Below are 144,179 nucleotides of genomic sequence, written 5' to 3'. Positions count from 1 at the left end.
TACCACTTGGCATTTCTCTCACCTTCTGACTTATTTTCCTTAACATTATCCCCTCCAGTTCCATCCACGTTGTCATAAATAGCAAAAGTTTACCTTTTTTATAGCTGAGTAGTATTCCACTTTATGTGTGTATTGTGTGTATATATATATGTGTGATCCACTCATCTGTCCTTAGGCATTTAGGTTGTTTCCTTAACTTGTCTATTGCAAATTGAAGTACATATATTCATTTGAATTAGTGAATTGAATAATTACTCTTTGGGTAGATAGCTAGTAGAATTGGTATATCATACAGTAGATCTATTTTTGATAATTTAAGAAATCTCCACACTGTTTTCCATAAGGGCTGGACCAATCTATACACCCACCAACAACAGAGGGTTCCTTTTTCTCCACATTTCAGTGTTTCTGATCTTTTTACACGGGCTGTTCACATAGACGTGAGTTGGTATCCTCATTTTGCTTTTGATTTGCATTTCCCTGATGATGTGTGATGATGAGCAATTTTTCACTATCTGCTAGCCATCTTTATGTTTCCTTTGGATAACTGTCCATTTAGCTCTTCTGCCCATTTTTTAATTGGGCTATTATTTTCTCTTGGTTGAGTTGTATGAGCTCTTTGTAGATTGTGGATATCAGCATGTGGTCAATGTGTAGTATCCAAATATTTTCTCCCATTCAGTAAGGTTTGTTGTTGTTTAGTGACAGTTTCTTTTGCTGTGCAGAAACATTTTTTTAAGATTTATTTATTTATACAAGAACTGGGGTACAGTCAGAGGTGCAGGAGGGTGAGAGAATTCACCAGACACAGGGTGGGGGAGCAGAACAGGCAGACGGACCAAAGACACTGCTGAGGGAAGCAGTGGGCGAGGCAGGAGAGGTCTGCCCACAATGTGGGTTTCTCCCTGGCCGGCCAGGAATTGAACCCAAGCTGCAGAGGTTGCGGACAGCTTCACAGTGCTGCCCTCAGCCCTCTGCGCCACTGGAGAGGCCCTGGGCAGAAACTTTTTGAAAGCTCTATTCAAAAATCAACTAAACTGTACCCAGTCTCCCCAAGAGTTATCTTAACTCTTTTTTTTTTAAAGATTTATTCATCCATGCATACAAGAGCTGGGGCACAGGCCAGAGATGCGGGAGGGTGAGAGGATCCACCAGAGACAGAATGGGGAACAGAACAGGCAGATTGACTGAAACACACTGCTGAGGGGAGTGAGCAGCAGGCGAGACAGGAGAGGTTTGCTTCGCCATGTGGGTTTCTCTCTGGCCAGCCGGGGATTGAACTCCTGCTGCACAGGCTGGACTGCTTCACGGTGCAGTGCTTAACCCCTTTGCTCCACCAGGGGGGCCCAAGTTATCTTAACTCTTGAAACTAATTTTCCTATCTGGAATTTCCCTGTCAATAAATGGTATTGCTTGCCTATCGCATATTATTTCAAGGAATCAAAGAGATAATGAATATGAAAGCACTTTGTAAACTATTAATATAAAGTACTGAAAATGCAGGAAAAAAGTCAGCCATGAAATATACACATGATATACTAATACTTTTGTTGAAACTCAATGCTCGCTAAAGACTGAGAATTTAAGAATGTTGCACAAAGACCAACACATTTACTTCTTAGTTGTTCATTCTGTTTCCTAAGAATGATTTTTTAAACTTAACCACAAACAGTAACTCAGTTTATGTCACAATATATTGAAAAACAATTGTGTATGATTCAAACAATACACTTCATATCTAGAAAAGCATGTCACCTCAAAGAAGTCTACTGTGAGGATTTGCTTAAAAGAGAGTGAACTAGGCTAGGACCTTCCTGGTGGCACAGGGGTTAAAGTCTCAGAGCGCTATCAATTGCCAGCCACTGTTTTAATTGCTAACCACTGCTTTGATCCTGGTCCCAGACCCCAACCAGGCTAGGGAGCTAACCTACATGGCTCTGCAGACCTCTCCTGTCTCCCTGTCTGCTCCTCTCAGCAGTGTATTTCAGTCAATCTGCCTGTTCTGCTCTTCACTCTGGCTTTGGTGAATTCTCCCCCACCCCCAAAACCTCTGGTCCACACCCCTCTTCTTGTATGCATAAATAAATAAAAATAAATCTTTTTTAAAAGAGTGAAACTTTTATAGAATGAACAGCTATCCCAATCATGATAATATGTGTACAAATGCAAATTTCCACATATCTAATTTGCCAAAATAAAAAAGGATTAATGCTCCTATATATTCAAGAATGGGAATGCCAAGTAGGATTCAATTTTCTTGCCAACTCCTCTCAGTTGATGATGGCTTCCTGGATCATTCTTTCGAATAGGGTTCTAAGGCAAAGTCTAGATTTACTGGGAAAGAACTTGCAATAATTATGTCTGCCTCATATATGGAAGTGAGAACCATGGGATGTCCCCAAGGTTCCAAGCATAGACAGACCCACTATATATGTTCACATATGTGTTTCCTTCTTTCTTTCTTGCTGTGTTGTACTTTTATACAAAAAAAATTCTAAGAAAAAGTATTTCATGACAGAAGGATTTATGCAGCCTGGCACTGAGAAAGAGGTGTTCCTAAAACATCTTAGGAATAAAGAATGAAGAAATGAAACAAGAGCATTCAGCTCTGGTTATTAATTAAAATGTGGAAGAGTAACAGAGATACACATGACCCAGTTCATGTCAATATTACTAGATTATATTTACATATAATCTAATCAAAGAAGTTTGAGAATTGTCCAAACAGCAGCTCATTTAAATCAACATCAGCATCCACAGAAGTGGGGTGATCTCTTTGTAAGTATCTCTGCTAGGAGCAATGAGAGATGCCAACAGTATTTGTGACTCACAGCAGTTTTCAGTGCAGCAAGACATAGCATGAAAAATTCAGGGTAGCAATAAAAGTAGCACAAGATGAAACTGTTAAAATTACCTGCAATATTTCAGTCAGGGCGCTCAGGCCAAGCTCCATGGAGGGTGTCAATACCAGCAAGCTTTTGAGGATGGATGGGATTCGCTGAAGTAGGAGGGGGGCAGAGAGGTTATTAAAGATGAGCAGAAGAAATAAGATTGGAAAAATAGGTCACTATTTGATATTGAAGCAAAGGAGCTTGTGTTTTCTGCTTTGAGTAATAGAAATCATTTGAAGTTATTGTCCAGGATAATGAAATCTTCAAAGTAATGGTTTAGGAAGGTTATTCTGACAGCAATATCCAAGATCAAAGGCGGGTCAAGCAACTTGTTTTGGGGACATTAGTTAGCATGTTATTGGAACAGTCCTGGCCAAAGTGATAGAGGTCAGAGTGAGGTTGATAGCACTGGGAAAGGAAAAGTAACAACAGGTTATGAAAACATTTATAGCAATATTAAGAGTGTGAAATAGGCAGGGCACAACTACTGCTGAATCTAAGTGGTATTAGGATGTCAAACTTAGTATAGTGGGAAACCCTAAAACAGGAAGACCCTAAAAGACATAGTTTTTTCAGTTAGAGTCAGGTATCCCTCCTGTGTGCACAAATATACTCAATGCTTTTTTTCTGTCATAATATTTATTACTCAATCGTGTGGTCTCAATTTATCTATATCCCTCACCAGATAGGGAACTACTTTGGAGTAAAGAACATGCTTAGGTTGGGCCTATATATCTGGCACAAAATATTTGTATCAAGGAAGTTCAAGAATTGTCCAAACAGCAAAATGGAAGAAAAGAAAGGAAGGAAAGTCAGAGAGAGAGTAAAGGAGGGAGAGAGAGAGGGAAGGAAGAAGGCATCTGTTTTAGAGGGAGAGAAGAGCAATGAAATTTTAACCATGGAGAGAAAGATGGAACAGAACATCATTCAAAATAATACAACTACATTTTATTTAATCATATTAGATTTTTTCAGAGCTTACCTTTATTACTCTTTGCTTGGCACAACTCATGGCATGGCACACCCCAAACATTCTCAGAAGAAAGATCACTTTCCCACCAGCCCAGATCACCTAAATACCACCCTCAGTGGGCAGTATTTATTGCACAAAATATTCAAAGTTTCCAGCAAGTCTTCTGGAGGATTGTTTAGTGGCAATAACCAATGCCTTAAAATGACACAACTTTGAACCTCAATTGAAGGAATTTAAGGAACGTATTCTAGGTGAATACATTCACACACAGCTACATGAAAGATGATTAAGGGAATGCTTGTCACATACATGTTCATAACAGCAAAAGTTTCTGGAAGCAACCCAACCGGCCCAAAATTAGGGATGGACTCAACACATTACAGAATTTCTGTACAAGGAATCCTTTGTTATCGTTACCAATGATGCTGTAGCAGCCTATGAAATGGAGAATTGCTCCCCCACCCATCAGCAAGTGGCAAGAGTGAATTACAAATTACAAAAGGAATGCATGATATCCTCTTTCGCTTGTACTGTAACACTGTCTAAAGGCTACTTACCAAAATAGTAACAGTATATACTTGTGTCTATATCTTTCTCCCAACTTATTTATAGGCCACTATATCTATTTATAAAGAGCTCTACTTTAAAATTCAAAAGATGATAGACTTTGTATACTCATGTTTGTCCATCAAGTATACACAGCATAAAAAAAATGCACATCAATTTTCAATAATTGTTAAAGAAAGATATATTATATTTAAATATATGGACACATGACACTCTTCTAAGTTAAACAAAATGTGTAGGTGATATAAATATTAGAAATACAGATTATTTAAAGCAGCAGTTACACCAGTCATAACCTCAGAAGATAGAAACATGGCACCATGACATGATCTAGCACAGAAAAAAGCATGATCACACAGGTCAGGCTTAATAACTGCAGCTAATAGAAGAAAATTACCAGGTAGTCGCTGGGTGGCTGGGACAGCAACTTATTCAAGGGAGACATTAAGTACACTGCATCCTAGAAGCTGCGCCCTCACCCGAGGGTCCAAGGAATCCAGGCAATGGGCCAATGGAACTGACTCAGGCTTCCTACTCCTGTCCTCTGGGATTTTGAGAGAAAGGACTTCTCTGCTCTGCGGCCTCATCAAAAAACTTGTTTCACACAGCCAACATGGGCATCTCAACCCTCCAGAGGGCAGTGGGTATTTTGAAAAAGCCAGTGTGGTCTGGAAGAAGGACCTTTCGAATCCCAAATGAGATCAACTCTGCCACTAAGAGAGAGTATGAGTTTCGGCAAGCTGCATTTTCTGATTTTGCCTGAGCAGTATGAATGATAAAAATAGTCCTGCTGTCACAAGTTCGAGGAAGAAATTGGATAATAACTGGAAAAAATTAAGAGGTGCACTAACTAGGTGTACTTTAAATGTGCTACCTTTACTCCTGGTGATTGAGAGATTTATAATAAAGTCAGCCTTCAAAGCAGATTGAAATTAAGTGATTTCACAACACTTTGTGGTGCAAGATGAAAGGACATTTGTTATGGTGTTAATGTAGTTCCACCTGAAGCAGCCAACAAATCCTACTCAGCCCTAATTACCTCTAACCCACCTACCTACCCCCTACTTACCGACCTCTTGATTATGGAAACAAGAGGCCAGGATGAAGGTGAACAAACAACTTAAGTGCTCTGTCTTGCTCTGTGCATCAAGGAAGTAAGCAACTAGGTTCTTGTTTGTGAGGATAGGATCTGGCAGCCCTGGCTGGTAACAAATCAGATGCTTCAAGAGTTCCGTGCCTGCAGTGCTGTATACATTTCTTTCTGTGTAGAACTTTGCATCTTTCTCATAATGATAAAAAATTAATATTGCTGGGCCTCCCTGGTGGCTCAATGGGTTAAGATGCAACCTGTGAAGCTATCCGCAGCCTGTGCAGCATGAGTTCGATCCCTGGCTGGCCAGGGAGCAACGCACATGGCGCAGCAGACCTCTCCTGATTCTCCCACTGCTCCCCTCAGCAGTGTATTTCAGTCAATCTGCCTGTTCTGTTCCCTACTCTGTCTCTGGTGAATCCTCTCACCCCCCACGCCTCTGGCCTGTACCCCAGTTCTTGTATGCATAAATAAATAAATCTTTACAAAAAATTAATACTGCTACCTAAATTGGGACTTCAGTGAGAATAATCTCCATGAGGATCTCCATTTTGTGCAGCAGAACACCTAGAATGCAGTAAGTGCTCAATAAATGTAAGAAGCAGGACAGGATCCAAGCGCTTGAGAGAATGGATTTCCACTTCATAACTGGTGTTCTCTGACTGAGGTGTTTGTTTAGCAATATTCATCTGTCTCTATTTGCACTAAATGTCAAATGAGACTTTGAAAAATGGTACAGATTTTTGGCAAGGCCTCCAGAATAGAAAGCAATCGTGTTTGCTTATATTTATTTTTCTCTATTGAAAGTATCAAAATATGATATGCACCACATACAAATGAACTTTGTAAATTGGTGAACACACGCAAATGAATTTAAGTCACAACATTGAACCAGGCAGAGATCTTCAGATTATGGTAACCACAAAATGGGGTGTTAACAACTGGGGTAGAAGGATGTGGTTTTGTTTAATTACAATATCTAGAAACAAGTACTGGAATACATTTGTATTCCATACTGATTTTCCTCCTTTCTATTTTCCTCTTTTCTATTTTCATGTGGGTACCAGACAGCAAACCCTTCCACATCATCACATTGTATAAACAACTAGCTATTACTACTTTGCAAAGAAAACCAGAAAAAAAGATGGGATATATTATTCAAAATAAGTTACTTCTTTAAAACATAATGAAATTAACTGGGGAAGGGAAAAGTCTATGTAGGGTAAGGAAAAATGTCAGGCTTTTCTGCCCTCCCGCCATCAGGCATAGATGATGGATCCTTGCGGTCCTGAATGCATGCTTGATGGTGGGCATCTGGAACAGGGTGTGGGCATAGGTAGATGGGATTCACCTGGGCTGAGACAGGGCTTTTAAGGGCGGCATCACAGGGACGCCAGAAGAAGCCGAAAGAGAAACCGAGAGAGAAGCAAGAGCAGAGAAGCAGAGAGAAGGCCGGAGAGCCCAGAGTGAAGACCTGCTGGGGGCTGGGAGGCCTGCCAGCCTACCGGCCCCCCAGTGCCCCTGCCTGCCGTATACCTGGTAATCCCAATAAAAACTTACAAAACCACTGAGGACTCTGACTCTTCCTTTACCCCGTCTGCATGGGATCATAGAAAACCTACACCATGGCCATTCCTGCCCTTACAGTCTACAAGGCACTCAAAGAGAGGCACTGATAGGCAGCCCAAGTTACACAAAGGAAGTGTTTCTGATTTGAATATTGCTCAAGGAAAAATTTTATTTTTTTAAGCATGCTTTTCCAAAACAACTTTAACATTTTAAAGCTTTATGAATTAGAGCCTCCCTGGTGGTGTAAAGGGTTAAGTCACACCACTAACAAGCTATCGCTTAGCCACAGAAGCATGAGTTTGATCCCTGGCCAGGGAGCTAACCCACATGGTGCAGCAGACCTCTCCCGTCTTACCAGCTGCTGCCCTCAGCAGTGTATTTCAGTAGATCTGCCTGTTCTGCTCCCCACTCTGTCTCTGGTGAATCCTCAATATTTCAAACATTTTCATTGTTTTTATATGAGTGTTATGAAGATCTGTAATCATTGATCTTTGATGTTACTATTGCAATTGTTTGAGGGCACCAGGAACAATGCCCACAGAGATGGCAACTTAACCACTGTCTCTGTTCTGACTGCTCCATGGATCAGCCATTCTTCTTTCTCCCTCACCTAGGGCCTGCCTGTTGCCTGAGATAAAATATTGAAATTAGGCAAATTAATAACACTACAACGGCCTCCAAGTTTTCAAATGGAAGAAAGTGCCATGTGTCTTGCACTTTTGATCAAAAGCTAGTAGTGATTAAGCTCACTGAGGAAGGCATGTTAACAAACCCAGATAGATTGAAAACTAGGCCTCTTGCACCAAGCAGTTAGCCAAGCTGTGCACGCAAAGGAAATGTTCTAGAAAGAAATTAGAAGTGCTGCTCCAGTGAAAACATGGATAAGAAAGCAAAATAGTTTTACTGCCGGTATGGGGAAAGTTTTCATGGACTAGAAAGAAGATCAAATCAGCCACAACATTCCACTAAGTGAAAGCCTAATCCAGAAAGCAAGGTCCCAACTCTCTTCCATTCTATGAAGCCTGAGAGAGATGCTGTCCATTAACATTATTGAAACCACAATAAAGAATTTAGAATATTCCATTAACTTAGTTATGTCAACAGCAGCATCAAGGTTTGAGAGGGTTGACTCCAATTATGAAAGAAGTTCTACTGTGAGTAAGATGTTATCATACAATAAAGTTTGCCTTATCAATCGACTCTTCCTTTTGTGAAAGATTGCTCTGTGGCTTGCGATGCTGCTTGATAATATATACATATACATATACTCATATACATAGCTGCTGCACATGCGTTAGACTATGATATAGTGCAAGCATAATTTTTGCACACACTGAGAGGCCACAACATGTGTGTGACTTGTTTTTGTGGTGATAGTCACACAATTGTGGTGGTCTGGAACCACATGAACCATATTTTCCCAGGGTGTGAGTGTATCAGAAGTGCCCATGGATGTGTTGACAGTATTACTCTTTGTTGTGTTTGCTTGGGCTCTGGGACCACTAGCCCTGCTTCTCTTCTGCAGGAGGTTAAATGAGTCTACTACCTGATGCTTCTGGCATCACTGACTTTTGACAGCTGCCAAAAAAAGTCTGCAAAACAACCACATGCTAACAAGGCTAAAAATAAACGAATAAACTAACACCTTGACCTTACCCAAGCGTCACTATCACCTTTAACAATTTTTTTTTCTTACCATAGTCTTATTTCTCTCTTAAAAAGTTCAGACAACTGAGAAACCACAAATTGGAACATAAGGGGTTGAAATAAGTAAGGAGAGAGAGTGGGGTGGGGGTTGCTGTAAAAATGGAGGAACTGTCTCAGAATATTTCTTCTCCAGAAGATTAAAAAAAAAAATTCTCAGAAACCCTTCCAACCAGGGGAACATCTGATTTCCTTCCAGGCTAGAACTCTTATCTAGCTTCTGCCCAGACTTGATTTGGAGTTTGTATGAAGGGAGGGGGAGGGGTGGTAATCAGTATAATTTACCACGAATGTCCTTTTCCAGCCTCAGCCTGATTGGAAATTGGAGGAAAAAAATGGAGCCCAACGCATCAAAATCCTGGGCTCCCCCATTCTCAACAAAAACAAAAGCAAAAAACGAAAACAAAAACAAAAAACCTTACCCTCTATTTCACTCTGTTTCTGGGGTGACCTAGTTCTGCAGAAAGAAAAAGCAGCACTAGGGTGTGCCAGTGCAAAAAAGGTACTATTCCAGACAGAAGGCACAGGGCAGCCAGGGCTCTGCCCAGCCTAACTGACCTCAAACCATTTCATCATTCTTGGGGACTCTGAATCTCTGTCCTTGACCCTAGTAAGCTAAGCGGGGAAGCTGAGTGGCCAGGGAGCGAAGAACAAGTGGACCAGGCCCCGCGGCAACATTTCAGATACAGGAGACGCTGGGCGGGCAGGCGTGGAGCTGTGTATTCTCTGCGCCCGGGACACAGCTGGCTTTGACTACACGACATGAAATATACAGCAGCACCGGCTGGGCTGGAGCCGGGGCCGGGGCCGGGCGCCTCCTCCGCCAGCCAGGTGCTGGCGCCGGTGCCCGCGATGCAGGGAATGCCCATCCGCTGGCGGTCACACCTGTTAGGTGTCGCCGCGCTCCGAGCCTCCGCCCCACAAACGCCTCCCGCCCCGCGGGGCCAGGGGTGCGGAGCAGGGCCGGGCCTTCCCCAGCGAGCCCCCGCGGGCCTCAGCGCGAAGGGCCGAGCCGGCGCGGGGGGCTGGAAGGCGGGAGAGGTCGAGCCGGGCGCAGAGGGGCATGGGCAGGGCCGGGGGAAGGGGCGTCGCTGCCGGCGTTACGCTTCCAGCGCCCGCAGCAGAGGCGGCGGGGCCGAGCCGGGGCGGAGATGGGGTTGGCACCGGCCCCGGCCTTTCTCCTCCAGGCCCTGGCGCCGCTGCCCCTCGCCGGGCCGCGGCGCCACTTAGGCCGCGCAGGGTGAGCGGGGGCGCCGGCCCGCGGCACCTCGCCCCGGACCGGAGGGGGGCGCCCGGCGGGGCCGCGGCGAGGGGACTCCGCTCACTCGGCGGCCCGCCCGTCCCACGAGCGCACCAGCACCCGCGGCCGCCGGCCGGCGCCCGGGACGGAGCTCCCCGCGCGCCCCCCGGGGGCCGGCAGCGGCCGGGAGGCGGCGCGGGGCTCGGCCGGGAGGCGCAGCCGCTCCGCTCAACCGGCGGCGGCGGCGCGAGTTCGGGCGCCCGTGCCGCCTGGAAGCCCATGGCCAGCAGCGACGCGCACAGCGAGGGTCCAGCGCGGCGTCCCGGGGCCCTGGGCGGGCGGGCGGGCCAGCCGGCCTCCCGCCGCCCCGAGCCGCTGTCCACTGCTGAAGCGCCGGCCGCGGGCGCCGCGCTGCCGGCCTGGATGCGCCTCTACTTCTACGGGATGCACGGGATCACCCTGGACGTGCTCGTGTCCTCGGCGCGGCGCTTCGTTCGCAGCCCCGACCTCCGGATGCTGGGCTTCTCGTCGCCCTACCGCTGCCTCCTGCACGCGCTCACGCACTTCGCCCTGGAGAAGGTCTACCTGCAAAAGCGGCTCTGCCCCAGCGCCTTCCTCTTCAATTTCCTCCTGTACCCCTCGGCCCACGTGGGGTTGCAGACCCTGGCGAGCCGGGCGCTGCTGTTCAGCCTAGCCGGCCGGCCGGGGGACACGGCGGCGCCGGGGGCGCTGGACCTGGTGCTGCAGTACGTGCTGGCGCTCTACCACTGCCAGGTGTTCCTGAAGCGCTTCCTGTGCTTGCGGTACGGGCAGCAGCAGCAGCAGCAGCAGCAGCAGCAGCAGCAGCAGCAGCAGCAGCAGCAGCAGCAGCAGCAGCAGCAGCAGCAGCTGGACGTGCCTCCAGCACCCCTGGGCACCCGGCCCCCTGCGGCGGTCAGTGGCAGAGCCAGAAGACCCCCCGGCGCCGGGCGCGCCAGGGGAACCTCCAGCCGTGGGCTGCCTGACCTGCTCCGCTTTCTTTTCTTTGGCATGCACGGCTTTTTGGATGAGATCTTCTTCACCTTCTTCTTTAATGTGCTGGGGCAGGGAGACCAGGCGACCAGCGGTCACACATCGCTGTGGTCCTTCCTTATGTATGGCAGCTGCAGTTTCGTAGTAGAAAAGCTCTACTTCCACCTCCACTACCGTCGTGGCTGGGGCACCTGGAGGCGGGTGCCCATCTACCTAATCTTCATCTACACGTGGGAGTTTTCCTGGGGTCTCGGGCTCCGAACGTGCGGCGCTTGCTCCTGGGACTATTCCCACTACCCGCTCAATTTCATGGGCCTCATCACTTTGATGTATCTACCCGGCTGGATATTCCTGAGTGTGTACCAGGACCTACTTTCCAACGTGTTGTGGCGGGTGCAGTACGTACCAACTAACTAACCCCCTCCCCGGAAAAAGTCACTGGATTCCCATGAATGATTGCAATTTATTTTTACACGTTTTAAACGGAGTGGGTTTTTTTAGTCTTTTACTTTTTATACGTTTTACTAAACTCTTCCAACATGTTTTGTTCGACATTTAAGTTTCTCTGACTATTTGGAACCTATGCATAATACTTTGAAATGTAACTAGAAGCATAATTCAAAGTATTTAATTCATCTGTTTAAAAACCCATACAAGGCCAATCAGCAAAACCATTATACCTTAACATCTAACATCGGAAAACTGTAGTATTCACTTACTGTAGTATTCACTTACTTGGGCGTAGGTGTGTGATAACTACTAATCTTTCCTTTTTCTTTAATGAGGACGTTCTTAAATCAGACATCAGCGGTTTTTTGTTTGTTTTACAGAATTTGGCGAATTTTTCTGATTTGATGATTTGTTTACTTTCTCTTTAATTCAATTTCATTTAAATTTTTTGTCTTATTTATGAATGACTGCTAAAACTCAGTGTGTTGTGCTCCTGAAACTAGAGTTAATAGCTCTTAAAGTGCCTCCGTTTAGCACACAAGTGAAAAGAAACTGACAAATGTGAAAACACATCCTATGAATTGATTTTTAAATAAGAAATCTTTTCTAGTAACTCAGACAGGTGACACTGTGTTAAGATATTTGATCTCCATCCTGGAAATGGTTGCTTTCCAATATGGGTTAGCCTTAAACGCCAAATGTGTTAACATTGATCAGATCCTGTGATATATACGGCTGTAAATTATTGTTACTGTGCAATAATGTAAAATGTTTACCATATACGTCTGAGGGCCAAGCAAAAGTATACCCCCCTAATAGTGTCCTAACCCTCAGGACCCTGTGGACATGGAACTTCAAGATTAGAGACAGTTCCTTGGAATAAAATGAACCTGAATGTTCACCCTAATTGCATTAGGCCTAATCATTTTCTGTGAATCCAGATATGTGTTTTCATCGTATTTTTACTATGCCTCACTTGCAGACATTTTTCATTTTCTTTCAGGGCCCACACAGAGTTCTTGGGCCAAGCCTGTGAATTATAAAGCAATGATAACTTTTGGTGACTCATTATTAATATTTTGAAGCACCAAAGTTAAATCAGATGATGTAAATCATTTTAAAAAATCATGTCTATTCAATTCATAATGTACTTTAAGATTGTTAACTGTTTTTATTGTATTTGGAAAAGACAAGTATTATAGAGTGTGGCTCAGCCAAGGATGACTAAATACCTTCTCAGTTTTCATTACAAATATAATTAGGAAAATTTACAATGTGTACACAATTGAATAGCTTCCTATTCAAATTATTAGTGTGCCTATGCTGTGAAAAGGGACTTCTGTTTTCAAAAAGTGTTTGTTATGGCAGTAAAAACAAATATGTATTTAGATTTAAGTCAGGCATAGTTTGAAGAATAGTTTTACTTGAATCCACTATCTGATGTTATGAGCAAAATTATAACTAATATTATATAATCAATCTCAACTGTGACATAGGTCATGTCAAACTGATTATTTTAGTCAAAGCTGAGTAGACTTAAAAGTAAGCTAAATATTTAGTCTTACTTAGGAAAAGGGTCACTTTATATACTTGGTCATAGGTGACAGGTTTCCAAAAACCATGAAGTGAAAAAAATGTGAGAATGAACACTAAAGTCAAGCAGATGCTGAGCAAAATAGTTACAATTTAAATGTGACATATGTCTACTAATCTGAGTTAAGTGCAGCACCCCTCCGATTCACACATTCCCAGGAGCACTCAGTCCATTCACTCCAGGAGACCTCTGATAGGCTTCCTAAATGCACATACTTGCACTTTTGCCCTTCACAAGTTGTTCCTTCTTCCTGCTAACAAACTTAGCAGCATTCTCAGGGCCAGAAATCTGTCAGGAAATAGGAAAGCCTGCAATTATTTGTTTGTTTTGGTTTTACTGATAATCCTGTTTAAAGGAAAGGTCAAGGTTGCCTTTATTCAATTCAAGAAATAGTTTTTGAGCACCCACTATTTGCTAGGTATTTGCCCTGGACTCTGCAGAAAGGGTACTGACCCCACACAGATAAGATCTCAGTTCTTATACAGATCACCTTCTATTATTTTGATTTACATGAGGTTTTACTTATTTGCAAAGCTGAGCAGTTTGTTAGGAGGGCTCTCTTCAGGCCTGTCCCTGGAATGTTGATGCATTATCTCTAAAACAAAAAGCCCATTAGCAGTCCCTTGAAAAGGAACGAGAGCTCATTCACCTGTATTCAGGAAGAGCTTATTCTATTAACTCAGCACCTTGCTTGGGGGCTTCCTGTTATGTTTTTTTACTCAACTTTTTAAAAGTGACTTTTTGCTACAACTTTGAACCATTAAAGAAAAAGCAGACAAAGGCAAGAACCATCAGATCAATCACTTTTTTTTTTTTTTTAAAGATTTATTTATTTATTTATACAAGCACTGGGTACAGTCCGAGGAGCAGGAGGGTGAGAGAATTCACCAGAGCCAGAGTGGAGAGCAGAACTGGCAGAGTGATGAAGTACACTGCTTGGGGGAGCAGCGGGCGGCAGGAGAGGTCTGTGCACCATGTGGGACCCTCCTCCGGTGGCCGGGGAGCAGCCAGGGATCGAACCGTCGCTGCAGAGGCTGCTGTCAGCTTCTCAACCCAGCACTCAACCACTGAGGGGAGGCCCTCAATCACTTTTAATATTCTTCTAATAGTCTTTGGTAGTTTAGATATAGAAATGATAAGCAGTATAATACTAATTAAGATTTAAGTAGCACAATCTTCAAGAACTGCTATCTATAAAATCATTACTGTATGTGTATACTTCTATATCTTAAATGAACATCATAGAACCTTATATAGATACGTACATACAATTTTAAGTAAATACATACCTTAAGGTAATACACATCATATCATATATATAACGACATATATATGTGTATGCATACATACACACACACACATTCACTGAAACCTCTAACAACATTCATTTTACAGATGAGGACAGGGGAACAGAAGCCCAAAGTTTACTAATAGCCCAAGTTATAGAGCTATTAAACATTTAAACTCAAATCCAAGTACCCTGGATCACAGGGGCTGTTTTAACAGCACTTGTTCTCTATCTACTGACCACAAATATGTTGGGTCTTCTATGGACTTTGCCTTATACTCTGCATTGTTGTTTCCATCCACTATCACAGATGCAAGTGCAGCTGTATAAAAGCCAGATCCTAGTAGCAAGATCACTGTTTCGTGTTGCCTTTTTATTCCATGGATAATAACAAGGACGCCAATACCAGGATGCATAAATGACAATCAGCATAATTCCTATTCTCAGATCATAGTCTTTAGATTCTAGGGATGCTCTGGAAAAATGAAAAAAAAAAAAAAAAAAAGAGTTCCTTGTTTGAAGTCAAGTAATCTTGAGTATAAGAAAATACACCAAACTGTAAGATACCTCATATCACAAGCTAGAAAAAAATACATGTAATTACTGCTATACATTTACTATGCTGTACCATTCAGAGCTAAATAGCCAAAGAAATTAAAATAAAAGTTTTTGTAGAGACATTTATTCTGAGTTTGATTAAACACCTTGGAGTCAATCTAATAAAGTTCTTAAGAGAAAAACTTGAAAAAGTAACAGTACAATTTTCATTCATGTTTACTGGAGACGACCCTGGAATTTCTTACTAGAAGTGCTTTAAATTTTAAGTCATTTATATTTGGGTTCTGAATCTAAAGAAAAATATGATCTTTTAAGGATTTTTTTCGTCTGATTTTTGTCTGAACAAGAAATGAAGAATATCCTTTGTTACAGAGCATCTAATAAGGTTGAAAATCCATTTCAATATTTCAGACATTTCAATGACTTGGTATATTTGTAAAGATTTGACATTTCATGTTCCAAATCAGCAAAACACTGCTTAGAAAAAAAGGACTTGTCCTTTGTTGTTTAGAAAATCATTTCTAATTGCCTAATCTTACCCCTTTGGAAAAAAAAGAATTTCTGCTGTTTTAAAATAATCTCTGTTGGCATGTTGGACTTCATTCTATTTAAGGAGGATGGCAAAGACAAACTGCTCTGGTTCTTTTTCTATTTTCAAAAGACATAAAAAAAAATCAATATACTTGCAAAGGAAGTTATACCATGATACAGACTTAGAGTGATAAATAAGTCATTATATTGTGATAGTTGAAAGCATTTTAATAAAATCAATTTTTGCTCATATTAAAAGGCACTAAAAACACTTTACCTTTCAAATTAATTTTAAATATGCTATCTCCAATATATTTTCCAATGATGCTTAATAAAACTAAACTTCTTTATTGAGGGAAAGTAAGAAATACCCTTCATCTCCCTCCATCGAACACATGCCTGAATTATGCTGAAGGGAAAGAGGGCAATAAAAGATCGTTCTGTTGTGTTGCCAGGGTTTTTTTTTTTTTTTTCTATTCTTAGATTTGGTACCAGAGGAACCAACAAAAACAGCAATTGTTGGTGTGGACCTCTATTCACTAAAATTGGCCTCATTCTAATTTTCAACATTGAGGCACAAAGCCATCATACAGGCCTTGGCCTCCAGTCACTAGCAAAACAAATTGTAAATTATCCTGGCATGTGCACAGAGAAATTTCCCCTTACAGATATTTTCTCTTAATATAAAAAGAATGTAACTATAGAGACATCAAATTAAATTTTAAAATTAAAAAATTTTTTTTTGCAGAAATGATAAAACAAAATATTGGGCTCTGCCAAAGACTGGTCTTTGACAGACAGAAAGGTTTTGTCTTACCTCTTAGCAATTCAATTACAATACCAGTGTCATGTGGACCAACTTTGCCATTCACATATGCGTGTTTATCTGTATATAACAATCTCCCTTATGGAGAATTAAGGGTTGAAAGAAATTGATACCAAGCACCGGCCTCAGTTTCCCTCAGCCAATGAAAGGAAACAGAGTTTGGGGAAAAGGAAAGTGATTTAATTTGTTGACAAATGAGGAGGACAGGAGACTCATGTCTGAAAGACAACGGTCCTCCCACCCCTGGCAGAGTGCAGGGGTATTTATACAAAGGGAAAAAAAAGTGGAGATGGGCTAGGGTCTGCAAAGGGGTGGGGGAAGGGGTCGTTGGCACAGCGAAGGGTGGGCACCAGCTTGTTTTTCTTCAATAGCTGATATTTAACTGTCTCTTCCTTGAAATACAGGAATGCTCATCTGGGAGACTGGGTCATAAATATAAATCTATCAAAGGAGGGAAATTGCAACAAATGGGGGAAATACAAACTGTTAATCTTGTTAATGCCCATCAAAGACAAACCTGTCAAGAAATAGGGGAAAGACTAATTTGCTAATGCTTATCTAAGAGACTGGTCATTTGTCACTGTATCACAATCATGTAAGTTAATGACATCTAACATAGTCAAGGCAAGACTTTCTTAAAAAACTCTAATAGATGAATTCTCAGCTCAGCTTGGACTATTCAAAACATTATTATTTTCACTATTAATTGTATTCTTCATGCAAAAACAAAATAAATGGAAAGTTGTCATCAAGAGAAGTGCTGATAAGCCATATTGTCTCTTAGTGATAGATGGAGGCTCTTCAAATCTTTCAGGAACTAATATAGACCATTCATTCCTGCTTCTTGGTTGCAATGAAGCTTTTTTTAAAGAAATTCTTATCATTAAAAAAATAATGTTTTATTCTTTTGCCATGATATTGTGGTCTACTTATCACATCTTTTCAACTGATGTTTTATGCACTGAGCATAAGCAACAGAGCTGTAAGAGTAATTAAAATTACTTCGGGGGAGAAAAATTCCTGCAGGTATAGGTCTACAAGTTTAAATTGTAAGAACCCCGTTTAGGTGATTGGTGTATCAACCTGGCCCAACCCAGTAAAAGCCTTTGGGAAAACTCAAGTCTCCCTACAGAATAGCAACTGGTATAGTTTCCTGGTCATGTTCCCTGGGAGACCTGAACAGCTGTCAGAAAAGGAACTGAGAAGCCATGTTTCTCCAAAGAACAGAGGTAGCTAGGAAAGATGGAAGATATCATGGATCAACTCTTCATCAAATATTAAGAAGAGAATTAACACCGTTTTCAAGAGAGTCTAAAAGACTTTCATATGACATATAAGATATTTTATTATCCATGATGAAAATACAAGAAACCTCATAGATTACTTTTTCCTTATAATCAGAACTTTAAATATTTGAGTCACTGTTGGTGAAAAATAATATTGAGACAAACATGCAGAAAGTTTACATCAAAGTTATTTGGATGGCCTACTAACTAACTGTTGGGGAAAAAAACTAAATTAAATGTGCTCTTACACATTTCCAAAAGAAAGTCATTTTAGTCAGAATCTTTTATAGGAACAAGGAAAGGACCTGATGAAAAACAAATAAAAGAATTCCCTGAAGTACATCAGAACACACACCCAATTTCCAAGTACTTAAAAGCAAGACTTTAATAAGATTTACCACAGTACTTACTCATAATGGTATTTTCAGGAAATGAAACAAAATATACAAACAGAAACAAAAAATAATAATAAATAGAAGATATAGCGAAAAGGATTGTTTTCTCAACACTTAGTTAAGGAGGTAGCATGAGCAGGTGCTTAGAATTTTTTGTTGATAAACTTATCTGAATCTCCATGTCAGACACAATTAAAGAGTGGAAGCAGGAATAAGGAATTCTGTCAGGTGGTAGCACAGGATTGCAACAGACATTTATTTATGGAACATAAACGAGACTCGCCATGTGTCTAGAAAAAGGGCAGGAATATTTATTTTCCCGTATTCTTCTCTCCTTTGCTTAGTAGTTTCTGCAAAACTCAGTTCTCTAGGAGAATTTAGCTACACATGGTAGATTTTTTAATTTATAGGCTAGTCAAAGAACTTAACTACTCTTCGAAACATTGTTTCTGAAATATAATTAAAAAAAAAAACTAATCTGACAGGTGCATGAGCGAGCTGGAGTGTATATATTACTAATTACACTCCCCTAAAACTAATCTGCTAATTCACAATATGCTGTTGCCTCTTGATTTTCACCATTGTTTTTACTGATAACCTTCTCTCTCATGGCAACGTTCAAAGAGAGAGATAAAAATAAAATTCAAAATTAGTTAAATGTATAAAATTGCTCCAAATGGCAGGTGATAAATATTTGTTCTATTATCTATGAGTCTGATTCACTTCTTAGTGTATTTCCAACATCCCAGTTTGAAAGCAGTTAGGTAGCTGGAATTCCCTGTTATTAAGACAAAGTCTTGTTCTGTTCAGGTCATCAATTGATTGAATGAAGTCCATCCACTTTAGGAAAGAATAAATTGGTTTTCTCTGTCAATTGATTTAAAGGTTAAACTTATTTAAAATATCCTCACTGAAATATTCAGTAATGTTTGATCAAACATCTGGGCATCCCATAGTCCATTCAATTTGATACATATAATTAGCCATCATAAAGATAAGAACAGTTAAGCCAAAGGAATGAAAATGAGCATAAAGAAAATCAAGGAGAGTTTATTCCTTTATCTAGTCAACAAATATTGAAAGGTGTGGTGTATGTTAAAAGGTAGGTGTGGTGTATGTTAAAAGGTAAATAAGACAAAGAACACTTGTTTATTCATGGAACAAAGGATAAATATTTTAAAACAAAAGTGTGACTGTTTAAAGAGATGCTGTTGGAAGAAATAACAGATTGGAGAATCAGGTGGGGGTGGAGCAACCCAGCCTTCTCAAGGTCCTGGAAGAGTATCAGAGGACTAAGTAACTCCAAGCCCAGAGAGGCTGGTTGAGGACAGTAGAGGATATATGAGACTGAAATCCAAATGAGTCAACAAAGGCAGGTCTTGAAGTCTAATGGGAATGATAGGGTTAAGGTCCATTTCCTAAATATGTTGATAAGTTACTAGCAAGGCAGGGGTGGGGGTGGATTTAAGCATGCACAAAAGTCTGAATCAGGGGATTAAGTGCTCAGATTAAAGCATGAGTAGGAGTAATTGATAACCACTACTTTGATGAGAGTTCATGTTTGGTTTTCCAAGCATGACATGTATCAGTTTGTTTAATCCTCACACAACCTGATTATTATCTCTATTTTGGCATATGCTTTTACTGGCACACAGGAGTTAACCATCTAGCTCAAGGCCATGAGAGGTAGAACCAGAATTTGGATTCCGGCAATCTGGATTCCAGACTGTGTCCTCTAACCACCTACACAAACAAGTGGAAGAAAAAGGAAGTGGTAGAGAGGAGAAGAGAACCTGGGCTTGGCATTGCACTGAACTTTCATGCTGCCAAATGTATGCCATTCAGTAAGGAACCCAGAGAAAGATTCTGAAGTCAGCTTGACTCAAAGAGAATTTAAATCCATGTGTAATGATTAAATTGAGCAAGTCTGACATGGACCCTCCTCTTGGTATTCCACCTCATTGTATCAGTCAGCTAGGACTGCTGCAATTAAATACCATAGACTTCAGAAAGGAGGCTTCAGACATAAAAATCTTTTTTCTCAGTTCTGGAGTCTAGAAGTCTAAGACTGAGGTCCAGCAGCACAGTATCTAGTGAGAGCTCTTTTACTGGCTCACATAGCAGAGACAGAGCAAGTTCCCAGGTGCCTCAGCTTATAAGAACACTATTTCTATCAGACCAATACACTATCCTTATGTACACTATCATTATGTACCAACACCCTATGTACCAATACACTATCATTTTACATTAATTGCCTTCTTAAAGACCCTGTATCCAAATAAAATCACAGTGGGGTATGTTGCTTTAACATATGGCTTGGGGTGTGGAGAGACCATTTAGTCCTTCCTACTTATTTCTTTCAATTTCCACAATGAACCTGTGTGGTTATTATAGTTACTGTTGTTATTATTATCATTACTATTATTTTCTTATGCTCGACAACTCATAGACAAAGTCATTGAGGCTTCGTATGACACCGGGGGAAAGAATGAGACCTCGTTTCAGCATTATTTTTAGGCAACATTGTCTCAGAAAATTCAGAGCTCTAACATTAGAGGAAAATAACTGAAAAAATAAAGAAGCAGAATTTTAGTTTTATCCTTCTAATGTTACACGATCCCATCATCATTGGCTTTTTTTCTCTCTGTGCCTAATTTTAACCTTTCTTAGCGTTCTACACAGATTTCTAAGTGAAACCCTGACCTTTTTTTTTTTTTTTTTTTTTTTTCAGAGTCTATTTACTCAGAAAATTAGCTCTCTGGAAATACCTGATTGCAGACACCATGTCTCCAGGACTTTCTGAGAGATGAGGCAGAGACTTTAGAAGGCAACTATGTCCAGAGACAATTTGCATCATTTCATAGAACATATTTTGAGATTAGTTTAAAATATATGAAGAGTTTCCAGAGTACAGAATCAATTTTCAATTCAATATAAATATTATTGGGTAACCACATTCCCATTAAGTTTACAGAGTATTTATATCCATTTCAGAAACATGAATTCCTAATATTTTTAGATGATCTGTAAATAACCCCAAATAAGTTTCTCACTGTGATTTTTTTTGTTGTTGTTGTTGTTGTTGCTTTTAGGGGTATAAAAGAGAAAGCATAGATAATGAGGTATTTCATTCTCTTAACCAAGTGAAAGAAACTTTTCAGTCCAGAAAATTATATGTTAGCTTGGAAGCTGTTTCAAATCAGGTGATTTAGACACAGGATCAGAAGGAAATAGTGATCTCAGAAGAAACTGCAGTTTTTTAAATGTTCAGTTAGTTCCCTCTTCAATTAAATCACAGCAGAGTAAAGGAACATTTCCCTGTGTCACCCCTGATAACATTATCAGCCTTCCAAAAATACTGAAAATATGCTGAGTGAAATTTTCATTTTGAAGTAGTAGGTGAACAAAAAATATCCTTTTTGAAGATAAGTAGATTCTTGGTATTAAAGAATACCAAGTAGATTCTTGGTATTAAATTGTATCATTCAAATTAGATCTTTGGGTTTATCTGGTGACCTTAATGTTAGGAGTTTCTGTTAGAGGTCAATTTGCTGCCTACAAATAGTTTAAGCAAGTCAGTAAAAATGTCTCAACCTGGAAAAGCTTCCTAATGCCAAACTTTCTTGAATAAGTCCATTCACTAACCTGGTTAAATGTTAATGAATTGATCATCAACTTAATACCTGTGCTGTCAAATAAAACATTTTTGCAGTGAGAAATCCTCTATATCTGCACTTTCCAGTATAATAGTCATTAACTACGTGAGACTATTGAACAGCCTGAATGTAGTTAATGCACCTGAAGAACTTAATTTTAAATTGTATTTAATAAATGGCTATTTCTAAAGATTAAATAAATAAACTATATTTAATATAGTTAAATAACTAGTTTTTTAAAACTAGTTTAAAGTATTGAACCTTATGTGGCTCTAGTTACTATATTGTATAACAGCTCCATATCCTGTGTATTTGATTCTTTTTCTTTTTTAAGATTTATTTATTTATGCATACAAGAGCTGGGGTACAGGCCAGAGAGGTGTGGAGGGTGAGAGGATTCACCAGAGACAGAGTGGGGAACATAACAGGCAGACTGACTGAAATACACTGCTGAGGGGAGCAGCGGGCAAGACAGGAGAGGTCTGCTTTGCCATGTGAGTAACTCACTGGCCAGCCGGGGATTGAACTCATGCTGCAGAGGCTGCAGATTGCTTCATAGTGTGGTACTTGACCCCTTGCACCACCAGGGAGGCCCTGTATTTGATTCTTAATGCTGTCATTAAAAAGTACCACAAACAAAATGTTTGAAATAACAAGAATGCATCACTTCACAGTTCTAGAAGCTATAAGTCTGAATCAAAGTATCAGCAGCACCATGCCTGTTCTGAAATCTATAAAGGGGAATTACTTCTTGCCTCAATTGGCTTCTAGCATTTCTCAGCAATGTCTGGATTTCCTTGGTTTGTAGCTGTAATCGTGTCAATATCTACCTCCACAGCCATGTGGCCATCTTCTGTCTGTGTCCAAAATCCCTATTTCTTGAATCTACCATAGCAATTCCACCACTAGGTATCAACCCAAAGAACACAAATACACTAATTTGAAGGGAAATTTGCACTCCCAAATTCATTAGAGCACTATTTATAATAGCCAAACTGTGGAAACAACCTGCATGCCCCAAAACAGAGCAGTGGATCCAGAAAATGCAGCATATATACACAGTGGAATACTATTCAGCAATCAAAAAAGATAAACTCGTGTCATTTGCTGAAATGTGGATGGAGCTGGAAGGGATAATGCTAAGCAAAATGTCAGAAGGAAAAAGACAAATACTGGATGGTGTCACTTATATGAGGAATATAGAGAAACCAGACAAAGTGTTAGATAAAGCCAAACTCAAACACTAGTCCTTGAAAGCTGACTACAGAACTAAGAGGTTCAGGGGGAAAAGAGAAGAGAGAGAGGGAAGCTAAGGTGGGTAGGGAGCATAATAGACTATGGTGGCAGACTATGTGTGCTTTGGTGGTGGAAGTGAGTGTCACAGCACTGGAAGGAGGGAATACTATACTTTTAAAACGTAAATAATACAAACCAACATTAGCTCAATTGAAAAAAAAAAAAAAAAGGGCCTCCCCTGGTGGCGCAGCGGTTGAGCTCTGGGCTACGAAGCTGCCCACAGCCTCTGCAGCGCTGCTTCCATCCCCAGCCACTGGACGAGGGTCCCACATGGCGTGCAGACATCTCCTGCCACCCATTGCTCCCCTCAGCAGTGTATTTCATCGGTCTGCATGTTCTGTTCCCCACTCTGGCTCTGGTGAATCCTCTCAACCTCCCGCACTTCTGACTGTACCCAGTGCTTGTATAAATAAAAATAAATAAATAAATAAATAAATAAATAAATAAATCTTTAAAAAAAAAAAAAGATGACCTGAATGAGCCCTCCTGCAAAAAATCCCATTTCATATAAGCACACTAAGTATATCCAGGATAATTTTATGTTAATGATTAATGACCCTAATCCCAAATGAGGTCACACTCTGAAGTAACTGGCATTAGGATTTCAACATATTGAGGGGACAGGAGAGGGTGGAGAATAACATATAATACAACCCATAAACCCATTTTTAACTAAAAACTGAAGAAATAGTTTGTTATTTATTATAATAAAGGTTACTAGAGAATTTCCATCTTATTAGCTTTACTTTAATATACATTCAAAATATTTCAGTTGAGTTCAACTTGTTAGGGGGAAAAGGATGTCCCAAAGCAAATTCCATATAGGCTTTGTGGACTCCACCCCCACCCCAGGTCAAAGCCAAAGACACTGGGAACTCCAAATCCCATCACCACCAAAGGGAAGGTGGCTGGGACCTGAGGGTGGGGTTAAGCAGCCAGGTGGATATAAAAGGCAGACACGTGGGCTTTGGGGATCCCCCATTTTGGCTCTCCACCAGCTCGCAGTGTCCGGCCAGCTCTGAGAGTGACTTTGGGTTTCCAGGTCGTCGGATCGGGTAGGACGCATTAAAGACTTTATTTCCCTATTTTCTCCCTGAGTTGTACATTTTCCTTATTTCCTTTTCTCTTGTAAATAAACCTTTTATTAACCCTTTGGCGTGTGTCTGTAGTAGAGTATTCATAAGTCCCTTTAAAGCGCGCGGGTGAGGACCCACAGCCAGGAACCCGTTTAATATCGGGGTTGCTCTATAACAAACTGAATTCAGTTGAAACAAAATTAAAGTTTAATTCAGGGGGGAAATTCAGAACACAAGGTGTTTTAAATATCTGAACTCAAATTATTAACGAAAATATTTTGCTATCTAAGATCAAACAAACAGGCACATGAAATTGTTAACATTCAAAATTTTGAACAACTAATTTATTTGATTTGTCTTGTCTTAGTTTCCCTGGAACTTCCCAAACTTGCTTCTTATTCCCTAAATCAGTACTTAAGAATAAAAAAAGTATAATAAAATTGAAAATCACTCATTTAAATAATATTCATGAAGTTTCTTTACTATAGAATTTATCACAGATTTTATCAGTTAATACTAAATGTGTATTAAATGAGATCTAGGGGCCTCCCTGGTGGCACAGGGGTTAAAGACACAGCTCTATCAAGCTATCAGCAGCTACTGCAGGACAAGTTCAGTCCCCAGCAGGCCAGGGAGCTACCCACATGGCACAGCATGTCTCGCCCTCTGCTCCCCTTCACAGTGTATTTCAGTAAATCTGTCTGTTCTGCTCCCCACTCTCTGGTGAATCCTCTCACCACCCATCCCACACCTCTGGTCTACACCCCAGTTCCTATATGCATAAATAAATCTTTTTAAAAACATAAATTAAAAAAATGAGAACTAATTTATTAGTTTTAAGAGCTTGACATGGTATGTATATTTACCAAACATTTAAATACAGAACAAATTTCTCAACTTGTGTTGTTTTGCTTTGTGTACCGGCCTCTCACAAAATGTGTTGGGAAAATGTGGCCTTAATTGTATCAACAATATTCACCTTATATAGTGATTCATTCTAATCTTCTTACTGTTGGTAATTCAACCACAAAAGCATATCTTTTACCCCGGATTTATATTTATTTAAAAAAGTTTCAAAATTTAATAGCAATTTGGATTCTTCCTTCTTGTATACTTTATATGCAGTCCAATAATCAAGTCCTCTCACATTTTCTTTAAAATTATAGTTTATGGGGCCTCCCTGGTGGCCTAGGGGTTAAGTCTCATCACTATGATGCTATCACCTCTGTGGCATGAGTTTGATCCCTGGCTGGGGAGGTGACCCACATATGGTGCAACAGATCTCTCTTGTCTCTCCCATTACTCCCCTTAGCAGTGTATTTCAGTAGATCCACATGTTCTGCTCCCCACTCTGTCTCTGGTGAATCTTCTCACCCCCTGAAACTCTGGCCCTATATCCCAGTTCTTCTATAAATAAATAACTATGTAAATCTAAAAAAAAAAAATTATAGTGTATCTTTTTCCCTTCAGTCTTCAAAAAGAAATGTAATGCAACTATCTCATACTTATTTCCTTACCCCCAATTTCCATACAGTTCATTATGTCTAAACTAACCATCCTTGAATACAACTCTCATCACATTAAAGGAGAAATTAAAACAGCTCTTTACTAAACTTTATCTCATGGAAAAATAATTAGTTAACCATTAATAACTGGTAGTTCACTGAATGACTAAGATTAGCAATTATTGCCTCCTCGTCACCCTTTGATTTTATCCTGGAGCTAGAGTAGAACAAAGAATCAAACACGTCCCAGCAAATCCCTTAGAAGTCTAAGAAGTTTCCCTCTAACTTCTAACTTTTCATTCCCGGGACGTCAGTGGTCACTGCCTACAACGAGAGCCCTACCATTTCTTCTCATGTCTCTTTCCTCCTTTACACACTAGGACACCTCTGAAGTTGCCATTACATGACCGTCAACCGAAACTGGATTCATTTCTCTAAATGTCCTCCTTAAATAACCTACAAAGGATTTTAGCTGTTCTCTTAGCTGCCCTGGGCTGCTACTTCCCTGGGTGGCTTACCTCACAAATATTTATTTTTCACCATTCTGGGCCCTGGAAATTTGAGATCAAGGTCCAGGTTCTGAAAGAGCCTATTCCTTCTTTGCCTTTGTCCTGACTCCCATCCAGAGAGCTTCTGAATCATTTCCAATTTGTTATCTCCTGATGGGAATCACGTTTTGCTCAAATAAACTCAACATTGTTAACATGTCGTGGTTTGTCTTTTAACATATGGATATGGGGAGTGGTGGAGGGGGTGCAAAACATTCTGTCCATGCATTTGCCATGTCTTCAGAGTTCTTTTTGACTTCTTCACAAAAGGAAAGATCAATTTGCCACAGTGACATCATGTGATAGTTTTTCTATAACAAAGTTTTTTTTTTTTTTTTGACAAGGCGACAGCCAGCTTATCTCTCACCAGAAAAAATAATGAATTGTGTAAATTTAAATAATACCCGAGTGCTTATCAGAAGAAATTCCCACAGCAGCACTTCTGTTCCCTCCAACAGTTTTCTCATACCAACACATGGACATATTACTGGGGCTCTGCTGGTTTCTAAGTTTTTTTTTTTTAGTTGCCTTTAGATTTTAATGCTATAACTATAGTCATAGATCCTGTAGTCCTTACAATCCTGAATTGCTATATCCTTGCCCTTGTTGCAGTTCTCATTATTACTATGGTTTCTGTCGCAGCTATGCCAAGAGAAAGGCTAAGGACTTTAAAATACAATAATTCAATGAAAGTTTTACAGTAGTTTACATTACAAAAGATAACAGGAAAATGACTTTATCACGTGCATGTGGTAATACAGGGAAACTAAACACAGATGACCTAAAGTCATGCTCAAATTTTATTGCTAAATCACTTCACTTCATTAGCACCAGGAAATACTTTCCTGTTTCCCAAGCTCCGTAATAGAATTAGATGACCAACTAGAACAGACTTAATTAAGTGCTAAAGTTATCTTAGGGGCCTCCCTGGTGGCTCAAGAAGTTAAGATGCAGCATGATAAAGCTACCCGCAGTCACTGCAGCACTAGTTCAATCCCCAGCCAGGGAGGTGACCCGCATGGCGCAGCAGACCTCTCCTGACTCGCCTACTGCTCCCCTCAGCAGTGTACTTCAGTCAATCCACCTGTTCTATTCCCCACTCTGCCTCTGGTGAATCCTCTCACCCCTCACATCTCTGGCCTGTAACCCATTTCTTGTATGCATAAATAAATAAATCTTTAAAAAAATTTGCTTAACTAAGATTTATGACAGATGAAAAAATATTCCCTAAACCACACTATCAAATGGCATTAACCTTTGTTGTATATTTTCTCTATTGCGCATGAGCCTGCAATTTCCTCCTTCCTCCTTAATGCCCCTTTCCACCTTTGGGAAAATCAAATTTAATTTAAATACCAGGAGGCAGGGACTTAGGAAATCAAGGTAGGAGTGCACGCAAGGTGAGACTGGAATACATAAGGGTCACGCTATGGAGAATATACACATTATACCAGGATTAGAAAGCTCATGTGGTTATTGGATGCTAATTGAGACAGAAGAGTAAACTACCTGCAATCAGTATGGATTTTAGAATGATTACTCTGATTTTTAGAGGATGAGTAGTATATGACAGAGAAATACAGGAGGTCATGGTGAATATTCAAGTAAGAAATTCTCATTTCTTATAGAAAAACCATGTGATTTCACTTAGGTCGTAGACAAAGAAACAAAACAAATGAACTAACAAAACAAAACAAAGCTTTATACTATAAGAGCAAATTAGTGGTTATCAGAAAGGAAGGGGGTGGGTAAATTGGGTGAAAGGGGTCAATTTTATGGTGAAAGATAGAAACTAGACTGCTATGGTGAACATAAGGTAGTATATAGAGATGTTGCCATAGAAGGCGGTACACCCGAAATCTGTATGTTATGATCAAGCTTACTTCAATTAAAAAAGATAATAATGCTGCTATAAACATTTGCAAAAGGAAAATGTTGAGAGTCTGGTGTAAGTTTGCAGCTGAGTGGATAGGAGAAACTTATTTGGCAAGTTGGTTTTGGGTTCTTACCTGATAAGACAGAAGAGCACAGGAGAGGCTATTAGTCAATAAGTAGTAACAGATGAAACAAGCCATCCTCATCTTTTCCTCCCTCTCTTCCCTTCTATTTCTTTATATTTTTATATAACATTTTGTCGTAAAGCCTGGAAATGTCAAGATGACAGAATTGCCACATGTACAGACTTCCTATGGCTTTATTGTAGTCTTTATATATTAGATGCTCACATGACTTATTTATCCCAATTTTCATTTTAATAAACATTCATTTGGCAGATGTTGTTTTAAAGTGTTTTGTAGATATTGAGTGATATTTAAAGATCAAAGGTCTCAAACAACCTTGTAAAGTAGTGGCTTAAGGTGAAGAGGGGTTGAAGGAGCCCCTTCAAGTTGTCTGTAAAGGAATCTGACTAGCCCTGAGCCATCCAAGTGCACAGAGATTGGGGGGTGCATGGAGCGGAGGTAAAGTGCCCTGGGCCCTTTGTTTGGCTCAATCCATGAAAACTGCAGTTGTCCAAGGATATTCTAATTAGCACACCAATCCTAAGATTTTCACAATGGAAAGGCACAAAACAACTTCTATGCATTGGTAAATGCAAATTAAATGGCTTTAGGAGCCATCTGCACACAATACAATTCTCAACAATGTCAATCTGCTCCCAAGAGGAAATGACAGGATTTAAAGATTAGTACTTGGGCTTCCCTGGTGGCGCAAGGGGTTAAGCACAACATTATGAAACAATTGGCAGCCACTGCAGCCTAAGTTCCATCCCCAGCTGGCCAGGAAGGTGACCCACATGGCACAGCAGACCTCACCTGCTTCGCCCACTGCTCCCCTCAGCAGTGTATTTCAGTAGATCTGCCTGTTCTGCTCCCCACTCTGTCTCTGGTGAACCCTCTTACCCCCAGCATCTCTGGCCTGCACCCCAGTTCTTGTATGCATAAATAAAAAATATTAAAAAAAATAAAGATTGGTACTGGTACATTCCAGATCCTGGGGTCAGAAAATAAGAACAGGCGGTCTTTCTGAGCAAGACTCACAGTCTATATTTTCCCCAAGCTCTATTATCTTCCCTCAGACTAGGTTTAAGAGTGTGTATTTTTAGGAGGAGAGGTAAGACACCCCTCCTAATTGCACCTTGCAGGAAAGCACTAAGATCAGAACTATATTAAGGACACTTTTCCAGGAGGTTACAGACATGCTGGGTTTAGCCCCAAATTTAATGACAGTGAACACTTTCCTCGATCCCTAATGTTCTACCCCAGAAAATATGTACATGAACTGACACTGAACCTCTTACCAACCAACGTGGCACAATTTACCAACCTCCTGGGAGTTGTAACAAGGGACAGTCCTGATGCCTGACCTATTTCCACATAGCACAAACAAAAAGTGAAAAATCCATTTAGCCAACTGATTACAGAAGTGCTAATAAGAGGGAAGGATTTAGTAGTAGAATATCTCCTAGACTATTTTCTACATGCCCTTTTTAGCTGTTAAGAGATCCATATTAATCCAAAAGCACTGTCATAGATAAATAGCCTCATATTATTATATCATCTAATAAATGATAACTACAAACATAACACATAAATCTATATAAGTAAATTGCTTATATTAGTCTGGGGGTTCTTTCGACTACTTTGCATGGTATATTATTAACTGATTTATGCAGTTGAACTCACATTTTTTTAATAGACAAACATATCCTAATATGCTTAAAATTTTCAAAGAAAAATTTGTAAGCCTTTCAGATTTCAAATGTCCTTGGTATTGTAACAGGGTGGTCCCCAGGAAAGGGGGAGGTTTCCTGCCTCCTCTGGTGGCGCATTGGTTGAGCGCTGGGCTGTGGGGCTGAAGCCGGTCCGTTCCCCAGGTGTCAGCGGGAGAGGGTCCCACCAAAAAAAAAAAAAAAAAAAAAAACCAAAAAACCCACTAATAAGCAAGGAGCCAGATAAGGAAGATTTAAACGAGTACCTAGCCTCTCCATCTCCACAATGCTTTCTTCCCTGATCAGAAATCAGACTCCAGTAACTGCCCTCCTTTGCAAATAGATAACATTAACACTTCTTTAGGTCAAGATAACTTGGGAAATCAAAAGATCTAAGCCTATGGACAAAAAACAGAAGCCCCTCCTCTACCCTTGTCAAGAACACCTTTTTTTAAGTCAAACATTAACTTTTCCTTCTCTCTCTCTCTCTCTCTCTATATATATATATATATACACATATATATATATACACAAACATGGTTTATATGTGTGTTTATGTGTGTGTATATCTATATATATATATATATATATATATAAACCAAATTCAAACTTTTGATTGCTAGAACAGTTCTCACAAAGTAAAATCTGTCAGACAGTTTCCAGGTCAAATCTTCACTTTGTTTGTCTAGTAAACAGTATGGAGAGTCCTCAAAAAATCAAAAATAGGAATTCCATAGGATTCAGTTATTCTAAGTATTTACTCAAAGAATACAAGACTAGTTTGAAGAGATAAATGCACGCAGGATGCCATCATGTGAGCCTCAGGTGAAAGAAAATAATCCTCTTTGGTTAAATATGAACCATCGCTTCTTCCCTTTAATATTATCCTTCACACAAGTGAGATGAGGCAAGGCTATTTAAGCAAGACTTTGCAAGTGATTAATAAAAGGAACATAAATTCACAAAATAACTTGAAACTATATAATTTGGGGGTGCAGTTACCACCACTCCCTATGTTTAGGCCTTGTGTCCACGTGGAGGGGCTGACAACGGCAGTCTGCAGCTAAAGAGCTAATGTCTAATCCTCTGCCTCTTTAAAAGTGTAGTCTAAAGAGAGAAGGATTAAGTTTGGCAACAGGACTTTCTCCTGCAGCCCTTGCAAGGTCAACCTTCCTAGTCTGGGTGTCCAGCTTGTTAACTAAAAATAAAGTCTCAACAATAGTTAGGCAAAGAGTTGATTAGATAATCAAAGGGAGAACTCAAACCCCAGCAGAGGTCGAACAGATTTCACTTTATCAAATCTGTTTCAGTAAACACAATTTTTAACTTAGTTTATATGGATAAAACCTGTGAGTCATTGATAAAAATATAATTGTTCTTGATAGTTCATAATTGTTCTGATATATAGTTATCCTGATGCTAGTAGAAGGCAATGCATTCTAAAGGAAGCACTGCAGAGATGCAAAGGCTGGTGCCCACTGTTAAATCTTCTTTATCTGAAATGACTGACACCTTCAGGTGCTGTATTTCTGCATACAATGTGGAACCAATAAAGATGGCTTTGTTAATTTCCTTGCCAAACCAGGGGTGGGGCTCCAGAAAAGTTTGCATTAAACCTCTTCTTCAGGGACTTGACACACAGATTATTTATCCTCTTCAAGATACACAGAAAGCACAGGAAGGTGGCTTTGTACTCTCCCGTCAGCAGACCATCCCAACCAGAAAAGGGTCATTTTAGGGAAGTGATTAAAATATAGGCTTTGGGGTCAAGTCTTGTATTCAAATCTCCACTCTTCCAGGTACCAATTTTGTGGGTTTGGGACCTGTTATTAAATCTCTCTAGCCACTAAGCCCTCCTTTGTGAAATAGAGATAGTAATAGTAGTAGTTCCTTCAAGAGGTAAATGTAAGGATGAAATGGTTTACTAGCTATCATGCACTTGAAACCGTGCTTGGAACAAAGCAAGGTCTCCTTGTACTAACTGGATGTAACAGAGTTCTACCTATTACCCATTCAAAGAGTACAAGTAATCAGGATAATGTATTGCAAGAATACTGATTATGGAAGACCTAACCAGAATAAGTTTGTTGACCTCAAAATGGAAATCAAACCAGAGGGTGGCAGAACTTTGACCATGAGTTGAACAGTCTCCACCCTGCAATACTCATTTAGGAATAGCTGTTTCCACCTCCATTATCCAAAGTCTCTTTACCTCATCCCCACTTAGAATTCAAAGCTATTGACCTTCCTTCTATTACCAGGAATCCTTTGAAGTTCACATTTTTTTCCAATCTTTAATGGAGCCTCAGGTCCTCAATAATTCAACTGCTCCTTTTATTAAAACAGGGTGTTTCTGATCAAACAGAATTTGAGGAGAAGACAGAATCCCTCCTGTCAAACAGTAAACAAAGGAGTGCTCATAATAGCCCAGTGTTCTCACAAAGCCTCAGCCTTAGGTGTCCTGAAATGCTCCAGATCTGTCAAAAGACACTCAACTGTCTTGAAAATAGAAAAAGGACAAAAGTGAAAGGATAAGTTTGACTGTGATATGTATCAGTGCCTTAAAAAGTCACCATCCCGCTGATTAAGATGTTTTAATGCTTTCATTGTTTAGCTTGGTAGAGGAGTCAGTAAATTTTTTCTGTGAAAAGGTAGAGGTCAAATTGTTAGGGGGAAAGGATACAAAATCTTTTGAGTTTCAGGGCGCTTATAATCTTGATCTCAACAATTCAACCTGCTAGTGTAGTGGAAAGAAGTCACAGGCAATAACAAGTGAGTGGGAGTGCCTGTGTTCTATATAATTATACGTTATTTACAAAAGCAGGTGGGGAACAAGATTTGGTGCAAAGGCCAAAATTTGTCAAACACTTGTCTACTATAAAGGTTCACAAACTATAGTCATGTCTATCCCACCTTCATAATTTTTTCTATATCTATGCACATCTGTAGTTAGGTTGATTTATAAAATTAAATATTAAAGCTCACTCAGGTTTAAGCAAATTGATTGTAAAGTTAAAAATAGCATCACGACAGAAGGTTAGGCCTCTCCTAGGTGTTCAAAATTTGTGTTTCCAAGATTTGATACTTTGGCCAGTGGATGATTTCCAAGCTAATGTCAATTGCAGCCCTGCAGAATCAAAAAACACTTTGTACTGCTCCCTAGAAGAATGAAAATCAGAGCTGTTAGGGCCATCTCCAGAAATAAACTTTGTATTGGAGAAACCAATCTATGTGGCAAGATAAACACCTAGCTGCAGAGTATGTGATCCTGTGATCATCCAGTCCTCTTCCTCTCTCCTGGCAGCCCAGATCCCTCCTCCATTCCTTGGCTTAGGATAAAAATCCTTGTTTTTACTCCATTTACATTAGAATGTACATCCATGTAGAATGTCCATATATGAAACAAAACTTGTTCTTTTTTTCTACAGATCTGTCTGATGTTACTTTGATTGCCAAGAACCTAGAGGGGTGAAGAAATTTCCTCATTGCCCCTACATATTTTTTTAAAGATTTATTTATTTACGCACACAAGAACTGGTGTGTAAACCAGAGGTGTGTGGCAGAGAGAGTGGGGAGCAGAACAGGCAGATCTACTGAGCCACACTGCTGAGGGGAGCAGCAGGTGAGACAGGAGAGGTCTGCTCCACCACGTGGGTCAGCTTCCTGGCCCGCAGGGGATCGAACTCTTGCTGTGGTATCTGGGGGTATCTTGATAGTGCCGTCTTATAACCCCTGAGCCACCAGGGAGGTCCCACCCTACACTACTAGAAAGAGGAAAAGTAGTAGTCTTGTACTAAACAAATAACCTTTAAAAAGAAATACAATTAAAGCAAAATATTACAATCAAAATGCTAATTAAAATTTGAAGATGAGTCACTGCTAAAGGCCATGCCCCTTACCAAACTCAGTCTGTGTTATTCTTTCTTGCTCCCTCTGCTCTCCCCACATCAGCTAAGGTGTCTTCTGGTAATACCTCTCCACCGTGGTGCACATGTACCTCTATTTTGTGCACCTGGAATGCTTGTCCTTGCCCCTTTTACCTGGTTAACTTGGAAAGCCTCCCCACTGAATAGGTCAAATCTTCTAGATAGCTTTTCACAGACCTACAAGCCATTTTTTGGAAGTGCAAGTCACTGATATCATTTTATATTGAAGCTGGTGTGTGATGTTACCTGGTTATAGCTGCTGCTGCTTTTCACTCTCTAACAGGGTGGTCCCAGGAAAGGGGGAGGTTCCAGGTTTCCTGGCCCACCCAAGGGAGGGTGGAGCTGAGCAGGGAGAAGAGGCTGCAGAGTAGACTGAGGAAGGAAGGAAGCAGGATGGAGCCAGAAGGAGACCTGGAGGAGGCACATGGAGCCGAGAGACACGTGAAGAAACTGCGCTTGCCTTCTGGTCGTGGACTGGGTGAAACAGATGTGGGTGAGAGACCCGTGGGGAGGTGACAATGGTGGTTTTTGTCTTGATTTTGATTTTGCTCTTTTCCTCCCAGACTTGTCAGGTGGTTTCTGATCCTTTTCTGTGGGTCCCCACTGGAAGGTGCTTTGAACTTGTGGCAGGCTTTTGGGCCTTGCTCTGGGTCAATCCCATTTGGGTGGACTTTTACCTATGAGGGGACAAGTAACTTTGGGCACTTGATTTAGAAACTATATTCTTTGCCTTTCCTGTATTGTTTCCTAATTGTATGAAAGTTCCTTCCCATTAAAGTCTCATATGTTTTGTGTTGATGCGGCGGATGGCAGAACCCTGCCCTGTAATAGCTCTAGTAACCCTTGAACCATCATGGGTTCTTGACCCATGAAGCCACAACAGGGAGTTTCTAGATGAACCCCCACATAAATAAGCAGAGAGAAGCAAATCTTTATTTATAGAGTAAAGAAAAGTTTATTTAGAGGAGAAAGAACAAAAGTAAAGACTCCAAGGCAGTGATGCCGAGGTGGCAAAAGACACAATATGGGCCTGTGTCTCGGGGATACTTAAACCTTTTTTCTCTATTCTATTTTTTTTTCTGGAAAGATCATCTCTTTTTATTTTATTTTTTTTACATCATTGTTCATTTTTAAACAATATTTGTTTCCGCCCACCATATTTCTTTTTGACCTATTTTTAAATTTTTTTATTAATTTTTAAAATTTTTTACATCATTGTTCATTTTTAAGCAATATTTGCTTCCCCCCACCCCCTCAGGTGGAGTCGCCATAGAATTTCCTTCCCCAATGCACCCGTGCACCATCACCTCAGTCCCCTGTGCTCCTCCCTCCCTCCCTCAGATCCCTCTCCCGCCTCCTTCCCTGCAGGATGTCTCTGGTTTATATTTCTCTATTCTAAAATATCATCATCTTGGGCCTCCCCGGTGGTGCAGCGGTTGAGCGCTGGGTTGCGAAGCTGCCTGCGGCCACTGCGGCACGGTTCGATCCCTGGCTGCTCCCCGGCCACCAGAGGAGGGTCCCACATGGCGCACAGACCTCTCCTGCTGCCCGCTGCTCCCCTCAGCAAGTGTACTTTGGTCCTTCTGCCTGCTCTGCTCCCCGCTCTGGCTCTGGTGAATTCTCTCACCCTCCCGCGCTTCTGACTGTACCCAGGGCATGTATAAACAAAACAAACAAATAAATAAAAAACATGCCTCTATAAAAAAAAATAAATAAAAAAAAATCATCATCCTACTTTGTGACTGGCTCTTCATCCTAGTGGCCATACTCCTTCTAGCAGATGTGCCCATTTTCCCAGGTCTTATCTTAGAGTTTCTCTTTTTACCTCCCTTGTCCAAGATCTCTTAAAATTGTTTGGCCACATTAGCCTTAACGTTTAGTCTTAACATTTACTGACCCCATTATCCCTGCTGGATTTCTGACCTCAGCTCTGGAATATGTTTGGTTAGCAACTCTTAGAATTTACTGTCCTTCATCTCAGAAGCTTCTTTAACTCTCCCAAAGTCCCTGCCTATACTGGTCTGAAGCTGCCTAATTAACAGCTTAACCTTACGCTGCCCTAAGACTCAATATTATCTGGAAAACTATGTATTGTTTTCTGACTCTCTTGCTGTACCCTATTTTTCTTGAAGTCAAGGGATAGTCTATTTAATGTGGTACCTTACCACAGAAGCTTCTGACACAGAATTATTGCACTGAATGTATCCACTGAACAGCTAAGGCTTTTTAAAAATATAAATTAATGCTGAGTGAACTTTTCTGTTTTATGACACCCTTGAAAATCATCTCTGATCCCCAAATTCTTGTTTGTATACCACAGCATGCTGAGTTTCTATCATAACATTTACCATACACCGTTTTAATTTCCCAACTGCAATGTCTATCTTCTTCAAATATAAACAAAATTCACTGGTGGCAAGTAGCATGCTCCTTTCTCTTGAATCTGTGATGCTCCCTACTGAACCTAGTAAGAATGAACACTCAATAAAAGCTATCAGAGGATATGGATGATGCTTAGATAAATAAGGCATTTTAGGTCAAATTTGACAATCAAGAATGAAAAGAGAATTGGACTACTTTCTATATGAATTCTGAAGACATTAAATAAAAAAGTTATAGGATAAGGCCTCCCCTGGTGGCACAGGCGGTTGAGCACAGCACTGTGAAGGTGTCTGCAGCATCGGTTCAATCCTGGCTGGCCAGGGAAATACCCACATGGTGCGGCAGACCTCTCCTGTCACGCCTGCTGCTCCCCTCAGCAGTGTATTTCAGTCTGCCTATTCTGTTTCCCGCTTTGTCTCTAGTGAATCCTTTCACCCTCCCACACATCTGGCCTGGACTCCGGTTCTTGTATGCATGAATAAATAAATCTTTTAAAAAAAAGTTACAGGATAATAATTTTTTAAAAGGTTGCCATTTTATATAACACAACTGGAAGAAATGAGTAAGTTGAAGTAGCTAAAATCCATAGTTCTATGCTCAACACTGAATAGCATACTACAATATAAAAGATAATTACACTTCCACATGAATATTGTCTTAACATTTTTAGTACGAATTACAAAGTATTTACAAAGACATTCATTTGCAGTAAGTTGTTATTATATAAAACTCACTTTTCACAGGGAAAGCCTAGGTCTACAGGCCTTACAATCAGTTTTTCATAAGAACAACAGAACAATTACTTCTGCATTTTATATATACATCCACAGTATGCAAAATCTTTGCTACAGAGTCATGGCATTCAGAAAATATAAATAAAACATCATACAAAACAAATTATTTGCTCCATTGTTATTCAAGATTCAAATCAAATGTAGATTTAGTAATAATATTTTATTAATGGTTATAGTTGTGACAAAATTCTGTAATTTTCAAAATTAAAATGGTGGTCAACATCCTTTGTTTATCCATCAGTAATAGTTGCAAGTTTAATTTGATCATTTTGATCATTGGAAAATAATCTTTACTCAAAAAGTCAAGATATTTATTCCCTAACCACACGTTTTTATAAATACTTTACAAAACTATAGGTATTATCATGTGCATGAAAAAAACATCTCAACTAGTTAAATTACTAAATATAAAAATGTAAAATCTATCAAAACATGAAGTAAGTAGAAAGGAAATTTAATAAGCACTGAACATGTACTAGAAGAGGTTGTTGTATTTTTGTTATCTTGAATACATAAGTGACTGACTATCTTCTTGGAGGTAGTTGGAGACAGCCTCCACTAAACATTTGGTTTTGAGGTTCTCACTGAGGTCTTTTTCCAGGAGCATGTGCAGACATTATAACAGGTGGAGTAAAAAATGACACATTGCTGCAAGCAAGAAAGTCACTTATCCCACCTAAAAGGATCACTGAGTTTTGAGTTTACAAATGTATCTATGCAAATAACTCACTCAATACATGAATATAATTGATAGTTTTCACATCCACTGTCGTTGTACAATTGTCATTGGAAAAACAGCTGCAATGAAATTTTTGAGAAAATTGCTTCACGTCATTAACTGTGGGCTTTCCACGTATTGTATATTTTCCATATTTCGTGGTTCGAATATCAATACTTGTCGGGTTCAGGTGAAGATAATCATCCGAATAACCTTGTTTGCGTGTACACACTCCCTGATCTTGGCAGAGCACTGGCTGCTAGGGTGACATTGATTATGTAGGGTTCAGCGTATTTCTCATAAAATCTTTTATGTTTCTACAAGCTTCCTGTAAAATTATAAGAAAGTCAAAATAACAATGGGCAATTAGTTTCTATATGAATTAACTCCTAGCAATAAACAAGTTCTAAGGAAATGTGAAAAAATAGGTACAGGGAGAAATAGGAAAAAAGTTACTATTGTGTTTAGAACAAAATTCAACTTCTCTTTCTTGCAATACAGCCTAGAATGATTAATACTTCCTTCTTTTGGATAACCTTCCCTCACCCACTGCAGCAACCTTCACAAGCAAGAATTTAGCTATTTCAAATGTACCTAGTAACATAAGTTTCACATGTCATTTCATGCTGCTGAGTAACTGATTGAGACTTAACATACACTAGCCTTTTTCCTCCACAAAAAGTCAAACTAATGGGGGGTGTGGAAAGCACAGAAGAGCACAGCAGTTAGAGCATTAGCTCTGGAGCCCACTACTCTGATCAGAGACTCAGTTCCACTATGGCCAGCTGCATCAATTTAGGAAACATCCAAATTCTCTAAGTCTTACATTCCTATCCAAAGTGATCTTGGGCAGGTTAACCAGGCCATGCATTTGCTTCCTCGCCTTAGGATGATTATAGCCTGGACACCATAGGGTTATGATGAAAAGATACAAAGGTATATAAAAGTGGTTCGTATAGGACCAGGGTATTATTACCCCTCAAGAATTATAAATGTAAAATTCTCATATTTTCCTTGCATGTTTAAATAGCATTGGATTGAGTGGTTTCTAAATTGCTACCTCAAGACAACTGAAGTTCAATTTAATATAATTTATAGTAAATATTATGTGTAGTTCATGTTATAGGTGAATTAGCAGTTCTTTTAAATATGTATTTATTTACAGATATGAGTGATTCATCTTGAGACTAGTGTGTCCTAAAGGTGGGACACTGTCCTTTTAGAAACACAGAGGATAGTCACTTTCTTTCATGACAGTGCTGAGGTAGTAGTTCTAGTCTTCAGCAGAGCAAGGAGTGGTGGTAGGTCAATAAGAAAGTGGAAGAATCTTGGCAGCTTCCATTTGAATCTATTTCCTGCTACCTTCCTTTCCATGGAATAATGGCCTTTCAAGGCTGCCCAAACCCTATTCCCTGGAACCTGAAACTCTGTTATCTCACACAGCAAAAGGACTTTATAGATACGATAAAGGGTGTGAACACTGAGATGGGAAAATCAAGCTAAATTATCAGGATCCTCTCAGTCTAGTCCTCAAAAACACAGAACTTATTCCAGTTGGGTTTTAGAAAATGAGATACAGAGAGGAAGACAAAACTAAGCAAAAAAAAAAAAAAAAAAAATCAAGCCAGTATTGATGGTTTTTAAGATAGGGGAGCGGGTCATGAGCTAAAGAATGAGTGGCCTCTAGACCAACAGCCAACTAGAAAAGAGATCTCATAACTACTATTGTTAGGGGGAAAAGGATGTTTTATATTGGGGCTGCTCTGTAACACTATCAAGAAGAAATGAATTCTGCCAAACCCAGTGGTACAAATTAGGATCCTCCCTTAGAAAGTATTGTAAACCTGCTGATGTCTTGATTTGGTTTAGATCATTGAGACCCTTGTTGCACTTCTGACCTGGAAACATTCACATAATAAATTTCTGTTTAAATAAATAAATTTCTGTTTAAAACCACTGTTGTGGGACGCAGGGGTTAAAGATGCAACACTACACCAACCACTGCAGCCTGAGTTTGATCCCCAGCCAGAGAATTAAACCACATGGCAAAGAAGACCTCTCCTGTCTCGCCTGCTCCCCTCAGCAGTGTATTTTAGCCAGTCTGCCTGTTCTGTTCCCCACGCTGTCTCTGGCAAATACTCTCACCCTCCCACGCATCTGGCCTGTTCCCCATTCTTGTATAAATAAATAAATAAATCTTTAAAAAAAACCCTGACTTTCACAAGGATCATAAACTGGGAAAGGCAGCAGAAATATATAGAACAAAGCACATGGAACTATTCAGAGGCAGTGTCATGAAGTAGAAACTAGCTGCATTGAAGTTGAGAGACCCCTTCTGTATAAATAATGTTGAAGATGATCAAAGTGTAACAATTAAATAGTATGTCAATTCCTCTTACTAACTAGGGAATACCTGATTCACTCCTCATCTTAGTAAGAGTTGAGTCCTGAGATCCTTTTTATAAAAAAGGATGTAAGGGCCTCCCCAGTGGTGCAGCGGTTGAGCGCTGCGTTGCAAAGCTGCCCGCAGCCTCTGCAGCGCAGGTTCGATCGCCGGCTGCTCCCCGGCCACCAGAGGAGGGTCCCACATGACGAGCAGACCTCTCCTGCTGCCCGCTGCTCCCCTCAGCAGTGTACTTGGGTCCTTCTGCCTGCTCTGCTCCCCGCTCTGGCTCTGGTGAATTCTCTCACCCTCCCGCGCTTCTGACTGTACCCAGTGCTTGTATAAATAAATAAATAAATCTTTTTTTTTTTTTTTTTTTTAAAAAGGATGTAATAAGGAAAATCTTTAGTGGTTCTGTTAGGGGGAAAAAGGATGTCCCAAAGCAAATTCCATATAGGCTTTGTGGACTCCACCCCCACCCCAGGTCAAAGCCAAAGACACTGGGAACTCCAAATCCCATCACCACCAAAGGGAAGGTGGCTGGGACCTGAGGGTGGGGTTAAGCAGCCAGGTGGATACAAAAGGCAGACACGTGGGCTTTGGGGGGCTCTCCATTTTTGGGCTCTCGGCCAGCTCGGAGCGTCCGGCCAGCTCTGAGAGTGACTTTGGGTTTCCAGGTCGTCGGATCGGGTAGGACACATTAAAGACTTTATTTCCCTATTTTCTCCCTGAGTTGTACATTTTCCTTATTTCTTTTTCTCTTGTAAATAAACCTTTTATTAACCCTTTTGTGTGTGTCTGTAGTAGAGTATTCATAAGTCCCCTTAAAGCGCGCGGGTGAGGACCCACAGCCAGGAACCCGTTTAATATCGGGGTTGCTCTATAACAGCTTGGCGCCCAACGTGGGCTCGTGCATGGGGATTTACTGAGTTTGACCCCAGCTCTACTTGGAGAGTAAACTCCCATGGGATGATACTCCTCCCGGAGGCCCTGGTATATACGGTGCTAAAACATCTTCACGAAGGATCCCACTATGGGAGAGATGCCTTATTAGAAACTGTGCGCCCATATTTAAAGGGTCCATATTTGCATAGAATAGCACAACGGATCACCCGAGGTTGTCAACTATATGCCAGGAATAACCCCAAGACTGACTCCCACCCTAAAGCCATTGGGGTTCAATATCGAGGCAAGTGCCCTTTTGAGGACTGGCAGGTGGACTTTACACAAATGCCTAGAACAACAGGCAACTTCAAATACCTGTTGGTTTTTGTGGATATGTTCTCGGGATGGGTGGAAGCATTTCCCACAAAGACGGAAAAAGCTTCTGTGGTTGCAAAACAGCTGCTAAAGGAGATAATTCCTCGCTTTGGGTTGCCGGATTCTATCCAGAGTGATAATGGGCCAGCATTTGTCTCTGATGTTACTCATGCAGTAAGCAGTGCGTTACAGATCAACTGGAAATTGCATGCTGCATGGAGACCGCAGTCTTCTGGACAAACGGAGAAAATGAACCACACCTTAAAGAAAACCTTGGCGAAACTGTGCCAAGAAACACAGCTTCGTTGGGACCAGGTACTATCCCTTGCCCTCCTTCGCATAAGAGTGGCACCTAGAAGTGGGCTACAATTAAGCCCCTTTGAAATTGTGTTCGGAAGACCCTTCCAGGCCTCAGTTCTGAAAGCCAGTCCGGAAATAGCTCAAGATTGCCGGATCACACAATATGTGAAACACATCCAGGAGGTTCTGGCAGTAAGTCATAACTTTGCAAGCTCGAGAATCTCTATGCCTCCTGATCAACCATTGCATCCCTTCAAACCTGGAGATCAGGTCTTACTGAAGACCTGGCAGAGTGGGGATGCCCAAAACCAGTTGTCAGAAAAATGGACTGGTCCATATGACGTTTTGCTAAGCACACATACTTCTCTGAAACTTACAGGTATAAAACCCTGGGTACATCATTCCAGAGTTAAGAAAGCGCCAGAAGGAACTGACCCAGAGACAAAGTCCCTTTGGTCTTGTGAACCCATTAAAGACTTGAGATATTTATTTAAGAAACAGAAAGAAACTTGAATGTTACTGACTTCTTTTCCAGTTATTGTTGCAGGATACCCAAGAACTCATTTTTTTTTCTGAAGAAACCCTGAGAAAAAAACTAACATGCTCTAACCAGTCTCTTCCTTTCAAAGTTTAGGAGATGTGAAATAACATCTAGGATCATGCATATGCTGACAGTATTTTTTTACATAGAAAGGTTTTTAATCTTGATTTTGTTATTTCCTATCAACTTTTGTTTTTTTTTTACCTTGAAGTTTTTTTTCTGTTTTTTTTTTTTTTTTTATTGTTACTTTGGCCTATCAGACAAACTGCAGTTGTATGGGATATCCCACGCGTGATGAATGGTAACTAAAGAACTCTTTGTGTCTATATGTTGTCTGTCAGTATGTCCTTGTGTCTAACCGTCTTGACCTCCAGTGATTGACAAATTGGTATACATGGTGCCCACAAACGTTGAAAAAGAAAAAAAAAAAAAAAAGAGTCTCCAGTCATGAGAAAAACAAAAGTTATGGTTTGATTGTCAACATTGTGCTACTGAACTAAGCCGGTGCCTTCATAGAGATTGAATATTGTTGTTTCTGTTAATTTTCTGATATTTATGGCAAAGCTTCCCAGAAATCTAAATTCAAGTACAAATTTGGTAGCCTGTCATTTGACTGATGCAAGGAAATTTTGTGGAACCTCAGTAAAGCTCCTGAGACACTCCATGAAGTTTCTCCTTTTCCTCCTGGGAAGGCATTACATGAATTTGTTTTATTTGGCTTTTACCTAATGAAGTAAAACTGAAAGGGAAGCATTGTCACTTGGGAAAATGGTAAAACTTTGGTATGTACAAAATGTTAACAGTAGTATCTGGTATGTATGTAAATTGTCAATGGTGATTGTCACCTTGTAATATTGTATAATTCAATTGTTTCACACCTACAGAAATTGTTTCCGGAAATATAGGGAGAAAAGGTCTCAACAGATTCCTATTGATGGAACTGTTGAGAGTAAAAAACTTTCCTACAAAGGACTGAACAGACCTGGAAATGCACCTGACATTTACTAAGGTTTCTTTGACATAATACTGGAAATTTTTTTATGCATTCTGTCCTGAATCCACGAAGTTTTTGTTTTGTTTTGTTTTGTTTTGAGTAACCAGGATCTGCAGAAAGGTTGTAATTTTTTTTTCCAGCAAAGCTAACTTGTCACATTTTCTCTCCCCTTGATACCAACACAGCATACAAATAGTGGTAGTAATTTTGCTACTTATTTCAGAGTCTGTTTTTGCATAACTTCCATAGGGATTTTGTCTGTTTTAACAAAAAAATTGGACGTGAGTTTAATTGTGTGGCTTTGTGTGGAGTTCTTCCAGAAAGTTGAAAAAGAGCTGAACCAAGAAGAGGAGAACCTGTTTGCCTTGTTTGTAGGGTTCCAGAAACCTCCAAAGAAGGTGAGGAAGCTTGCCTCCATTGGCAGGACTGGACAACCCGGCCAACGAAAATGCCCTGGTACCCTCGAGAAGAGGAAAGCCCAGGTGGAGTCTGATGAGACCAACTTTATACCTAAAGCATACATTGACTGGATGCCACCGGTTCGCTCTGATCCTGTATGGAATATTTCAACAAAGCCAGCAAAAAAATTGCTGTTAGTTATTTCTACCCTGTGATTTTATGCAAAAATAGGAAAAATGGTTTAAAAGTAAATTTAGTTTGCAAACTTTTGCTTTGCTGTTAAAAGTTTGGGATTAAGGTTGAGAAAATTTGTGTTTTTACATCAGTTGAACCATTTTAAGATTTTTTTTTTCCTGAAATTTTTACATATCTGCTGTCTTGTTTTGGCTAATGCCTCCAGATTTTTTTTTGGCTTAAACTGATGAACTATTTTTCCTGGAGTGGAGGACTTTTGCTTTCCACAATGGACAAATACCTGGAGAGACTGGTTTTCTTTCACACTGGAACCTGACAAAATGTTCATCTGAGACTGCATCCCAACCTCCATATATTCGATCTTCATCACCATGGAAATGGTGGCAACAAGTAAAAGGGGGGAATTGTTAGGGGGAAAAGGATGTCCCAAAGCAAATTCCATATAGGCTTTGTGGACTCCACCCCCACCCCAGGTCAAAGCCAAAGACACTGGGAACTCCAAATCCCATCACCACCAAAGGGAAGGTGGCTGGGACCTGAGGGTGGGGTTAAGCAGCCAGGTGGATACAAAAGGCAGACACGTGGGCTTTGGGGGGCTCTCCATTTTTGGGCTCTCGGCCAGCTCGGAGCGTCCGGCCAGCTCTGAGAGTGACTTTGGGTTTCCAGGTCGTCGGATCGGGTAGGACGCATTAAAGACTTTATTTCCCTATTTTCTCCCTGAGTTGTACATTTTCCTTATTTCTTTTTCTCTTGTAAATAAACCTTTTATTAACCCTTTTTTGTGTGTCTGTCGTAGAGTATTCATAAGTCCCTTTAAAGCGCGCCGGTGAGGACCCACAGCCAGGAACCCGTTTAATATCGGGGTTGCTCTATAACAGTTCCATCATAAAATTGATAGGACAATCCAAACAGATTTTATAGATTTGGGGCAAAATCTAATGAAAGTGAGAAATATATGAAGGAGAATTACAATCTTTCAATAATTTTCTAAATATGAAAGATTATGCTATGGTATTAGCTTTGTTATAGTAGAGACTAATTAATTAAGTTTCTCAGAATGTTATTTTGTTTAATTTCGTTGATTGATAATCAAATTAGAGTCAATAGAATGAGACCAAATAAGTAGAAGAGTTGAGACTATTTTAAAATAATTTAACAGGGCCTCCCCTGGTGGTGCAGCAGTTGAGCGCTGGGCTGCGAAGCTGCCCACAGACTCTGCAGCACCAGTTCAATACCCAGCCACCAGTGAGGGTCCCACATGGTGCAACAGACCTCTCCTGCCGCGCCCGATACTCCCCTCAGCAGTGTATTTCAGTCAGTCTGCCTGTTCTACTCCCCGCTCTGGCTCTGGTGAATTCTCTCACCCTCCCACACTTCTGACTGTACCCAGTGCTTGTATAAATAAATAAATAAATCTTAAAATAAAATAAAATAATTTAACAAAGATGGCAGCTGTATTTTATACATGAAGTAAGATTATGGTTATTATGTCTTAAGGTCAATCGAACAAAAGACCTCTGCTCTTAGTAGTGAAAGGTTTTTTGAGCTCAAGAAAATGCATTTGGAGGAAATGAAAAAAAATTATACCAAACATAGGAAAAAAGACACAGGTATAATTTCGTAATGAACAGGTTTTCCTTAAAATAGACACTACTAAATACAGCCAGTGGAAAATAAGGAAGGGGTTCTTTCCACTCCATTAGGAAAGGTTTAAACAATTTAGCAATTCATTCAAGAACTAACCTGCTTATTTAAAATCCCTACTCCAGCACCAACCCCTACCCTAATCCCCACTCCTTTTCTTCCCTGTGCATCCCCTGCTGTGCTGCTCTTCCTCAATTTCATCCCATCTAGGAGGCTTCTCCTTCAAGTCTAAAGTCTTGGAGGCATCTACCTTACTACTTCTCTTATCCATTCTGCTCAGCTCCTCAATATCTCAGTCAATCCACTCTCAGTTCGAATGTTGGATTAAAGTCACTGCCAAACACTTGCTCACACCTATGGTCCAAGCCTGCATTAGCTTCCTCTCCCTGCTGCCACCTTACCCTTCTCCCCTTCTGCCTTCTATTCTCAAGTGAGCTAAGTATGTCTTCTGACTTGTTCACCAGAAATTGCCACTCTTCTGCTCAAACATTTTAATAGCTTCCCATCTCAGAGTAAAAGCCCACACATGACTGCCTGCTATCTCAGAACCACATCTGTTATCTTTCTCCTCCTTACTCATTGCATCCAGTCCCACGGGCCCTCTCATTCTTTCTTTAAAAGCACATTCCAGCCTGCAGGCCATTGCACTTACCTCCAGAAACTTGGTTCCTTAACTCAGCAGGTCTCTGCTGCACAACCTCACCAGAGCATCCTGTGACTGCCTCATCTAAAATATCACCATTCCATCACGTTCCATCCTGCCCACCCTGCTTCATGGCTCTTTGTTGCGTTTATCCTCCTGACCTGCTCTATCTGTACTTGCATTCCCAGCTCTGAGAATGTAGGGAGAGGACCTGTGATCTGTTCATTATTACATTTCCAGCTGCTAAAAATTACTTGACATTTAATCACAGCAGGCATTCAATACTCAAAGGTTGGCAAATGTTCCTTGGTATAAGCCAGATAGCAAATACTTTGAGGTTTCAGATCATACAATCTCTGTCTTAAGATACATCCATGCCTCAGAAGTGCAAAGCAGCCCTCGGTACCTCAACACATGAGCAGGCTTATAGGCCAATGCAGCCTTACTGACAACAAAGGGACATATTAGAGTCCAAAATATTTTAATTATTTTTTGAAATACTGTTCTTCTTTTCAAATTTTCCCCATTATTTAAAATTATTTACTGAGGAGCTGAACAAAGCAAGCAGCCAGCCAGACATGGTCCACAGTCATCAATTGCTTGCCCCTGCAACAGACTGTCATTCAATGAGTATTTGAATAAATAGTTGCTCATTAAACAGCAGTCAAATGAAGGTAAGAACAAAGAAATGCATGTTGACTAATTGCTACTCTTTTAAGAAGAGATACAGGTGTGATAGAAAAATCACCAAACACCATGTCATAAAACAGACATTCTACGGCCTCCCCAGTGGCGCAGCGGTTGAGCGCTGGGTTGCAAAGCTGCCCGCGGCCTCTGCGGCTCCGGTTCGATCCCCGGCTGCTCCCCAGCCACCGGAGGAGGGTCCCACATGGCGCGCAGACCTCTCCTGCCGCCCGCTGCTCCCCTCAGCAGTGTTCTTTGGTCCTTCTGCCTGTTCTTCCCCGCTCTGGCTCTGGTGAATTCTCTCACCCTCCCGCGCTTCTGACTGTACCCATTGCATGTGTAAACAAACAAACAAACAAATAAATAAATAAAACATGCCTCTATTAAAAAAAAAACTGACATTCTAGTCTTGGTTTGACTATTTACTAGCCATTACTCTAGAGCTTTTTAATTAACTTCATTGATTTGTTGCCTCACTGGGAATAGCTACAGTTTTCTGCCTCACAATAGAAACATAAATGAAAAGAAATTTGATTCAGTCAGTACTCATGTGCCAAGCATAGTATTTATTTTTAATTTAACATCACAACAGTCCCCCAAATCATTACAAATAGAAATATTTTGATCCATTGCCTACACAACTTACCAAACTTTGGGTTATATCATAGCCTCCCCACATTACTATTCCAGAGACACCTAGAGCAATGCTTTCCCCAATTGTATGCACAAGGTCATCCTGGTGGATGCAATAGAAAGAGTTAACAGATGGGAATAACTTAAAATTGCTATACATGGGAGAGTAACACCTCAGCTAAGCATGGAAAGCCTCCAATAATACTTTTAAATACTTCCCCAGTATTTATCGCTATCTCTTACACAACATTGCCTTACCATGCCAAACACACACAATTCCTATCATGATTTTAATTACTTCTGTTGACAAGAGAGCAAGCCCAGGAAAGAAGTAGGAAGGAACTGAGTTAAACGTTTCCTGTACTACCTTATTCCATGATTGCAAAGGCATTAGAGATGAAATGTTCTTACTCTGCATTTATGTAATGATGCATCCTACCTGTGTACGTAATCCTAGAAGCTATTAAAAGCTAATAATCCCTTCCTTCAAAAATGATGTTAAATTCCATTAAACACCATGGTGGACACTATTTCATAACCCTCACACCTTGGTTTACTTACCTTTGAAAGGAATATCTCAGGCAGATCAGTCAACACTGGACGGAGTTATGCAAACACTGGAAGTGGGTCCTTCTTGTTGCGCGCTTGAGAAACCCGAAGCGCTTCGAGCACACGACTCCGCACATAGATTGTGCTAGTTTGCGAATCCCTTATTAAGGTATCAAATAAATTGATGGGTAAAGGGCGGTGCTTTCTTCCCACAACCAGCGGATTTCGTTGTGGATTTCGTTATTTCTTTTCCTATCTGATTTACCGCAACTTCCAGTGTAACCAGGATTTCTATATTGTCTATTGTGACAATCAGGATATAAATAAAATCCCCATAAGTAATTCGGCCGTAGTGATTTCCCCAATCTTAAAGTCTCTAGCATGAAATTCTTTCCCGCCTCTTCAAACTCGACTTTGGCAACGTCCGTGGCATCATCATAAGTAAGTGTAAAATTTTGTTTGAGAACAAAATCAACAGACATATTCTTGTAAATGTCTCTCGGACTCCCATTTAGAGTCCAGAGAGGCTTCCATCCTGCCCAATTACTGCCAAGCCCATTTTGTTCGATACAATGTAATAGAGAACGTCAGTAGTAGCTTTATCCAAATGTTTTTTAGACATCCCAACTGGGGGATTCCTCCATTCACATTTTCACCTGTGTGTAACTCTACCAAAGGATAGTAGCCAAGTTTATCAATATAAAATATTGCAATGCCTTGCTCTGCGATCTGTTTCCGGGGACTTCCTGATAAGGAGAAGAGGCTCATATCTATCTGTATACCGTGCAGTTCATCACAAAGTTCAGTTGGGGCTTTGGAAATCCAGAGGTAAGGAATATTTGGAGAAAGAGGAGATGCTCTTTAATCCTGAGTCAAACAGACTGGACACAGAAGAAATATTCCATGGAATCCAACAAAGATTCTGAAGGAGATATTCTTGAATATTAGCACTTCCATGGCAAAGATTAATGATTTTGAATACCACTTTTCTTCCTAGACACTTTGGCGCATTCAGTATTTGATGTAAAATAGAGAGCACAGCAGAGAGCTAATGATCATGTAACATCTAAATATTATTCTTCCTTTTCAGGAATGTTTTGCAAGTTGCTTATCTGTAACTCGAGGAGAAAAGGAATATTCAGTTAACTGCATTTTTGTATCAGAGTTTGGAAACTTTACTAAGTTCTTTAAGTGCTAAGTCTCATTTTTGTGTGGAGGACCTCACCTGTGTTTGAAACAAATCAATTATTTCCTGTTATGTATGATACAAATTTTGTGATAATTAATGTTCATCTCATCTTCTGAAATCATTACTCAGCTTACAGTAGGATGAATGCAGCCATTTTTCTTTTTGCTTCCTAGTTTCTAAGTCTCAAGTAAGGAAATATATAAATGTTTAAACAATAAACATCTGCAAGTCATATGCATGTTATAAATATTAGGGTCAAAATCTGTTATTGTCAAATATGAGGTGATAATGATGTCAATGGCTTCATTTTGCTTTGTATATGGTGTGTTTTTTTTTTCTTTTTACTTTACTCCTCACTCTTCACTTTTCAAATTTAAGAAATTAGTTAATATTTGAGGTAGCATTGATTTACAACACTGTATGTGATTAAAAGACATAGGGTCACACCTCCTCAGATACATATCACCACATCAACCCACCACTGAGACAACCACAGTCTTCTGGGCTCCTTTAACACGCTGCTCTTCTTCAGGCCCCTGCCTCTCCACTGTCCTCAACTCTACAGTCAGACTTCTAGGGTTTATGATCCAGCAATTCTGCTCCTTCCAGAATAGAGAAAATGCATTTATTCATGGTGGCGACCCGCTGGGTTATAGACTTACCAAATTCACTTTCAAATGCACAAAATGAGGACTAGATATAAAGAGCACAATAATAACATTTTAGGATGCCTAAAGCACTGTGAGAGTCACATATCTAAGTTACCTAGATAAATGCCATGTGGTTCCAGATATAGAAGGATGTCAAAGTTGGGCAAACCCATGTGGGAGCTGGGCTGGGAATGGAGGCAGGAATTAGATAGATAGTGAAGAACAGTATTTACAAGATGTATTCAATAATCCAACATGGGAGTCTGTCAAAGGAAATGGAATGTTGGCAATGAGGAAACGGTTTCCATACCAAAGAATTTTACTATTTTTTTTTTTTACTATTTTTTTTTTAAGATTTATTTAATTTATTTATTTATACAAGCACTGGGTACAGTCAGAAGCGTGGGAAGGTGAGAGAATTCACCAGAGCCAGAGCGGGGAGAACAGGCAGAAGGACCGAAGGACACTGCTGAGGGGAGCAGCGGGCGGCAGGAGAGGTCTGCGCGCCATGTGGGACCCTCCTCCGGTGGCCGGGGAGCAGCCGGGGATTGAACTGGCGCTGCAGAGGCTGCGGGCAGCTTTGCAACCCAGCGCTCAACCGCTGCGCCCCTGGGGAGGCTCCCATACCAAAGAATTTTGATTGTAGTTCTTAGGCAGTAAGCAAAATGAATGAGAGACAAATTGTGTGATGACTTCGGCAAGGTCATAGATCATGTTCTATCCTCAAAGATCTGCTATTTTGGCTTGAGTTTTTTCGAATCATACTTAATCTAAATTTTACTGTACTGACTTTCAAAAGTAGAAGTATCAATTTTAAAATCTTATACATTTAATGTTGGCAGCATTCAAATATTGTGAGTTGGAAATAAGAAAATGTCAGTCAACAGAGGTTGTCTTTTGTTAGGGAGTCTTTTGTTAGGGTAGTAAGTCAATCATATTAATTTCAGAATTGTCATTATTGCTGCTGTATGCAAGACACAATTACAGAGGAAAAGATGCAAGAGTGTACATTAGTAGTGTTATAGGGCAGCCCCGATATTGAATGGGTTGCCTGGCTGTGGGTCTTCACCCGCGTGCTTAAAAGGGACTTATTAATACTCCACTACAGACACACACAAAAGGTTAATAAAAGGTTTATTTACAAGGGAAAAGGAAATAAGGAAAATGTACAACTCAGGGAGAAAATAGGGAAATAACCCGATCCAATCCGATCCAACGACTTGGAAACCCAAAAAGTACTCTCAGAGCTGGTGGAGAGCCAAAATAGGGGACCCCTCCAAAGCCCACGTGTCTGGCTTTATACCAACCTGGCTGCTTAACCCCACCCTCAGGTCCCAGCCACCTTCCCTTTGGTGGTGATGGGATTTGGAGTTCCCAGTGTCTTTGGCTTTGGCCTGGGGTGGGGGTGGAGTCCACAAAGCCTGTATGGAATTAGCTTTAGGACATCCTTTTCCCCCTAACAATAAGAGTGTGGGAAAGTAACTGAGTGGTGCCCAGGAAAAGGGGAAGTTCCAGGTTTCCTGCCCCACCCAAAGGAGGGTGGAGCTGAACAAGGAAGAGAAGAAGCTGCAGAAGGGACTGAGGAAGGAAGGAAGGAAGCAGGATGGAGAGCCAGAAGGAGACCTGGAGGAGGCACATGAAGCCGAGAGACGTGTGAAGAAACTGCGCTTGCCTTTTGGTCATGGACTGGGTAACACAGATGTGGGTGAGACCCGTGGGGAGGTGATAATGGCAGCTTTTATCTTGATTTTGATTTTTCTCTTTTCCTTCCAGACTTGTCTGATTGTTTCTGATCCATTCCAATGGGTCCCCACTGGAAGGTACTTTAGACTTGTGGCAGGCTTTTGGGCCTTGCTCTGGGCCACTCCCGTTTGGGTGGACTTTTACCCATGAGAGGATGGGTAACTGTGGGTACTGATTTAGAAACCATATTCTTTGTCTTTTCTGTATTGTTTACTAATTGTAGGAAAGTTCCTTTTCATTTAAGTCTTGTATGTTTTGTGTTGATGTGGCAGATGGCAGAACCTATTTAGAGCAGGCAGGTTTGGGGACTGTAAGATATCCCTCTCCCTGCCCTGTAACAGGAGGATCACATGTTTTGCCTGCCATCAATCATCAAATGTATTTGGGAGATTAAAAAAGGGAATCAGCAATTCCACTCCTAGGTATTTACCCAAAGGACACAGAAACATCAATTCCAAAGAGCACCTGCACCCCTATGTTTATAGCAGCACTCTTTACAATAGCTAAGCTTTGGAAACAACCCAAATGCCCAAAAATAGATGACTGGATCAAGAAGACGTGGTACATATACACCATGGAATATTACTCAGCATTCAAAAAGGATAAACACATGCAATTTGCAGCAACATGGATGGAGCTGGAAGGGATCATGCTCAGCGAAATAAGCCAGAAAGAAAAAGAAAAATACCGGATGGTCTCACTCATAGCAGGAATCTAGAAAACTTAAATAAGGGACCAGGAAAAAGAATAACTATAAGAAAGTAAAAATCAAAATCAACAAACAACTATGAACCAGAGACACTCTATGGGGGGTGAGGGGTGGGGAAGGGAGGGATTGGGGTCAAAATGGGGGGGTCACAATTGTATGGGGAATATAAAAATAAAATTTATAATAAAAAATAAATAAATAAAAATTAAAAAAGGGAATCATTTTTTATGACTTCTTAGTTTCAGATGAAACCAGACTGAATTAAGAAGACTATCACTCCACATCTATCTTTAATTCCAGAACCCCTCATTTATAAGAAAAACAGTTAAAATCATAATCCTAGCAACAGCATAGTTCAAGAAGATAATGGATAACATTTCTTAGAAAAGTGAAATAAGTAACTGAAATAATCCTTCTGAATCTATTTTTTATGCATCATTATATATTCTATTCAAAATGCTTCAAAATAATTCAGGAAGGGCCTACAAAGGAGATTTGAGGTTAGGTGAAAAAAGTTGACAATGAGTTCATAGTTGTAGAGACTGGGTGATGTCTACATGGAAGTTTGTATTTCGGCATATGTTAATGAAGGGGATCAGAATGGGCCACCCCCAAATAGGCCACTATGGCAGACTGATTATACTGAGCAGAAAGTGCACAGAAACAGCAGCTGCAAGAAGGGCTCTCGGACTTTCTCCTTTCCTGCCTGAAGTCAGGACATAAAATTTCCCATGGAAACATGCCCTTCATGAACCAGGAGCACAACATTCTTATCACTAGAAATGAGGAAATGATGACAAGATAAAATAGCCCCTATCTTCCAGTAGTTTCCTCCAAATATGTTCTGGTCACTTTCCCTCAATGTTCTGCCCCCGGCTCAAATCCTTTTTTCCTTTCTGTTGTCACACACTCCACAAAGTTTCATTCTTTGTTGAAATAGCTGATGAGCTCTCAGGTCTGTCCGTTTCTTAGGCTCATCACTTCTTTTCTATAAAAGCTGCTATGTGACATCAAAGTTCATGCTACTATCAAAACATTAACACCAGGTAAATTTGTTATGCTTTTCTCCTGATTATCTGTCTTTTGTCATTTGAATTCTCAACCCCAGTCACAGAACCAGTACAGGAGTTTTCTTCCTCTGCAAAATTTTACATGGTAAAGTTTATTTTTTGTCTCTACTCAATGTGAGAAATTTTCTTGTCTCATCAAGTACCATTTTGATCATCTGGCTTCAATAAAGTTCCACTGAACAAAAAATCCTTTCATAGCACATGTGCTCGCAAGTCCCCAACATTTAGCCATGTCAAACATTTGTCATTTTGTTATTTGAGCAATGTTCTCTAAACCTTTTGAACACATTCTCAAAGTATGTTGTCTGATAAATTTATTAATATATATATAAATGTATATATGTCAAATTGAATGTTAACAAACTGTTAAGATTTATCTTACTTTAATTTTTAAAGTAACAAATTTAAAAACAAATAAGAAAATAAAGCTATTTTAACATGTTGTCCCCTTTTTTTCTGCAGAAAAAGATGTATGCCCGCGTAAATCTTAAAGCCATTTATAAAAGTCAAAGAAGAATGTCTGATAAGTTTTCTAAATGTCCTAGGAATAATTCAATCTGTAAGTGAAAATGATAAACATATAGAAGAATTGAAGTGGTTAAAAGATATATTTCTTTTCAATAAGAAATAATACATCATGAAGAACAGCAAAAAGACCAAAGAACATCAGGGAGATAAACTAATCATTGAATAAATATATCATAGAATTCATGTTTTATTGAATTTGCCATGGAAAGCTGAATCCATTAAGTAAAAGAAACTATATGACATTGTAATCTAGTATATTTTCATAAGGTATACACATAAAAATATCATATATTTTTTATGAAACAAAGTTTCTTTTTCATGTATATTTTTGGGGACACAGTTGGGAATACACCTAGATGTGGACATCTAAAATTACATCTTCTGGGGGGCGGAGCAACATGGCGGCGAGGAGACGCTGCGAGTAAGATCTCCCATTAAAAAAAGTTAATAGGGAGGAAAAGTGGCAGGTCCCAGTGAGAACCTCAGAGGGACGAATAACAATGAAAGAAGGCCAAAAAAAAAAAAAGTTATTAAAAGAATAAATAAATAAAATCAAAGGAAAGACAAACACAATGGCAAATACAGATGTTAACATATCAATATTAACTCTAAATGTAAATGGACTAAACTCTTCAATAAAAAGACACAGAGTTGCAGCCTGGATTAAGAAACAAAACCCAACCTTTTGCTGTCTCCAGGAAACACATTTAGCTACAAAAGATAAAAATAGGCTCAAAGTTAAAGGATGGAAAACAATCCTACAAGCAAATGGACCAAAAAAGAAAGCAGGAACAGCTATACTTATATCAGATAAAACAGATTTCAAACTCAAAAAGATAAAAAGAGACCCCAATGGTCACTACATTATGATCAAGGGGACAATACTTCAAGAAGAAATAACACTCATTAACATATACTCACCAAACGAAGGAGCACCAAAATATATCAGACAACTGTTGTCCTCTCTGAAAACAGACATCAGAGAAAACACATACGTAGTGGGAGACTTCAACACACCACTATCAACAATGGATAGATCAACAAGACAAAAAATAAGTAAAGAAACCAAAGCTCTAAATAAGGACCTAGAGCAATTGGGCTTAACAGACATCTATAGAACACTAAACCCCAAAAAAACGGAGTACACATTTTTCTCAAGCGCACACGGATCATTCTCCAGGATCGATCACATACTGGGGCACAAGACAAACATCAACAGATACACCAAGATTGAAATCATATCAACCATCTTTTCTGACCATGAAGGCATCAAACTAGAAATAAACCATAAAAAGAAGGCAAGGAACTTTCCTAACTCATGGAGATTAAAAACCACACTACTGGAAGACCATTGGACTAATGAGGAGATCAAAGAAGAAATTAAAAAATTTTTTGAATTGAACGACAAGGAGGACACCAATATCCTAAATGTATGGGATGCAGCAAAAGCAGTAATAAGAGGAAAATATATAGCAATAGAAGCTCACATCAAGAAACAAGAAAGAACGCAAAGAAACAACCTAATCTCGAAGCTCAAAGATCTAGAAAAAGGACAACAAAAAAACCCCAAAACCAGTAGAAGAAAAGAAATAATAAAAACCAAAGCAGAAATAAATGAAATTGAAACTAAAAAAACAATCCAAAAGATCAATGAAACCAAGAGCTGGTTCTTTGAAAAAATCAATAAAATAGACAAACCCCTAGCCAGGCTCACAAAGGAAAAAAGGGAGAAAGCACAAATAAACAGGATCATCAATGAAAGAGGAGAAATCACAACGGACACAGCAGAAATCAAAAGAATAATCAGTAACTACTATGAACAGTTATATGGAAACAAGTTTAATAATCTAGAGGAGATGGACAAATTCCTACAACTCTACAATCACCCAAAGCTAGATAAAGAAGAAATAGAACACCTAAACAGACCAATTACAATTAGCGAAATTGAAATGGTAATCAAAAACCTCCCCAAAAACAAAAGCCCAGGACCTGATGGATTTACAAATGAATTCTACCAAACATTCAGAGACGAATTAGTGCCTATCCTTCACAAACTCTTCCAAACAATTGAGAAGGAAGGGACAATACCAAACACGTTCTATAAAGCCAGCATTACACTAATACCAAAACTGAACAAGGACAACACAAAAAAGGAAAACTACAGGCCAATCTCCCTAATGAACACTGATGCAAAAATCCTCAATAAAATTTTAGCCATCAGAATCCAACAATGTATCCATAAGATAATTCACCACAACCAAGTAGGATTCATTCCAGGGGCACAAGGATGGTTTAACATCCGAAAATCAATCAACGTTATCCAACACATCAACAAAAAGAAATATAAAAACCAGATGATAATATCAATAGATGCTGAGAAAGCTTTCCACAAAGTGCAACACCCATTCATGATAAAAGCCCTTGAAATTCTTGGGATACAAGGAACATACCTCAACATCATAAAGGCCATCTATGACAAGCCAACAGCCAGTATCATTCTCAATGGTGAAAAGCTGAAAGCAATTCCATTAAGATCTGGAACAAGACAAGGATAAACCACTCTCACCACTGCTTTTCAATATAATACTGGAAGTCCTAGCCAGGGCAATAAGACAAGAGAAAGACATCCAAGGAATCCAAATAGGAAAAGAAGAAGTCAAACTATCACTATTTGCGGACGATATGATATTATACATAGAGAACTCCAAAAACTCCACAGAAAAGCTAATTCAACTCATCAATCAGTTCAGTAAAGTGGCAGGATACAAAATCAACATATAAAAGTCAGTAGCCTTCCTATACACAAACAATAAATCTTAAGAAGAAGAAATCAAAAAAACCATCCCTTTTGTTATTGAAACAAAAAAAGTCAAATATTTGGGAATAAATCTAACAAAAGAGGTAAAGGACCTATACAAAGAAAACTACAAAACACTGTTAAAAGAAATAGAAGAAGACACAAAGAAATGGAGAGACATCCCCTGCTCGTGGATTGGAAGAATAAACATTAAAATGGCCATCCTTCCAAAAGCAATATACAGATTCAATGCTATTCCAATCAAAATTTCAATGTCATTCTTCAAAGAAATAGAACAATTATTGATGAAATTCATATGGAATCACAAAAAACCCCGAATAGCCAAAGCTCTCCTGAAAAAAAAAGAAGGGAATGGAGGCATCACACTCCCAGACTTCCAACTATACTACAAAGCCATAATCATCAAAACTGCATGGTATTGGAACAAGAACAGACATACAGACCAATGGAATCGAATAGAAAATCCAGAAATAAACCCACAGATTTATGGTCAACTAATCTTTGACAAAGGAGCAAAGACTATGCATTGGAGCAAAGAAAGTTTGTTCAATAAATGGTGCTGGGAAAACTGGGTCGCTACATGCAAAAGAATGAAGCTTGACCACTACCTCACACCATACACAAAAATCAACTCAAAATGGATTAAAGAACTAGACATAAGACCTGAAACCATAAAATATATAGAAGGAAATATAGGCGAAACACTACGTGATCTGCACATCAAAGACATCTTTACAGACACATCACCCAAAGCAGTGATAGTGAAGGCAAAGATAAACAGCTGGGACTACATCAAATTAAAGAGCTTCTGCACAGCGAAAGAGACAATAACAAAAACAAAGAGAAACCCCACCAACTGGGAGAACATTTTTGCACCCAACACTAATGATAAAGGACTGATCACAAAAATCTGCAAAGAGCTGATGAGACTCAACAACAACAAAGAAAATAATCCAGTCAAAAAATGGGCAGAAGAGCTAAAAAGAAACTTCTCTGAAGAGGAAATGCAAATGGCCAACAGGCATATGAAAAAATGTTCAACATCACTTGCCATCAGGGAAATGCAAATCAAAACTACCATGAGATACCATCTTACACCAGTGAGAATGGCACATATTAAAAAAACTAGCAACAACAAATGCTGGCGAGGGTGTGGAGAAAAAGGAACTCTTCTGCACTGTTGGTGGGAGTGCAAAGTGGTCCAACCACTGTGGAGAGCTGTGTGGAGATTTCTGGACCTACTAAACATAGAGCTTCCATATGATCCAGCAATTCCACTCCTAGGTATTTACCCAAAGGACACAGAAACATCAATTCCAAAGAACACCTGCACCCCTATGTTTATAGCAGCACTCTTTACAATAGCTAAGCTTTGGAAACAACCCAAATGCCCAAAAATAGATGACTGGATCAAGATGTGGTACATATATACCATGGAATATTACTCAGCATTCAAAAAAGATAAACACATGCAATTTGCAGCAACATGGATGGCGCTGGAAGGGATCATGCTCAGCGAAATAAGCCAAAAAGAAAAAGAAAAATGCCAGATGGTCTCACTCATAGCAGGAATCTAGAAAACTTAAATAAGGGACCAGGAAAATGAATAACTATAAGAAAGTGAAAATCAGAATCAACAAAAAACTATGAACCAGAGACACTTTTAGGGGGGCGGGGGCGGGAGGGGAGGGATTGGGGTCAGAATGGGGGGGCTGCAATTGTATGGGGAATATAACAATAAAATTTATAAAAAAAAAAAAAAGAAAGAATGGGAAAACAAGCATTATCCTTTCCAAATGGAAAAGATTTAGAACTTCAGCTTCCAGTGATAGTGCTACTGCCCCCATCCTTGGGCAGAATAAATTATTTTCCATTTCCTGTAAAAAAAAAAATAAATAAATAAAATTACATCTTCTTTGAAATACTAAAGGGTGGGGACCAATTGGCTCCTTGAATTGACACTACAAAAAGAGGGAGGGGCAGTTTTTGAAATATACATGCCTAAGGAATTGAAGAAAATCTGAAAATATGAATGAAATTTATAAATTTGAGGATGCATCAAATTTTCTTTCATTTAATGACCATAATGTCTCATATAAAAGGGGTTCAGGGCCTCCCCTGGTGGTGCAGGCGGTTGAGCGCCGCGCAGTGAAGCTGTCCTCAGCCTCTGCGGCACCGGTTCGATCTCGGCCTACAGGCGAGAATCCCACATGGTGCGGCAGACCTCTCCTGTTGCGCCTGCTGCTCCCCTCAGCGGTGTATTTTGTCGGCCTCCCTGTTCTGTTCCCGGGTCTGTCTCTGGTGAATCATCTCCCTCTCCTGCACATCTGGCCTTTACCCCGGTTCTTGTATAAATAAATAAATAAATCTTTTTAAAAATAAATAAATAAATAAAAGGGGTTCGAATTAATATTGAATGCTAGAATTTCACTTGCCAGAACAAATTTGAAGCGCAGCAATTCTTTAATCAGGGAAGGAAAATAACCATTACTCCATTACCTTTTATTCACTAGGATGATTTCCAAGGGATTCTTGTTTCAAGTTTTCAAAGAGGTGTTGGTGATTGCGATTTCTGAGGTAAAGAGAATAGACAACAGAACAAGTATAACAAAAGAATTACATTTCAAGGCTTAATCTTTGATACTTTCACTCAACAAATACCTTATTCCCAGAGCAAACACTTTCTTTTTAGGAAAACCATAATTAATAGATAACGAAGTCAGTCTTGGGGACGATGTCCAGAAATCCATTCTCTTGGCATTCTCATTGCCTATGATGGGATCTGCCCTTGTACCATCTCAGTGGAATTAATAACTTAATTTAGATGCAATCCTCTTACCTTTAAAATTGCTAGACATTTTGAAATATAACTTGTAATTCTAAGTTTAAGATGGAAATATGGACAGATAACAATAAAGCCAAAATTACATCGGTGAAAGCTGAATGAAGATATTTTGAATGTAACCAGAACTATATATTTTTAAAGATTTTATGTATTTATTTTTGCATAGAAGAAATGGGGTGCAGTCCACCGGTTGGGGGTGGTGAGAGGATTCACAATAAACAGAGGAGGGAGCACAACAGGCAGATCTACTGAAATAAACTGCTAAGGGGAGCAGTGGGTGAAAAGAGTGGTCTGCTGTGCCATATGTGTGTTAACTCCCTGGTGGGGGGTCTACTCAGGCCATGGAGGTGATAGCTCTGAGATTTAACCACCAGGGAGGCCCCAGGAAATAACTTTACTGAAGAGAAAAAGAAGGTGAAAGAGATGTGGAGGACGTGTCAAACGTTTCTGACTATCTTTAAGTATTTAGAATAAAATTTAAAAATTTTAGAACTCGGAAAGTGATAGCAGGAAGGATGGAAAAGAGGATGATAACCAGAATCAAGGTGAGTGGTGAACTCCTAGTAGGTCCACTAAAATTAAGCCAGGAACCCTCAAATCTCTTTTAGAGCTGGATGGAGTCGGTGGTCGGACTCGGGGAGCAACTGAGCCATGACTCGGGACACTACCAGAAGGGACCAAGACGGTTCCCCCCTCAAGCCTGCCCCTTCCATATCCTGCTAGTGACAAAATTGTGGAGTCTCCATTATGTTGGTCATACATATGCCCTGTTCCTTCAAGTAAGCCTTGCACCCCCAGATTTTCTCCAAGCCTCTGCTTGAGGGCGAGCCGGCCTCAGCACTGTAACCACCTTCACCTTAACCCACCTGCTGTAACCCTCTCCCGCTGAAAACCGCTCTTCACCGAATGCTGCCCGCCCCGCAGGTCCTGGCGCCTTCAGTTTCCTCTGTAGCCTGTTGTCTGCTTTTCTCCTTAAATTATTCAACGGCCCGTGCACTACTCCAGTTTTGACTGGGTTTCTTCTCAGCACGCTCTCTTAAGAATCACCTCTTGACAATGATCTCTACAAGCCAGGTTAGGGCTCCCCCCAGTACCCGCAGTTTGCATCGCTTTAGATGTTCATGACCTAGGCGATCAGTTGGCCCCCTCCGCGCCCGCCTGAGTGTGCTCAGACTTTGCAGGACACTGAGGAGATGTTTGAGAGTATTGCTTCCATGCAAGATCAAGCCCTGTATCTATGCTTGTTTGTACCTATTTGGAGGAATATAATGGGATTAGGCCAAGATCTTCAAATAGCATGTGTAGTGATTTATTAAGAAAGCTGTTACCAAAAAAAAAAAAAAAAAAATCTTTTAAGAGAACAGTAGAAGAAAGGGGACTAGCTAAGAAAGTGTATAATTCCACATCAACCCTGCAGAGGGCAGCATAAGCCTGACCACACAAGAGATCCAATCAAGGGCTGTTAATCAAAATCACAGTAACAGGAGAGGGAGGTGGAGGAATAGGGCCCAGGGGAAACCCACTGAATCTGGGGCAAGGGATCACAACAGGCAGGTCAAGAGACCTTGGAGGATCTTAGTGGCTCCGACAAGATGTGTTAATGTGTGGGTCAAGAGTTAATAATGAGAAGGATAGACAGACTCTCACCCCCAAGATTTGACTTCAAAATGGAAATCTCTTGTTGCTTACTTGTGATTCATTACCTACCAGACTAAGTAACAGAAGGAATCCGCTCTGCCAGAATGATTTAGACCTCACTAACCTATTCACTAATGATTACTCATGTCTAATTTGGTTTCTCATTTCCCTGCCCTTTCCCTGAAATTTTAGTCTAGCCTGATAGTGTCAGCGTTATTGAGAAAGTCAGATTTCGATAAGTTGAAAACCAAGTAATAATTGTAGGAGTATATCTTGGGAGTCTGTGAAAAGAGGTAATGAATTGAAAAGGGGACTTTGATTCATGGTTAAGGAAAAAGAATTTAGTCTTGGATCGTATGTATTTTCTTGGGGGATGCATAGGTTTTACAAGGTAATGCTTTTCACAGTCCTCTTGTGAAGTAAAATTTAATCTTGTAAGGTAAATATCAAACTAAAAGGATTTGAGGGAATTGTGAGGCTCTTAATGACAAGCACTTCTCTAACTCAGAGCACTAATCAGTTCAGGGCTGCCCTTGCCCGGCTGTCCCTACCAGAAATGTACGTTTGTGTGTGTGTGTGTGTGTGTGTGTGTGTGTGGTATAGTAGTTCTCTCAGATTGGGAGGACTGGGGAAAAGTGGATAGTGAATTCTAGTGGGTTTGTGTGTTTACGGGGTGATGAAAATATTCAAAAATTTAATGGGGTCCTGGAATAATAACTCTGTGAATGTAGTAAAGCCACTAATGTACAATTAATTTTTTTAGATTGTTTTTAATCTATTTGTACATACAAGAACTGGGGTGTAGGCCAGAGGTGTGGGGGTTGAGAGGATTCACCAGAGACAGAGAGGGGCACAGAACAAGTGGATCTACTGAAATACACTGCTGAGGGGAGCAGTGGGTGAGCCAGGCTCTGTCTGCTGCAAGGTCAAACTCAAGCACTCAGGCTGCAGTGACTGACAATAGCTTGATAGCACTGAAACTTTATCCACTACACCACCACGGAGGCCCCTGAAATGTACACTTTAAATTGATGAATGGTATATGTGAATTATCTCAGTTAAGCTAAGCTAATAAAAAAAAAAAATTCTTCTCTGGAGGAAAGCAACCCAAAGTTTGATACTTAGATTTCAGACAGACAAAGGTCAAAGTATTATGAACCCAATGAACGATTGCCAAAAACACAAGTTAGTAAACTGTCATGACTGAAGTCAGAGAGGATAAAAACAAGATATAGAATCCTCCAATATTTAAGGAATTTTATCTATCAAATACAAAATATTTAATATCCATGTTTAAAGGATGGAATCATAAATTTAATTAAATGGAAGAAATTGTCAATTACAAAGATGATAAGTAGAAAAATAGGCCAACTTAGACCTGGACCAAAACTATAGAATATCAAAACCAGACCTACCACCTTCAAGTCAACCAAAAAAACACCAATTACTTATAAAGGCAGGCAATCAGACACAAAGCAGCATTTTCAAGAACAGCAGTACAAAATGGATAAAAGATCTACAAAATGTGAAGAGAAATAATTATCACTCTGTACATTTTTTATGAACATCAAAACTATCTTTGTTTGTAAAGGATAAATTTAGAAATTATCAGATTAAAACCAAAGGTCTCCTCCAGCAGGCTTGAGTGTTTTCATGAGAAAGTTCAAGTGCCTTAGTATGATGTACAAAGGTTTTCATTATGTGGTTTTTAGCTACCATTCACCACACTAAACATCACACTTAATGTTCTCCCCTCTTCAAGTTCCTTTGTCTTGAGTTTTCACACTACCCAACTGCTAATCAACCTTGAAGTCAATGACCCACGTTAGTTTTATGACACCCTTGAAAATCTTCTCTGTTCCCCAAATTCTTGCTTGTATGCCAAAGCATGCTGAATTTCTATCATAACATTTACCATACACCATTGTAATTTTCCAATTGAAATGTCTGTCTTCTTCAAATATACAACAAACTATAAGTGCATGCTCCTTCCTCTTGAATCTGTGATGCTTCCTACTGAACCTGGCAGAAAATAAATACTTTACAAGCTATCTGACAACATAGATGGATACTTAGATATAAGGCATTTTAGGACAAAATTGACAATCAAAAATGAAACGAAACTTGGAATACTTTCTATATGAATTCTGAAGATATTTAATCAAAAGCAAAAGTTATAGAATAATCACTTTTTAAAGATTACCATTTTATACAACACACCTGGAAGAAATGATTAAGCTGACATAACTAAAATCCATGGTTCTATGCTCAGGACTGAATAGCATATACTACATTATAAAAGATAACTACATTTCCACATGAATATTTTCTTAACCTTTTTATTATGAATCACAAAATATTTAGAAAGACATTCATTTGCAATAAATTTGTATTATCCAAGCCTTCCTGTTTCACAGGGAAAACCTAGTCTAAAGGTGTTAGAGGCCTCACAATCAGTTTTTATAAGAATAAGAACAGAACAGTTACCTCTGCATTTTATATGTATGGTCACAGTATGCAAAATCTTTGCTACAGAGTCAAGGCATTCAGAAAATATAAATGAAACATCATACAAAAAAAAAATCTTTGCCCCATTACTATTCAAGATTCAAATCAAATGTAGATTTAGTCATAATGTTTTATCAATGGTTATAGTAGTGACACAATTCTGTGATTTTGAAAATTAAAGTGATGGCCAACATCCTTTGTTTATCCATCAATAATAATTTAAAGTTTAATGTGATCATTAGAAAATAATCTTTTCTCAACAAGTCAAACTATTATCTGAACTATGTATTTTTTATAAACACTTCAAATACAAAACTCTAAGTATTAGCATGTGCATAAAAAATCATCTAAACTAAATTACTAAATATATCAATGTAAAAGCTATCAAAACATGAAGTATGTAGAAAGGAAATTTAATAAGCACTGAACTTGTACTGGAAGAAATTATTTCATTTTTATTGTCTTGAATATATATATGACTCTGATTATCTTCTTGGAGGTTGTTGGAGAGAGCTTCCACTAAGCATTTGGTTTTGAGGTTCTCATTGAGGTCTTTTTCAGGAACACATGGGGCTACTCTAGCAAGTGGTGTAGAAAATGAGACATTACTATAAGCAATAGAAGCTCTCTTATTCCACCTAGATTTATCACTGAGTTTTGGGCTTACGAGGGTATTTATACAAATATCGTGACGAACACATACATAAATATTATCAGTAGTTTTCACATCCACTGTCGTTTTGCAATTGACACCGGCGTAACAGCTGCAATGAAAATTTTGAGTAAAATGCTGCAGGTCTTTAATTGTGGGGTTCCCATGCATTGCATAGTTTCCACCTTTCATAGTTTGAATAGAAAAAGTTTTTGAGTTCAGATGAAGATAGTCACTTGAATTCCAGTTTTTCCGTATACACACTCCCTTGTCTTGGCAAAGTACTTGGTTACACATTTTGGCTGCTAGGGTGACATTGATTATGTAAGGGTTCAGCGTCTCTGATACAAAACTGTCTATGCTTCTGCAATCTTCCTGTAAAATTATAAGGTCAAAATAACAAGGGGCAATTAGTTTCTATATAATTAACTGCTAGCAATAAACAATTTCTAAGGAAGTGTGGAAAAAATGGGCCCAGGGAGAGATAGGAATTAATTTATCATTTTTACCTTCACAAGCAAGAATTTTACTATTTCAAATGTAGTAGTAACATTTGTTAAGTTTCACATGTCATTTCATGTCACAGAATAACCAACTGAGACCTAACATACACTAGCCATTGTCTTTCTCAATAATTCACAAACTATGGGGGTGGGTAAGGCACAGAATGTACAGTAGTTAGAGCATTAATATAGAGCATTAGAGTAGTGGAGCCCACTACCCTGATCAGAGTCTCAGTTTCATGAATAATAGCTGTGTCAATTTAGGAAACTTCTAAACACTCTAAGTCTTACATTCCTATCCAATCACTGGGACAGGTTACTCAGCCTCTGCATTTGTTTCATCATCTGTGTGATGATTATAGCATGGACATCATAGGGCTGTGGTAAAAAGATAAATCGTTTATAAAAGTGCTTAAAATATGACCCATTGTTGTATCATTATTCCTCAAGAAGTTATAAATATAATAAGTATCAACTTTTTCACGCACATTTAAATAACATTGGAAAGACATGGTTTCTAAATTACTAGTTCAAAACAACTGAGGTTCATTTGAATACACTGTATAGTAATTGTGACCTTTAGTTCATGTTATGGGTGAATCAAGCAGTTCTTTTAAATATGTATTTATCTGAGAGTCTGAGGGATGAGTAACTAAAATGACTCATCTTGAGACTAGCGTGTCCTAAAACTGGGACACTGTCCTTTTAGAAACACAAAGGATAGTCTCTTTCTGATGACAGTGCTGAGGTAGTGGTTCTAGTCTTCAGCAGAGCAAGCAAGTGGTGGTAGGTCAACAGGGAAGTAGAGGAATCTTGGTAGCTTCCACTTGATTCTATTTCCTGTTACCTTCCTTTCCACAGAATAATGGCCTTCCAAGGCTGTCCACAATCTATTCCCTGGAACCTGAAACTCTGTTATCTTACATGGCAAAGGACTTTATAGATATGATGAAGGGTGTGAACACTGATTGGGACAGCAAGCTGAGTTACAAGGATCCTCTCCATCTAATTATGTGAATTCTTAGAAACACAGAACAGATTCTAGTGGGTATTATAAAATAAGATACAAAGAGTTGAACAAATCCAAGTAAGAAAAAATCAACCCCGTTGCTGGTTTTTAAGATAAAGGAGAATGTCATGAGCTAAAGGATGTAGTGGTCTCTAGACCAACAGTCAACCAGAAAATAGAGATCTCATACCTACTATCAAGAAGAAATTAATTCTGTCAAACCCAAAGGAACAAATCAGGTTCCTCGCCTAAGAGTACTGCAACCCTGCTGATGCCTTGATTTGGTTTATATCATTGAGACCCATCTTGGACTTCTGACCTGAAAATGTTCATATAATAAATTTCTACTGAATAAAACCACTGTTTTAATTTTTAAAACCACTGTTGTAATTTTTAGAGCACCAATAGAAAGCCTCTTCTTAACCCTCCAATAGCCTTTCATTGTGTTTGGAACAAAGCTCAACTTCTCTTTCCTGCATACAGACTAATATGCTTAATCCTTCCTTCCTTTTAGTTAACCCTCCTCACCCACTGGACATACCAGTTGTTTCACGAGCTGGCAGATTCATTTCAAACTTCACGTACTGCTCCCTTTGCTTGAAATGCCCTTTCCTCTAATTCTGAATATGGCTGACTCCAACTTGTCATTAAATCACAGCTTTCATTAGACAATGTCCAGCTCACAACACACCTTTCCTGTCTACTCTCTCTTCTCTCTCTCTCTTTTATTTCCTACAAGGCACTTTTAACATCAAATATTTCTCTTGCTTGTGAATTGTTTCTAATCCTCCAAAGCTCACACAAACTCCATGTGTGCAGGGACTCTGTCAATATCACACTTACCCCAGTGCAGAGTCCGTGTGAGAATTTATACCAAGCACAGATAACACTGTATTTGTCCACAGAGACAAAATTATGTGAAAACAGAAAGGTAAGATGGGAACAGTTTGATGAATCATTAGCCTATTCAAGATGTACTCTCTTGAGAGGCCTAAAACTGAATCTCTAAAAGATAAGGGCTGGCATTTGCAATATCCATGGTATAAAAGATCTGCCATGGTCAATTTCAGGCTGCCAACCAGACATCACTGGGACTACACTGGAAATCAAGTACCCCATTATTAAACAGTTTGATTGTGTCGGTTGGGGAGCACCTATAGTTTGGAACTAACACGGAAACAATCGACAGAATATGCATATAATGAAGTCATTTTCTGATACAGTTTGGGTACTTATTGTTTTTTCACATAACTTATTTTATTCTAAGATTTTTTTTAACTTACGTTTTAATAATGACTGTATGTTAAAAGAAGATCACAAAATTCCTGAATTTTTAGCAATCAGGTCTTATGAGCTGAGCCCATTAGAAGATGTTTCACTCACATCACTGAAAAGAATAAAACAGAATGGAAGGAAATGGTTTGCTTACACTTGAAAATAATTGTTTTAAGTCAGTTTCAGTCATTGCAAGTAAACTTGCAATTAAATGCTCTGAAGTTATCAATGAATCAGAAGAAACACAACAAGTGATCCATTGCTCTATTGATTACAAAGGCCATAGAAAGAAGCAGAAAATAATGATCATAACTGACTTTCAAAACGATCATAAATTGGAAAAGCAGCAGAAATATATATACACAGCACATGGCAACGATTCCAAGGCAGTGTCATGAAGTAGAAAACAGCCACATTGAAGATGAGAGAACCCTCTGTATGAATAATGCTGAAGAAGATCTGAGAGTCACAGGAGAAGAATGTACAGATTAAAATACAATAAAAAAGTGTGACAAATAATATGTCGATTCATCCTACTAATTAGGAAAAAACTGATTCACTCCTCATCTGAGTAAAAGCGGAGACCTGAGTTCCTTTTTCTAAAAAAAAGATGTAGTAAAGAAAAATCTTTAAGTGGTTCTGTCATAAAATTGATAAGTGCTCCAAATAGATTTTACAGATTTGGGAATCAAGTAATGAAAGTGAGAAATATATGAAGGAGAATCATAATCTTTCAATGATTTTCTAAATATGAAAGATTATGCTATGGTATTAGCTTTGTTATGTTGGAGACTAATTAATTCAGTTTCTCAGAATGTTATTTTGTGTTATTTCTTCAACTGGTGACCAAATAGAGTCTATAGAACTAGGCCAAATAGGTAGAAGAGTTGAGACTATTTTAAAATAACTTATCAAAGGTAACAGCTGTATTTTATACATGAGGTAAAATTATGGTTATTCTGGGCCATGAGTCCATCACACTTTCCATGGAACACACATCACTAGCATCTCTACATCCACCATGAAGGACAAAGTCAGCTCTGATTCCTCAGAGCTCATATGACAGCTTTACTCTTGCTTTGAGTCAAAAGGTTTGAAGAGGTGGGTGATAAAAACCTGATGCACAGAATTAAAAAACGGTCAGAGTAAAGGAAGAGAGACAAAGGTTAGATCATAATAGTGAAAGGTGTTTTAAGCACAAGAAAACGCACTTGGAGACAATGAAAAAAAAAATCTCACCAAACAGGAAAAAAAATAAACAAACCAGATACATTTCCCTAATGAACAGGTTTTCTTTAAAATAGACACTACTAAATATAAGCTGTGGAAAATAAGGGTTTCCTTCCTTCTCCATTAGGAAAGCTTTAAAAAATTCAGTAATACATTGAAAAACTAACCTGATTGTCCACAATCCCTGATTTCATCCCTAATCCCTGCCCTACTCCCCACTCCCTTTTCTACCCTGTGCATCCCCTGCTGCGCTGCTCCTCCTGATGCTCATCCCATCTCAGAGTCTTCTCCTTCAAGTCTGAAGTCTTGGAGGCATCTATCTTACTGCTTCTCTTAGACACTCTATTCATCATACTCTCAGTTCTAATATTGGATTAAAGTCACTGCCAAACACTTGCCCACACCTATGAACCAAGCCTGCATTAGTTTCCTCTCCCTGCTGCCACGTTACCCTTTGGCCCTTCTCCCTTCTATTCTCAATTGAGCTAAGTACGTCTTCTGACTTGTTCATCAGAGATTGCCACTCTTCTGCTCAAACATTTTAGTAGCTTCCCATCTCAGAGTAAAAGCCCACACATGACTGCCTGCTATCTCAGAACCACATCTGTTATCTTTCTCCTCCTTACTCATTGCATCCAGTCCCACTGGCCTTCTCATCCTTTCTTTAAAAGCACATTGCAGCCTGCAGGCCATTGCACTTACCTCCAGAAACTTGGTTCCTTAACTCAGCAGGTCTCTGCTGCACAACCTCACCAGAGCATCCTGTGACTGCCTCATCTAAAATATCACCATTCCGACTGTGAAAGAGGGGGCGGAGCAACATGGCGGCGAGGAGACGCTGCGAGTAAGATCTCCCATTAAAAAAAGTTAATAGGGAGGAAAAGCGGCAGGTCCCAGTGAGAACTGGGACATGGAAGATAAACGGACGACTCCAGCAAACTGCCCGAAGAAGAAAGTCGCCATAAAAGAGGACCAGAAGGGAGGGAAGCGCAGAACCCTGCTCCCCTCCCCCGCCCACAAAGTCGGCACTCTCCGACCGGCAGAGAGGAGGGAAACAACAAACCAAAACGGCCAACAAGAAAAACGGACGCAGCAAGTGGGACTGTGAGTGGAAAGGAACTATTTCAGCCAGCACACCCCGTGAACGGGAGCTGTGGAGAACCCTGCAGGATCCGCCGCGGAGGTGAGCTCCAGGCGCCATTAAAGAGAGCCCCGCCCCCCAGGAGGAGACCAGCACCAGCACACAGCCCCGGCCGCCCGGTAAGCTTGCACAGAAAGCGGCGCTCTGATCCAGATCAGATCGCAGCAGCCCAGGTCCCCGCGCCTGCCCTGCGACCTAGGCTTGCAGGGAGACCGCAGAGGCCCTCCCTGAGTGAGCAGGAACAAGGCGCCCAGGAAGGGAAGCGGGATTCAAAAGGCGCCATTCCCGCGCCACTGATCTGGGCTACAGCCCGCGTCCTGGAACTGAGGGCTTTGGAACTGAGACCCAGGGCATGAAATTAGGGGTGTGGGTTCCCCACGACGGTGGGGCACAAGGCAGACACAGCACCCCTAAGCCATTGAGGTGTACCCTACCATCCCCGCTATGCTCCCTGTCCCACGGGGTGGAAAATCAGTTCCCCAAGGGCTCTAGGAGAGATCTCTGGCGCCACCTAGCGACTTGAAGCCAGCAGAGGCTCCTGAAGGAGCTAGTGGCCAGCTGGGGAGTTAGCCCACACCGGGCCCCTTCCGAACAAGTAGTCTGAGCCCACAGGGAGAGCGAGCACCCACAGCCGGGGCAGACCAGGCGCGCAGAAGAGTGTGCCTGAGACCAGACGCGCAGGGAGTGTGTCCCACATCACCATTTTAGAACAGGGACATTTCTTCAGTAGACTACCTGCAGAAGGCTTCCTCAGGAGCCAGAGGTGAGCAGGGGAAGTTCGCCCACGCCAGACCCCCTCTGGCCTGCAGTCCAAGCCCAGAGGGGGAGCAGGAACCCACCGCCGGGGCAGACCAGGCGCACAGGGGAGTGTGTCCCCTCATCGGCATTTTAGAACAGGGACCTTTCTCCAGTAAAGACTGCTTGAAACTGACAGATGACTCCTGGAGGAACCAGAGGGGAGCAGAGAAGCCCACCCAAGATGCCAGCCAGTCCCAACAACACAGTGTCCCAACGCATACGGCAAATTAGAAAACAGACAGTAGGGAGGAGAAGAACCACACGCAACCTAGCAACTCTCCAGAGAAAAAGCACACCACAAAAAGAAAACCAGCACCCAGATTGCAACGACAATAACTTGGAAGAATTTCTGAGCCTTCCAGAAAGAGAATTTAAAATTGCCGTGATTAAAAAACTGACAGAAGTCATAAAGGAAAACAATGATAAGGGAAAAATAATCAACGATCAGAAGAGTGCAATTGAGTCCCTAGAGAGGGAAAACAATGCTCAGAAGAAAGAAATTGAGTCCCTAAAGAGGGAAGTAAAAGAAATGCAGGAGATCAAAGAATTAATGGAAGAACTAAAGAATTCTGGGAAAAGCAATGAAAGCAGAATAGATGAAATGGAAGAATGAATAAGTAATATTGAAGACACAGAAATAAAAAGAACCAAAACAGAAAAGGAAAGAGAAGTACGAAGGAAAAAGAACGAGGAAAGACTTCGGGAACTATCTGACACCATGAGGAAAGGAAATATAAGAGTTATAGGAATACCAGAAGGAGAGGAGAGAGATGTAGGAACAGAGAAAATATTCAAAGAGATAATTGAAGAGAACTTCCCAAACGTGAAGAAGGAGCTGAAAATTGATATACAAGAAGCAAGAAGAACACCAAACTTCCACGACGAAAGGAAAAATACAGCAAGACACATAATAGTAAAGCTCCCAAGAATCCAGGACAAGGAAAAAATAATGAAGCTGTCAAGAGGGAAGAAACAGATAACATTCAAAGGAAAACCAATCAGGCTGACATCAGACTTCTCCGAAGAAACACTACGGGCAAGGAGAGAGTGGAGGGACATAGTCAACAGACTCCAAGAAAACAGATGCCAACCAAGAATACTCTATCCCGCAAAGCTCTCTTTCCTCTTTGAAGAAAGAATATGGACCTTCCCAGACAAACAGAAACAACGGAATTTCATTGCAACTAAACCCACACTCCAAAAAATACTACAAGGAGTCCTAAAGCCAGAACCTCAGAGGGACGAATAACAATGAAAGAAGGCCAAAAAAAAAAAAAAGTTATTAAAAGAATAAATAAATAAAATCAAAGGAAAGACAAACACAATGGCAAACACAGATGTTAACATATCAATATTAACTCTAAATGTAAATGGACTAAACTCTTCACCACGACCAAGTAGGATTCATTCCAGGGTCACAAGGATGGTTTAACATCTGAAAATCAATCAACGTTATCCAACACATCAACAAAAAGAAATATAAAAACCAGATGATAATATCAATAGATGCTGAGAAAGCTTTCGACAAAGTGCAACACCCATTCATGATAAAAGCCCTTGAAATTCTTGGGATACAAGGAACATACCTCAACATCATAAAGGCCATCTATGACAAGCCAACAGCCAGTATCATTCTCAATGGTGAAAAGCTGAAAGCAATTCCATTAAGATCTGGAACAAGACAAGGATGTCCACTCTCACCACTGCTTTTCAATATAATACTGGAAGTCCTAGCCAGGGCAATAAGACAAGAGAAAGACATCCAAGGAATCCAAATAGGAAAAGAAGAAGTCAAACTATCACTATTTGCAGACGATATGATATTATACATAGAGAACCCCAAAAACTCCACAGAAAAGCTAATTCAACTCATCAATCAGTTCAGTAAAGTGGCAGGATACAAAATCAACACGCAAAAGTCAGTAGCCTTCCTATACACAAACAATAAATCTGAAGAAGAAGAAATCAAAAAAACCATCCCTTTTGTTATTGAAACAAAAAAAATCAAATATTTGGGAATAAATCTAACAAAAGAGGTAAAGGACCTATACAAAGAAAACTATAAAACACTGTTAAAAGAAATAGAAGAAGACACAAAGAAATGGAGAGACATCCCCTGCTCATGGATTGGAAGAATAAACATTATTAAAATGGCCATCCTTCCAAAAGCAATATACAGATTCAATGCTATTCCAATCAAAATTTCAATGTCATTCTTCAAAGAAATAGAACAATTATTGATGAAATTCATATGGAATCACAAAAAACCCCGAATAGCCAAAGCTCTCCTGAAAAAAAAAGAAGGGAATGGAGGCATCACACTCCCAGACTTCAAACTATACTACAAAGCCATAATCATCAAAACTGCATGGTATTGGAACAAGAACAGACATACAGACCAATGGAATCGAATAGAAAATCCAGAAATAAACCCACAGATTTATGGTCAACTAATCTTTGACAAAGGAGCAAAGACTATGCATTGGAGCAAAGAAAGTTTGTTCAATAAATGGTGCTGGGAAAACTGGGTCGCTACATGCAAAAGAATGAAGCTTGACCACTACCTCACACCATACACAAAAATCAACTCAAAATGGATTAAAGAACTAGACATAAGACCTGAAACCATAAAATATATAGAAGGAAATATAGGCAAAACACTACGTGATTTGCACATCAAAGACATCTTTACAGACACATCACCCAAAGCAGTGATAGTGAAGGCAAAGATAAACAGCTGGGACTACATCAAATTAAAGAGCTTTTGCACAGCAAAAGAGACAATAACAAAAACAAAGAGAAACCCCACCAACTGGGAGAACATTTTTGCACCCAACACTAATGATAAAGGACTGATCACAAACATCTGCAAAGAGCTGATGAGACTCAACAACAACAAAGAAAATAATCCAGTCAAAAAATGGGCAGAAGAGCTAAAAAGAAACTTCTCTGAAGAGGAAATGCAAATGGCCAACAGGCATATGAAAAAATGTTCAACATCACTTGTAATCAGGGAAATGCAAATCAAAACTACCATGAGATACCATCTTACACCAGTGAGAATGGCACATATTAAAAAAACTAGCAACAACAACTGTTGGCGAGGGTGTGGAGAAAAAGGAACTCTTCTGCACTGTTGGTGGGAGTGCAAACTGGTCCAACCACTGTGGAAAGCTGTGTGGAGATTTCTGGACCTACTAAACATAGAGCTTCCATATGATCCAGCAATTCCACTCCTAGGTATTTACCCAAAGGACACCTGCACCCCTATGTTTATAGCAGCACTATTTACAATAGCTAAGCTTTGGAAACAGCCCAAATGCCCAAAAATAGATGACTGGATCAAGAAGATGTGGTACATATATACCATGGAATATTACTCAGCATTCAAAAAAGATAAACACATGCAATTTGCAGCAACATGGATGGCGCTGGAAGGGATCATGCTCAGCGAAATAAGCCAAAAAGAAAAAGAAAAATACCGGATGGTTTCACTCATAGCAGGAATCTAGAAAACTTAAATAAGGGACCAGGAAAATGAATATAAGAAAGTGAAAATCAAAATCAACAAAAAACTATGAACCAGAGACACTTTTAGGGGGGCGGGGGCGGGAGGGGAGGGATTGGGGTCAGAATCGGGGGGCTGCAATTGTATGGGGAATATAACAATAAAATTTATTAAAAAAATAAATAAATAAATAAATAAAAAGAAAAAAAAATATCACCATTCCATCACGCTCCATCCTGCCCACCCTGCTTCATGGCTCTTTGTTGCGTTTATCCTCCTGACCTGCTCTATCTGTACTTGCATTCCCAGCTCTGAGAATGTAGGAAGAGGACCTGTGATTTGTTCATTATTACATTTCCAGCTGCTAAAAATTACTTGACATTTAATCACAGCAGGTATTCAATAACTCAAGGGTTGGCAAAGATTTGGGGTATAAGCCAGACAGCAAATACTTTAAGGTTTGAAATGATACAATCTCTCTCTTAATGATATATTCATGCCTTGAAAGTGCAAAGCAGCCCTGGGCATCTCAACACATGAGCAGGCACATTAGTTTCCATAATTTTTTACTTATTCTGAAATACTATTCTTCTTTTGATTATTTTCCCATTTAAAACTATATCAGTAAGTCTTTACTGAGGAGCTGGACAAAGCAAGCAACCGGCCAGACTTGGTCCACAGTCATTAATTGCTGACCCCTGCAACTGACTGTCATTCAATGAATAATCAAATAAATAATTGCTCAATAAATAGCAGTTAAATGAAGGAAAGAACAAAGGAATGCATGTTGACTTATTGCAGCTCTTTTAAGACACAGCCTCTTCTGAGACACGTAAGTGTGGTAGGAAAAAAAAGCCAAACACCACGTCATAAAATCACATTATAGTCCTCATTTGGCTACTTATTAACTGTCTAGTCTAGAGAATTTTAATTAATCTCATTGATTTATTTCCTCACAGAAACAGCTACAGAGATTCTGCCTCACAATAGAACCACAAATGAAAAGAAATTTGATTCAGTCAGTATTCATGTGCCAAGCATAGTATTTATTTTTTAATATCACAACAATCCCCCAAATCATTAAAAATAGAAATGTTTTGATCCATTGCCTACCAATACAACTTACCAAAGATCGGATTATTTCGTAGCCTCCCCACATTACCAGTCCAGAGACACCTAGAGCCATGCTTTCCCCAATTGTGTGCACAAGGTCATTCTGGTGGATGCAACAGAAAGAGTTAACATATTGGAATAACTTGAAAGAGTTATACATGGGACAGTGACACCTAAGCTAAGATGCAAAGTATTTTTTTAAAGATTTATTTCTTTATGCATACAATAACTGGGGTACAGGTCAGGAGTGTGGGGGGTGAGAGGATTCACCAGAGACAGAGTGGGGAGCAGAACAGGCAGACTGACTGAAATAAACTGCTGAGCAGCAGGCGAGACAAGAGAGGTCTGCTGCACCATTTGGGTCACCTCCCAGGCCAGGGATCGAATTTGTGCTGTGGTGGCTGCTAATAGCTTCATAGTGCTGCATCTTAACCTTTGAGCCACCAGGGAGGCCCGTCTGCAAAGTATTTTTAAATACTTCCCAGTATTTCCACTTTTACACAACCACTGCCCTAGATACCAAACATATGGAGTTCCTATTATGATTTTTTTAATTTTATTTTATATATTTTTTACATTATTTTTCATTTTTGCACAATGTATGCATTTTCATCTTGCAATCAAAAAAGATAAACTGGGCCTTCCCGGTGGCACAGCGGTTGAGCGCTGGGTTGCAAAGCTGCCCGCAGCCTCTGCAGCGCTGGTTCGATCCCCGGCTGCTCCCCGGCCACCAGAGGAGGGTCCCACATGGCGCGCAGACCTCTCCTGCCGCCCGCTGCTCCCCTCAGCAGTGTATTTCGTCAGTCTGCCTGTTCTGCTCCCCGCTCTGGCTCTGGTGAATTCTCTCACCCTCTCGCGCTTCTGACTGTACCCAGTGCTTGTGTAAATAAATAAATAAAAATAAATAAATAAATAAAGCAATACCAAGCTTAGTGTTTTATATATATATATATATATATATATATATATATATATAAACTCATGCGATTTGCAGCAACATGGATGGAGCTGGATGGGATCATGCTCAGCGAAATAAACTGGAAAGAAAAATAAAAATACCGGATGGTCTCACTCATAGCAGGAATTTAGAAAACCTAAATAAGGGACCAGGAAAAAGACTAATTATAATAAAGTAAAGTTCCTATTATGATTTTAATTGCTTCTGTTGACGAGAGAGTAGGCCCAGGAAAGAAATAGGAATAAATTTAGTTAAATGTTGTTTGTGCTACCTTATTCGCCATGATTGCAAACACATTAGCTATGAAAGCTTCCTATTTTGCACTTATGTAATGATGCGTGCTACCTGCGTGCATAATCCTAAAGGCTATTCAAAGCTAAATTTCCCATCTTTCAAAAATGATGTTAAATTCCATTAAACACCATGATGGACACTATTCCATAGCCTCCATACCTTGATTTACTTACCTTAGAAAGGAATATCTCAGGCTTATCGGTGAACACTGGACGGAAATATGCAATCACCGGAAGTGGGTTCTTAGGATCTTGTATTTGTGAAATCCGGAAGGCTTCCTGCACGCGATTCCGGACAAAGATTGCCTGATTTTGTGCTGTTATTCTGGTATTTAAATAAACGGATGGGTAAAGGGCTGTGCTTTCTTTCCACAACCAGAGGAGGTCATTATTTCTTTCCTTTTCTATATCAGCGCAAGTTCCAGTGAATTCGGGTTTCTGATAGTCTTTATTGTAACATTCAGGAAAGAAATAAAAACCCCATAAGGATTTCGGCCGTAGTGATCTTCCCAATTTTAAAGTCTCTGCCATGAAACCTCTTCCTGCTTCTTGAAACTCGTTTTCGGCAGCTCTTATGGCCTGCCAATAAGCAAATGATGGATTTTTTTTTAATTCCAATTCAATGGATCGTTCCATGTAAACCTCTTTAAGACCCGTGTTTCTTCCCCAGATAGGCCTCCACTCTGGCCAGTCAATTACAGCCAAGCCCGGGGTGTTCGATGCAATGTAATAGCGAATGTCATTATTAGCCTTATCCAAATGTTTTTTCAGACATCCCAACTGGGGGAGTCCTCCATTCACATTTTCACCTGTGTGTAACTCTACAAAAGGATAGTAGCCAAGTTTATGAATATAAAACAGGGCAATACCTTGCTCTGTGATCTGTTTCCGGGGGCTTCCTGATAAAGCAAAGAGGCTCATATCTATATGTATATCATGCAGTTCATCACAAAATTCAATTGGGGCGTTGGAACCCCAGAGGTAAGCAGTATTTGGAAGAAAAGGAGATGCTCTTAATTCCTGTGTCAAATTCAAATAGACTGGACGCAGAAGAAATGTTCCATGGAATCCAACAAAGATTCTGAAGAAGATATTCTTGAACATTACTGCTGCCATGACAAAGAATAATGACTTTGAATACCATGTATATCTTCCTAGACACTTTGGTTTATTCAGTATTGATGTAAAATAGAAGCACGGCAGAGAGATAATGATCGTGTAACATTTAAATATTCTTCCTTCCTTTTCAGGAATGTTTTTTTGCAAGTTGCTTATCTGTAACTGGGGGAAAAGGGAATATACAATTAACTGCATTTTTGTATCAGAGTTTGGAAACTTTACAGAGTTCTCAATTTTAAGTGGACAGCGTTTCATTCATTTGGATGATGGAGGACCTCTCCTGAGTTTGGAATCAATAAAATTATTTCCTCTTATGTATGATACCAATTCTGTGATAGCTAGCATTTGTTTCATCTTCTCAAATCATTATGAGCCTGCAGAGGGATGAATGCAACCATTTTCTCTTTTTAGAATCTAAGTTCTGAGTAAGGAAATACCTAAGAGCTTAAATGATAAAATTTTCTAAGTCCTTACATGCTATAAATATTAGGGTGAAAATATGTTATCATCAACCATGAGATAATAAGTGGAAGATTTCATTTTGTTTCATGGATGGTGTTTTTTTTTTAAAGATTTATTTATTTATTTATACAAGAACTGGGGTACAGGCTAGATGCGCGGGAGGGTGAGAGGATTCACCAGAGACAGAACAGGGAACAGAACAGGCAGACTGATGAAAAATACTACAGAGGGGAGCAGCGGGTGAGGCAGGAGAGGTCTGCCATGCCATGTGGGACCCTCTATGGCTGGCCGGGATGGAACCAGTGCTGCAGAGGCTGCAGACAGCTTCACAGTGCTGTGTTCAACCACCTGTGCCACCAAGGGAGGCCCATGGATGGTGTTCTTTTTTTTTCTTTTCCATTTTAGTTTCCATTTTAGTTTAGTCCCTATTTGTTTTTCAATTTTTTAAGTAATTAGTTAATTAGTTAAATAATTAGTTAATATTTGAGGTAACATTGGTTTACAATACTGTTTATGATTCAGTCATAGGGCCACCTCCTCACCACACCAATGCACCCACAGTCCTCCACCATAGTCCATTGGGCTCCTTTTGTACCTTGCTCTCCACTCTCTCCCTCTTTCTCCACTATCCTCAATTCTACAGTGAGACTTCTAGAGTTTATGATCCAACAAGTCCACTCCTCCCAGAGTACAGAAAATGCATTCACCCATGGTGGTGACCCAGGTGGATCACAGCCTTATCAAATTCACCTTCAAATGAGAATTGAGGGCCAGGTATAAAGAGCACAATAATATCATTTTAGGATGCCTAAAGCACCGTGAGAGCCAAAAATCTAAGTTACCTAGATAAATGCTGTGTGGTTCCAGTTAGAGAATGATATTGAAGTTGGATTAAACCCATGTAAGAGCTGGAGCTGGGAATGGACGCAGGAGTTAGATAGACATTGAAGAAAAGCATTTACAACATATATGCAATAATCCAGCATGGGAGACAGTGTTCTTTATATCTAGACAGTCAAAGTGAAAGGAATGTTGGCAGTGAGGAGACATTCCATACAAAAAATTTCTATGGTAGCCCTTATGCAGGCAGCAAAATGATTGAAAAATACAAGGTGTGTGGGAACCATGCAAGGTCAAAGTTCATGATCTATTCTCAAAGAAGATATAGTATTTTGGCTTAGCTTTTTGAAATGAAAACAAATTCAAATTTTAATATGTTGATTTTCAAAAGCAGAAATATCAATTTTAAAATCTCTGTACATTTAAATGTTGGGAGCATTTAAATATTGTGAAGAAGAACAATGAAAATGTCAGTCAACAGGGCTTGGGGAGGTCAAAAGGAGTCTTTGGTTTGGCTAGTAATCCAGTCATATTCAAGACACAATTTCAGAGAACAAGATAGAAGAGTGTAGTTAGTAGGAACATGGAAGACAGGCATGGGAAGAGCACAGGTTTTGCTGCCATTAATCATCAAATGTATTTGGAAGATTAAGGAAGGGAATCACTTATGGCTACTTTGTTTCTGATGGAACCAGACTGAATTAAGAAGACACTCACTCAACATCTGCCTTTAAATCCAGAAACCCCCATTCATAAGAAAAGTGGCTAAAATCATAATAGTGGCTATAACAAAGTTCAAGTAAATGATGAATGGATAAAATTTCTAAGAGAAAGTGAAATAACCTAGGTAACTGAAATAATCTTTCTGAATCTATGTTTTGAACTTCATTATATATTCTATTCAAATTGCTTCAAAATAATTCAGGAAGCGCCTACAAAGGAGATTTGAGGTTAGGTGAAAAAAGTTGACAATGAGTTCATAGTTGGGTGATGTCTACATGGAAGTTTGTATTTCTGCATATGTTAATGAAGGGGATCAGAATGGGCCACCCCCAAATAGGCCACTATGGCAGACTGATTATACTGAGCAGAAAGTGCACAGAAACAGCAGCTGCAAGAAGGGCTCTCGGACTTTCTCCTTTCCTGCCTGAAGTCAGGACATAAAATTTCCCATGGAAACATGCCCTTCATGAACCAGGAGCACAGCATTCTTATCACTAGAAATGAGGAAATGGTGACAAGGTAAAATAGCCCTTATCTTCCAGTAGTTTCCTCCATATATGCCCTGCTCATTTTCTCTCAATGTTCTGCCCCCAGCTCAAATCCCCCTTTCCATTCTGGTGTCACACTATAGGGTAAAAGGTTTTCAGGCTCTTCTGCCCTCCCACCATTAGGATTGCCCCTGCCTGATGGGGCAACTACAGTTGGTACATTGTTGCAAACTATATTGATTGCCTCTGTGGGCCATGAGAAGAGTATTGAGACAGTCACCAAGAGAGAAAAAGCAGCAGGAGAGAGAAGGGAGAGAAGCCCAGAGTGAAGACTTGCTGGAGGCCACCAGGCCTGAGGCCTCCAGGCCCCCAGGAACCCCTGCGTGGCATGTACCTGGTTGCTGCAGTGCATGTAAAAGCTCAATAAAAGCCTGAGAAAGCCTCCGAGGGCTCCAGGACTCCTCCTTTACCTATCTGCCAGATCATAGGAAACCTGCTCAGTGCCCATCCTGCCCCTACACGCCTACTTTATCCCTCTGGTCTGCAGGCACAGTGGCTCTTCCTGGCCCTCCACACACACTCCACAAAGTCTCATTCTTTGTTGAAATAGCTGATGAGCTCTCAGGTCTGTCAGTTTCTTAGGCTCATCATTTCTTTTCTATAAAAGCTGCTATGCTACTATCAAAGTTCATGCTACTATCAAAACATTAACACCAGGTAAATTTGTTATGCTTTTCTCCTGATTATCTGTCTTTTGTCATTTGAATTCTCAACCCCAGTCACAGAACCAGTACAGGAGTTTTCTTCCTCTGCAAAATTTTACATGGTAAAGTTTATTTTTTGTCTCTACTCAATGTGAGAAATTTTCTTGTCTCAACAAATACCATTTTGATCACCGGCTTCAATAAAAACCACTGAACAAAAAATCCTTTTATAGTACCTATGTTCACAAGTCCCCAACATTTAGATATCAGACACTTGTCACTTTATTAGATAAGCAATGATGTTCAAACCCTTTTGAACACACTCTAAAAAGTATATTGTCTGATATAAATCAATATATAAATGTATATATGTCAAAATGTAGGTTCACTATCTATAAAATTTATCTTTAATTTTTAAAGTAACAAAATTTAAAAACAAATATAGGAAATTGAAGCTAATGTATTGGCCCCACTTCTTTTTTTTCTGCAGACCTGGGTAAATGTTAAACACATTTCTGAAAGTAAGTTTATCTGATAGGCTGTGGTTTATAAGAGTGAAAATAATTTAAAATCAAAATGGTGGCAAAGTCGCTTTCCCAATCTTACTTCAATTACTATATCATTTAGCTTTTTTTGTCCCATTCCAAGCTTTGTCTTGGCTCAATTTATATCTCCTAACAGAACCCAGTAAATGAGCCAAATAATCACAAAGTTAACTTTTTTATAAAACCCTTATCTTTTTGAAAACACACTAACATGCAAACACACACACAAATCACTTTTCTAAAATCTTGTTTGAAGACAATTACTAGTGTCTTTTAAGACACATAACCTTTTTTTTTTAAAAAAAAGATTTATTTATTTATGCATACAACAGCTGGGGTACAGGCCAGAGATGTGGTGGGTGAGAGGATTCACCAGAGACAGAGTGGGGAACAGAACAGGCAGACTGACTGAAATATACTGCTGAGGGGAGCAGTAGGCAAGACAGGAGAGGTTTGCCTTACCATGTGGGTTGCTTCCTGGCTGGCAGGGGATTGAATTCATGCTGCAGAGGCTGCAGATTGCTTCATAGTGCAATAGTGCAGTGCTTAACCCCTTGCGCCACAGAGATGCCCAAGACACATAAACTTTGAAGATTTCCAAAGAGTGCTGAATTATGTGCACTCGTCAGAATCTTACAGATATAATCCTGTGTAAAATTTCTAGAATATGTAATTTAAGGTCTCTTACAGATCTAAAAATCTAAATTTTGGAGACTCACTTTCCCAATCTTATTTAATTACTATACCACTTAGCTTTTCTGTCCCATTCCAAGCTTTGTCTTGGCTCAATTTATATCTCCTAACAGAACCCAGTAAATGAGCCAAATAATCACAAAATTAACTTTTTTATAAAAAAAAATCTTTTTTAAAATCTTTTTGAAGACATATTCACACACACACACAAATCATTTTTCTAAATGTCCTAGGAATAATTCAATCTGTAAGTGAAAATGCAAAATATATAGAAGAATCTCAGTGGTTAAAATATATATTTCTTTTCAATAAGAAATAATTCATCATGAAGAACAGCATAAGTGTCAAAGTACATTAGAGAGATAAAAGAATCAATGAGGGCCTCCCTGTCATGCGGGCTGCTCCCCTCAGTAGCATATTTCTGTCATCTGCCTGTTCTGTTCCCTACTCTGTCTCTGGTGAATCCTCTCACCCTCCAGCACCTCTGGCCTGTATCCCAGCTCTTGTATAAAAATAAATAAATCTTTAAAAAAATTGAATAAATATATCGTAGAATTCCTGTTTTATTGAATTTGCTGTGGAAATATGAATCCATTAAGTAAATGATGGTATTATATATAGTAATATATGTGTATTTTATATATTATGTACATAAATCATATATGTATGTAATTTATGAAATAAAATAAAATACCTTGTTAGTGTACATTAAAAGTCTTAGGGACACAGTTGGGATTACACCTAAATATAAACATCTAAAATAATATCTTCTTTGTAAAGATATTTGCCTGCAATACTAAGGGGCAGGGACCAACTGAGACCCATATTGGACTTCTGATCTGGAAATGTTCAGCTAAAAAATTTCTGTTGAAAACCACTGCCCCTTCCTTATTCATGCTAGTGACAAAATTGTGGAGTCTCCATTATTTTAGTCATGCATATGCCTAAGAGGGCTGGCCCCTCAAGTGCCTTCCTGTCCTTCGGGAAGAAGCCTTGCACCCCAAGATTTGCTCCAAGCCTCTGCGGGAGCCAGCCAGCCTCGGGGCTCTGTGCTCGCGCTCTAACGGGCTCTGCCCACCAGGCTGCTCCATAACCGACCTCCCTGAAACCCGCTCTCCTGAAACCAGCTGTACCCAGTGCTGCCCGCTCCACAGGCTCTGGTGCCTCCAGGTTTCCTCTGTGGCTTGTTGTTCACGTCTCTCCTTAAATTATTCAAGGGCCCTGCACTGCTCGAGGTGTGAGTGGGTTTCTTCTCTGCACGCTCGCTTAAGAATCACCTCCTGACAATGATCTCTGCAAGCCAGGTTAGGGCTCCCCCGAGTAGCACCAAGCACTGCTCTCTACTTGCTTGCAAGTGATGAAAGTCGGGTTTATGATTCTGATCTTACCTGGCCCACGACCTCAGTTAAAATATCCTTCTCTCTGGCTTCAGCTGCCAAGCCGCAGTTTGCATCTATTTAGATTTTCATGACGTAGGCGATCAGTTGGCCCCCTCCGCGCCCGCCTGAGTGTGCTCAGACTTTGCAGGACACTGAGGAGATGTTTTAGAGTATTGCTTCCATGCAAGATCAAGCCCCTGTATCTATGCTTGTTTGTACCTATTTGGAGGAATATAATGGGATTAGGCCAAGATCTTCAAAAGCATTGCCCTGAGCATGTGTTGTCATTTATTAAGAAAGCTGTTACCAAAAAAAAAAAAAAAAAAAAAAATCTTTTAAGAGAACAGTAGAAGAAAGGGGACTAGCCAAGAAAGTGTATAATTCCACATCAACCCTGCAGAGGGCAGCATAAGCCTGACCACACAAGCGATCCAATCAAGGGCTGCTAATCAAAATCACACTAACAGGAGAGGTGGAGGAATAGGGCCCAGGGGAAACCCACTGAATCTGGGGCAAGGGATCACAACAAGCAGGTCAAGAAACCTTGGAGGATCTTAGTGGCTCCGACAAGATGTGTTAATGTGTGGGTCAAGAGTTAATAATGAGAAGGATAGACAGACTCTCACCCCCAAGATTTGACTTCAAAATGGAAATCTCTTGTTGCTTACTTGTGATTCATTACCTACCAGACTAGGTAACAGAAGGAATCTGCTCAGTCAGAATGATTTAGTCCTCACTAACCTATTCACTAATGATTACTCATGTCTAATTTGGTTTCTCATTTCCCTGCCCTTTCCCTGAAATTTTAGAGTCAGGCCTGATAGTGTCAGCGTTATTGAGAAAGTCAGATTTCGATAAGTTGAAAACCAAGTAATAATTATAGGAGTATATCTTGGGAGTCTGTGAAAAGAGGTAATGAATTGAAAAGGGGACTTTGATTCATGGTTAAGGAAAAAGTATTTAGTCTTGGATCGTTACTAATGAAGGATATCTTGCTTCCTTTCTGGATTAACGGGAAAGCCATCTGATAGCAATCTCATTAGTATGTATTTTCTTGGGGGATGCATAGGCTTTACAAGGTAATGCTTTTCATAGTTCTCTTGTGAAGTAAAATTTGATCTTGTAAGGTAAATATCAAACTAAAAGGATTTGAATGAATTGTGAGGCTCTTAATGACAAACACTTCTCTAACACAGAGCACTAATCAGTTCAGGGCTGCCCTCGTCTGGCTGTCCCTCCCAGAAATATGCGTGTGTGTGTGTGTGTGTGTTTGTGTGTGTGTGTGTTTGTGTGTGTGTGTGGTATAGTAGTTCTCTCAGTTTGGGAGGACTGGGGAAAAGTGGATAGTGACTTCTAGTGGGTTTGTGTGTTTATGGGGTGATGAAAATAGTCAAGAGTTTAAAAGGTTACTGCAGTAATAACTATGAATATTGTAAAGCCATTGAAGTGTACACTTTAAGTTGATGAATTATATATGTGAATTATCTCAGTTAGCTAAGTTAAAAAAAAAAAAGATTCTTCTCTGGAGGAAAGCAACCCAAATACCCAAATTTTGACACTTAGAATTCAGACAGACAAAAATCAAAATACTGTGAACCCAATAAATGATTGTCAAAACCACAAGTTAGTCAGCTGCCATGACTGAAGTCTGAAAGGATAAAAATGAGATGTCAGAATCTTCTAATGTTTAAGGAATTTTAACTATCAAAGGTAAAATATTAGCCATCTATTATTAAAAGTTTAAAAGGTGGAATCATATGTTGATTAAATGAAAGGAGCCTAAATGACAAGGAGGGTAAGCAGAAATATAGGCCAATTTAGACATGGACCGAAACCGTAGAATATCAAAACCAGACCTACCACCTTCAAATGAACCAGGAAAACACAGACTACTTGCAAAGGCAGGCAATCAGACACAAAGCAGCATTTTCAAGAAAAAACAATTGAAAATGGATAAAAGAGTTACAAAAGGGTAAGCATAATAACTATCACTCATTGCTTCTATAAGCATCAAAACTATCTTTCTTTGTAAAGGATAAAATTTAGAAATTATCAGATTAAAACCAGAGTTTTCCTCCAGCAGGCTTTCATTAATGGAACTTAAAAGATGACCCTCAGTCAGAAGGAATGTGAGCACAGACAGAAGTTTGATGCACAAAAAGGTAGCAGTTAAGTAGGTACATTTAAACAAGTTTTGTCTACCTATGGTACAAATAAAAATGTTTCATTTGGAAAATTTAAAAAAAATAACATACTGGATGAAATGCAAGTGAACTGGAATTAAGAAATAAGAGTGAAGATGGGAGATAGGAAGGAAGTAGAGACAAGCATACCTCCCTGTTATTATTTATCTGTTGTTGTTTTTTTTTTTTTTTTTTTTTTTTACAAGAAGCCAAATCCAATTTTATTTTTTGGCTTTTCAATATTTATAAATCATGTGGGGTATAGTTTCATGCAGATTCTGTGTTCTATGGCCTTACCAGGAAGGTTGATTGGGCACAACCGTAACTACTCTCTCTCCACAGGCCCTTGTTACCTTTCCCAAGATTACTCTAGTTTTATTCAGTTTGCCACCAGGAGTTACTGTGTTGTCCTTTGCTTTGTAGACATAAACACATCTGTTGTCTAGACAGAATTCAGTTTCATCTTGAGCACAAGAAACTTCAATTTAAAGAAGTGCTGTGTGCCCCCTCTAGTTCCAGGGATGCCACCTATAGCCAGTAAAAATGGCCTTGGACCAGTCTTCCACCATAAGTTAGAAGTCCCCTTCCCAGAAAGCCTTTATTATTTGCCCAAAAGCTCAGGAACAGGAATTTTGCATTATTGATACTGATCTTTACAAGGATAGTTGCATCCATGCTTTGTAGGGCATTCATGTATTTTTTGAAGCAAGGAAGGATTAAAGAAACCCTGCTTAACAAACACAAGATCCTGGTTGCCACCCCATTATTTCTTACATTTATTTATTCATGCTTACAAGAACCAGGGTACAGGTAAGATGTGCGGGAGGGTGAGAGGATTCACCAGAGACAGAATGGAGAACAGAACAGGCAGACTGACTGAAATACACTGCTGAGGGGAGCAGCAGTCGAGACAGGAGAGGTCTGCCCCGCCGTATGGGTATCTCTCTGGCCTGCCGGGATAGAACCGGCGCTGCCGAGGCTGCAGAGAGCTTCCTAGCTCTGCACTCAACTGCATGTACCACCAGGAAGGCCCGCCACCCCATTTTAAAGATGAGAAAACTGAAACAAAAAGACTTTTCAAGGCCACAAAGGTAAACATCGAAGTTAAAATTCAAGGGCACATGGTTTCCTCTTTCTTAAGCGCTGAATACTTCCATCCTAACTTTCATCTTCTTAGGACCATCCACACTATTATATTTCCCTGCTCATGCCATGTCCTTTCTAGTTTCTGCCTAGAATGTCTTTTCTCTGCTTCTCAACCTAGTGAACTTCTACTCAAGTCTTCAAGTTGCAGCTCCGACGTTACCTCATTTGGTCCTGGTGAGTCCTTTTCCTAAGGTCACAAATGGGTCTCTCCCACCACTGGGCTCACATCAATCTTTGTCTTCACACTGGACTTTGGGAATTTTTTAATTTCTCTGTTCCCTTAGTACTCTGTTAATTTATTTGATGAACCTATGTTACACATAGTTCTTAAATTGTTGTTCTTTATTCATGTGCCACAGTCTATGCACAACTTCTATTTACTTATCTATCATCGCCATCTGGACACAAGCTCCTTAAGAGTAAGGCTACTGCGGGTCTGCTAGACTTAAGCAGCCTGTTTGGCCACCATTTTTTTGTTACCTGCAGTTCTGCATTCCTACACAAGGTCAGAACTTCCCAGTCAATCAGTCACAGGGGCCAAACCTTTAAGGTGCCTTTCAAATCAACCAAGAGCAGAAAGCTTGATCACCCTGGGAAGGCTATGCATCATGAGGTATGACCAGGAATGTCCTGGGGGGGGGGAGGGGCTGATGACCGATGTATGACAAGGGACCCCAGAAGCTGATCAGTGGAATGCCTTGTTGATAAGATTGGAACCATGGCAGAGGGTCTGGCTATGGTTTCAATTACAACGCTTGGTCATCAAGCAGGTAAGAACTATCTGATCAGCAGACTCATGTCCCCCTAAAGCCCTAGAGGACAAAAGCATATTTTCAGTTTCACCCATCTTTTCCTCCTACCCCATGTAACTGATGCTGTATGTTCATTCTATCAATTAAAAGGGCAGGATCTTGCTCATTCAGCCGCATACTGCAAAGTGCAGCCAGCTCCATGACTCCTGTTTATCAGTGTGGTGTTGTCAAAGCAACAGGTTTCCCTGGCAAAAATACTTGATCTAAAAAAATTCAACTTGACTTCAGCAAACCTAATCATGTAGAAGTATATGCACATATTACATAAAAATTTTTTGTGCAATCTCTTTTCTGCTGTGGTTTCTTTTCTTACTGGGTTCATGACCAGTGTGGCATGGCTGAAAACTACTGCTCTGACAATCCATCCAGTCACCTTCCCGTACCCAATAAAAAAAGGATATTTTTCCTCTTTCTCCCAAAGATATTTATTGAGCTATTTTTAAGACCAAGAGCCTTTCATGTGTCATATTAATCCATTTTCTCAAGAACCTGCGTTGCTGCCATTTTATCAGAATGGAAGTTGATCCAGGTTAACTATCACACTCATAGTGCAAGTAAATGCTACAAACTGTGCTTTGCCCTTAAAAAATCCAACTCGAAACTCCATGCCCTTTTAAATTCACCTTACTGTCTCCATTCTCTCTAAGTCCTTAAACACCCGATGGTCATTAAGGTGTTCAAAGTAAACTACTCTCTGTACAGTGTCTTTTCCAGATTTTTATCCAATTATGTATTTTTTTTGTGGCTTACTTAAGAAAACACTTCTTTGGCAGTAGAATCTTAAGTAGAGTTGAGATGAAGGACAGATCTAAGGCAAAGGGTAGCATTGACCCAAGAGGACATGAATTGTGAAAAGTGGTCACCACAACTCCCATGCTTAAAATTCCTTCATGTCTTGTCCCCTTTGGTTCTCATTTGCCAAAAAGTATTTATTAGCTAACTTTTAACAGTACCAGATACTGTTCATCACACTGTGGTTATAGCATCAAGTTAAAAGACCAAATGTGTCTTCATGATACTTCCATTACAGGGAGGCAGAGGAGAGTAAAACTAGACAAAGGTAACATGCTGTGCTATGTATGCATGGACCAAAAATAGGGCAAACCAATGTTTTTGTGTCCTTAGGGTAGATCCCTAATTGTGGAATTGCTGGGTCATATGGTAGCTCCATATTTAGTAAACTGAGGAACCTCCAGACAGCTCTCCATAGTAGTTGGACCAGTTTGCACTCCCACCAGCAATGTAGGAGAGTTCCTTTTTCACCACATCCTCGTCAACATTTGTTGTTGCTTGTTTTTTTGATATGTGCCATTCTTACTGGTGTAAGGTGGTATCTCAGTGTGGTTTTGATTTGCATTTTCCTGATGATAAGGGATGTGGAAAATTTTTTCATATGCTTGTTAACCATTTGCATTTCCTGTTTGGAGAAATGTCTTTTAAGTTCTTCTGCCCATTTCTAACTGGATTGTTTATTTTGTTTTTGTTGAACCATGTGAATTCTTTGTATATCTTTGTGATCCCTTATCAGTTGAATGGAGCACAAAGATTTTTTCCCACAAAAACATAGGAGTCCCAGAAGGAGAGGAGAGAGATGTAGGAACAGAGAAAATATTCCAGGAGATAATTGAAGAGAACTTCCCAAATGCGAAGAAGGAGCTGAAAATTGATATACAAGAAGCAAGAAGAACACCAAACTTCCACGACGAAAGGAAAAACACAGCAAGACACATAATAGTAAAGCTCCCAAGAATCCAGGACAAGGAAAAAATAATGAAGCTGACAAGAGGGAAGAAACAGATAACATTCAAAGGAAAACCAATCAGGCTGACATCAGACTTCTCTGAAGAAACACTACGGGCAAGGAGAGAGTGGAGGGACATAGTCAACAGACTCCAAGAAAACAGATGCCAACCAAGAATACTCTATCCCGCAAAGCTCACTTTCCTCCATGAAGAAAGAATATGGACCTTCCCAGACAAAGAGAAACTCCGGAATTTCATTACGAATAAACCCCCACTCCAAAAAATACTACAAGGAATCCTAAAGCCAGAACCTCAGAGGGACGAATAACAAAGAAAGAAGACCAAAAAAAAAAAAAAAGTTATTAAAAGAATAAATAAAATCAAAGGAAAGACAAACATAATGGCAAATACAGATGCTAACATATCAATATTAACTCTAAATGTAAATGGATTAAACTCTTCAATAAAAAGACACAGAGTTGCAGCCTGGATTAAGAAACAAAACCCAACCTTTTGCTGTCTCCAGGAAACACATTTAGCTACAAAAGATAAAAATAGGCTCAAAGTCAAAGGATGGAAAACAATCCTACAAGCAAATGGGCCAAAAAAGAAAGCAGGAACAGCTATACTTATATCAGATAAAACAGACTTCAAACTCAAAAAAATAAAAAGAGACCCCAATGGTCACTACATTATGATTAAGGGGACAATACTTCAAGAAGAAATAACACTCATTAACATATACTCACCAAACGAAAGAGCACCAAAATATATCAGACAACTGTTGTCCTCTCTGAAAACAGACATCAGAGAAAACACATACGTAGTGGGAGACTTCAATACACCACTATCAACAATGGATAGATCAACAAGACAAAAAATAAATAAAGAAAGTAAAGCTCTAAATAAGGACCTAGAGCATTTGGGCTTAACAGACATCTATAGAACACTAAACCCAAAAAAAACGGAGTACACATTTTTCTCAAGTGCACACGGATCATTCTCCAGGATCGACCACATACTGGGGCACAAGACAAACATCAACAGATACACCAAGATTGAAATCATACCAACCATCTTTTCTGACCACGAAGGCATCAAACTAGAAATAAATCATAAAAAGAAGGCAAGGAACTATCCTACCTCATGGAGATTAAAAGCCACACTACTGGAAGAACACTGGACTAACGAGGAGATCAAAGAAGAAATTAAAAAATTCTTTGAATTGAATGACAAGGAGGACACCAATATCCTAAATGTATGGGATACAGCAAAAGCAGTAATAAGAGGAAAATATATAGCAATAGAAGCTCACATCAAAAAACAAGAAAGAACTCAAAGAAACAACCTAATCTCGAAGCTCAAAGATCTAGAAAAAGAACAACAAAAAAACCCAAAACCAGTAGAAGAAAAGAAATAGTAAAAACCAAAGCAGAAATAAATGAAATTGAAACTAAAAAAACAATCCAAAAGATCAATGAAACCAAGAGCTGGTTCTTTGAAAAAATAAATAAAATAGACAAACCCCTAGCCAGGCTCACAAAGGAAAAAAGGGAGAAAGCACAAATACACAGGATCATCAATGAAAGAGGAGAAATCACAACGGACACAGCAGAAATCAAAAGAATAATCAGTAACTACTATGAACAGTTATATGGAAACAAGTTCAACAATCTAGAGGAGATGGACAAATTCTTACAACTCTACAATCACCCAAAGCTAGATAAAGAAGAAATAGAACACCTAAGAAGACCAATTACAAGCAGCGAAATTGAAATGGTAATCAAAAACCTCCCCAAAAACAAAAGCCCAGGACCTGATGGATTTACAAATGAATTCTACCAAACATTCAGAGACAAATTAGTGCCTATCCTTCACAAACTCTTCCAAATAATTGAGAAGGAAGGGACAATACCAAACACGTTCTATGAAGCCAATATTAGACTAATACCAAAACCGAATAAGGACAACACAAAAAAGGAAAACTATAGGCCAATCTCCCTAATGAACACTGATGCAAAAATCCTCAATAAAATTTTAGCTATCAGAATCCAACAATGTATCCATAAGATAATTCACCACGACCAAGTAGGATTCATTCCAGGGGCACAAGGATGGTTTAACATCCGAAAATCAATCAATGTTATCCAACACATCAACAAAAAGAAATATAAAAACCATATGATAATATCAATAGATGCTGAGAAAGGTTTCGACAAAGTGCAACACCCATTCATGATAAAAGCCCTTGAAATTCTTGGGATACAAGTAACATACCTCAACATCATAAAGGCCATCTATGACAAGCCAACAGCCAGTATCATTCTCAATGGTGAAAAGCTGAAAGCAATTCCATTAAGATCTGGAACAAGACAAGGATGTCCACTCTCACCACTGCTTTTCAATATAATACTGGAAGTCCTAGCCAGAGCAATAAGACAAGAGAAAGACATCCAAGGAATCCAAATAGGAAAAGAAGAAGTCAAACTATCACTATTTGCAGATGATATGATAATATACATAGAGAACCCCAAAATCTCCACAGAAAAACTAATTCAACTCATCAATCAATTCAGTAAAGTGGCAGGATACAAAATCAACACGCAAAAGTCAGTAGCCTTCTTATACACAAACAATAAATCTGAAGAAGTAGAAATCAAAAAACCACCCCTTTTATTATCGAAACAAAAAAAATCAAATATTTGGGAATAAATCTAACAAAAGAGGTAAAGGACCTATACAAAGAAAACTATAAAACACTGTTAAAAGAAATAGAAGAAGACACAAAGAAATGGAAAGACATCCCCTGCTCATGGATTGGAAGAATGAACATTATTAAAATGGCCATCCTACCAAAAGCAATATACAGATTCAATGCTATTCCAATCAAAATCTCAATGGCATTCTTCAAAGAAATAGAACAATTATTGATGAAATTCATATGGAATCACCAAAAACCCTGAATAGCCAAAGCTCTACTGAAAAAAAAAGAAGGAAATGGAGGCATCACACTCCCAGACTTCAAACTATACTACAAAGCCATAATCATCAAAACTGCATGGTATTGGAACAAGAACAGACATACAGACCAATGGAATTGAATAGAAAATCCAGAAATAAACCCACAGATTTATGGTCAACTAATCTTTGACAAAGGAGCAAAGACTATGCATTGGAGCAAAGAAAGTTTATTCAATAAATGGTGCTGGGAAAACTGGGTCGCTACATGCAAAAGAATGAAGCTTGACCACTACCTCACACCATACACAAAAATCAACTCAAAATGGATTAAAGAACTAGACATAAGACCTGAAACCATAAAATACATAGAAGGAAATATAGGCGAAACACTACGGGATTTGCACATCAAAGACATCTTTACAGACACATCACCCAAAGCAGTGATAGTGAAGACAAAGATAAACAGCTGGGACTACATCAAATTAAAGAGCTTCTGCACAGCAAATTAGACAATAACAAAAACAAAGAGAAACCCCACCAACTGGGAGAACATTTTTGCACCCAACACTAATGATAAAGGACTGATCACGAAAATCTGCAAAGAGCTGATGAGACTCAACAACAACAAAGAAAATAATCCAGTCAAAAAATGGGCAGAAGAGCTAAAAAGAAACTTCTCTGAAGAGAAAATGCAAATGGCCAACAGGCATATGAAAAAATGTTCAACATCACTTGTAATCAGGGAAATGCAAATCAAAACTACCATGAGATACCATCTCACACCAGTGAGAATGGCACATATTAAAAAAACTAGCAACAACAAATGTTGGCGAGGGTGTGGAGAAAAAGGAACTCTTCAGCACTGTTGGTGGGAGTGCAAACTGGTCCAACCACTATGGAGAGCTGTGTGGAGATTTCTGGACCTACTAAACATAGAGCTTCCATATGATCCAGCAATTCCACTCCTAGGTATTTATCCAAAGGACACAGAAACATCAATTCCAAAGAGCACCTGCACCCCTATGTTTATAGCAGCACTGTTTATAATAGCTAAGCTTTGGAAACAACCCAAATGCCCAAAAATAGATGACTGGATCAAGAAGATGTGGTACATATATACCGTGGAATATTACTCAGCATTCAAAAAAGATAAACACATGCAATTTGCAGCAACATGGATGGCGCTGGAAGGGATCATGCTCAGCGAAATAAGCCAAAAAGAAAAAGAAATATACCGGATGGTCTCACTCATAGCAGGAATCTAGAAAACTTAAATAAGGGACCAGGAAAATGAATATAAGAAAGTGAAAATCAAAATCAACAAAAAACTATGAACCAGAGACACTTTTTGGGGGGTGGGGGGCGGGAGGGGAAGGATTGGGGTCAGAATGGGGCGTTTGCAATTGTATGGGGGGATATAAAAATAAAATTTAATATTAAAAAAAAAAACAAAAGAACACCTGTACTTTGTTTATTGCAGCACTATTTACAATAGGTAAAACCTGGAAACAACCCAAATGCCCAAAAACAGATGACTGGATCAAGAAGATGTGCTACATATATACACAATGGAATATTATTCAGCAATCAAAAAAAAGATAAACTCATGTCATTTGCAGCAATGTGGATGGAGCTCAAAGGAATTATACTCAGTGAAATAAGACAGAAGGAAAAAGAAAAATATTGGATAGTTTCACTCATAACAGGAATATAAGGGAACCAAGTAAGACATTAATGTAAAAAAATAATAACAGTACAAAACACACAAAGCAAAAACAGGTACAATTATAAATCAGAGGTATACTGCAGGGGACGAGGAGGGAGAGGGATCAGAGGGAGGGAGGGAGGAGAATAGGGGTTGTGGTGATGGTGCACGGGTGCATTGGGGAAGGAAATTCTATGGGGACTAAACCTAAGAGGGTGGGGAAAGAAAATATTGTTTAAAAATGATCAATGATGTAAAAAGAAAATAGCATTAAAAATAAAAAAAAAAATTGGGTAAACCAAGGGGTGTGGGAGTGTTGCATTAGAAAGTCCAAAGGTTATTATGTGGCCTGTATTTACTGTTCACTGCACTAAACACCACACTCAATGTTCCACCCTTCTCAAGTTCCTCTGTCTTGAGTTTCCACACTACCCAACTGCTATTCAACCTTCCAGCCAATGGGACCCATGGTAGTTTATGACATTCTTGGAATTCTTCTCTGACCCCCAAATTCTTGTGTTTCATAGCAAGCTGAGTTTCTATCATAACATTTATCACGCACCCTTGTAATTTTCCAATTTTAATGTCTGTCTTCTTCATACCTACACCAAACTCACTGACGACAAAAAGCATGCGCCCTCCTCTTGAAACTGTGACGCTTCCTACTGAAACTGGCAGAGAATAAACATTCAATAAATGCTCTCTGAAGGATGTGGATGTATATTTAGATGAAATAAGGTATTTTGGGTGCACAAGATTGTCACTTGAATCAAGAATGGAAAGAAAATTGGAATACTTTCTATATGAACTTTGAAGATATTAAATCAAAAGCAAAGTTGACAGGATAAACTTTTTTTAAAGGTTACAGTTTTAGATGATGCAGCGGGTTGAGTGCAGTGCTGTGAAGCTGTCCGCAGCCTCTACAGTGCGGGTTCGAGCCTGGCCAGGGAGAATCCCACATGGTGCAGCAGACCTCTCCTGTCTCACCCACTGCTACCCTCAGCAGTGTCTTCGGTCCGTCTGCCTGCTCTGTTCCCTGCTCTGTCTCTGGTGAATCCTCCATACTCCTGCACATCTGGCCTGTATCCCAGTTCTTGTATAAATAAATAAATAAATATTTAAAAAAAAAAGTTACAGTTTTATACAATACAATGGGGAGAAATGATTAAGTTGAAGTAGCTAAAACCCATAGTTCTTTGCTGAAAACTGAACTGCATACTGCATTATAAAAGATAGTTTTCACATTAATATTTTCTTAATATTTTTATATGAATTATGAAGTATTTACAAAGACATTCAAGTTCAGTAAATTGGTATTAACCAAACCTTCACTTTTCACAGGTAAAACCTAGGTCTTACAGGCCTTACAATCAGTTTTTCTTAAGATTGTTACCTCTGCATTTTATATATACATTCACAGTATTCAAAATCTTTGCTACAGATTCAAAGCATTCAGAAAATATAAATTAAACATCATACAAAACAAATTCTTTGCTCCATTAGTAATCAAGATTCAAATCAAATGCTGATTCAGTCATAATATTGTATTAATGGTTTTAGTAGCAAAAGAGTTCTGTGATTTTGAAAATTAAAGGTGGAGATCAGTCTCCTTTGTTTATCCATCAATAATAATCAATAATAATTTCAAGTTTAATTTGATATTAGAAAATAATCTTTGCTCAAATGTCAAATTATCTTAACCACGTATTTTTATAAACACTTCAAATACAAAACTCTAAGTATTATCTTGTGCATGAAAAGCAAATCATCTACTTAAATTGCTAAGTATAAAAATGTAAAAGCAAAAAAAACATGAAGTATATAGATAGGAAATTTAATAAGCACTGAACTTGTGCTGGAAGAAGTTATTTCATTTTTATTGTCTTGAATATATAAATGACTCTGACTATCTTCTTGAAGGTTGTTGGAGAGAGCTTCCACTAAGCATTTGGTTTTGGGGTTCTCATTGAGGTCTTTTCCAGAAACACAAGGGGATGCTCTGGCAAGTGGAGAAGAAAATGAGACATTACCATAAGCAATAGAACGTCTCTTATTCCAATCTGATGGACCACTGAGTTTTGGGTTTATCAAGGCATTTATACAAACATCATTACCAACACATACATAAGTATAATTTGTAGTATTCACATCCACTGTAGTCACACAATTGATATTGGAATAACAGCTGCAATGAAATTTTTTAGAAAATTGCTGCAGGTCTTCAAGTGTGGGCTTCCCATGTACAGTGTATTTTCCACCTTTCACAGGTTGAATAACAAAACTCTTTGGGTTCAGGTGAAGATAGTCACTGGAATTCCAGTCTCTCCGTACACACACTCCTTTCTCTTTGCATAGTACTTGGCTACACATTTTGGCAGCTAGGGTGACGTTGATTATGTAAGGATTCAGTAAATCTTGCATAAAAGTGTCAAAGCTTTGGCAAACTTCCTGTAATTATAAGATCAAAATAACAATGGATAAGTTAGTTTCTATATAAATTAAATCCTAGCAATAAAAAATTTCTAAGGAAATCGAAGAAATAAGCCCAGGGAAAGAGGAACTATTTTATCACTTTTACCTTCACAAGCAAGACTATTCCACATGTATGTATTAACATTTGAAAGTTTCATATGCTGTTTCATGCACTGATTAATTCACTGAGACTTATATAAACTAGCCTTTGTCTTCCTCAATAATTCACAAACAAACCAGGATGACGGTGGCACAGATGAGGATGAGGTACAGCAGTTAGAGCATTAGCTCTGGAGCCTGCTACTCTGGGAATCTCACTTCCACTAGACTAGCTGAGTCAATTTAGGAAACTTCCAAACTCACCAAGTTTTAGTTTCCTATCTAATGATCTTGGAGAGGCTAATGAGCCTATGTATTTGCTTCATCATCTGTAGGATGATTTCAGCATGGGCATCATAGGACTGTGGTAAGAGATTAATGGCACAAAAAAGTAGTAGCTTAGGGCCCAGTGTATTATTTCTCCTCAAGAAATTATAAATATAATAAATATCACATTTTCCATGCACATTTAAATAACATTGGAAAGATATGGCTTCTAAATTACTAGTTCATGGTTTTTTGTTGATTTTGATTTTCACTTTCTTATAGTTATTCATTTTCCTGGTCCCTTATTTAAGTTTTCTAGATTCCTGCTATGAGTGAGACCATCCGGTATTTTTCTTTTTCTTTCTGGCTTATTTCGCTGAGCATGATCCCTTCCAGCACCATCCATGTTGCTGCAAATTGCATGTGTTTATCTTTTTGAATGCTGAGTAATATTCCATGGTGTATATGTACCACATCTTCTTGATCCAGTCATCTATTTTTGGGCATTCGGGCTGTTTCCAAAGCTTAGCTATTGTAAATAGTGCTGCTATAAACATAGGGGTACAGGTGTTCTTTGGAATTGATGTTTCTGTGTCCAACAAAAAACCATGAACCAGAGACACTTTTGGGGGCGTGGGTGGTGGGAGGGGAGGGATTGGGGTCAGAATGAGGGGGTTGCAATTGTATGGGGAATATAAAAATAAAATTTATTATTTAAAAAAATTACTAGTTCAAAATAACAGAGGTTCAACTGAATACACTTTATAGTAAATGTGACCTATAGTTCATGTTATGGGTGAATTAAGCAGTTATTTTATAAATGCATTTATTTGTGGAATCTGAGTATTGAAAATGACCCCTCTTGATACTAGGGTGTCCTAAAACTGGGACACTATCCTTTTCTATACCCAGAAGATAGTCACTTTCTTTCATGATGACAATGCTGAGGAGGTGGTTCTAGTCTTCAGAAGAGCAAGCAGGTGGTGGTATGTCAATAGGCAAGTGGAGGAATCTTGGCAGCTTCCACTTGAATCTATTTCCTGCTACCTTCCCATCCATAGAATAATGGCCTTCCAAGGCTGCCCAAACCCTATTCCCTGGAACCTGAAACTCTGTTATCTTACATGGCAAAAGGACTTTACAGATATGATGAAGGGTGTGAACACTGAGATGGGGAGAGATGGAGCTGAATTAGCAGGATCCTTTCAGGCTAGTTCTCATAAACATAGAACTGATTCCAGTTGGGTTTGGTAAAATGAGATACAAGGTAGAGGATAAATCCAAGGTAAGAGAAAATCAACCCAGCATTGTTGCCTTTTAAAATAGAGGAGAAAGTCATGAGGCAAAGAATGTAGTGGCCCTTAGACCAAGAGCCAACCAGAAAATAGAGATCTCATAGCTACTATCAAAAGGAAATGAATTCTGCCAACAACCCAAAGAAACAAATCAGGATCCTCCCAAGAAAGTATTGCAATCCTGAAAATGCCTTGATTTGCTTTAGATTAGTGAGACCCATGTTAGACTTCTGACCTGGAAAAGTACATATAATAAATTTCTACTGTTTAAAACCAGTCTTGTAATTTTTATAGCACTGATAGAAAACCTCTTCTTTTTATTATTTTTGAGCATTTTTATCTTATATATTTTTACATCATTTTTCATTTTTGCACAATGTATGCATTTTCATCTTGGTTATAGTCCGCATACAATTCCCATCCCCCTTGTTTTGATCCTACTCACTCTTCTTCCTGACCCCTGTAGTGTGTCTCTAGTTTATAGTTGCTTATTGATTTTGAATTTTACTTTATTATAATTAGTCTTTTTCCTGGTCTCTTATTTGGGTTTTCTAAATTCCTGCTATGAGTGAGACCATCTGGTATTTTTCTTTTTCTTTCTGGCTTATTTCGCTGAGCATGATCCCTTCCAGCTCCATCCATGTTGTTGCCAATTGCATGAGTTTATCTTTTTTGATTGATGAGTAATATTCCATTGTGTATATGCACCACATCTTTTTGATCTAGTCATCTATTTTTGGGCATTTGGGTTGTTTCCATAGATTAGCTATTGTAAATAGTGCTGCTATAAACACAGGGGTGCAGGTGCTCTTTTGAATTAATGTTTTTGTGTCTTTTGGGTAAATACCTAAGAGTGGAATTAATTGCTGGATCATATGGAAGCTCCATCTTTAACAAGTTGAAGAATCTCCACACAGCTTTCCATAGTGGTTGGACCAGTTTGCACTCCCACCAGCAGTGCAGGAGAGTTCCTTTTTTCCCACATCCTCACCAACATCAAATTAAAGAGCTTTTGTACACTAAAAGAGACAGTAACCAAAGCAAAGAGACATCCCACTGACTGGGAGAAAATTTTTGCACACAACACTAATTATAAATGACTGATCACAAAAATCTACAAAGAGCTGAAGAGACTCAACAAAAACAAAGTAAATAATTCAGTCAAAAAATGGGCAGAAGAGCTGAAAAGAAACTTCTCCAAAGAGGAAATGCAAATGGCCAACAGGCATATGAAAAAACATTTGTCACTTGTAATCAGGGAAATGCAAAACTACCATGAGATACCATCATCAAAACTACCATGAGATACCATCTTACACCAGTGAGAATGGCACATATTAAAAAAAACTAGCAACAACAAATGATGGCAAGAAAACTTCTTCTTAACCTTGTAATAGCCTTTCATTGTGTTTAGAACAAAACTCAACTTCTCTTTTTTGCATACAGCCTAATCTGATTAATCCTTCCTTCCTTTTAGTTAATCCTCCTCAGCCACTGGACATACCAGTTGTTTCATGAGCTGGCAGCTTCATTTCAAACTGCTGCGCTTACTGCTCCCTTTGCTTGAAATGCCCTTTCCTCTAATTTCGAACATGGTTGACTCCACCTTGTCATTAGATCACAGCTTTCATTAGACAATGCCTGGCTCACAACACGCCTTTCCTGTCTACTCCCTCTCCTCTCTCTCTCTTTTATTTCCTGCAAGGCACTTTTAACATCAAATATTTCTCTTGCTTGTGTATTGTTTCTATACTGCCAAAACTCACATAAACTCCATGTGTGCAAGGACTCTGTCAATATTGCACTTACCCCCAGTGCAGAGTCTGTATGAGAATTTATACCAAGCACAGATGACCCTCCATTTGTCCACAGACAAAAGTTAGGCAAAAAGAGGAAGGCAGGATGGGAACAGTTTGGAGAGTCATTAGCCTATTCAAGACGTAGTCTCCTGAGAGACCTAAAACCGAATTTCTAAAAGATGAAGGCTGGAATTTGTCAATATCCAAGGTATATAGTATAACCATGGTCAATTTCAGGCTACCAGCCAGATATCATTAGATGAAGACTGGAGATCAAGTTCCCCATTATTACAGTTTGGCGTGTAGTGTGGAACAGCACATATAATCCACTAATAGAGGAAAAATGGATAGAGTATGGATAACAGCACAAGGAAGTAACTCACTTATATATTTTGAGTTATTTTTTTTTCACTTAACTTACTTTATTCTAAGTTTTTATAATTTAAGTTTTAATTATGACTGTAAGATCACAAAATCCCTAGATATTTAGCAATCAGGTTTCATGAGCTGGGACCAGTAGAAGCTGATTCCGTCACATCACTGGAACTGATAAAACAGAATGGAAGGAAATGGCTTGCTTACATTTGAAAATAATTGTTTTATGTCAGTTCAGTCATTGTAAGTAAATTTGCAATTAACAGCTCTCAAGTTGTCAATCAATTAGGGGCACTTGTTTGACAAGTGATCCATGCTCTATTGATTACGAATGCCATAGAAAGAAGGGGGAAGTGATGATAGAACTGACATTCAAAATGACCACAAATTGGGAGAGGCAGCAAAAATATACAGAACACAGCACACGGGGACTATTCCGAGGCAGCGTCATCAAGTGGAAAATAGCCACATTGAAGCTGAGGGAACCCTCCTATATGAATAATGCTGAAGATGATCTGAGAGTCACAGCAGAAGAATGTAAAGATTAAAGAACAATGAAAAAGTGTGACAAATAGTATGTCAATTCGTCCTACTCATTAGGGAATATCTGATTCACTCTTCATCTAAGTAAGAGCAGAGTTCCAAGTTCCTTTTTTTTAAAAAAAGGACTTAGTAAGAAAATTATTAAGTGGCTCCATCATAAAATGGATCAACCCTTCAAACAGGGTTCATAGATTTGGGGGAACAATTAGTGAAAATTAGAAATATATGTAGGAGAATAATTTTAAATGATTTTCTAACACACGAAAGGGACTAACTTTGTTCCATTAGACTAATCAGTTTCTTTGAATGTTATTTTGTGTTATTTCTTTTTTTTTCTGATGTCTTTTTTTTTTTAAGATTTATTTACTTATTTATACAGACCGTGGGTACAGTCAGAAGCGCGGGAGGGTGAGAGAATTCACCAGAGCCAGAGCGGGGAGCAGAGCAGGCAGACGGACCGAAGTACACCGCTGAGGGGAGCAGCGGGCGGCAGGAGAGGTCTGCGCGCCATGTGGGACCCTCCTCCGGTGGCCGGGGAGCAGCCGGGGATCGAACCGGCGCTGCAGAGGCTGCGGGCAGCTTCGCAACCCAGCGCTCAACTGCTGCGCCACCAGGGAGGCCCCTTGTGTTATTTCTTTATAGTCAAACCAGAACCAACAGAAGCATGCCAAATAGGAAGAAGAGTTCAGATTATTTTAAAATAATTTCAGAAAGGTGGCGGTTGCATTTTATACCAGAAATAAAATTATGGTTTTTCTGTCTTAAGCACAAAATGATCAAAAGATCTCCTCTGCTCTTTGAATACAAAGTCTCTCTTCTCTGTCCTAGGAGAATTCCCCGGGGCCATGAGTCCATCACACTTTTTGCAAGGCAGGCACATCACTAGCTTTTCCACATCCATCAAGAAGGACAAAGCAGTCCTGGAAACCTCAACAAATGATAGCACTATCATCCAACGACGCTTTACTGATACACAGGGATATATTAGTTTCTATAATTTTTTACTTATCCTGAAATGCTATTCTCTTTTTTATTATTTTCCCATTTAAAGCTGTATCATAAAGCTGTATCAATGATTCTTCACTGAGATGCCCGACAAAGTAAGCAGCTGGCCAGATTTGGTCCACAGTCATCAATTGCTGACACCTGCAACTGACTGTCATTCAATGATTGATTGAATAAATAATTGTTCAATGAAGAGCAGTTAAGAGAAGGAAAGAGCAAAGGAATGCATGCTGACTAATTGTAGTTCTTTTAAGAAGAAAACACAGGGCCTCCCCTGCTGGCGCAGCGGCTGAGCGCTGGGCTGCAAGGCTGCCCGTCAGCCTCTGCAACACCAGTTCCTTCCCCGGCCACCGGCGAGGGTCCCGCAAAAATAAAAGAAGAGAACACAGGTGTGGTAGAAAAATAACCAAAAATCAAGTCATAAAACCACATTCTATTCATCTTTTGGCTACTTATTGGCTGTCTAGTCTAGAGAATTTTAATTAACCTCACTGATTTGTGTCCTCACTGGGAACAATTACAGTTTTCTGCCTCACAATAGCACACAAACGAAATTTGATTCAGTCAGTATCCATGTGCCAAGCATAGCACTTATTTCGTTAATGACCATCACAACAATTTCCCAAATCATTAAAAAGAAATGTTTTGATTCAATGCCTACGGATACCACTTACCAGAGTTCGGCTTAAATTGTAGCCTCCCCATATTACCATTCCAGAGACACCTAGAGCCATGCTTTCCCCAATTGTGTCCACAAGGTCATCCTGGTGGATGCAATAGAAAGAATTAACAGGTGCAATAACTTGAAAGTGTGATACATGGGACAGTAACACCTAAGCTAAGCTGCAGAGCCCACAATAATATTTTTAAATACTTCTCCAGTATTAATATTCATGTTTTACATAACCACTGTCCTACTATAGCAAACACACTGAGTTCCTGTATGATTTTAAATACTTCTATTGACAAGTGAGCAGGCCCAGGAAAGAAAAAGAAGAAATTGAGTGAATCATTGCCTGTGCTATCTTATTCCATGATTGCAAAGGCATTAGAGATGAAACCTTCTTATTTTGTACTTATGTAATGATGCGCCCTACCCCTGTACATAATCCTAAAGGCTATTCAAAGCAAAATTTTCCATCTTCCAAAAATGATGTTAAACTTGATTAAACACCACGGTGGACACTATTTCATTGCCCTCATACCTTGATTTACTTACCTTAGACAGAAATCTATCAGACTTATCAGCAAACACTGGACGGAGGTATGCAAACACTGGAAGTGGGTCTGTATGGTTTCGCACTTTAGAAACCCGAAGGGCTTCCCGCACGCGATTCCGGACAAATAGCGCTGCATATCGTGAATTCTTTACATCAGTATTTAAATAAATGGATGGGTAAAGGGCGGTGCTTTCATTCCACAACCAACCGAGATGATCATTTCTTTTCATTTCTAAATAAACGCAACTTCCATTGTAACCAGCTCTTTTATAATGAGTATTGTAACATTCAGGGAATCGATAAAAACCCCATAAGTATTTCGGCCGTAGTGATTTCCCCAATTTTAAAGTCTCTAGCATGAAAGTCTTTCCTGCTGTTTCAAACTCACCCTTGGCAATGTTGGTGGCATTATTCAAAGGAAGTGTTACATTTTGTTGGCGAATCAAGCCAGTAGATATATCTCTGTAAATATGTTTAGGGCTCCAGTTTCTTTCCCAGATGGGCCTCCATTCTTGCCAGTCAATTACAGCCAAGCCCACATTGTTTGGTCCAATGTAGTAGGCAATGTCAAGGGCAGCTTTGTCCAAATGTTTTTGCAGACATCCCAACTGGGGGATTCCTCCATTCACACTGTCACCTGTACGTGAATCTATATAAGGATAGTAGCCAAGTTTATCGAAATAAAATATTAAAATACCTTGTTCTATGATGTTTTTCCGGGGACTACCTGTTAAGGGGAAGAGGCTCATATCTATCTTTATATTATGCCTTTCATCACACAGTTCAGTTGGGGCATTGGAAATCCAGAGGAAAGGATTTTGGGGGGAAAAAGGAGATGCTATGAAATCCTGCATCAAACAGTCTGGAAACAGAAGAAATATTCCGTGGAATCCAACAAAGCATCTGAAAAAGATGTGCTTGAACATTAGCACTCCCATGGCAAAGAAAATGACTGTAAATGCCATGTATTTCTTCCTAGACACTTTGGTTTATACAGTATTTGATGTAAAATAGATGCAGAGAGGAGAGATAATGATCATGTAATATTTAAATGTTATTCTTTCTTCAGGTTTTAGAAACTTTTTGTAAGTTGATTATCTGTAGCTGGGAAAAAAAGAATATACTGTTAACAACATTTTTGCATCAGAGTTTGGAAGCTTCACCAAGTTCTCAACTTTAAGGACAGAGAGTTTTATTCATTTTGGAAGATGGTGGACCTACTCCTGTGTTTGAAACAACAAAATTATTTTATCTTTTGTATGATACAAATTCTGTGATAGCTAACATTTGTCTCATCTTCTGAAATCAATACTGAGCCTGCAGTGGGGTGAATGCAGCCATTTTTTTCAATTTTCTTCCCTAGTTTCTAAGTCCCAAGTAAGGACATTTATAAGAGCATAAATTTATAAAAGCATAACTATAAAATCTATAAGTCTCTTCCATGTTATAAATATTATGTCAAGTCATGAGACTTTAGTGGTGTGAAAGATTTCACTTTATTTTGTATATGGTGTTCTTTTTTTACTTTTTCTTTTTGTTTACTTTAAACCTCACTTTTCATTTTTCAAATGTAAGTCATTAGTTAATGTTTGAGGTGGCACTGGTCTACACAGTGTATGTGATTCAAAGGCACAGATTCTCACCTCCTCAGATATACGTCACCACACCCACCACCAAGGTAACCACAGTCCTCTTCCACAGTCTACAGGGCTCCTTTCACACCCTGCTCTCTACTCTTCCCGTTCCTCTTCATTAGCCTCAATCTACAGTCAGACATTGAGGATTTATGCTCCAGCAAATTCCACTCCTTCCAGAATAGAGAACACACATTCATGCATTCACACATGGTGGCCACGCAACTGGTTACAAACTTACCAAATTCACTTTCAAATGCAGAAATTGATGACCAGATAAAGCACAAAGATAACATTCTAGGGTATATACCTAAAGCACCACAGGGACCAAATATCTAAGTGTCCAAGATAAATGCCATGTGGTTCCAGTCAGAGAATGATGTTGAAGTTGGGTTGGGAATGGAGGCAGGAATTAGACTTAAAAACAAAAAAGCATTTACAAGATGTATTCAATAATCTGAGAGACTCTGGCAGAGATGAAAAGCAGTAGAATTAATGACCTAATTTAGCTACAATCCTCTTAAAATTGTTACACACTTTGAAATATAACTTGTTATTCTAAGTTTAAGTTGGAAATATTTACAGATACTGACCAAAGGGTCAATTACAACTAGGGTGAAACTGACCGAAGTTGTTTTCAGTGTAACCAGAACATGACTTCACGGAAGGGAAAAAAAAAACGAAAGAGATGCAGGGGACACGTTAGATATTTCTGACTATCTTAAGGACTTATAACAAAATTGTAAAATTTTAGTGAGAATTCTGAAAAGTGGTGGGGGTGGGAGGCAAGAGAATAATCAGGATCAAGGTTAGAGGTCAGTTCCTAGTAGGTCCGCTAAAGTTAGGCCAGGAACCCTCAAGTCTCTTTAGAGTTGGTCTCAAGTCTCTTTAGAGTTGGTCGGTGACTCTGGGAGCAACTGAACCATGACTCGGGAAACAACCAGAAGGGACCAAGATGGTTCACCCCTTCCCTATTCTTGGCAAAACTGTAGAGTCTCCATTATTTTAGTCATGCCTATGCCTAAAAGGGCTGGCCCCTCAAGTGCCTTCCTGTCCTTTGGGAAGAAGCCTTGCACCCCCAGATTTGCTCCAAGCCTCTGTGGGAGCCAGCCAGCCTCGGGGCTCTGTGCTCGCGCTCTAACGGGCTCTGCCCACCAGGCTGCTCCATAACCGACCTCCCTGAAACCCGCTCTCCTGAAACCAGCTGTACCCAGTGCTGCCCGCTCCACAGGCTCTGGTGCCTCCAGGTTTCCTCTGTGGCTTGTTCTTCACGTCTCTCCTTAAATTATTCAAGGGCCCTGCACTGCTCGAGGTGTGAGTGGGTTTCTTCTTGGCACGCTCGCTTAAGAATCACCTCCTGACAATGATTATCTACAATCCAGGTTAGGGCTCCCCGAGTAGCACCAAGCACGGCTCTCTACTTGCTTGCAAGTGATGAAAGTCGGGTTTATGATTCTGATCTTACCTGGCCCACGGCCTCAGTTAAAATATCCTTCACTCTGGCTTCAGCTGCCAAGCCGCAGTTTGCATCTATTTAGATTTTCATGACGTAGGCGATCAGTTGGCCCCCTCCGCGCCCGCCTGAGTGTGCTCAGACTTTGCAGGACACTGAGGAGATGTTTTAGAGTATTGCTTCCATGCAAGATCAAGCCCCTGTATCTATGCTTGTTTGTACCTATTTGGAGGAATATAATGGGATTAGGCCAAGATCTTCAAAAGCATTGCCCTGAGCATGTGTTGTCATTTATTAAGAAAGCTGTTACAAAAAAAAAAAAAATCTTTTAAGAGAACAGTAGAAGAAAGGGGACTAGCCAAGAAAGTGTGACTTTTCACATCAATCCTGGAGAGGGCAGCATTAGCCTGACCACCCAAGTGATCCAATTAAGGGTGGCTAATCAAAATTACACTAACTGGGGAGGGGGGCATAGGATCCAGAGGAAACTCATTGAATCTGGGGTGAAGGGGTGGCAAGCCAAGAGACCTTGGAGGATCTTGGTGACTCTGTTTACAATGTGTGAGTCAACAATGTGTGGGGTACTGGAATAATAACTGTATACTGACTTTTAGTAATATACTAAAAGTATATTTAGTAAGTCATTGAAATTTATACATTAAATTGAAGAATTGTATGTGTGAATTATCTCAGTTAGGCTATGATAATAAAAAAAAAATTCTCTGGTGAAAGCAACCCAAATTTTACACTTAGACTTCATATAGACTAAGGTAAAAAAAAAGTGAACTCAATCAATAATTGTCAAAAACATAAATTTTTCTTTTTTTTAAATAATAAATTTTATTTTTATATTCCCCCATACGATTGCAAACCCCCCATTCTGACCCCAATACCTCCCCTCCCGCCCCCCACCCCGCAAAAAGTGTCTCTGGTTCATAGTTTTTTGTTGATTTTGATTTTCACTTTCTTATAGTTATTCATTTTCCTGGTCCCTTATTTAAGTTTTCTAGATTCCTGCTATGAGTGAGACCATCCGGTATTTTTCTTTTTCTTTCTGGCTTATTTTGCTGAGCATGATCCCTTCCAGCACCATCCATGTTGCTGCAAATTGCATGTGCTTATCTTTTTTGAATGCTGAGTAATATTCCATGGTATATATGTACCACATCTTCTTGATCCAGTCATCTATTTTTGGGCATTTGGGCTGTTTCCAAAGCTTAGCTATTGTAAATAGTGCTGCTACAAACATAGGGGTGCAGGTGCTCTTTGGAATTGATGTTTCTGTGTCCTTTGGGTAAATACCTAGGAGTGGAATTGCTGGATCATATGGAAGCTCTATGTTTAGTAGGTCCAGAAATCTCCACACAGCTCTCCATAGTGGTTGGACCAGTTTGCACTCCCATTTTTCAATGGCTATGACTGAGGTCAGAAAGAGTAAAAAGATACAGAATCTTCTCATGTTTATATAAAATATAAAATATCTATGATTAAAAGTTTAAAAGATGGATTCATAAAATGGTTAAATGTAAGAAACTGTCAAATAATATGTAAGCTAAGCGCAAAATATGCTAACTGAGACATAGACCAAAACTACAGAACTCCAATACCAGACTTACCATCTTAAATGAGCCAGAAAGGAAACACAGATTACCTAAAAGAGCAGGCAATCATACAGAAAGCAGCAGTTTCAAGAAAAACAATATAAAATGGACAAAAGAGCTACAAAAGGGTAAGGGAAATACCTACCACTCATTACTTTTATAAACATCAAAACTATCTTTCTCTATAAGGGATAAAATTTAGAAATTATCGGGCCTCCCCTGGTGGCGCAGCAGTTGAGCGCTGGGCTGTGAGGCTGCCGCAGCCTCTGCAGCACGGGTTCAATCCCAGGCCACTGGTGAGGGTCCCACAAAAAAAAAAAAAAAAAAAATTAGAAATTATCAGATTAAAACCAGAGTTCTCCTCCAGAAGGCTTTCATTCATGGAACCTATAAGTTGACCCTCAGTAAGGAGGAAAGTGAGCACAGGCAGAAGTTTGATTTATAAAAAGGTAGAATGAGGAAATACAGGTTAAATAGGTACATTTAAACAAACACTGTCTACATACAATGCAAATAATGTTTACTTTGGAAAAATTTACAAAACTAACATACTAGATGAAGTGCAATTTAACTGGAATTAATAAGAGTGAAGATGGGAGATGAGAAGGAAGGAAGGAAAGTCAAGCACCTCCCATGTTTTTAAAAATTTATTTATGCATAGAAGAATTGGGATACAGGCCAGAGATGGGGGTTAGGGGTGTGAGAGGAATCACCAGAGACAGAGTGGGGAGCAGAACACCTAGATTGACTGAAACACACTGCTGAGGGGAGCAGAGGGGGAGAGAGTAGAGGTCTGCTGTGCCATGTGGGTCAGCTCCCTGACTGGGGATTGAACTCATGCTGCAGCAGTGATAGTACGATAGTTCTGAGACTTAACCCCTGTGCCACCAAGGAGGCCCTGAAATTTATTTGTTTAACAAAATCAAAGTTTATTTCTAAACATTATTTTTACCTTTGGGCTTCTTTTCTTCTTCCTATTTTTTCCCCTTAGAATATTGCCTGAAATATTTTGCATGGAAAAAAGGATTAAAAAGTTGTAATTTTTTATAAAAATATTTTGACGCAAAGTAATAAAATAAATTGTGTGCATAATTTTTCTTATAATCTTTACATAAGTATCTCTGGGAATAGAAACTCCAACTTTCACCAGATTCCTAAAGCCCCTTTGATGCCATAAAGGTTAATAATCATAGAATAAGGGGCCTCCCTGGTGGTGCAGGGCTTAAGTATCAGTACTATCAAGCTATCACCAGCCACTGTGGCATGAATTTGATCCCTGGCCAGCGAGCTAACCCACATGGCACAGCAGACCTCTCCTGTCTTGCCCGCTGCTCCCGTCAGCAGTGTATTTCAGTAGATTTGCCTGTTCTGCTCCCCTCTGTCTCTGGTGAATCCTCTCACCCAACTACCCCCCACCTCACACCTCTGGCCTACACCCCAGCTGTTGTATGCATAAACAAATAAAATAAATCTTAAAAAAAATTAAAAATCATAGAAGGAAATTATGAATATTTTAAGGTCAGAGCCGTAATTGTACCCTGCTTCCTCCTCACTGCACATGGAGAGGTGGAGAGTGGCTGTACTTGATACCCTGGGCAGTTGGTCATGGTTGCCCCAGTCCCTAAAGGGTATTGACCACAAGAGACAGCGTTGACTCAATGAACAGGTACATATGGATTTTGACTTAAGAACTGAGTATGAATGTTAATGTCTTGTCAAGAGGAGGAAAGCTTATTTATTAAATATATTATGAATTGGAGAAAGAAGAATCAGACTGGAAGAATATAAAAAGAAAATGTATCTCTTTGGTTGATAACACAAAATGGAAGTAGAACATGTTTCTTTATTTGTACTGCTCTTCCACGCTGGATTTATCACAAAGTCTCTAAAAATGAAACATCATTAGGGTATTTATATTCTTATGAACTTAAGAATGTCCCCTCAAAATTCCTATATGGAAGTCCTGCCTCCCTCTACCTCAGAATGTGACCTCATTTGGAGACAGGATTTTCACAAAGGTAATAAAATTAAAATGACGCCATTAATGTGAACTTCAGTGCAACATGACTTGTGTCCCTCTAAGAAGTGGGAATCTGGAAACTGACGGGGACAGATGGAAGATACAAAAGATGGTTAAGAAGAAAGGCCTGGAACCGATCCTTCCCTTAGGCCCTTCGAAGGCACCCATCCTGCACACCTTTATCTCAGATTTCTAGACCCAAGAAGTAAGAAATTTCTATTGTTGAAGCCACCCAGTTGGTGACAATTTGTCAAGTCAGCCCTAGCAGACTTATAAAGACACAGAACAAATGCCAGGCAACACCAGGCAAAGACTATGAATCCAGGCGAGCAGACCCTGGGGGAAACTCCAAGTTGGGGCCCAGATGCAGATATGTTTTATTGAACCCCTGAGGCCACTGCCCAGGGAAGGAGAAAACTCTTAGTACCTAATATAGGCCAGCAGCAACAAGGTTCAAAGTTTAAGTAAGCTCACCATGTATTAAATCTCGTACATAATGTGATACCTCTAATGTAGGAGTCATGTGTTTCTTTTGATAGTTTTTCAGGCACAGAAGTGTAAACTATAGCATCTCAGTGGAAAAGCAAGGCTTTTAAGAGCAGACTGAAAGGAAAGCCTTACCATTCTGAACTACAGTTGCAAATAACTTGGCCATACTTTCTCTCTGACATTTCTTGCATCATGCTTTATCTTTACTCTTCTCCATCTTCATCCTCACCCATGGAGGAAAGTTCAGATTCCCTGGCTCAGCTGGCTTCATGCTGTCTCCCCATGCTCCTGGTTTCAAATATCATCTAAATGGCCTTGGACTCCTGGTATCTTTCAGACTCGATTTGCACTCCGGTTCTGCCCTCTACTTCCTGGCTTATATTTACATAATAAGTTATCTCCATCACAGGGTATTAGGGAGATTCAGTGTTAATTCTGCCTAGAGCCAGTATCCAATAAATAAGAGCTAAGTAAAAATAGCAATAGCACAACAGATAGCTTACTGTGCTTATTATGTGTCAAGTGCTGATCTAAAAGCATTTCCATTTCAACTCCTGTAATTCCTACATAGATGAGGAAATGAAGGAAGGCACAGAGGCCTTATGTAACTTGCCAGAGAACCCACAGTCCAGAAGTGATACACCTGGAAACTCAGGTAGTCTGGCTCCAGAGGCAATTTTCTCAAGCTCTCAGGCATTCTGTCTCTCTATCATTATTACTCATTAATAGTGACACAGCCCTAATCTCTCCCTTAAACCTCCAAATTATATCATTTTATAAACAAAACACCTTTCTGGACACCGTGTAGACCCCTCGGGTACAACATATTCACATGAGTACCCAAACTGGCTGCTTTTTCATGAGTGGACAGCGCCTTTGAAAGAAGCTAGTGTCACATTGGCTTCCGTGCCTTCGCTGGACCAGCAGCAATCCACTCCCATCCCAGCACGCAATGGATGATTGATTTCCAAGTCAAGCCTCTTCTCTCCATTCCTACTGGAGACTAGGCAACCCCTGGAGTTCAAGACTTTCTAATTTCTGCTCTAGATAATAACGACAAGCCTCTGACTGGTTTTCCTGCCTTCGGGCTGGATGACCCAATTTCCCTCAACTCATTCATCTCTACAGACTCTCACCATTCCAAACCTGCATAAAGGATCAATGACAGGTTTGTGAGCATTAGCCCAGAAGATGCTTCATATCTGACTTCTTTTTACCTTTCTAGCTCTGACTCCCATCTCCTACCAAATGCATTTTTGTGTTTCAGTAATGCCCAGATTTTCCCTCTCCCCCTTCTCTTCCCTGCTTCTCCTCTACTTCTTCTCCCTCTTCCCACTCTCTCTCTCTCTTTTCTCTCTCTTTCACACACAAAAACACACAACCATGCTGTCTCACAACTAGTATATATTAGAGTCCACAGTTTACAGTCTGCCCATTAAGAATACACAAAATAATCACAGGGAAGACATCATCGCTAACCTTCCCATTCACTAGTGTCCTCATTGCCAAAATAATGTTTGCTACTTGAAAAAAAGTCACTTTTAAATCAGTTTCACAAGCCAAACTTTAAAAGTCACCTTTAAAGACAGAGTACTACCAAAACAATTACAAACCAGCAACATTACTATGTATTCTGTTATTAACATCTTAACTCTTTTTATATGAAAGATAAGCTGACTTGCTGCTGTAACCTAATGAGCTAGCATGTGACTACTTATTTCTGCTTGCTGAAATCAAAAATCTTGATGACATGGAGACAGTGTGGTTGAAAAGCCCAGGGGATAGACGTTGGTGTCCTACTGCCCCCTGCTGTTGGAAATATAAAGTTTATGATAGTATCTGGAGTGAGGCTGAGGTTGATGCAAATTCCTAGTAGCCTATACACGTTTCCTCTTTCTTTGAATTCCAGTTTCTCCTTTTAACATAGAAGTTACATGTTGAAGGTATAAACGGAATTGTTTCTTGATACCCTATGGCCGAGGGACTAGCACTCAGAATAGCTCTCAGTCATTGTCAGACATCCATCCTCACAGGCTAGTTTAGAGCATGGAGTAAAACGAAGACATAAGAACTAGTTCTGAGTTGTAGGTGCCAGAATGTTTGCTCATCTAAGAGCCGTATGGGAAGGCAGCACAATGCAATGGTGTGGTACACAGACTCAGAGTCAAAGCCACCCAGGTTTTCTTTCCAGCTCTACCTATATAAGCCTAGGTGAGTCACTCAACTTCAGGCTCATTTCCTTAACTGGAAACTAGATGATTAAACGAGAAGTTGTATGTAAAACATATAATTGTTGACTAATAATGGAAGCTCTTTTTATCTGTGAGGAGCTCTAAAATAGTGATTGGCAATTTCAGTCAGGCTAGTTCCTAGCATCATATGGAAATATCATTCAAAGCATTTGCCAGGGGCTTCCCTGGTGGCACAAGTGGTTAAGACGCAGCCTACGAGGCTGTCCACAACCACTGAAGCATGAGTTTGATCCCTGGTCAGCCAGGGAGCTACCCACATGGCACAGTACACCTCTCTTGTCTCACCTGCCGCTCCCCTTTTGGTCACTCTGCCTGTTCTGTCCCCTACTCTGTCTATGGTCAATCCTCTCACCTCCCAAACACACCCCTCTGGCCTGTACCCCAGTTCTTGGATGCATAAATAAATAAATCTTTAAAAAACAACAACAACAAAAAAGTATTTGCCACCGAAGTCAGTGACTAATCAAGTTAGTGATTAATGTTTTCTAATGAATACAAAATACATGTGTATATTTTTGGTTGCTTAATTTTCCAAAACATTTGTATACTGCTTATTACAATCAAAGTGTTTTTCATACTTTTGCAAAATGATTAACGCTGAAATCTCTTTTATTTCTGGTCTGCAATTAAGAGACATTTTAGAGAAGGAAAATCATCCATAATGATTTCTTTCCTAGAAAGTACATAATCATATATTCACACAAGCCTTATCCCTTTATTTGTTATTTAGGATTAACAAGTTGGTGTGGGGAAAGTAATACATTTTTTTAAAAACTATGTGCCTATGCTGAAATATGTTATTAAATATGTGGAATGCTAAAGTGCTAGAAACCAAATAAGCAGTGTTATATCAGCACAACATATTAAAATTTTATTGGGTCACTTATAGATATAGCATAAAAGGCACTCTTGGAATCATGTTTTCATGCGACAGTATGCTGAGTTTCTATCATAACATTCACCACACACTGCTGTAATTTATCAATTTCAAGGTCAATCTTCTTCAAATATACACCAAACTCAGCATAGCAAGAAACATTCTCCCTCCTCTTGAATATGTGATCTTTCCCATTGAACCTGGCAGAGAAAAAAAAAAAAAAACACTCAATAAATGCTCTCTGAAGGATCGGGATGGATACTTAGATGAAATAAGGCATTTTGGGTGCACAAGATTGTCAAACTTGACAACCAAGGATGAAAAGACAATCGGAATACCGGCTATATGAATTCTGAAGACATTAACTCAAAAGCCAAGTTGACAGGATAATCACTTGTTAAAGCTACTGTTTATACAACACAACTGGAAGCAATGATTAAACTGAAGTAGCTGAAATCATATTTCTATGCTAAGGACCAACTAGCAATAGACATTAAAAAAGAAAAAGAGTTATCCTCATTATTACTTTCTTAACATATTTTTATGAACTATAGTGCATTAACAATGATACTCATTTGTAGTAAAATGGTATTATCCAAACCTTCACTTTTCTCAGGCAAAACCTAGGTAGACAGTTGTTTTAGGAATTACAATCAGTATATATACATTCATGTGTGCAAAATATTTGCTACAGAATCACGGCAACCAGAATATATAACTTGGACATCATCTTAAAGAAATTGTATGCTCTGTTAAAAACCCGGATTCAAGTCAAATGGAGTTTCAATCATGTTGTAGTATCAATGGTTTTAGTAATAAAACTGTTCTATGATTTTGAAAATCAAAGGTGGTAGTCAACATTCCTTGTTTATCATTAATAATAATTTAAAGTTTCATTTGATCATAAGAAAATAATTTTTGCTCAAAATGTCAAGCTATTCATTATCATAGCCAAGTGTTTTTATCATCACTCCAAATACAAACTAAGGATTATCACGTGCATGAAAAAAATCATTTTTTAAGTTACTAAGTATAAAAATGTAAAAGCTATAAAAACATAAAGTATGTAGATAGGAAATTTAATAAGCACTGAACTTGTACTGGTAAAGGTTGTTTCATTAGGAGTGGTTAGATTACATAAGGTACGCTCATGTTCTTCTTGGAGGATGTTGGAGATAGCTTCCACTAAGCATTTTGTTTGGAGGCTCTCATTGAGGTCTTTTCCAGAAGCACATGGGGACATTGTAGTATATGGTATAGTAGACGCAGCACTGCTATAAGCACCTGAAGAGATGCCACTCAATTTAGAAGGACCACTGAGAGCTGAGTTTACAAAGGCATCTATACAAATATTATTACCAACACATAGAGGGGTAAGATTTGTAGTAGTCACATTCACTGTAGTCATACAACGGATATTGGCATAACAGCTGCAATGAAATTTTTGATAAAATTGCTGTAGGTCGTCCTGAGTGGGCTTCCCTTTTACCACATATTTTCCGTCGTTCAACGTTTCAATAGTAAATATCTTTGGGTTCAGGTGAAGATAGTCGCTTGAATTCCAGTTTCTCCTTATACACACTCCCTGATCTTGGCAAAGCACTTGGCTACACATTTTGGCTGCTAAGGTGACATTGATTATGTAAGGATTCAGGGTATTCTTCATATATTTGGCTAGGTTCGTGCAATCTGTCTGTAAAATTATAAGAAGGTCAGAATAAGAAGGGGCAAGTTAATTTGTTTGTGATTTAATTCCCAGCAATAAGCATTTTCTAAGGAAGCATGAAAAAATAAATCCAGGGAGACATAGGACACATTTTATATTTTTCTGCACAAACAAGACTATTCCAAATATATGTAATAACATTTGCAAGTTTCACATGCCATTTCATGCCACAGATTAATTAATTGAGAATAAACTAGCCTTTGTCTTCCTCAATAATTCACAAACTAATGGGGGTGAATGAGGCACAGAACATACAGCAGTTAGAGCATTATATCTGGAGTCCACTACTCTGTTGGGAGTCTCAGTTACACTAATATTAGCTGCATCAATTGAGGAAACTTCCAAACTTTCTTAGTCTTAGTTTCCTATCCAAGTAATCATGGAGACATGAATTAATCAGGCTATCCATTTGCTTCCTCATTTGTCGGATGATTACAGCATGGACTACATAGGGTTGTGGTATAAAGATACATGGTATTTAAAAGTGCTTAGCATAGCACCAGTGTATCATTACTCCTCAAGAAATTATAAACATAAGTATCTCATTTTCCACGCACATTTAAATAACATTGGAAAGATATGGCTTCTGTATTACTAGTTCAAAATAAGGGACATACAACTGAATAAACTTTATAGTAAATGTGACCTATCGTTCATGTTATGGGTGAATTAAGCAGTTCCTTTACAAATGCATTTATTTGTGGAATCTGAGTATTGAAAATGACCCATCTTGAAACTACGGTGTCCTAAAACTGGGGCATTGTCCTTTTCTATACCCAGAAGATAGTCACTTTCTTTCATGATGACAGTGCTGAGGAGGTGGTTCTAGTCTTCAGCAGATAAAGCAGGTGATGGTAGATCAATAGGCAAGTAGAGGAATCTTGGCAGCTTCCACTTGAATCTATTTCCTGCTACCTTCCCTTCCATAGAATAATGGCCTTCCAAGGCTGCCCAAACCCTATTCCCTGGAACCTGTGACACTGCTATCTTACATGGCAAAAGGACTTTACAGATATGATGAAGGGTGTGAACACTGAGATAGGGAGAGATGGAGCTGAATTTTCAGAATTCTCTCAGTCTAGTTCTCATAAACACAGAACTGATTCCAGTTGGGTTTGGTAAAATAAGATACAAAGAGGAGGACAAATCCAAGGTAAGAGAAAATCAAACCAGTGTTGCTGCTTTTTAAGATAGAGAAGCTCATGAGTTGGGACCAGTAGAAACTGGTTCCGCCTTGTCACTGGAACTAATAAAGCAGAATGGAAAGAAATGGTTTGCTTTCATTTGAAAATAATTTTTTAAGTCAGTTCAGTCATTGCAAGTAAACCTGCAATTAAAGGCTCTCAGGTTGCCATTGAATCAGAGGAATCATGACAAATAATCCATTGCTCTACTGTACATGGGGGCTATTCCAAGGCAGTGTCATGACGTAGAAAATAGCCACATTGAAGTTAAAGGACCCTTCTGTGTGAATAATGGCGAAGATGATCTGAGAGTCAGAGCAGAAGATGTGAAGATTAAAGAACAATAAAAATATGACAATTAAATAGTACATCAATTCATCTTTCTAATTAGTGAATACCTGAGTCATTCCTCACCTGAGTAAGAGGAGACTCCAGATTTCCTTTTACTGAAAAAGGATGCAGTAAGGAAAATATTTAAGTGGTTCCATCCTAACATTGATCAGTTCCTCCAAATAGAGTTTACAGATTTTGGAAACAAATAATGAAAATAAGGACTATAAGTAGGAGAATTATAATTGTTAAATAGCTTTTTAAATCTGAAAGCTTATGCTAAATTATTAGGTTCTTATATTAGAGACTGATTGATTCAGCTTCTCTGAAAGTTATTTTCTGTTTTTTTTTTAATTTGGTGATCAAATCAGAGTGGATAGAAGTAGACCTAATAGGCAGAAGACTTGAGACTATTTTAAAAATTTATCAAAGGTGACAACTGTATTTTATTCATGAAGTAAAATGATGTTTTTTTTTCTGTCTTAAGTACAAATGATCAAAAGATCTCCTCTGCTCCTAGAATACAAAGTCTCTGTTCCCTGTTCCTAGGAGAAGCCCCTAAGAGTCCATCACAATTTTTCCAAAGCACGGGCATCACTAGCATCTCCACATTCACCACAAAGGACAAAGTCAGCTCCGATTCATCAGTGTTCGTGTGACAGCTTTACTCTTGCATTGAGTCAAAGTTTTGAAGAGGTAGAGGTTAAAGACCTGATACACAGAACTAAAATAGGATAAAAATAAAGGAAGAGAGACAAAGGTTAGATCATAACAGTGAAAGCTTTTTTGAGCTCAAGAAAATGCATTTGGAGAAAATGCAAAAAAATGATACCAAACAGAGAAAAAACAGGTTTATATTCCTAATGAATAGGTTTTCTAAAAATACACACACACTACTAAATATAATCTGTGGAAAATAAGGAAGGGTTTCCTTCCTCTCCATTAGGAAACCTTTGAACGATTTATTCATTCAAAAATTAACCTGACTGTTTCTAAGCCCACCCCAGCCCCAATCCCTGCCCTACTCCCCACTCCTTTTCTCCGCTGTGCATCCCCCTGCTGTGCTGCTGCTCCTGAAGCTCATACCATCTCAGAAGCTTCTCCTTCAAGTCTGAAGTCTTGGAGGCATCTACCTTACTGCTTCTCTTATCCACTCTGCCCATCAATATCTGGTCAATCCACTCTCAGTTCTAATGTTTGATTAAAGTCACTGCCAAACACTTGCTCACACCTATGGTCCAAGCCTGCATTAGCTTCCTCTCTCTGCTGCACCTTACCCTTCTCCCCTTCTGCCTTCTATTCTCAAGTGAGCTAAGTACGTCTTCTGACTTGTTCATCGGAGATTGCCACTCTTCTGCTCAAACATGTTATTAGCTTCCCATCTCAGAGCAAAAGCCCACACATGACTGCCTGCTATCTCAGAACCAAATCTGTTATCTTTCTCCTCCTTACTCATTGCATCCAGTCCCACTGGCCCACTCATTCTTTCTTTAAAAGCACATTGCAGCCTGCAGGCCATTGCACTTACCTCCAGAAACTTGGTTCCTTAACTCAGCAGGTCTCTGCTGCACAACCTCACCAGAGCATCCTGTGACTGCCTCATCTAAAATATCACTATTCCATCACGCTCCATCCTGCCCACCCTGCTTCCTGGCTCTTTGTTGTGTTTATCCTGCTGACCTGCTCTATCTGTACTTGCATTCCCAGCTCTGAGAATGCAGGGAGAGGACCTGTGATCTGTTCATTATTACATTTCCAGCCCCTAAAAATTACTTGACATTTAGCCACAGCAGGCATTCAATAAATCAAGGGTTGGCAAACATTTTGGGTATAAGCCAGACAGCAAATACTTTAAGATTTTAATGATACCCTCTCTGCCTTTATGATACATTGGTGCCTCAGAAGTGCACAGCAGCCCTGGGCACCTCAACACATGAGCAGGACTATGAGCCAGTGAAGTTTTACTGATGCCCAGGAACATATTAGTTTCCATATTTTTTTTACTTATTCTGAAATACCATTCTCCTTTTTATTATTTTCCCATTTAAAACTCTATCAATGAGTCTTGACCAAGTTGCTGGACAGAGGAAGCAACTGGTCAGACTTGGCCCATAGTCATCAGTGCTGACCCCTGCAACGGAGTGTCATTCAACAAATAATCAAATAAATAATTACTCAATAAACAGCAGTTAAATGAAAGAAAAAACAAAGGAATGCATGGTGAATAACTGCAACTCTTTTAAGAGAAGACAAAGCCTCTTTTAAGAAGAGACACACAGGTGTGGTAGAAAAAAAAACAAAACAAACAAACACCATGTCATAAAACCACATTCTAGTCCTCTATTGGATACTTACTGACTGTCTAGTCTAGGGAATTTTTTTTAAAGATTTTATTTTATTTATACAAGAACTGGGGTAAAGGCTAGAGGAGTGGAGGGTGAGAGGATTCAACAGAGACAGAGTGGGGAGCAGAACAGGCAGATCTTTTGAAACACACTGCTGAGGGGAGCTGCAGGTGATCCAGGAGAGGTCTGTCCTGCCCTGTGGTTTGCTCCACCACGGGTGGGAATCAAACCTGTGCTGCAGAGGCTGTGGACAGCTTCACAGTGCGGCGCTCAACCTCCTGAGCCACCAGGGATGCCCATAAAACCACATTCTAGTCCTTGTTAGCCATCTAGTCTAGAGAATCTTAATTAACCTCACTGATTTGTTTCCTCATGGAAACAGCTATAGAGATTCTGCATCACAATAGAACCACAAATGAAGAGAAATTTGAATCAGTCATTATGTATGTGCCACTATAGTATTCTTTTATTTTTTATTATCACAACATCCCCCAGATCATTAAACATAGAAATGTTTTGATCCCTTGCCTACCAATACAACTTACCTCATTTCGGGTTAAATTGGAGCTGCCCCATATTACCATTCCAGAGGCGCCTAGAGCAACGCTTTCCCCAATTGTATGCACAAGGTCATCCTGGTGGGTGCAATAGAGAGAGTTAACAGATGGGAATAACTTGAAAGTGCTATACATATCAGACACTAACACCAGAGCTAAGCTACACGGTCCACAATAATATTTTTAAATACTTCCCCAGGTTAATTTTCATGTTTTACATAACCACTGCCCTCCTATAGCAAACATACAGAGTTCCTGTTATGATTTGAATTACTTCTATTGACAAGAGAGCAGGCCCAGGAAAATAAAAAGGAAGGGACTGAGTTGAAACGTCGCCTGTACTAACTTATTCTCCATGATTGCAATGATGTTAGAGATGAAACGTTCTTATTCTGCATTTGTGCCATGATGCATCCTACCTGTGTGCATGATCCTAAAGGCTATGAAAAGCTAAATTTCCCTTCCTTCAAAATTGACATTAAATTGATTGAACACTACTGAGGACACTAATTCATAATCCTCGTACTTTGATTTTCTTACCTCACTAAGGAAAGTCTTAATTTTATCAGTAAAAACTAGACGGAAATATACAAAAACTGGAAGCGGGTCCATATTGTTTCGCACTTTAGAAACTCGAAGGGCTTCCAGCACACGATTCCGGGCAAAGAGCGCAGTATTGGAACCATTTATTTTGGTATTCAAATAAATGGATGGGTAAAGGGCAGTGCTTCCTTTCCATAACCAGTCGAGCAAATTATTATTTTCTTTTTCTTTATCAAGGCAACTTCCATTGTAAGCTCGATCTTTCTCATAACGATGATTGTAACAATCAGGAAAAAGATAATAACCCCATAAGTATTTTGGCCGTAGTAATAGTCCCAATTCTAAAGTCTCTAGCATGAAATCCCTTCCAGCTTTTTCAAACTCCGCTTTGGCAACTAGTTCTGCATATGTAGAATTGAGTGTCTTATTCTTTTGTAGAACTAAATCAATAGATTGATTTTTGTAAACAGCTTTTGCAACCCAATTTCTGTCCCAAAGGGGCCTCCATTCTTCCCAGTCAATTACAGCCAAGCCCACGTCGTTTGGTCTAAAGGAACCGCAAATGTCTTTCCTAGCTTGGTCCAAATGACTTTGCAGATTTGCCAACTGAGGGATTCCTCCACTCACATTTCCACTTTTATGTACATAAGGATAGTGGCCCAGTTTGTCCTTATAAAATATTACAACACCTTGTCCTGGGCGGTGTAGCCCGGGGCTTCCTGACAAGGAGAAGAGGCTCAAATCTATCTTTATACTGAAATTAACACAATTGTGAATTGCGACATTCCAAGCCCAGAGGAAAGATGCATTTGGAAAAATAGGAAAGGCTGTATAATTTTGCGTCAAACAGACTGGAAACAGAAGGAGTGTTGCATGGAATCCAAGAAAGCTTCTGAAGAAGATATGCTTGAACATTAGCACTCCCATGGCAAAGAAAATAACTGTGAAAAATCACTTCTTTCTTCCTGGACACTTTGGTTTATTTAGTATTTGCTGTAAAATAGAAGCACAGAGGAGGGATATTATAATGGTATATTTAAGTGTTATTCTTCATATATGTTTCTGGGATGTGTTGTAAGTTCCTTATCGGTGATTGGGAAATAAAGGAATATATTGTTAATTACATTTTTGTCTCAGAGTTTGGAAGCTTATCAATTACTCAAATTTAACCTCAGAGAGCTTCATTCATTTTAGAAAATGGAGGACTTCTCCTGCATTTGAAATCAACAAAATTTTTTTCTCTTATGTAAGATACAGATTCTGTGATAGCAAAAGTTTGCCTCAACGTCTCAAAACATTCCTGAGCCTGCAGAGGAGGGATGAAGCCAATTATCCTTTCTTCCCTTCCCATTTTCTATGTCCTAAAGAAGTAAAATTTTAGAACTTAAGTCACAAAAATCTTTAGCTCCTTTATATGTTATAATTATTACAGGGGAAATCTGTTATTGTCAAGCCATGAGATTGTAATGGCACTGAAGATTTCATTTTGTTTTGAGTCTGGTGTTCTTTTGTTCCTTTTGTTTTTTACATTTACTCCTCACTGTTTGTTTGTTTGTTTTTAATTTAAGTAATTAGTTGTGTTTGAGGTAGCATTGGTTTTTTTTACTCCCCATGTGTGATTTACTCCCCATGTGTGATTCAGAGACATAGATCACACCTCCTCAAATACATGCTCCACACCACACCTACCACCATGGCACCCACAGTTCTCCACCATAGCCTACGGGTCCCCTTTCACACCCTGCTCTCTGCCCTCCCCCGATCTCTCCAATAGCCTTAGTTCTACCTGTTAGACTTATAGGGTTTATGACCCAGCAATTCCACTCTGTCCAGGATAGAGAAAAATACATCTTCCATGATGGTGATTCACGTGGACTACAGATTACCAAATGCAATTTCAAATACAGAAAATGAGGACTAGATAGAAAGAGTGCAATGACATTGTAGGGTTTGCCTAAGGCACCTGGAGAGCCAAATAAAGAAGTGACCTACATAAATGCCATGTGGTTCCAGATAGAGAAGGGTGTTGAAGTTGGACAAACCCTTGCACGACTTGGGCTGGGAATGAAGGCAGGAATTAGATAGATACAGGACAATAATCCAACATGGATTATTCAATAACCCTCAATGGGAGACTGGCTGAGGTGTAAAGCAAATGGAATGTTGGCATGAAAATACAGATTCCACAACAATGAATTTTGATTGTAACTCTTAGGCAGGTAACAAAATGAAGGAAAGAGACAAAAAATTATTTTACCACTTGACTTTTCTTCCCCACATGAAATTTTGTCTTTGTAAAATTTATATCCCCTAACTAGAACCCAGTAAATCAGTCAAGAAATTAAAGAATTAGGAGGGGCGGATCAACATGGCGGCGAGGAGACGCTGCGAGTAAGATCTCCCATTAAAAAAAGTTAATAGGGAGGAAAAGTGGCAGGTCCCAGTGAGAACTGGGACACGGAAGATAAACAGACGACTCCAGCAAACTACCCGAAGAAGAAAGTTGCCATAAAAAGAGGACTAGAAGGGAGGAAAGTGCAGAACCTGCTCCCCTCCCCCACCCACAAAGTCGGCACTATCTGACCAACAGAGAGGAGGAAAAAAAAAAAACTAAAATGCCCAACAAGAACAAACTACACATCAAGCGGTAGTGTGAGTGGAAAGGAACTATTGCAGCCACCGCACCCCGTGAACGGGAGCTGTGGATAACCCTGAAGGATTCGCCGCGGCGGTGAGTGAACGGCTCCAGGAGCCATTAGAGAACAACAAAGACTCTGGAGACCTGCACACAGCCCCGGGCCGGACGGGAAATTTCTTAAGAAAAGACTGCTTGAAAAGGGCAGAAGGCTCCCGGAGGAGACAGTGGCCAGCTGGGAAGTTAGCCCACGCCAAGCCCCTTCCGACCAGCAGTCTGAGCAGGCACCCACGGCCGGGGCAGACAGGGCGCACAGAAGAGTGTGCCTGGGACCAGATGCACAGGGACTGCGTCCCGCATCGCCATTTTAGAACAGGGACATTTCTTCAGTAAAGACTGCCTGAAACCAGCAGAAAGCGCCCTCAGAAGCCAGATATGGCTCCTAGAGGAGCCAGAGGGGAGCAGAGAAGTGCACCCAAGAGGCCAGCCAGTCTGGGCAACACAGTGTCCCAATGCATACAACAAATTAGAAAACAGACAGTAGTGAGTAGAAGAACCACACACAACCTAACAACTCCTCAGGAAAAAAGCACACCACAAAAAGAAAACCACCTCCCAGATTACAACGACAGTAACTTGGAAGAACTTCTGAGCCTTCCAGAAAGAGAATTTAAAATTGCCATGATTAAAAAAGTGACAGAAGTCATAAAGGAAAACAATGATATGAGAAAAATAATCAACGATCAAAAGAATGAAATTGAGTCCCTAAAGAGGGAAGCAAAAGAAACGCAGGAGATCAAAGAATTAATGGAGGAACTAAAGAACTCTGGGAAAAGCAATGAAAGCAGAATAGATGAAATGGAAGAACGAATAAGTACTCTTGAAGACACAGAAATAAAAAGAACCAAAACAGAAAAGGGAAGAGAAGTACAAAGGAAAAAGAACGAAGAAAGACTTCGGGAAATATCTGACTCCATGAGGAAATGAAATATAAGAGATAATTGAAGAGAACTTCCCAAATGTGAAGAAGGAGCTGAAAATTGATATACAAGAAGCAAGAAGAACACCAACTTCCACGATGAAAGGAAAAATACAGCAAGACACATAATAGTAAAGCTCCCAAGAATCCAGGACAAGGAAAAAATAATGAAGCTGACAAGAGGGAAGAAACAGATAACATTCAAAGGACATCAACTTCTCTGAAGAAAAACTATGGGTAAGGAGAGAGTGGAGGGACATAGTCAACAGACTACAAGAAAACAGATTCCAACCAAGAATACTCTATGCCGCAAAGCTCTCCTTCCTCTATGAAGAAAGAATAAGGACCTTCCCAGACAAACAGAAACTCTGGAATTTCATTACAACTAAACCCCCACTCCAAAAAATACTACAAGGAATCCTAAAGCCAGAACCCCAGAAGGACGAATAACAATGAAAGAAGGCCGAAAAAATAAGTTATTAAAAGAATAAATAAATAAAATCAAAGGAAAGACAAACACAATGGCAAATACAGATGCTAACATATCAATATTAACTCTAAATGTAAATGGACTAAACTCTTCAATAAAAAGACACAGAGTTGCAGCCTGGATTAAGAAACAAAACCCAACCTTTTGCAGTCTCCAGGAAACACATTAATCTACAAAATATAAAAATAGGCTCAAAGTTAGGGGTGGAAAACAATCCTACAAGCAAATGGACCAAAAAAGAAAGCAGGAACAGCTATACTTATATCAGAAAAAACAGATTTCAAACTCAAAAAAATAAAAAGAGACCCCAACGGTCACTACATTATGATCAAGGGGACAATACTTCAAGAAGAAATAACACTCATTTACATATACTCACCAAACGAAGGAGCACCAAAATATATCAGACAACTGTTGTCCTCTCTGAAAACAGACATCAGAGAAAACACATACGTAGTGGGAGACTTCAACACACCACTATCAACAATGGATATATCAACAAGACAAGAAATAAGTAAAGAAACTAAAGCTCTAAATAAGGACCTAGAGCATATGGGCACATCTATAGAACACTAAACCCCCCAAAAACGGAGTACACATTTTTCTCAAGCGCACACGGATCATTCTCCAGGATCGATCACATACTGGGGCACAAGACAAACATCAACAGATACACCAAGATTGAAATCATACCAACCATCTTTTCTGACCATGAAGGCATCAAACTAGAAATAAACCATAAAAAGAAGGCAAGGAACTTTCCTACCTCATGGAGATTAAAAACCACACTACTGAAAGACCACTGGACTAATGAGGAGATCAAAGAAGAAATTAAAAAATTCTTTGAATTGAATGACAAGGAGGACACCAATATCCTAAATGTATGGGATTCAGCAAAAGCAGTAATAAGAGAAAAATATATAGCAATAGAAGCTCACATCAAGAAACAAGAAAGAAAGAAACTACCTAATCTCGAAGCTCAAAGAACTAGAAAAAGAACAACAAAAAAACCCCAAAACCAGTAGAAGAAAAGAAATAATAAAAACCAAAGCAGAAACAAATGAAACTGAAACTAAAAAAACAATCCAAAAGATCAATGAAACCAAGAGCTGGTTCTTTGAAAAAATCAATAAAATAGACAAACCCCTAGCCAGGCTCACAAAGGAAAAAAGGGAGAAAGCACAAATAAACAGGATCATAAATGAAAGAGGAGAAATCACAACGTACCCAGCAGAAATCAAAAGAATAATCAGTAACTCCTATGAACAGTTGTATGGAAACAAGTTCAACAATCTAGAGGAGATGGACAAATTCCTACAACTCTACAATCACCCAAAGCTAGATAAAGAAGAGATAGAACAGCTAAACAGACCAATTACAAGCAGTGAAATTGAAATGGTAATCAAAAACCTCCCCAAAAACAAAAGCCCAGGACCTGATGGATTTACAAATGAATTCTACCAAACATTCAGAGATGAATTAGTGCCTATCCTTCACAAACTCTTCCAAACAATTGAGAAGGAAGGGACAATACCAAACACGTTCTATGAGGCCAGCATTACACTAATACCAAAACCGAACAAGGACAACACAAAAAAGGAAAACTACAGGCCAATCTCCCTAATGAACACTGATGCAAAAATCCTCAACAAAATTTTAGCTATCAGAATCCAACAATTTATCCATAAGATAATTCACCACGACCAAGTAGGATTCATTCCAGGGACACAAGGATGGTTTAACATCCGAAAATCAATCAACGTTATCCAACACATCAACAAAAAGAAATATAAAAACCAGATGATAATATCAATAGATGCTGAGAAAGCTTTCGACAAAGTACAACACCCATTCATGATAAAAGCCCTTGAAATTCTTGGGATACAAGGAACGTACCTCAACATCATAAAGGCCATCTATGACAAGCCAACAGCCAGTATCATTCTCAATGGCGAAAAGCTGAAAGCATTTCCATTAAGATCTCGAACAAGACAAGGATGACCACTTTCACCACTGCTTTTCAATATAATACTGGAAGTCCTAGCCAGAGCAATAAGACAAGAGAAAGACATACAAGGAATCCAAATAGGAAAAGAAGAAGTCAAACTATCACTATTTGCAGATGATATGAGAACCCCAAAAACGCCACAGAAAAACTAATTCAACTCATAAATCAGTTCAGTAAAGTGGCAGGATACAAAATCAACACGCAAAAGTCAGTAGCCTTCCTATACACAAACAATAAATCTGAAGAAGAAGAAATAAATAAAAACCATCCCTTTTATTATCGAAACAAAAAAAATCAAATATTTGGGAATAAATTTAACAAAAGAGGTAAAGGCCCTATACAAAGAAAACTATAAAACACTGTTAAAAGAAATAGAAGAAGACACAAAGAAATGGAAAGACATCCCGTGCTCATGGATTGGAAGAATAAACATTATTAAAATGGCCATCCTACCAAAAGCAATATACAGATTCAGTGCTATTCCAATCAAAATTTCAATGTCATTCTTCAAAGAAATAGAACAATTATTGATGAAATTCATATGGAATCACAAAAAAACACGAATAGTCAAAGCTCTCCTGAAAAAAAAAGAAGGGAATGGAGGCATCACACTCCCAGACTTCAAACTCTATTACAAAGCCATAATCATCAAAACTGCATGGTATTGGAACAAGAACAAACACACAGACCAATGGAATCGAATAGAAAATCCAGAAATAAACCCACAGATTTATGGTCAACTAATCTTTGACAAAGGAGCAAAGACTATGCATTGGAGCAAAGAAAGTCTGTTCAATAAATGGTGCTGGTAAAACTGGGTCACTACATGAAAAGAATGAAGCTTTACCACTACCTCACACCATACACAAAAATCAACTCAAAATGGATTAAAGAACTAGAAATAAGACCTGAAACCATAAAATACATAGAAAGAAATATAGGCAAAACACTACGTGATTTGCACATCAAAGACACCTTCACAGACACATCACCCAAAGCAGTGATAGTGAAGGCAAAGATAAACAGCTGGGACTACATCAAATTAAAGAGCTTCTGCACAGCAAAAGAGACAATAACAAAAGCAAAGAGAAACCCCACCAACTGGGAGAACATTTTTGCACACAACACTAATGATAAAGGACTGATCACGAAAATCTGCAAAGAGCTGATGAGACTCAACAACAACAAAGAAAATAATCCAGTCAAAAAATGGTCAGAAGAGCTAAAAAGAAACTTCTCTGAAGAGGAAATGCAAATTCCAACAGGCATATGAAAAAATGTTCCACATCACTTGTAATCAGGGAAATGCAAATCAAAACTACCATGAGATACCATCTTACACCAGTGAGAATGGCACATATTAAAAAAACTAGCAACAACAAATGTTGGCGAGGGTGTGGAGAAACAGGAACTCTTCTGCACTGTTGGTGGGAGTGCAAACTGGTCCAACCACTATGGAGAGCTGTGTGGAGATTTCTGGACCTACTAAACATAGAGCTTCCATATGATCCAGCCATTCCACTCCTAGGTATTTACCCAAAGGACACAGAAACATCAATTCCAAAGAACACCTGAACCCCTATGTTTATAGCAGCACTGTTTACAATAGATAAGCTTTGGAAACCGCCCAAATGCCCAAAAATAGATGATTGGATCAAGAAGATGTGGTACATATATACCATGGAATATTACTCAGCATTCAAAAAAGATAAACACATGCAATTTGCAGCAACATGGATGGAGCTGGAAGGGATCATGCTCAGGCAAATAAGCCAAAAAGAAAAAGAAAAATACCGGATGGTCTCACTCATAGCCGGAATCTAGAAAACTTAAATAAGGGACCGGGAAAATGAATAACTATAAGAAAGTGAAAATCAAAATCAACAAAAAACTATGAACCAGAGACACTTTATGGGGGGTGGGGTGTGGGGGGTGGGAGGGAAGGGATTGGGGTCAGAATGGGGGGGTTGCAATTGTATGGGGAATATAAAAATAAAATTTATTTAAAAAAAATAAAAAATAAAAATGTAATAAAAAAAGAAATTAAAGAATTAACTTTTTTATAAAACTATTCTTTTACAAAGCATATTAACAACACACAAACACACATGAGGAAAGAGTATTTTTTTAGTGTACATCTAAAACCTTGGGGACACAATTGGCAACAGACTTGGAGATTAGCATCTAAAATAACATCTTCCTTGTAAAGATGTTTGGCTAAAAGATAAGGAGCAGGGACCAATTGGCCCCTCTACTACTGTAGAGTTGCAGTTTTTGAAATACACTTTACGAATGGAAAAGGAATGATGAAAGATTGAACCCCCAGAGGGAAGTCATTCCAATAGCCCTTCCTCATTCTCCACTACTCTAAACTACTCACAACAACTAAGGAAGGTAATGGCATTGTTCAAATACTCAGCAACTAGTCACTACCATCGGGAAACCTCAGGAAAAAAAAAAGACAGCAATTTAATGTATTCAAATTATATCCATGAATACTTTGGGAATCATTCTTTAATGTGGAAGGGGAAAAGAAGCAAAGTTCCAGGAGAGCTGGGGACCCCAAATTCATTGTCCTTGCGATGGAGGATGCTTCCTTTTGGTTTTCTATTCTTCCCTCCATCACTTGTCACCCTCATCTAGTAATCAAATTTGTAGGATGTGTATCACTTCCTTAGTATTTTGTTTATAATTCCAACCCCAAAGCTACTTCTACCTCCAGTACAAGAGAATCCCCAAGCTGTGTTCTCCCAGACTTCTAAAATAAGCAACCTGCAAAATATTCCCATAGCAGAAATATGTGGGTGTATGTTTCTTCCCTTAAAACTAATTAAATATATGTTCAGGAAGGAAAGGAGCCTTCAAGCAAGCTATCATTCCCTAGGAAATTTTTTGTTAAACTATGATGTTTTATAAGTAACTTGGCCAGATATCATTAAGTAAGATGGTGAACTTAATTCAGCAAGAGAAGATGTACAATTTTGGTGGCATTTCATCAACTTCTTTTCTTTTTCTCTTTCCCTTTATCATTATCATTATTTCTCTCTCCCTTGATACCTTCTCTTACCGTCATCTCAACTTCATCAGTGTTTCCCACAGCTAAGATTTACATGGACTTAAAATCCTCAGGGCTAAAGAAATTGTTAATCTTTAATCTGTGTATCCAAGGCAAGCACAATTATATACCAAACTACTCCCCAAACTAAACAGGTAGCCTTAAAAACAAGGCATATTACAGAACTTCCAATCCTTTTTCACAGAAAGTTGTATCCAATTTTCCCTAGCAGGCTATGCAGTAAAAAGGGGGAAAAAACAGGGCAACTTACTTCTGAAGTAAAAATTTTACAGTTTTCCTCTTAAGATGTCAGTCGGTTAGAAAGCGTTCCAGGCAATCTAATTGCTCTGCAGCATTTAACCTGTTGGGTAAGAGAAGACAGCTCTGCCAGTCAATTATCGAAAGACTTAATCTTTTGATATTTTATTGTCTGATGGAGCAAGGGAGATGTGTGTGTGTGTGTGTGTCTTCTCTGTGTGTGTTTGAATCCCAACAAATTCAAGTGTCTTGTATCAGAGATTAGCAAGGATGGTAAATAAACATAAGAATGCTATAAATTTTTTACTAGCTTTTGAAATGTGTTTAAGAAACAACAAGGCCTCACCGCAGTTGACGACAGATTAAGGCAATGTATTATAGATAAAGAACAAACTTTAACACTGCCATCAATGAAACCAACATTCATTGTAAAAGTAGAAAGAAATTCTCCTTATAAAATTTACAAAATATGGGCCTCCCTGGTGGCGCAAATGGTTAAGATGCAACCTATGAAGCTGTCCACAGCCACTGCAGCACTAGTTGAATCCCCAGACAGGGAAGAACCCACATGGTGCAGCAGACATCTTCTGGCTTGCCTGCTAGTCCCCACAGCAGTGTCCTTCAGTCTATCTGCCCGTTCTGTTCCCCACTCTCTCTCTGGTGAATCCACTCACCCCCACACCTCTAGTCTGTACCCCAGTTCTTGTATGCATAAATAATTAAATCTTTAAAAAAATTTACAAAATATACTAGAATTAATATTTTCAAAATGGTAGCAATAGTCATGTTTGATGTTTATTGTTCATTGGAAAGAAAATACTAGTTTTAAGTCCTGCTTCTTTTCTTAAGGGGAAGGGAGAGAGAAGAAAAAGAATCATATAAGTAGCAAAATTTTTCAGGAACATTTCCCCAAATCAAATTATATTTAATTGCCCTAGTCAAACACAGTGATATATTATATATGTGTTTATTTTATGCAAGGGAAGTTTGCCCTGTTGTGCCATGGCATAATTAGAACATAACTTATCTAAGATGCTAACAGACCATAGTCTGATTAAACACGAATCCTAAGTATTATGTCCTTAAAGTTGCATGTGTAGGTTGTAAAGGATATTAATATTTCATCCTTTGAAAATGCATGTAGATCAATTCCAAAAGGATTTTATTGAGAATAAGAATTTTTTTCAGATGGGAAGATTGTGAATGCGTTTATAATGGTATCTGTACACAAAACACCCTTGCAGACCTTCAGATACCTCCTTAAAGAATGTACATAATAGACATATATAATAGACATTTAATTGTAGGATTAGTTAATGGGGAACATTCAGAGTCAATTCATACTCAATTGATACATGCTAAAAGATTTAATGAATTCACTATATGAATGAACTTGATAGACTTTGAATTTCAATAAACTCAAAATTATGGCCCATGGTAACACTTGAAAATGAGATGTTCAAACAAAATCTGAAAGCATATCCTCCAGAAACCTCAGAACTGTCCAAGCAAAACCAGAGCTAGACTCTAGTTAAAGCAATAAAAACAACTCTGATGAAGAAAAACTGTTACTATAGGAGGAAAGAGACCTTAGGATAGAAAAGAACTCCATTCAGAATACAACTACGAAAAGTGGGAATTTTTACCAAGAATCAGAATCAGGAGATAGGAGGCAGTGGATGGAAATTTACTTTGAGAGCACATCAAGGGTAAGGGGAAATTTTGCTTAAACTGATAAAGACTGTTCTTGAAGAAGGTAGGCCAGGGTGATCAGATATCACCTGAGAGATGGTGGGAGATGAGCAACCTTTGCTCTCTATGGTGATTAGACACTGAGGACTAGGGGTCCTTGTTCAGCTAACTTTGCAGCATTCTTCGTAGAAGTCATGTCCACAATAAAGGACTCAGGAACCAGGATTTGGCTCTCATCCAAAAGAGAGCTCAGTCAGATAAATGTGATGGGGAAAAAAAGGCCAGTTCCCCTTCTCATGCATACCAAATCAGATAATTAAATAAATGAATTTGTTGTACTTTGAACTTCTGTAATTCCAAATCATGGCCCATGATTCTTTAAATAAAGATGTTCAAAATCAAAATGAAACAACCTGCCATCCAAAAGGCACAGAGTTCAAACATTACTCAGAAGATAAGTCTGTCCAAGCATGAAGTATTGACACACAGATATGACTGAAATGGAGCAACTGAATGATTGAATAGTGTCGAAAAGTCTCTACATTCTAGAGGCCTATTAAACACACAATAGCATTGTGAGGGATTGTCTCTGCAATGCTACTTTTCAAACCCCAGACTGAGCTCAGTGAAGTCTAATTTGCAATCAACCCAGCATCCCACCATAATATACCTGGAACGTACACTGTGTCTTCTGTCATTAGAGTGGCTTATTTGCCTTCCATATATAAGCAGTAAGGGCTTAGAACTTGTCATGTCAAAGTTTAAGAATAACACTTCCTTTATTACCAGTGCCTTGCATAATGAAGTTGACAAACAAAATGTTATTTAAATGAGGTCAGGAGGCTAGAAGAAAATTAAGCACACAAAATCAGAGCCAACAAGCTTTGCATCTCCAACAGGAAGTGATGCTGCTTCCTAACCCCTTGGAAAAAAGAAGGTTCTTTTTTATGTGGCTACCTCAATCTATAGCATATGGGAAGAACACACATGTCCCTCTTGAAACTATACTTTCTGAATTGCATGTTTCTCAATACCTGGTTGCTTTGAGCTCAACAATATAGAACTGGTCTTATGATCTAGAACAAGTGTTTCTCTTCCCTTGACTGGTCAGATGACTTTTGCTTTTTAATTCTTGAGTTCTCAAAGTCATAGTTACTAAAACTTTTACCTGTGGGATCATATCAAATATTCAAATACCCACCATTATCTAAGACAAATAGAAAACACCAATCTGCTGATAAATTTTCTTTGTCCAAAAGCAGTAAGGACCTAATTGCATCAAATGTAACCAAGCACATTTGTCAATGCTGAAGATAAATGCCGTTAAAGAAAAAGCTATGAGGTCAGCCTCAAAAGATACTACAAAAGGTGTTATTCCCCTTATCTGCTTCAAATATTTGCAGCCTATGCTGATACCTGGTCTCCAAATCTAGCACTTAACATGCAGACTAAATTTTCTCAGTATGGAGGACTGGTTCAAATGTATTCAACATTTGAAGGTTTTACATTGATCTTCCTAAAAAGGCATGCTTTGCAAGCTAACTACAAAGAATGTGAATTTTGTGAGAGCAAAACAACTGCTGAACATCCAAGAAATAAAATATCTTCAGAACATGTTCATCTCTTTCTCCACTTCGAAGAAAAGTGTGGCGATACAGTGTATGACAAATTTTCAGTCAGTATTGAAAGAAAAATATAACCCAAACATTTCATTGTCCACATGAACATCGCAGCTTCTTGGAGGAAGAAAGGTTTTGCCATAATAGATTCTTATGGCACTAATGAATAAATACCTCATTCCCCTGGGATCCCACCTCACACCTCTTATTCCTTTAGGTTCATCCTGTGTTTGTTGAGCAAACAAATGAACATCAGACAGATTAGTAGGAGAAAAAGGACAAATTTAATTACATGCATATGGAGAATTTACCAGGCTGTATATTCTAAATAGAATAGACTGAAGGTATTTATTCTTGAGTTAATGATGGGGATAGGGGCCTAGACTTCAAGGATAGAGGAGGGGAACTTATATGAGGAAGGGAGTGTGGCTCATAAAAACCAGATATTCTGTAACTACAGATGGGTTTCTCTGACAGCAAGTTCATTTCCAGAGATAAACTTAAATCTGATTTATACTCCCAATCTTCATTCCTCTAAGAAATCAAGAGACTAACAGTTTTTCTTAAAGCCTGCAGGAGCTTGATTGACCTTAAGCTCCACATGCCAAGGTGATACATATTGGGAAGATTGTTCTAGACAACTTAGGGAAGAGGAGGCTTATTTTACTCCTTCACAAAAAAGCAATGTCAACCAAATATCTAAAAATCAATCAAGAACTGATTATAAAGTCATCTAAGGGCTTTCAGTAGATAATTACAGTATGTAAAGGCCATAGTAACAGCAGGGTTAAGAGTCATCCTCATTTCCCAAATGAGGAAATAATCATAAGAATTTTTAAATAATTTGCCTGCCATCAAAAATAGAAAACCCAACTAATTCTGAGGTTCTTGCTCTTTACAATGACATCTGTTGGATGAGTTACTATCATGGAGATGAACACATGAAACAAACATCACATTTTCTGAAAAGGGAGAGTGGGTTTTAATCATCTAATATGGTACATATTTGACAAACAACTTTCTGCTTTTACGATTACTGTTGTACTCTGCTGTTGGAATCAACTTCATTGGGAAAAAATGGAATTAAATCTCAGTCTAAATATATTCAAAGGTATGCATTTAATCAGACTCAAGGGCAGTTCTCTCTCTCTACCACCAATTGCCTCTTCGGTGTTTAGATAACTTTGATGGAATGATGACCTCGTTGTTTAGTTTTTTTTTTTTTTTACTGGGCTATTGTTTCTTTTTGCATTTACTCCAAATGAGTAAAGGTTACAGCATTGACAAGTTACGTATCCTGTTTTAACTTAGGTCTCCCCATTGTGATCAAGAGAATGTAAATAATATATTTTAAATTAACTAGCTTTCCACATCATGTAGACTAAGCACTAAAAATAAGAAATTGGGGCCTCCCTGAAGGCACAAGGGGTTAATTCTCAGCACTATCAAGCTATTGGCAGCTATTGGCAGCCACTGCAGCATGAGTTCAATCCCTGTCCTAGGAGCTGACACACATGGTGCCGCAGACCTCTCCTGCTCCCCCTGCTGCTTGTCTCAGCACTGTATTTCAAGTCAATCTGCCTATTCTGCTCCCCACTTTGTCTTTGGTGAATCCTCTCACCCCCTGCACCTCTGACCTACACCCCAGCTTGTATGCAAAATTAAATGAAATTGATCTTTAAAAAATAAATAAGAAATTATGTGAACTAAAAGTCTAACAGTCCTGAAATGAAAGGTAAATTTGATTTATGGGAATATTTTACCTTCTGGTGAATACATATTACCTTCTAACTTTGCCAACAGTAATTAGTTAAGTGCAACTTTGCTACACATAACTTCCTCAGGAAAATAAACGAAGACTGGGTGAAGTGTAGAACTGTGAGCACTGCGCCTACCCACTTGGTGATATTAAGGCAAAGCAGGAAAAGGAGGACAAGGGCATTGGCCTGAATCTACAGTAGCTTGAGTCCCAAGTCTGAGAAAGAGTAGAGTAGTCACTAATATTTTAACTTTTCTCTCTCCTTCTCTTTCCTCTCCCTTCCTCTCCTCTATCTCAGCCTCTGCACATTAATCCCAGTGACCCCATGAAGTAAGTATAAGTGTTGGCTCCATTTGATAGACACTACTCAAGTTCTCTTTACCTAAGGTCAAGGAATTTAGCCTAGTCTCTTGGATTCAGACTTCAGCCATATCTACTCCACTGGGAAATGCCTGAAGGCGCTTAGTTCTGCAATTTAAATGAGGAATCTACACCAATTGCAGTAAGGTTAGGTAGGTTCTCTGGCTCTAGGGATCTGTGGGTGACTGTTCAGATGTTTCTGACTATCTTTAGGGATTTAGAATAAAATTTTAGAATTCTAGAAAGTGTTTGGGGGAGGGAGAGAGAGAGAGGTTGAGAGAGAGAGAGAGAGAATATGAGAGACACTAGAATCAATGTCCCAAACTAACAGGCGGCTAAAATTAGGCCAGGAACCCTCAAGTCTCTGTTAGAGTTGGATGGAGTTGGTGGTCGGTGACTCTGGAAGCAACTGAACCATGACTCCGGAAACAACCAGAAGGGACCAAGACGGTTCCACCCTCCAGCCTGCCCCTTCCATATCCTGCTAGTGACAAAATTGTGGAGTTTCCATTATTTTTGGTCATACATGTGCCTAAATTGGTTGGCCCCTCAAGTGCCTCCCTGTACTTCAGGAATAAGCCTTGCACCCCCAAACTTGCTCCAAGCCTATGCTTGAGGGCAAGCCGGCCTCAGTGCTCTCAAGGTACCCGCCCGCACCTGCTGTAAGCAACCCTCTCGCGCTGAAAGCAGCCTTTTACCAAATGCTGCCCGCTCCGCAGGTGCTGGTGCCTTCAGTTTCCTCTGTAGCCTGTTGTTCGCTTTTCTCCTTAAATTATTCAATGGCCCGTGCACTACTCCAGTTTTGACTGGGCTGCTTCTCGGCACGCTCTCTTAAGAATCACCTCGTGATAAGGATCTCTACAAGCCAGGTTAGGGCACCCCGAGGCACCAAGCACCGATCTCCTTCGATCTAGTTGCTTGCAAGTGATGAAAGTCGGTTTTATGATACTGACTGATCTGGTCCAGAACCTAAGTAAAAATGTCTTTCTCTCCCTTGCTTGAATTCTAAGCCGTGTTTGCTTCTATTTAGATTTTTGTGACGTAATAGTCCAGTAGGTTCCCACGGAGTCCCCCTAGAGATGCCTCAGACATCACAGAAGGACATTGAGGAGATGTTTTAGAGTCACCTACCACATGGTAGGTGCCATTTGCTTCATTTATTGATTCAACCATTTAAAAAAAAATTTTTTTTGAAGATTTTATTTTATTTATACAAGAACCAGGGTACAGGCCAGATTCGCGGGAGGGTGAGAGGATTCCCCAGAGACAGAGAGGGGAGCAGAGCAGGCAGAAGGACCGAGGTACACTGCTGAGGGGAGCAGTGGGCGAAACAGGAGAGGTCTGCGCGCCATGTGGGACCCTCGCCGGTCGGCCAGGATCGAACTGTCCCTGCAGATGCTGCGAACAGCTTCACAGCGCAGGCTCAACAGCCTGCGCCACCAGGGGAGGCCCTTTAAAGCTAACTCTTATTAAAGATTTTGTATCAGTTAACACTTCCTGCAATACTGAGTGTGTATTTCCCCAATACTCAAGTGAATTTATATTATATTTTGTTAAATCTTTGATTAGCTGTAAAAATAGTTCTCATTGTCATTTTAATCATAATTTCCTTTGAAATATCAAGCCTTTTGTGTTTTCTTTGCTGTGAGTTTACATTTATGTCCTTTTTCATGTTAGGTTTGTGTCATTTCGAATTGGCTTCCTGAAGTAGACACAATGATTAGCACGTTGGGCCTCCCTGGTGGCACAAGGAGTTAAGCACCACACTATGAAGCATTCTGCAGCCTCTGCAGCTCCAGTTCGATCCCCGCCCGTCCAGGGAGCAACCCACATGGCGAGGCAGACCTGTCCTGTCTCGTCTGCTGTTCCCCTCGGCAGTGTATTTCTTCAGTCTGCCTGTTCTGTTTCCAGCTCTGTCTCTGGTGAATCCTCTCACCCCACCCCTGCAACTCTGGCCTGTACCTCAGCTCTTATATGCATAAATAAATAAATTTAAAAAAAAAAAGAATTAGCACATTGTCATGCGTTCCAAATGTGTTTTGCAATTTATGTTTTGACTTTTCCATAGTATTGCTTCCATGCAAGTCAAACTCCTGTATTTATGCTTGATTCTACATATTTAGAGGAATAAATGGGTCTTAGGTCAAGTTCTTCAACAGCAGTCCCTAAGATGAATTTTTGTGTGCAAGTGACTTATTAAGAAAGCTTTTTCAGAAAAAAATCTTTTAAGAGAAAGAAGAAAAGAGCCTACAACGTCACATAAATCCTGCACAGGGCAGCATCAGTCTGAACCCACATTGATAGACATGTGTTCTCCTGGCTTTGTTATTGTAATTTATCTGTTTATAAAACATGCCATTTGTCCTGTAGACTTTTCTAGGATATTAATTGTGGTCATTACCTCCCTGGCATGCTGTTCCACACTTCCCTTTGTACCTTAAGAGTTTCCTTTGTGGGCCTCCCTGGTGGCGTAGCGGTTGAGCGCTGGGCTGCAAAGCTCCCCGCAGCCTCTGCAGCGACGGTTCGATTCCCAGCCACCCGGCGAGGGTCCCACTTGGCGCACAGACCTCTCCTGCTGCGCCCGCTGATCCCCTCAGCAGTGTACCTTGGTCTTCTGCCTGTTCTGCTCCCCGCTCTGACTCTGGTGAATTCTCTCACCCTCCCGCACTTCTGACTGTACCCAGTGCTTGTATAAATAAATAAATAAATCTTAAAAAAAAAAAAAGAGTTTCCTTTGTACGCTGTGAATTAGTGGAGACCCGATGGGACTTTGGTGTTGCATAATTGAATTGAGAAAAATGTAATGTTTAATTTTTCTCTCTTCTTGTGTTTTTAGTAGTCACTGAGGATCTAAATCCGTTAATTCATTAGAATTACAAAGTGGTTATTCTATTAAAGCTTCTTCATTCATTGCTTTTACCAAAAACTTCCCTTCTTTCACTATTTAGTTACCCCGAGGTATAGTTCATTTGCAAAATATACCGTAAGTGATTCATTCTTTCCTTTTTTTTTTAAGATTTATTTATTCATACAGGAATTGGGGTACAGGCCAGATGCGCTGGAGGGTGAGAGGCTTTACCAGAGCCAGAGCGGGGAACTGAACAGGCAGACTGACGAAATACACTGCTGAGGGGAGCAGCAGGCACCGCAGGAGAGGTCTGTCGTGCCTTGTGGGCTTCTAGCCGGCCGGCTGGGATGGAACCCGTGTTGTAGAGGCTGTGGACAGCTTCACAGTGCGGCGCTCAAAAGCCTGTGCCACCAGGGAGGCGCCATTCTTTCCTTTTATGTACTAGTTTTCAAAGTATGGAGTTGGTTTCTTAACATTCTTCAAAGGTGGCCACAAAGTTTTGCTTTAGTATAATTTTGACATCATAGATTTAAATATGTTTGAAGCACTTCAGTCTGTTGCAGTTATTTAATGATTCTCAAATTTTTCAACCTTTGTCAAGGTTAAAACTGTTGAGTTCTTTTGATATGAAGATTTATGGTATCATCAAGATTTATGAGTTCTGGGGCCTCCTGTGGTGGCGCAGCGATTGAACGAAGGGCTGCGAAGCTGCCCGCAGCCTCTGCAGTGCCGGTTCGATCCCTGGCCACCAGGCGAGGGTCCCACATGGTGCGCAGACCTCTCCTGCCGCCAACTGCTCCTCTTAGCAGTGTATTTCATCAGTCTGCCTGTTCTGTTCCCGGCTCTGGCTCTGGTGAATTCTTTCACCCTCCCGCGGTTCTGACTGTACCCAGGGCTTGCATAAAAAAATAAATTAATTTTAAAAAAGATTTATGAGTTCTTTTGATATCAAAATCTAGTAATCCTTGATAGCATCCTTACTTTATGATAACAATTATATCCCAGACTCATACATTGGAAAAAGACTTTAGACTAAGATACTTTCCTAAAAGACGCTTGTTCCTTTTATGGGGAAGTGACAATTAGATATTGAGAGCATGAGAGTTAAGGGTAGGTTGCTTATAGACTGTTTAAATTTAAGTTTTTCTTTCATGTGGTCAAAAAAAAGCACTGTCTGATATCAATATCAGTATAGTCGTGAGTTGGGGTTGTTATATTTCTCTGTAAGCTAGTAAAGAAGAATTTGGGGACAATAGTCTTCTATACTTCTGCCGAAATGAAAAGATAACAAGTTTAAGGTTCAAAAGAGAAGGGTTTAAGGCACAGGTACTTCTAAATAATATTAAGCAACCCATTTCATTACTCTGAGTCATACATAATTTTTTACTTCAAAAAGGAGAAAATATTACCTATCATGACTTTTAAGGGATCAATATTGACAGTACTTGATAACAATAGCTAACATTTGCCAGGACTTTTTTATGTGCCAGGTTTTATGCCAAGTATGTTTCCTACCTGATATCATTAAATGTGCACAAAAGGCTACTATCATTAATTCCCTTCTGTATAAGAGAACTCTGAAGAGTAATGAGTCTGAGTATCTTGCTGTTTCCTAAAAGGAAATTAGAAAGGTTCTCAGAAACTGTGGTTATGAAGCAGTTTAGCAGGTGGATTTCCCATGCAAATGCAGTGAGCTAAGTTACATCTGCAGAAACCCTAGAGCTGAAAGATCTGGAAGTTGATTGGACTTTACCAGTATGAGTACTGAAAATTAATTACAAATGCAGTAAATTCATGGGCATCATCAAAAGCTAAGTAAACATATTTGGTTTCCATCTTACAGACAGTTATGGTGACATTTCAGCAACTTGAGTTCCAGATTAGACTTGTTGATCACTGACTTTTTGACTTTGTCCAGGGATGTATTCTCTTCAGATCTCAACTCTTCACACGGACTTAAACCACGTGAAGCCAGGTGCTAGTGTACTAGGATAAGAATAGAACAATGCTTAAGAATGACTTTGCAATCATTCACTATAATGTGCAGAGTTAAAAAAAACTCATAGTAAATTTATAGCTACTATTGAGTCAGATTTATGAATCACTCATTCATTCACTCAAAGTATATATTGAACATCAACTGTGTGTCAGGCATTGTAGCAAGTATTGTTCTGCATAGAACAAGATGAAGTCTTCATTTTCCTAATTAACATTCCAGAGAATTAAGTCAGAAAATAAGCAAATATATAATATATACTATGTCAGATGATGATAAATGCTATAGTTCAAGGAATAAGCAACGGAAGTTAATGGTAAGGAGAAGGATTCAGCCCCAGAGCATTCTTTGCTATTCCTCGAATACACCAGGCCCACCACCAAAGGTACTAAAATATCCTTACCCAAAATATTCTCAGGGCTAATCCCATCCAATCGGCATTTGCTCAATAAGACCCAATACAAGAACATCCCACCTTCCCCAGTCTGCTCTGTTTTCTTTCCCTTAGTGTTAGCATTTTATATAAACTGCTATGTAAATATTGATGCCTGCCTCCTCCAACTAGAATGTATGTTCAAGGAAGGCAGGGATCTTATTTTGTTCAGGGATCTATTTTGAAGCCTGGAGCAGCACCTGATAAGAAGTAATGGTTAATTAATTAATGCACAAATTGATTAATAAGTGAATAAACTGATAAGGTGATCTGGACAATATTTTCTCATAAGGTGATTAAATAGTAAAAGCTTACCATTTACATATCAAAGCTATAGAAGATTGTTAATTAAATTGTGCTATTTCCAGCTGATAAACTATTATTTGGGTTAAAATAATGGCCTAAAAATATGGCTAAGAAAAAACATAGGATGCAAGTATATAGATGTATTATTATTACACCCATGATTTTAAAAAAATTCTTTAGAAGAAAACTAGAAAGAAATATGCCAAGAGTTACCAGTATAGGGCCTCCCCGGTGGCACATAGGTTGAGCGCTGATTTTCCAAGTTACCCGCGGCCTCTGCAGCGCTGGTTCGATCCCCGGCTGCTCCCAGGCCACCGGAGGAGGGTCCCACATGGCGCGCGGACCTCTCCTGCCTCCTGCTGCTCCCCTCAGCAGTGTGTTTCGGTCCCTCTGCCTGTTCTGCTCCCCGTTCTAGCTCCGGTGAATTCTCTCACTCTCCCGTGCTTCTGACTGTACCCAGTGCTTGTATAAATAAATAAATAAATAAATAAATCTTAAAAAAAAAAAAAAAGAGTTACCAGTATATATTACAGTGATTATTGGTGTTTCCTTCATTATATTTCCTATTTCACAAATTTATTATTATGTGATTATACAGTGTTTGATATGAAAATAAAATTTATTTTTAGAAAGTTACTCTATATAATATTGCTTCTCATTCATGGTATTAGAATTATTTTTGTTTGTATTTTATATTTATAAATTAGACTTTAATGTCAATAACTTCTGACAAGTAGGAACTCAGAGTTGAACACAACATATTAGGGTTGAATATGTTTCATCGAACAAAGAGGTAGAGAGGAAGGTTGTATAAACTTTCTTTCCTTCTGTAACGGCATCATAGCTACCTTGAGTTTACTCAACTTCAGCCTCATTTCCTTTACTGGAAACTAGGTAATTAAATGAGAAGTTGTGTGTAAAACATATAATTAAGTGTTGAATAACAAATGCAAGCTCTTTTTATCTGTGAGGAGCTCTAAAATGGTGACTGGCAATTTCAGTCAGGCTAGTTCCTAGCATCACATGGAAACATCATTCAAAGTATTTGCGAGGGACATCCCTGTGGCCCAAAGGGTTAAAACGCGGCCTATGAGGTTGTCCACAGCCACTGAAGCATGAGTTCAATCCCCAGCAGGCCAGGGAGCTACCCTCATGGCGCAGAGACCTCTCCTGACTCACCTGTTGCTCCCATCAGCAGTGTATGTAAGTCATTCTGCCTGCCCTGTTCCCCACTCTGTCTCTGGTGAATCCTCTCACCTCATACCCCGCCACCTCTGGCCTGTACCCCAGTTATTGTATGCATAAATAAATAAATCTTTAAACAAACAAACAAACAAACAAAGTATTTGCCACCGAAGTCTTGACTAATGAAGTTAGTGATTAATGTTTTCTACCAGATACAAAATATACATGTATATTTTTAGTTGCTCAATTTTCCAAAACATTCATATACTGCTTATTACAATCAAAGTGTTTTTTATGCTTTTGCAAAATGATCAACCCTGAAATCTCTTTATTTCTGGTCTGCAATTAAGAGACATTTTAGAGAAAGATAAAATCCATAATGATTCTTCCCTATAAAGTACATAACTGTATATTCACGCAAGCTTTATCCCTTTATGTGCTGTTTAGGATTAACAAGTTGGTGTGGGGAACGTAATATATTCCTTTTAAAACTATGTGCCTATGCTAAAGTATGTTTTTAATATGTGGAATATTAAAGTGCTAGAAATCAAATAAGCAATGTTGTATCAGCACAATATATTAAAATTTTATTGGGTCACATAGATAGCATAAAAGGCACTCTTGGATTCATATTTGTATGCACAGCGTGCTGAGTTTCTATCATAACATTCACCACACACTGTTGTAATTTTTCAATTTCAAGGTCTGTCTTCTTCAAATATACACCTAATTCAGCATAGCAAGAAACATTCTCCTTCCTCTCTTATCTGTGATGCTTCTGTTGACCCTGGCAGAGAAAAAACACTCAATAAATGCTCTCTGAAGGATCGGGATGGATACTTAGATGAAATAAGGCATTTTGGGTGCACAAAATTGTCAAACTTGACAACCAAGGATGAAAAGACAATTGGAATACCGACTATGTGAATTCTGAAGACATTAACTCAAAAGCCAAGTTGACAGGATAATCACTTGTTAAAGGCTACTGTTTATACAACACAACTGGAAGCAATGATTAAACTGAAGTAGCTGAAATCATATTTCTATGCTAAGGACCGACTAGCAATAGACATTATAAAAGAAAAAGAGTTTTCCTCATAAATACTTTCTTAACATTTTTATTATGAACTAGAGTGCATTCACAATGATATTCATTTGTAATAAAGTGGTATTATCCAAACCTTCAGCTTTCTCAGGCAAAACCTAGGTAGACAGTTGTTTTAGGAATTACAGTTTTTACAATCAGTATATATACATTCATGTACGCAAAATATTTGCTACAGAATCATGGCAACCAGAAGATATAACTTGGACATTATCTTAAAGAAATTGTATGCTCTGTTAAAAATCCGGATTCAAGTCAAATGGAGTTTCAATCATATTGTTGTTATCAATGGTTTTAGTAATAACACTGTTCTATGATTTTGAAAATCAAAGGTGGTAGTCAACATTCCTTGTCTATCATTAATAATAATTTAAAGTTTCATTTGATCATAAGAAAATAATTTTGGCTCAAAATGTCAAGCTATTCATTATCATAGCCATGTGTTTTTATCATCACTTCAAATACAAACCAAGGATTATCACGTGCATGAAAATAATCATTTTTTAAGTTACTAAGTATAAAAATGTAAAAGCTAGAAAAACACAAGGTATGTGGATAGGAAATTTAATAAGCACTGAACTTGTACAGGGAAAGGTTGTTTCATTAGGAGTGTTTAGATTATATAAGCAACGTTCATGTTCTTCTTGGAGGATGTTGGAGACAGCTTCCACTAAACATTTTGTTTGGAGGCTCTCATTGAGGACTTTCCCAGAAGCACGTGGGGACATCGTAGCATATGGTATAGTAGACGCAGCACTGCTATAAGCACCTGAAGATCTGTCATTCAGTTTAGAAGGACCACTGAGTGCTGGGTTTACAAAGGCATCTATACAAACATCATTACCAACACATAGATGGGTAAGATTTTTAGTAGTCACATTCATTCTTGTCATACAACGGATATTGGCATAACAGCGGCAATGAAATTTTTGAGAAAACTGCTGCAGGTCGTCCTGTGTGGGCTTCCCTTTTAACACATATTTTCTGTCGTTCACCATTTGAATTGTAAATTTCCTTGGGTTCAGGTGAAGATAGTCGCTTGAATTCCAGTTTCTCCTTATACACACTCCCTGATCTTGGCAAAGCACTTGGCTACACATTTTGGCTGCTAGGGTGACATTGATTATGTAAGGATTCAGGGTATTCTTCATATAATTGGCTAGGTTCGTGCAATCTGTCTGTAAAATTATAAGAAGGTCAGAATAAGAAGGGGCAAGTTAATTTGTTTGTGATTTAATTCCCAGCAATAAGCATTTTCTAAGGAAGCATGAAAAAATAAATCCAGGGAGACATAGGACACATTTTATATTTTTCTGCACAAGCAAGACTATTCCAAATATACTTACTAACATTTGCAAGTTTCACATGCGATTTCATGACACATATTAATTAATTGAGAATAAACTAGCCTTTGTCTTCCTCAATAATTCACAAACTAATGGGGGTGAATGAGGCACAGAACATACAACAGTTAGAGCATTATCTCTGGAGCCTATTACTCTGTTGGGAGTCTCAGTTACACTAATATTAGCTGCATCAATTGAGGAAACTTCCAAACTTCTTGGTCTGAGTTTCCTATCCAAGTAATCTTGGACAGATGAATTAATCAAGCTACCCATTTGCTTCCTCATCTGTCGGATGATTACAGCATGGACTACACAGGGTTGTGGTATAAAGATACATGGCACTTAAAAGTGCTTAGCATAGCACCAGTGTATCATTACTCCTCAAGAAATTATAAATATAAGTATCTCATTTTCCACGCACATTTAAATAACATCGGAAAGATATGGCTTCTGTATTACTAGTTCAAAATGAGGGACATACAACTGAATAAACTTTATAGTAAATGTGACCTATCGTTCATGTTATAG

The 144,179-nt window shown here is 39.2% G+C and overlaps 3 protein-coding genes across 3 annotated transcripts; 1 reads left to right on the top strand and 2 right to left on the bottom strand.

Annotated features, from left to right (window-relative positions):
- Positions 1-10,313: 10,313 nt before the first annotated feature.
- TMEM229A (transmembrane protein 229A) lies at positions 10,314-11,462 on the top strand (the record flags this gene model as incomplete). The annotated part of the gene is made up of 1 exon (XM_084229419.1): positions 10,314-11,462. One exon carries the CDS (start codon positions 10,314-10,316, stop codon positions 11,460-11,462), a length of 1,149 nt encoding a protein of 382 aa, XP_084085545.1.
- Positions 11,463-60,497: 49,035 nt separating this feature from the next.
- Positions 60,498-77,105, bottom strand: LOC311168928 (hyaluronidase PH-20-like; the record flags this gene model as incomplete). The annotated part of the gene is made up of 4 exons (XM_084230635.1): positions 60,498-60,614; positions 64,177-64,536; positions 74,752-74,841; positions 76,164-77,105. The coding sequence occupies 4 exons, from the start codon at positions 77,103-77,105 to the stop codon at positions 60,498-60,500; spliced, it is 1,509 nt and encodes a 502-aa protein (XP_084086761.1).
- Positions 77,106-99,656: 22,551 nt separating this feature from the next.
- Positions 99,657-103,315, bottom strand: LOC311168926 (hyaluronidase PH-20-like; the record flags this gene model as incomplete). The annotated part of the gene is made up of 3 exons (XM_084230630.1): positions 99,657-99,752; positions 102,021-102,110; positions 102,566-103,315. The coding sequence occupies 3 exons, from the start codon at positions 103,313-103,315 to the stop codon at positions 99,657-99,659; spliced, it is 936 nt and encodes a 311-aa protein (XP_084086756.1).
- Positions 103,316-144,179: the final 40,864 nt, after the last annotated feature.

Source organism: Talpa europaea, assembly GCF_964194135.1.
Source record: "Talpa europaea genome assembly, chromosome: 3".
NCBI classification, from domain to species: Eukaryota; Metazoa; Chordata; class Mammalia; order Eulipotyphla; family Talpidae; genus Talpa; species Talpa europaea.
Note: the sequence above shows the minus strand (reverse complement) of the source record. Positions and strands in the feature narration are given on the sequence as shown.